Source organism: Pristis pectinata, chromosome 1 (genome assembly GCF_009764475.1).
Source record: "Pristis pectinata isolate sPriPec2 chromosome 1, sPriPec2.1.pri, whole genome shotgun sequence".
In the NCBI taxonomy this organism is placed as follows: domain Eukaryota; kingdom Metazoa; phylum Chordata; class Chondrichthyes; order Rhinopristiformes; family Pristidae; genus Pristis; species Pristis pectinata.
The window spans coordinates 65,277,491-65,421,669 of NC_067405.1; the positions used below are offsets into that span (position 1 = coordinate 65,277,491).

Here is a 144,179-nt window from a genome sequence, read left to right on the forward strand (position 1 = left end):
CCTCGGCCTCCTCCACTGCTGTAAGAAGTCCAAATGCAAACTGGAGGAACAGCACCTCATTTTCCATCTTGGGACCTTACAGCCTAATGGGATGAACATTGAATTCTCCCACTTTAAGTAAATGAACCCCCCCCCCCCCACCATGCCTCTTCTTTTCTTCCTTTTCCTTGCCTATCTCACTTTTTTCTCCTTGCCTATTTCTATTTTAGTTACCTCTCCTCCGCTCCCCCCATGGGGCACCTGCATCCATACCTTAGACCCATCCCCCCGTGGATCTGCTCTCCCCTCCTCCCCCGCACCTGCCTATCCCTATCTCTTACCTGCATCTACCTATCACCACCTTGTGCCCACCCCACCTTCCCTCTTCTGTCCACCTATCGCTGCTCTGTTTTTCCCTCCTATAAATTGGGCTTTCCCTTTTCCTACCTTCAGTCCTGAAGAAGGGTCCTGACCTGAAACGTTGACCATCTGTTGCTGCCTGACCTGCTGAGTTCCTCCAGAATCTTGTTGTTATTTCACCTAGATTCCAGCAGCTGCAGTCCTTTGTTTCTCAAGGAAAATCAAACTCCATGCTTGTGTCTGAGAAAGTTTGCAAATCTTTGTAAAGCTCAAAAATAAGGATGAACATTTTAAAATTGAGACTTTCCCAGGTTGGAAGCTAATGTAGATTAACAGACTCAGGAATGATGGGTGAATAGGACGGGTTACAAATGAGGCAGCAGATTTACGGAGTGTACAAAGCAGATTATTGGGCAAGAAAATGAGGCAGTGTCCTGATGCAGGGTTTCAACCCAAAACATTGACAATTCCTTTCCTCTCACTGATGCTGCTTGACCCACTGAGTTCCTCCATCATAGGACCATAAGGCATAGGAACAGAATTAGGCCATTCAGCCCATCAAGTCTGCTCCACCATTCAACAATAGCTGATTTATTATTCCCTCTCAACCCCATTCTCCTGCCTTCTCCCTGTAACCTTTGACGTCCTTACTAATCAAGAACTTATCAGCCTCCGCTTTAAATATACACAATAACTTAGCCTCCACAGCCATCTGTGGCAATGAATTCCACAGATTCACCACCATCTAGCTAAAGAAATTCCTCCTTATCTCTGTTCTAAAGGGATGTCCTCTGGTCCTAGACTCTCCCACTACTGGAAACATCCTCTCCATGTCCACTCTATCTACACCTTTCAATAGTCGATAGGTTTCAGTGAGAGCCTCCCTCATCCTTCTAAACTCCAGCAAGTACAGGCCCAGAGGTTGTTTGTTGCTCTAGATTCCAGCATTGCATTCTCTTTTGTCTCCAAGAAAATTAGTGACTGGTTGTATCCAGGAAGTAAATTAAAAAGTCATTGTGACAAGATAGATGCAGTAAATGTTCAAAGGCAAAGACATAAACAAAAATTGGTAATCATTACAGTCAACCACCTGAGTATAAATAAATGTATAAAAGGGAAGTATTTTGTAAATATTATTTCCTTCTTACTTTAAATTAACTATCATTTATGTTCCACATTCTTCAAACAAATTTACACAAAACTTTACAGCGCCAGCGACCCAGGTTCAATTCTGGCCGCTGTCTGCAAGGAGTTTGTACGTTCTCCCCGTGTCTGCGTGGGTTTCCTCCGGGTGCTCCGGTTTCCTCCCACATTCCAAAGTCGTACAGGTTAGGAAGTTGTGGGCATGCTATGTTGGTACCGGAAGCGTGGCGACACTTGAGGGCTGCCCCCCAAAATCACTACGCAAAAGATGTATTTCACTGTGTGTTTCGATGTACATGTGACTAATAAAGATCTTATCTTATTTTATAACCACACTAGGGCAGAGTGAAGAGTGCACCTTAAAGGAAGAAAATGAGCTGGAGAAGCTGATGAGTTTATGGAAAGGATTCCAGATCTAACAATGTTGAGGCTGGGCCATCAATAGTGAAGTAGTTGAGGTTAACGCCAGAACTGGAAGAATGTAAAGGCTTCAAAAGATTTTAGGGAAATGAGGATGTAACAGTGTTGGAAAAGAATGAGGTCTTGGGGGGAATCTGTAAACAGGGATGGGAATTTTAAAATGGAGACATTGCTTAACTGGGAGCTTAACCAGGAGTCATTGTAGGTCAGTATAGAGGTAATGACTGTAATGGGACTAAGTGAGAATTAGAATAGGAGCGTTTGGCATTGGTTCCCTTTAAAGTTATGGAAGGTGGTAGATGGGTCAGGCAGGAGTCCATCTGAATGGTCTCACTATAGAGGGTGTAACAGTAGTTGATCTGAGCCAGGTGTAAAGTTGGGCAGTACTGGGAAGACAGAAATAGATGATCATTTTGTGGTGTAGGTTTGTAGTTAGAAGCTTATCTGAAGTCCAAATATGACACCAAGATTGCAAACAGTCCTATTGCGCCTCAGGGAGTTGGCAGGTAGAATTTGTGGTGGGAACTTTAAGCAATGGTTCAGGATTTTCAAGTACTTAGTTGCTTGACATTTCGGCCCGTCTAATGCTGATGTCAGACAAACCACAAGACAGAGATAGATGTTATCAGCGCATATGTGGAAACAGACATTCCATTGTTGGATGATGCCATTGAGGAGCAAGTTGTAAAAGAGAAAAAGAAGAAACCTTGGAATTGCTGAGTAATGGTGTGGTAGTGAGAAGAGAATCCTTTGCAGCTGCTTATCTGACTAGTAATGGAACCAGGTGAGATTGCCCCTCCCAGTTCAATGATGGTCTGGGTCTCTGGGTTACAAGCCATATAACTTAACTGGTGCACCCCCACCATAGCCCATATAATGCTTTTTATCTTGGCACAAATGCCGTTGAAAGTCTCACGCAAGCCTTTGCTACTGGTGTCCTTGACAATTCCAGCAGGTACCTGGACAACCTCCCTTGTTGTAATCTCAGCAAACTTGAGATCACATGGAACTGTGGGGTCAGGGTTGACAGGGCAGGATGGGATGATGCACTAATTACATCATGTAGGATTACATAGATACAGGGCACAGAAACAGGCCATTTAGCCCAACGTCCATATCGGCCAATCTCATCTCGATCTTCCGGTCTTCATTCACTGACTATATTCTGAATCATGGATCAATTGGTCTATGTGATACCTTGTAAGGAAAACTATCCACTGGATTTGCTCTCCAACAATATCATTAGCATAGGCAGACATGGTAGTGTAGTGGTTAGCGTAACGCTATTACAGCGCATGCGAGCCTGGTTCAATTCCGGCTGCTGTCTGTAAGGAGTTTCTACATTCTCCTCGTATCTGCATGGGTTTCCTCCGGGTGCTCCGGTTTCCTCCCACATTCCAAATACGTACGGGTTAGGAAGTTGTGGGCATGCTATGTTGGCGCCGGAAGCATGGCAACACTTGCAGGCTGCCCCCAGAACACTCTACACAAAAGATGCATTTCACTGTGTGTTTCGATGTACATGTGACTAATAAAGATATCTTGTCTTTTCTTATGATTTTATGCTGCCCATCCACCACACGTAAGGACCTGGCCTCACTTGAGCTGACAGCACCCCTCTTCCCATTGGAAAACAGTGCTTTCTCCATCGCAATCAGTCCCAAAATCTTTAGATGTCACTCTGTGTTGATTTTGTCTAAGATGCTGTGAAATACTTTGTGAGGGTTTGTAAGCTAAAAGTGCTGTATAAATTTAAAGTGTTGTAATTGATGTCGGTCTCATGATGATGAAATGATTGTTTGTGCTGTTTGCACTAGAAAGGAGTAAGTATTGGGTTCTCAAGCTGTTTCCAATTCATGCAAATGACTCGGATGAAGGGACTGAGTGTAATGTATCCAAGTCAGTTGCTAAAGGAAGCAGGGAGGGAGACATAGAGTCTACAGAGGGTTTAAGATATATGTTGGTTGACCAGGTGGGTGAGAAAGCAGTGTGAAATGTGCGTTCAATCATTTTAGTAGGAAAAGTAAGAAAACAGTGAGAACTGAGTAATAGACTGTTCAGGGATATTTGGGTGACATTAACAAATACGTATGGTGCACAATTAGGAAGGCAAAAGGGTTGTATTGTTTTTTGTAAGAGATAGTAATGCAGGAATAAGAAAGTCATCTTACAACCAACAATGGATGTTCAATGAGATAATGGTGGCTATTCCCTGTGCTGTTTTGTTCTCCATATTTAAGGGAAAATATAGTTGCCTTAGGCACAGTACAATCATAATTGATTCCTACATGAGAATGTAGGGGAGTAAGCCATTTGACTTTTTAAGCCTGCTCTACCAAGAAACATGACATGGCTTGTACCACAGGTTATTATCTTGCAAAATTACCATATCCCTTGATTCCCTTGAAGTCCAGAAATCTATCAATCTCCACTAGGAGTGAACTCAAGGACTGAGTCTCACAGGTATCCAATGTAGAGAATTCCAAAGGTTCACCACCGTCTGAAGGAAGAAATTTCTCCTCATCTCAGTCCTCTGACCTACCTCTTACTCTGGGACTGTGACCCCTGGTTCCAGATTCCTCAGCCAGGGAAAACCTCCTCCCTACCTCCACCCTCTCAAACCGTGTAAGAATTTCTGTTTCAATGAGAAAAACTCTCCTTCCTCTAAAACGTAGAGAATAGGATTCCGGTCTGCTCAGTCTCCCCTGGGATGAAGAGATTGAATGACATTGGTCTGTACTCAATGAAGTTTAGAAGATGGAGAGGTGATCTTGATAGGATTCTGAGGAAACCTGACAGAGCACATGCTGAGATGCTGTATAAGGTTGGGGAGTGTAAAACCTGGGAGCACTGTCTGGAGATACGGGATCAGCTATTCAGGAATAGGAAGAGGAGAAAAATGGTCACTCATCTTTGGAATCCTCAAACCCAGTGCTCAGACATTAAGACATCCAATGGATATGGGGAACAAGAGTGGGAAGAGGAGACTGGAGCTGGAAGGCAGAGCCATGGTTTTATTGAATAGCCACTCAAGCCTGAGCCGCCTTTTGCCTTCCTTCATCACACACGCACTCATTTCCAGACACAACCACATGCACACAAATTCACACAGTTACACACACACACACACACACTCTCTCTCTCTCTCTCTCTCTCTCTCTCTCTCTTGAAAAAAAGCTTACTCCAAAATTAACAAAAACAACCCCATCCGAAGAGGCACTGTGAAACATTCACTGCATCAGGGGATGGATCTGTACACTGCCTGAACACCGACACAATGATGAGAAGTTGGAGGAGAGCCCACTTGTCTACACAGGAAAGGGAGAACAAAGTGAATTTATTTGAAAGGATTGTGCATAGCTTATTGCCCTTGTTTTTAAAAATGCAGTCACTGCTGGGAACTAGTAGCAAGCATGAAATTCAATGGAGGCTAAATTGGATTGTGAAACTGATACAGCATTTGCAATGGTATTAACCCCACACAGAGATTGCACTGAGTATTAATCACATGGGGATTACAATGAGTATTAAGCTGGACAGGGATTGCAATGATATTAACCCCATACAGGGATTGCAATGAGTATTAACCCACACAGGAATTGCAATGATACTCATCTATACAAGGATTGCAATATTAACCTGGACAAGGATTGCAATGATATTAACTCCACACAGGGATTGCAATGAGTATTAAACTGGACAGGGATTGCACTGAGTATAACCCACACAGGGATTTGCAATGATATTAACCCCACACAGGGATTGCACTGGGTATTAACCTGGACAGAGACAACAAAGAGTATTAATTTATACAGTGACTACAATGATGTTAATCTGGATAGGGACAGCAATGTATTAACCTGGACAGGGATTTTAATTATGTTAACCCACACCAGTAACCTGCTACTGGCATTGCACATAATTCATGTTGCCTGCTCATTACAGTGACTTCAGACATCAGTCAGCACCAGTTCTACTGTTGATTGCTGTTTATCAAAAGCAGGAGAGTAAGTTTTGAGAGTGGGTACCATGTTTAAGTGGTACACTGCTTAAAGGTACAGTGCAACAGATCCTACTATTAAAATTAATGTAAATCACTGTGGAGGTGACTGCCGCTTGTCAAAGGACATAAGGCAGTGTGGGAGGGAACGGCTCCACAATGTAAGCATTCCGCTCTGGAGGCTTTAGGAGATAAGGTGCAGAGGAGAGCAGATGTCCTTTGTCTAAAAGTGACCAAGTGCAGAAATACTGGGGAAGATATAGCAATGGAGATCAATGCCAGCTGCAGGAAGTCGTTAGCCTGATATAAATGGTCGAGCTCATTGAGCACGTTTCCAAATGTTGTATCAAGGGGTGAAAGTACCAAACCTCTAGCTGGTCTGGTCACACCGGTGAACATTGTCTGCCTTATCCACTCTCATACTGGAGGCTATGGCTACCTCCCCAACGTTCTGTAGTGACTCACTGTCTCCCCCGCCTACAGGCAGCACTTGACACTGCTGAGTGTAGCATATCCCTCACCCTCCTCCCACATCTGTCACCCACAGCCCTTCCACCTCCCACACCTCTCACCCACCTCCCACACTCTTCACCCCCTCACTCATCTCCACACCCCCTCACCCACCTCCCAATATTTCTCACCCCATGGTAGTGGGAGCAAACATTCATAGACCATGCTGTGCCAGCACACACTTAGACCTGCCACACCTTACACCCATCCCTCACAGGTAGCCCTTAGTGCCAGCTATTCAACCACGAGATATCACCTGCCAACCAACTGGCTTCCCTTTGGGAGAACAAACTGTCACAGCGGGGCACAAGCCCATCTGTGTAACCTACCCCACTGACAGGGAGACTGGGAACCATCAATGGATCAGTCCATATGGAGTCACTACTCGTGTCGTCCCAGACAGCAGATGTTGCGAAACCAAAACTTGTAGGATGCACATCTGAAGGAGTCAACCTATCCTTAAGTAACACCGCTCCCACTTTATCTGACTCATGATGGAAACCATTAAAATTTGGAATATTTCCAGACCCAGTCTGCATTGTCTTGGGGGGAATAGACTGAGTAAAATGTAACCAATGAAAACAATTCCATCTTCACAACATTTAACTCTGCACAGTCCCGTACCACCAACTTAAGGCCAGCCCTTCCAGACCCACATTCCCCCCTCTCCCCCAAACCCCCATCCCCTTCTTCCAATCACAACACTCTCTTCTCCCTCCATTTACGTTTCAGGAACGTTCCATTTACGAGGGGAACATTTCTTCCCCTCCGCCATCAGATTTCTGAATGGTTCCTGCCCCATGAACATTACCTCATTATTCCTCTTTTGCGCTATTTATTTATTTTTGTAACTTATAGTAATTTTTATGTCTTTATTTCTTGCACTGTACTGCTGCTGCAAAACAATGAATTTCACGACATATGTCAGTGATAATAAACCTGATTCTGATTCTGATTCTCAATTACTCACTAAGAGACTCCTGCTTCCCTTGGAGTGGCCCCAGCCTCTTCCCAACATATCCCGCAGTCTCTGCTGCCACACAAGCCATGGTGAGCCCTCCTCCAACACCCTGTTAGAGTCCCACAGAGCCACTCTCCCCACTTCCTGCAGGAAGAGCTGCCCTATCAGACGTCAAGTCTAGGATGAAAGGCATCACCATTAGTTGCCTCCAATTTTATTGGTTCAGGATCAGTGTGGATCTGTTTTACTTTCTAGGACAGAAAGGGAAAGGAACAAATAGCAAGTGGGAGGCTTTTAAGAGTGTGATATCGAGAGTCCAGGAGGTGCATATTCCTGTTAGGATTGGTGGGTAAACCTGGCAAGTTTAGGGAACTTTGACTGACAAGGGATATTGAGGCTCTGGTTAAGAAAAAGAAGCAAGTATACATTGGGTTTAGGAGGTCAGGGATGAGTGAATCCCTTGATGACTACAAAAAGATTAAGAATACACTTAAGAGGGCAAAGAGGAGGGTATGAGATGGATCCGGCAGGTAAGGTTAAGGAAAATCCCAAGAGCTTCTACAGCTATATAAAGAGTAAAAGGGAGGGAGTAGGTCCCCTTAGAGATCAGCAGGGCCTCTTATGTCTCAGGCCACAGGAGATGGGTGGGAGTTTTAATAAATATTTCTCCTTGGTGTTTAAGGGGTGAACATCATGGTTGCTCAAGAGATATGGGGAACTAGTGGAGAAATTTTGGAGGAAATTCATATTACCAGGGAGGAGGTATTTGCAGCCTTGCAGCACATTAAGGTGGATAAATCCCCAGGGCCTGACCGAATGCATCTTCGAACTTTGTGGGAGAGTTGCGAAGGCCTTTGCAGAGATATTTGCTTCATCGTTAGCCATTGGTGAAGTTCTTGAAGACTGGAAAGTGGCTAATGTTGTTCTGTTGTTTAAGAAAGGTAGCAAGGACAAGCCAGGGATCTACAGGCCAGTCAGTCTGATATCAGTAGTGGGGAAGTTACTGGAGGGAAATTCTGAGGGACAGGATCGACCAGCATTTGAATAGACAGAGTCTGATTAGGAGGAGGCAGCAAGGCTTTGTGCATGGGAAATCATGCTTGAAGAACCTTTTAGAGTTTTTTGAAGAGGTAACTAAAAAGGTAGATGCGGGTAGGGCAGTGGATGTTGTCTATTTGGACTTTAGCAAGGCCTTCAACAAGGTCCCGTATGATAGGCTGGTCTGGAAGGTTAAGTCCCATGGAATCCAGGGAGATCTAGTTAGGTGGATTCAAAATTGGCTCAGAGATAGGAAGCAGAGGGTGGTGGTTGAAGGCTGTTTCTCAGTGGAGGCCAGTGACAAGTGATGTGCACAGAGGTTGGTGCTGGGACCCTTGTCATTCATTATTTATATAAATGATTTGGATGCGAATACACAAGGCTTGATCAGTAAGTTTGCGGATGACACAAAATTAGGAGATATTGACAATAGTGAAGAAGGTTATCGTTAGATTACAGGGGGATCTTGATCAGTTAGGGAAGTGGGCCGAGGAGTGGCAAATGGATTTCAATACAGACAAGTGTAAGGTGATGCACTTTGGAAGTCAAACCAGCGTAGAACTTATACTATGAATTGTAGGGCTCTAGGGATAGCAATGGAACAGAGGGACCGAGGAGTACAAGTGCATAGTTCGTTGAAAACAGTGTCACAGGTAGACACAGTGGCAAAAAAGGCGTTTAGCATGCTGGCCTTCAGTCAGGGCATTGAGTATAGGAGTTGAGACACTACGTTGCAGTTGTATAAGTTGTTGGTGAGGCTGCACTTGGTCACCCTGTTATAGGAAAGACGTGGTTAAACTGGAAAGAGTGCAGAAGATATTTATGAGGATGTTGCCAGGACTAGAGGGCCTGAGTTATAGGGAGAGGTCGGCCAGGCAGGGTCTTTATTCTTTGGAACGTAGGAGAATGAGGGGCAACCTTATAAAAATGTTAAAAATTATGAGAGGCTTAGATAAGGTGGATGGTAACAGTCTTTTCCTCAGGGTAGAGGAGTCCAAAACTAGGAGGCATAGGTTTAGGGTGAGAGGGAAAAGATTTAAAAGGGACCTGAGGGGCAACTTTTTCACGCAGAGGGTGGTGGGTATATGGAACGAGCTGTCAGAGGAACTGGGTGATGCAGGTACAATGGTATCATTTAAGAAGCACTCGGATAGGTACATGGAAGGGTGGAGCTTAGAGAGATATGGGCCGAACGCAGGAAATTGGGACTAGCTGGGTGGTCACTGTGCTTGGCATGGACTTGATGGGCCAAAAGGCCTGTATCCATGCTGTATTGCTCTATGACCATTGAAAGATGCTCATCTCAGCTGCTGGAAGTCTGCTAGGGGTCGGTTCCAGTTGCTTCATTTCTCTCTGGGCTTCCTTTCTGCTGTGCTAAAGGGTGGAACAAGTTGGAACAATCTTTTAATTCCTTGAGAGACAGCAAACCTAGCTGGTTCACCAAGCAATCAGAGAAATGTGATGCTTTCTCCACTACAACACAGAGGACATTCAGCCTGTTGATCCCATATCAGTTCCGAACAGAGCAACCAATCCCTTCTCCTCATTTCCGTGTAGCCCTGTATCCTTTACTCCTTCACTTGCCCGTCAACTCCCTTTTGAGTATTTTGCCACTCATCTACAGTAAGAGTAATCTACAGCAGCTAATGAACCTATCAGCACATCTTTGAGATGCAGGAGGAAACCGGAGCACCCATCACAAACACGCAGCCACTGGGAGAACATGCAAACTCCTCACAGACAGTCGTGGAGATCAGAAGATGGTGAAGAGGAGCTTCACCGGGATGTTGCCCGGGACGGAACATTTCAGTTGTGCAGAGAGACTGGATAGGCTAGGGTGTTTTCCTTGAAGCAGAGGAGGCTGACGGTGGACCTGATGGAGGTATAGAAAACTATGAGAAGCATAGATAGGGCAGCTAGAAACTTCTCTCCGTGCAGAAGACCAGAGGGCATAGGTATAAGGTGAGGAGCAAGAGTTTGAGAGGGGATCCAAGGAGGAATTCTATCTCCCAGACGAAGGTTGGAATCTGGAATGCACCGTCTGAGGGGGTGGTGGAGGCAGAGACTCTCACAACATTTAAGTACCTAGACGAGCACTTGAATCACCAAGGCATAGAAGGCAATGGACCAAGTGCTGGTAAATGAGATTAGTGTCGATGGGTACTTGATGGTCAGCATGGACATGATGGGCTGAAGGGCCTGATTCTATGGTGTATCACTCTCTGACTATATAACATGTCAGTGCCAAATGGTCGACTTCATGAGTTAATGCACTGATTTTCAGTCCCGTCTGCCAAATAAGATAAGATTTCTTTATTAGTCACATGTACATCGAAATACACAGTGAAATGCATCTTTATGTAGAGCGTTATGGGGGCAACCCACAAGTGTCACCACGCTTCCAGTGCCAACATAGCACGCCCACAACTTACTAACCCGTATGTCCTTGGAATGTGGGAGGAAACCAGAGCACCCGGAGGAAACCCACGTAGACACAGGAAGAACGTACAAACAGCGGCCGGAATTGAACCCAGGTTGCTGACGTTGTAAGAACGTCATGCTAACCGCTACACTAAATAAGATGGTTGTTGATGATGGTGAAGGGAATGGATTGGACCACCCCATTTATGGTGGGAATTTGACCACCCCGATGGACTGGGGGTGGACAGAAAATGAAACCAGTGTAATGTTCTCTTCCTACTGCCTTTACATCCGCTACTAACCTCAGCTCCCATGTGAAGCAGGCAGACACACTGCGACTGCAGTAAAATCAGGAGCATGTTCTGACATTGTCAGGCTGACCCCATCACATGAATCCAGGCTGACTCTTCGCTGCAGCGCAGAGGGGATGCTGCACAGTGAGACGTGCCATCCTTCGGATGGTGCAATAAAGTGAGGCTCTGCTCCCTCTGCATATAAAAGATCCCATGGCATTATTATGAAAAGTAACTGGGGAACTATCCTGGCACCTGGCCAATATTCATTTCTCATGCAAAATGTAAGTAATATTCACGATTATTTTACCTCATTGTTGTTTGTGGGAGCTTGATGTGCAGACATTGTATTTCCTGCGCTCCCCTTCAAATATTTCGTTGCTTGCAGAGTGATTCACTCCACTCCTAACCCTGATGCAGGGACTCAGCCCAAAACATCGACTATCTCTTTCCCTCCCCAGATGCTGCCTGATCCACTGAGTTCCTCCAGCAGTTTTGCTGGGAGTGATTTGGAATGTTCGGAGAGGGACGTGAAAGGCGTTGGGTAAATGCAGGCCCTTTCTTGTTGTTCATCACCTAACTCCAACCATTTCCTGCTTCTCCAGACAAAAATAAATGGCTGGCTTTGTCTAATGCTATTTAAAGGGATCCTTAATGTTTGGTTGGGGGGCAGGATTTGTTGCATCCTGTTTGAATTATCCAAGCTGCTTCACAGGTTCTTTGAAAAGTTGTGGAGATTCCAACAATGCAGTTGCTTCTTGTTGAGGTCCCTTTTGGGTTTTGCACTCTGTGAGGAGGAGGAAGAGGAAGGGGAGGAGGAAAAGAATTCCAGCTGGTTTACTCTGTATGCTGCATTACTTATCCTGCAATGGGTGACCAACAGCGTTGTGAACGTTGGAAATGTGCCTGGAAACTCCAGTCAGGCACTGCAGCACATTCGGTCAAAACCACGCATCCTCAGGATTTAAATCTCATTTTCCAGCACCCCATGAAGCTGCCACTGTTTGATTCAATGGGTTCAGTGTCGGGTCAACCAGGTGAGCTGACATCCTTTGTCAGCACAATCCTCCAGAAATCCAGGTGAAGGGAAAAGTCCAGACACTCAGTGTTGAATTTGTGAACGTGTACAGGAACATCCTTGGTCAATGCAGACTCCACACCTTCCACACCTCTGCACTTATGCCAGAAATAACCAATCCAGAGTACTACAGCATGCAGCATGGAAACAGGTCCTTCAGCCCACCTTCAGCCCATGCTGACCGCCCAGTACCCATTTTCACTCATGCCTTTTAATTCTCCCCACATTCCCATCGACTCCCCCAGATTCTTCCACCTACACATGATGAGCAATGTGAACGGCTGATTAACCTACCAACTCGCAGTCACAGAGAGAACATGCAAACTCCACACAGATAGCACCAGAGATCAGAATTGAACCAGGGACAACGGAGCTATGAGGCAACAGCTATACTTGCTGAGCTATAGTGCTGCCCGTGGCCAAGGCTTTTTGCTGATGTCTCCAAAGGCAAACCAGCCTCAGCCTTGGGATTTGCCTGTTTTTAGTGATTTAAACCATTACTAAATTTAACACTTGTAGCGGCTAGCTACACTACTACAGAATAAAGACATGGAGTCTGTTGCTTGGAGTCAGACGTCGATTGCTTGACAGGGGCGCGGTGCACCTTTTAATGCCGAAACTCTTCCCGCGCTTCAGTTCCTGGGCTGATGTCAAGCACAGGTCACCTGACCTTCCCACGCGCGGCCTTTCCTAGTCCAACGATGGAGAAGAAGGAGGGCCTGGCGCCATCTTGGGCCGGGGCCTCCGACGATGCTTGTGATCGCGGGAGCTGGTTCGATAGCAGTAAGGTGAGTCGCCACACACTCATGGACAAAATATTGTGATATTGAGCCAGAAGAGCTTTGGAACAGTGCCAGAGTTGTCCACACCCTGAGAAGCATGCTAACAGGGGACCAGCACTTTCACCAATGGGATTTGCAGTGATCCATCACAGTGCTGATTCCTTGCCAAGCTTCATGTGGGGAAGGTTGTTATCCCTCAAAGAAGCCACAGACAAGCTACATAGAGGCTGCCACAGATGTGTGCAAACAATACAGGGAAGGGAGACATGGTGAGTGTCCATTGTAACGTACTCAGATACTGAAATGTGCACTTGAAAGGTTTCATTCAGTACAGCTGGATTTCCTGGTGACATCTCAGGTTCATTAATGTCTGTCACTTTCAGAAGGAGAAATCATGCTCCTTCTGTGACAGAGTTGACTCACACAGCCAAAAAGCTACTGATAGGTTGGAATAACCTAGTGGATGTAATAACCAACTGGATATTGCACCTTTTACATGTTTCAGTCCTTTTGAAGGAAGTTTCAGGAAACACTGGAGATTAGTCACGAAGCCTCGTCATTTCAATGGTTATGACTTGACTCATGTAATTCAACACGCACAGGCACACAGGCACAGTAGTGTACCGGTTAGCATAACACCATTACAGCGCCAGCAACCCAGGTTCAATTCCGGCCACTGTCTGTAAGGAGTTTGTACCTTTTCCCCGTGTCTGCGTGGGTTTCCTCCGGGTGCTCCGGTTTCCTCCCACATTCCAAAGATGTACAGGTTAGGAAGTTGTGAGGATGCTATGTTGGCGCCGGAAGCGTGGCGACACTTGTGGTCTACCCTCAGAACACTCTACACAAGAGATGCATTTCACTGTGTGTTTCGATGTACATGTGACTAATAAAGATATCTTATCTTTTCTTAATGTAACCTGTCCATGTAATAATATCAAAATGAAGAATGCACTACACTTTCCCACATCAATGGGTTATGTTGTCTGACCTCAAGTAACACCTATATATGAAAGGTTGCCCATGCAGCTCTCAGTTCAAGGACACAACTGATTGCAGTTTATGTCTCATTGTTTCGTTACCTCCCGTTCCAGAAGGAACACCATGTCATTAAATGCCTGTGCAATGGCTGGGAGCAGACACTCTACACCTCAGTGGATATGAAGTGTTTACTGAATGCTAAGGCTGATTAATAAATTACTTATACGTTCTAAAATTTGATGAGATAATCCAACTGTCTTTTTTAACCATATTTAATTTTGGTTCATTTTTATATAATGTGAATAAAAATTGCCTTAAAACACCAGCCTGTAACTGGGTATAGTCTTTTAACAAACCATTCTTTGAAAAGGTGGTAAAAATGTGACGATAATGTTAATGCAGTGTAATGGCTATGCAGACAATTCTAGTTGTTTTTATCAAAATACCTTTAAGGGCCAATATTGCAAATGAATGTGGGCAAGGGAGTAAAGAACAATATTCAAAGTAATTGTTGCAAAAGAGCGCAAGGTAAGGACATTAGTTTTGACTTCATATTGATTACGATTCATTATGATTAAACAAAAGACACATTCCAGTGAGTATGGTTTCAAAATGAACTTTTTACTGTGCCATTATAAGCATCACTGAACACCACTTAACGAATTCTAAGCCTTGTCCAGCAGTTAAGCTATTAGACTAGCAAGCAGGGTTCTGGACCACTGATCCGGAGATATGTGTTCAAGTCCCACCAGGGCAGCTGGGAAATTTAAATTCAAGCAACTAAATAAAGAAAGTCTAGTCATAAGGACAGAAGCTGCAAAATAACTGCATTATTGTGAAACACATCTAGCTCAGTGATGTCCTTCAGGACAGTAAATCTGACAAGCTTACCATCTAACTCCAAAGACATGAATAGGCAATAAATGCCAGCCTAGAATAGATTTGTTAAATAAAACACCCGGTTACCTGTATGGCCAACATTTTAACACACTTTGCATTCACACATTATTCAAAAAAGTATTAAAATTAAATATGGTTAAGAATGGCAGATGAGCCACAGTTGAATATAATCTCAACAAAGTTAAATTCATTTTCAAGGATCTGGTCATCGATGGCACAGTCAACTTTTATTCAACATCCCTAATTCACCTCAACAGAGTGGTCATGAGCTGCCTTCTTGAATCACCGCAGTCATAGAGGCATAGAGTTATACAGCACGGAAGCAGGCCCTTCAGCCCAACTTATCTATGCCGACCAAGATGCTCATCTAAGCTAGTCCCTTTTGCCCACATTTGGCCCATATCCCTCTAAACCTTTCCACTCCATAAAGGAAGTACTCCCAAAATGTTATCGGGTAGAAAGTTCCAGGAATGGGCACAGGGATCAGCAATGCAATTCACGATCAGGATGGCATGTGACTTGGAGTGGAAACTACTGGTGGTGTCACCATGCATACTCTGCTCTTGTCCCCTTTGGAAGCCATGGGTTTAAGAGGTACTGTCAAAGCAGCTGAAACAAGTAAATCTATAATAAATAGGGAATGAGTGTTTTGGGGTGCCGAACAAGTAGGCTGCTTTGTTCTGGACAATGTTGGGCATTGTGAGAGCTGTTGGAGCTGCACTCATCCAGGTGAGTGGACAGTGTTCCATCACACTCCTGACTTGTAGATGGTGGAACTTGGTGTCAGAGGGTGAATCACTCGCTGAATGTTCTTCTCATGCAGTCCCTCGGGATGAGTGATGACTTGCTTTGATTCTGACTCTGTGGGTTCTTACGCGACTGATCATGCTGTTGAGGGAACTGCAGACTCTTCCTAAGATGGGACAAGAAGTGCCTGACAGAGTGAGTCGGTGAGACAGTGTACTTCCTCCTCCATTGACGCTGAGCTCCTGACGCAACAACTCAAGGTTCTCAATGCCATTCCGAATACTCCCTTTGAGTCAGTGGGGATGTTACATTTTTCAAGGAGACTTTGAGCACATCACTGAATTTTTTGGAGATACAAGAGACGGAAGATGATGGAATCTGGAACAACAAACAGCTGGAGGAACTCAGTGGGTCAAAGAGCAACTGTTGAAACAAAATGATTTGGGCCAAGACCCTGCATCAGGACTAAGAGTGGTTGGAGATCGCTATACACTCTCAGTCCTGATGCAGGGTCTCGACCCAAAATATCAGCCATTCTTTTGCCTCCACAGATGCTTCTCGACCTGTTGAGTTCCTCTAGCGGTTTGCTTTTCGCTCCTTGAATCTTTTCCTCTGTCCACCTGTTCACCTCTTCCCATTACAGAGCTCGGAAAAGACTGACTTTTTCAGGAGTCTGGTATTGGGCACACGAACACTGTGGCCTACCCGATGGAGCTGGGATGTTGGCCTGGGAGAGGACACTGACTTTGGTTCGCTTGCAGAGACAAAACTGGTGGTAGCTTTCCAGTGCCTTGAGGTGCCTGATGTGAGTTGTCCACCTCTCAAAAACATACAGGGGGTCAGGGATCACTGCTACCTGGTTGACCACGGGTTTGGTGCCAGGTTTGCGATTTTGATCTTGATCATGCCACAGAGTCCCCATTCTCTAACTTGCCCCAGCCACTTGGCCAAGATTAACTGGTGCAGCCTCCTCTCAAACTCTGAAAGCAAGGAATAAAGAACAATGAAACTGTCGGATACAACCTCTTCTCATGCAGGCACGGTAGTGTAGCAGTTAGTGTAACGCTATTACAGCGCCAGTGACCCGGGTTCAATTCCTGCCGCTATCTGTAAGGAGTTTGTACGTTCTCCCCATGTCTGTGTGGGTTTTCTCCAGGTGCTCTGGTTTCCTCCCACATTCCAGAGACGTACGGGTTAGGAAGCTGTGGGCATGCTATGTTGGCACCGGAAGTGTGGCGACACTTGCAGGCTGCCCCCAGAACACTCAACGCAAAAGGTCATTTCATTGTGCGTTTCGATGTACATGTGACTAATAAAGATATCTTATGAACAAGTATCAAAAAGCAGAGGTCAAAGACAAAGCTCTTCGAGAAATTGTAATCATTCTGCCAGGCACAGAACAGGACTTGTGGTTCCAAACACCACAAATGGATTCAATTCCTTGCCCAAGAAAGACATCACCAAGTTGGGCTGAAGCGATGAAAGGAGTAGGTATATTTCCTTACTGGGGAAATGTTCCCCAATTGTCTGTGGTACAGTTATTGAAAGCAAACATTTGTAATGTGCCACAGTCTCTTCTCTGCTATCCCCAATTTGGAATTTTACATCTTTTCCCTAATTGTTACTTTGACCTAATGCTCTGTAGGTGCTGGGCAGTTTGAACCCAATGTGTTCCGATATTTGGCTGAAACGTAATGAATGGAAGTATGTGTCCATTTGGAATAGGATACGAGGTGAACTTCCACTCCCACGGCTTCACACGGGGAATGATTCCTCTAGACTGATAACTACCACCAAATTACCTGTATCACTTCACATCTGCACTTGCTAAGTTTTACAGACAACCTTAAGGCACTAATGTACTTTTGTAAAAACACCACACAAAAAATCAATAGGTTTGTATTTTACCTGAGTGAAATAGTTAAAGGTAAAAAAGACAACTCCGTTTCCTCAGTGGCTGAACTGGTAATTGCATTACTTGCTGGTGACACAGCAGGAGGTGACCTAGTGAGTTCTGATTCTGTTGGTGGTCTGTACCAAGCTAGTCAGTGTCAACCCTAAAGTATTCAAAAGATAGGGAGTGGAAATAGACCTTCTGCTCCCAGCAGGCATCTTCTCACTCCTTACTGCATGCAGCCAACTGACCAAGTGTAAGTGTGAGGACTCCCCAGTCCTGGAGTTCATTATTATCCCAGCTCTCACATGAAAAAATGGCCAGCTATTAATGACATCTGATGGTGGTTGGTTTCTGTGGAACTCAGTGTGAGCAGGCAGCCTCAATTGCTTCAGTGGAAAATTTAACTTCAACGTTTCCTTTATTTAAATAGAATAGCTCCAGGAATGATCAGTGCTAAATACCTTTCTGTGAGCACCGTGCCCTTCTGCTGAACTCGGAATGCCTTGAGTTTACATTAGGCATTCTTTAGCCTTGTAGTCACTGCTTCCAAACCATCTGGAGCACTCTCCCAAGACCACCTTGCCTCATTTATCAACATTCCATGTCTTCATAGCAACCCTTTTTGTCAATAACCTTTGACTACCGTTGCATCCTCGACACTGGCATCGTTCACGATAGGTTGCTGCTGCCAATAATCTTGGCTGTGAAGTCCATATCAGTACAAGCAGGATATGCTGCTCTTCGTTTTAATTATAAGCTGGAAGAATTTTGCCTTTTTGTAATTTTTCCTTTGGGAAGAAGGAAGTGAATTCTGCATTGATGAAATGCAACAACTTCCACTGTCCGGTAACTTTTAGTGCAAATAACAACCTGTCAGAGCACTCACTAGTACAGAAAGCAGAGTGTGAAAGACAGATTCAGTTGCAGAGAAGCAGAGACCTAATCAAAAAGATGGATTTTTTGAAGGCTTCCAAAAAATAGGAAAGGAAGATAGATTTTGGAGAAGATTCCAGGGGGCAGAGGTAAGGGATGTCTGATGTCAGGCTGTTCTTTGTTCAGTTAGGCTTGACTACTCTATGAGTCTGAACACAATGTGGAGTCAAATTCTTTTCCAATGCAAAATGAGAAGCCATGTATTTTTCTTTATAATAGGTCAGCAGCTAAGATTTTCTGAAATCACTCCTTTGAGAGCCAATGAGTTTTGCAGCGCACCACCAAGAACAGGAGAAAATCGGAGCAGAGTAGGCCACTCGGCCCCTCAAACCTGCCCTACCATTCAATATGAGCATGGTTGATCTACCCCAGGCCTCAACTCTTTCTTTATCTTTATCCTTATCCTTATTTCTTTATTTGTCATTGCACTGTTGCAACAACAACACAACGAGATTACGATGGCACTCCCTTGCCTAATAAAAACCAAAACAGTAAATTGATAAGAGCAATTATAACTATAAAATAAAACAAACATACTTACACAAATATAAAGTATAAAAAAAATATAAAAAGGCAGTGTGCAAATGAACCATGATAATAATAGTGATAATCAGCAGCATATCAATATCAATATATTAACTAACACCATGATGAGTCCAGCTGGTAAAGGGGGGAAGACATAGTATGTGTATGTATGTATGTATAGGAGGTGTCAGTCCATGTTCAACAATTTAACAGCTTTGAGAAAAAAGCTGTGTTTCAGTCTTGTAGTGTGTGCATGTATTGTCCTGTATTGCCTACCAGAGGGGAGTAGTTTAAAAAGGTAGTGAGCAGGGTGAGCTGGTTCTCGAATGATGTTTAAAGCCCTGCTCCGACATCGAGCCTGATAGATGTCCTCCGTCGTTGGTAACTGAGTCCCAATGATGTTTTGGGCTGTCTTGATGACCCTCTGCAGGGCCTTCTGCTCCTTCCTAGTGCAGCTGGCATACCAAGCAGTAATGCTGTATGTCAGGATGCTCTCCACCGCACACCGGTAGAAATTCACCAGAATGTTCTGAGACAGTCTGGCTCTCCTCAATTTCCTCAAAAAATAGAGGCGTTGCTGTGCCTTCCTAATGACAGCTGAGGTGTGTATTGCCCAGGAAAAATCCTCAGTGATGTATGCCCCCAGGAATTTAAAACTGGAGACTCTCTCCACAGCCTCACCACCAATGAACACTGGACCAAGATCTATCTTCCTTGACTTCCTGAAATCCACCACAATCTCTTTAGTCTTTTGGGTGTTGAGAATGAGATTGTTGGCAGAACACCAGGCTGTCAGGTTTTGTACCTCATCCCTGTATGCCAATTCATTATTGTTCATGATCAGGCCAATGACTGTCGTGTCGTCTGCAAACTTTATGATGGTGTTTGTTTCATGGACGGATGAACAGTCATAAGTAAAGAGGGCATACAGGAAGGGACTCAGCACACACCCCTGGGGAACACCAATATTCTGTGCCAGTTCCCCAGAGCCCCCAATTCCCCCAATCTTTCAAAAATTTATCTCCCTCTTCTTTAATTTCCACAATCCTTCGGGTCAGAGAATTCCAGAGATTCACCACCCTCTGCAAGAAGTTCCTGCACACCTCTGTTTTAAATAAACATCCTGAAACTACATCCCCTCGTTTGAGACTCTCAGACATCTCAATGTCTACCACATCACAGAACATAGAACAGTACAGCCCAGAAGCAGGCCCTTTGGCCCATGACATCTGTGCCAAACACAATGCTGAATTCAAGTAAATTTCTGCCCGGACATGATCTATATCCCTCTGTTTCCTGCATATTCATGTGTCTGTCTAACAACTTCTCAAACACCATTATCATATCTGTTTCCACCACTACCCCAGCAGTGTATTCCAGGCACCTACCACTCTCTGTGTAAAAAAAACTTGCCTCACACATCCTCTTTAAGTTTTCTCCCTCTCACCTTAAATGCATGTCCCCTAGTACTTGACATTTCTACCCTGGGAAAAAGATTCTGACTGTCTACTCCATCTATGCCTCTCAGGGTCTAAGTCATATCCCCTAATGATCAATTATATCACCCCTCATTCTTCAACACTCACCAATAACGAGGAAAAATGAGTAGAGTTAACATAATGTCTCTCTGATGAAAAAGGGAATTTCTTCTCTTGGTGTTTACAACATCTTAGGTATAATGAAGAAAAATTTTTGTTGGGCCTTCATCTTAACTCACTTTATGCCAATTACGTGTTCTAGGATGGAAAGCCCATTGGCAAATTTACATACTGCAAGCTGCTATAAGCAGCATTGTGATAATAGAACATCGAGCAGTACAGCACAGAACAGTCCCTTTGGCCCACAATGTTGTGCCAACATAGCTAATCCCTTTTACCTACAGAATGCCCATACCTCTCCATTTTCCTCTCATTCATGTGCCTATCCAAGCCCTTCTTAAAAGCCCCGAGTGAATTTGCCTCCACCACCCTATCACACAATGCATTCCAAGCATCCACCACACTCTGAGTAAACGACGTACTGCTGACGTCTGTTCTGATCCTACCCCCCTCACCTTAAATGCATGCCGTCTGGTATTAGATTGCTCAGTAATGGGAAAAAGATATTGCTTGTCTATCCTATCTATGCTCCTCATAATTTTAAACACTTCCAACAGATTACCTCTCAGTCTCCACCACTCCAGAGAAAAGAGTCCAAGTTTGTCCAGCCTCTTCTAATAGCACATGCCCTCTAATCCAGGCAGCATCCTAGTAAACCTCCTCTGCCCCCTCTCTAAAACCTCGACATCCTTCCTGCAGTGAGGTGACCAGAACTGTATGCAATACTCTAAATGCGGCCTAACCAGAGTTCTACAGAGATGCATCATAACTTCTTGACTCCTGTACTCAATACCTCAATTAATGAAAGCAAGCATTCCATAAGCCTTCTTTACCACCCTATCTACCTGTGTAGCCACTTTCAGTGAGCCATGGATTTGCACACCAAGGTCTCTCTGCTCTTCAACACTGTTAAGGGTTTTGCCCTTTAGAGTGTACTGCCTCTTGACATTAGTCCCACCAAGGTGCAACACCTCACATTTATCTGGGTTAAACTCCATCTGCTGTTTCTCTGCCCACATCTGCAACTGATCTATATCACACTGTATCTGTCACCAGTCTTCTACACTATTCACAACTCCACCAATCTTGGTAGCCTCTGCAAACTTATTAATCCACTCACCAACATACTCATCCAGGTCATTTATGTACATCACAAACAGCAGAGGTCCCAGTACAGATCTCTGCGGAATGACCAGTAATTTGTCCTAACTTTGTTGAATGAAGGATAAATATTGCACAAGGCAGTGGGAATAACTCCTGTGCTCTTCATCAAAATAATGCTTGGTGACCTGGGAGTGTAGGGTTGGCCCTGATCTCAGCCCAACCTACAATACTCCTTCAATCCTACACTAAAATAACAGCCTGGACCTTTGCACATTTATGCAATGAGACTTGAAGCCAGAGCGGTCTAACTCACAAAGGAAGGTGCAACCATTTAAACACAAGAAGAAAAGACAAAACAACATTTAAAAGGCATTTGGATAATTACGTGGATAGGAGGGGTTAAGAGGGATATGGGCCAAACACAGGCAAATGAGACTAGCTTGGTGGGCACCAAGGTTGGGATGGATGAGTTGGGCCAAAGGGCCTGTTTCCATGCTGTATTACTCTATGACTCTATACACCAGTCTCCTCAAGCCTGCCCCGTCTTTCAATATCATTATGGTTGACCTCCGCTGGCCTCAACTCTTCTTCTGTTCCAGTTTCTCCACAGCCAGCCAGCACTATCAACTACCTTTTACATAGAGAATGTTCCTAGGCTCATCATATTAATATAGATGGGCACTTGATGGTCAGCATGGCATGATGGGCTGAAGGGCCTGCTTCTTTACTGTATGATTCTACGATTTCATGCATAATCAGAAGAAAAGCAGTGCCAAAAGAAGACATTAGGAGCGGTGCAGTGGCAAAGCAGGTTTCTCCTGCCTGGGCCCAGGCAGAGTTTTATTCTTGGCGCACGCTGTTACAACAGCGCTTTTATCATTTGCTTGACTTTGGGCAGTTATGAGGGGCCCACACATGTTTATTTTATTTATGGGGGCTTGGTGGGTTGCTGTGGGGGGTGTGTGAGGTAAGTGCCCTCGCCCACCACGACCCCACCCTCTCTCTGGCTCTGCTAATGGAGGAGTGGCCAAAAGCTTGATCAAATGGGTGGGCTGTAGAGAGAGTCTTAAATGAGAAATAGAGGGATGTAAACATGTAGTTGAGAAAAGAAATTCCAAAGCACATGATGTTCGGCAACTGAAGTGAGGTGAAGGAGAGGCAGAAAGCCATTGTTTAGCAATAAACATCCTTGTGAATACTTTCAACAGCAAGTGTTTCCTATAAACCTGCTCATAAGACCTTTACTGTTAAGCTATCACCAACACAATGTATCTACCCAATACTACCTGCTTACGCCTTTCTTTCTTAATGCCAAGCCTGAGTGTACGTGAAGAATTCTTAGGCAAGATGGCACCGGAGCGTGGCGACACGCTGCAAGCTGCTCTCTACAGATCTACTCATTACCTTTATTATAATCGTTCTACACTTTTAAATTTAAACTCTATGTACACTTTACTCTGTACAGTTATTGTTTTTACCTGTACTACATCAATGCACTCTGTACTGACTCAATGTAACTGCACTGTGTAATGAATTGATTGTACAATCAGATTATAAGACAAGCTTTTCACTGTACCTCGGTATGTGACAATAATAAACCAATAACAATACCAATACCAAAAGAAGGTGATTAGCCCAATGATACTGTCCCTTTTAACCAATCTCAATCTCAGTTTCTCGCTTCTCACTACGTTCTTTATTCCCACTTTCACCAGAATTAGTCATAATGATACCAAAGAAACCAAAGAACCAAAGAAAACCGGTACCAAAGAAAAGCAAGGTAACATGCCTCAATGACTACCGACCAGTGGCTCTGACATCCACCATCATGAAGTGCTTTGAGAGGTCGGTCACGGCACGCATCAACTCCAGCCTCCCAGACAACCTGGACCCACTGCAATTCGCCTATCGCTGAAACAGGTCTACAGAGGATGCCATCTCCCTGGCCCTTCACTCAGCTCTGGAGCATCTGGACAGTAAGGACACTTATGTTAGACTATTGTTTATTGACTACAGCTCTGTCTTCAATACAATAATACCAAGCAAGCTTGTCACCAGACTCCAAGACCTAGGACTCGACACGTCCCTCTGTAACTGGATCCTTGACTTTCTAACAAACAGATCGCAATCATTGAGGATAGGCAGCAATTCCTCCGGCACGATTATTCTCAACACTGGTGCACCTCAAGGCTGCATCCTCAGCCCTCTACTCTACTCCCTATACACTCATGACTATGTGGCCAGATTCTGCTCTAACTCCATCTACAAGTTTGCAGATGATACCACCGTTGTAGGCCGTATCTCCAACAGTGATGAATCGGAGTACAGGAAGGAGATAGAGAGCTTAGTGGAATGGTGTCATGACAACAACCTTTCCCTCAATGTCAACAAAACTAAAGAGCTGGTCATTGACTTCAGGAAAGGGGGCGGTGTACATACACCTGTCTACATTAATGGTGCTGAGGTCGAGAGGGTTGACAGCTTCAAGTTCCTGGGAGTGAACATCACCAACAACCTGTCCTGGACAAACCACGTGGATGCCATGGCCAAGAAAGCTCACCAGTGCCTCTACTTCCTCAGGAGGCTAAAGAAATTTGGTTTGTCCCCTTTGACTCTCACCAACTTTTACCGATGCACCATAGAAAGCATCCTATCAGGATGTATCACGGCTTGGTATGGCAACTGCTCTGCCCAAGACCACAAGAAGCTGCAGAGAGTTGTGGACACAGCCCAGCGCATCATGGACACCAGCCTCCCCTCCTTGGACTCTGTTTTTACCTCTCGTTGTCTTGGTGAAGCAGCCAGCATAATCAAAGACCCCACCCACCCGGGACATTCTCTCTTCTCTACTCTTCCATCGGGTAGAAGATACAGGAGCCTGAGGGGACGTACCACCAGACTTAAGGACAGCATCCACCCCACTGTGATAAGACTATTGAACAGTTCCCTTATACAATGAAATGGACTATGACCTATGACCTCATGACCTCATGATCTACCTTGTTGTGACCTTGCACCTTATTGCACTGCACTTTCTCTGTAGCTGTGACACTTTACTCTGTACTGTTATTTTTTTTACCTGTACTACATCAATGCACTCTGTACTAACTTGAAGTAACTGCACTGTGTAATGAACTGACCTGTAAGATCGGTTTGTAAGACAAGTTTTTCCCTGTACCTCGGCACAAGTGACAATAATAAACCAATACCAATACCAATACCAATACCAATGTCTATTTGAAGGTACTTCCTTGGTAACTTATTCCACAAGTCAAATTACCCTGTGGATAATGTTCTGCCTGGGTTCTCTCCTTAAACTAACCTTCGATCAATTGCAGTGGGGAAAGCGTCTGGGTCTATTGTCTGCATTCACTCCACTTCAATCATCTGTAAGTCGGTTCCAATTTTTAGTTCTTCAGCGGGCTCAGAGAGATTCCTTCAGGACACTTCTGCTGATTACTAATTTAGATTGGAAAATGTAAACCTTCCTAACATCTGTTTATAATGGGGAGAAGAATTTGCAATGACATTGTGTTAGAAGTCCCTCAGGGCATCTCTTTTGCTTTTCCAGCCCAACTAATGAGTTTTGGAGTCTTGTCATTGTTGGTGTACAGACCACTAAAATCACTGATCCAGCAATTATCATGGTATACTTCCTGTCTGCGGCTCCTTACCCGTAACACAAAAGTCATTGGAAGATTTCTGAAAATTCAAATACACTCCTAATGATTTTGCTCAGCCCACAGTACTAATTATCTCATCAAAGGTCCCAATAAATTCCTTAAGCTTGACCACTAAGGAGAGATTGAGAGGACTGGGACTGTGTTTTAGGTGGAATAAGAGGAAATTTCATTGAACCTTACAAAATTTTTACAGGGCTCAATAGGCAGGATGTCTTCCCCTGGCTGGGGAGCCGAAACGAAGGGTAACAGTTGGGAATGAGGACTAAGGCTGAAGTGGGGAGAAATTTCTTCATTCAGAGGGAGCTCAACCTTCGAAATTCTCTACCCTGGAGGACAGTGGGGGTTCAGTCTTTGAGATCATTGAAAACTGATAGGTAGATAATTTTGCGTGGTAAGGGAACCAAGGACTAGGGGGATGGTGCGAGAGAATGGCACTGAGATAAGAGTTCAGCCCTGGTCTGGACGAATGACAAGAGCAGGCTGCAGGGGCAAATTGTTATGTTGTAATGTTTGTGTGCAGAGGAGAACAGCTGGTTTCTTTCACCAAGAGACAACAGTGATCCTTCAGAACATTCAAAACTAAGTTGCAGCTTTAATTGAGACCAGTACTACATTTCTAGATTTTAAAAATCTGAATTGCAATTTTCAACCTGCCATGGTGAGATTATTGACCCAAAAAAATCACAAAGAAGTCACACCAGTGGTTCTACTTCATTAGGGGTTTGAAGAGATTTGGTACGTCACCAAAGACTCTTACAAATTTCTATAGATGTATTGTTGGAGGGCATTCTGACTGGTTGCATCACAGCCTGGTATGGAGGCTCCAATGCACAGGATCACAAGAGGCTGCAGAGGGTTATAGACTCAGCCAGTTCCAACACGGGCACAACCCTCCCCACCATCAAGGACATCTTCAAGAGACGGTGACTCAAGAAGGTGGCATCCATTACTAAGGGCCCTCACCATCTAGGACATACCCTCTTCTCATTACTACCAGCGGAAGGAGGTACAGGAGCCTGAGGAGCCACACTCAAAAGATTCAGAAACTGTTTCTTCCCCTCTGCCATCAGATTTCTGAATGGTCCATGAACCCATGAACCTCATTGTTCCTTTTTTTTGCACTATTTATTTATTTTTGTAATTTATAATAATTTTATGATTTTGCATTGCACTGCTGCCACAAAACAACAAATTTCACATCTTCTAAGTCAGTGATAATAAATCTGATTCTGATTCATTATATGCATTATAGACAAGGGCCAATATTCCTTTCTGTCATCCTGCTGGATGCCAGCTCTGACGTGAATTACCAGTGATGCCTTGCACCCACTGAACCACTGATGCACCCAACTTTCTTGGCCTGGGTCTGGCCAGGGATATCAGTCAATGGAGAGCAATAGGTTGTCAGTCCGGGAGAAAATAATCTTACCTGAGGTCCCAGTGGATCTTCAGGGATGCTCCAAGAAAACCCACAGACCATTTAATCTACTTACATTGCCTCTGCATGCCTGGTCCCAATGGGATGTTCATGAGTGCACAAGGTAAGTGGGATGTGAAGTTCACCCACTGTCCCACCACCAACTGCATCCACTTCATGCAACCACATTCCCAGTTTCTTATCATTCTGGAAGACCTACGGCACAATCGCAAAGACTCCCAAAGATAGCTCCTTTCACAATCTCAGAATGTAATGTATTTGAAGAAATGCATCAGAGCAGTTGCAGATACCAGAGGTAGGAAGAAATTGAGTGGAGTGGATGAACTGAGGTGCCTGGGAGAGAATGTGCACAGATCATTAAAGATAGTTCAATTGGTCAATAAGGTGTTTAAAAGCACACATGAAATACTATCAGTTATAAGCCAAGGCATACAATGTGGGCTGGACCTGTACACAAGATGAATTGGATCAGTGGTTGAGCATTAAGGCTGTGTCCTCAGACCCCCTACTCTACTCCCTATACACTCATGACAGCATGGCCAGATTCTGCTCTAACTTCATCTGCAAGTTTGCAGATGATACCACCGTAGTGGGCTGTGTCTCAAATAACATTGAGTCGGAGTACAGGAAGGAGATAGAGAGCTTAGTGACGTGATGTCATGACAGCAACTTTTCTCTCAATGTCAGCAAAACAAAAGAGCTGGTCATTGACTTCAGGAAGGGAGGTGGCGGACATGCTCCTGTCTACATCAATGGTGTTGAGGTCGCAAGGGTTCAGATCTTCAATTTCCAAGGAGTGAACATCACTTATAGCCTGTCCTGGTCCAACCATGTAGATGCCACAGCCAAGAAAGCTCACCTGCACCTCTACTTCCTCAGGAGGCTAGAGAAATTTGGCATGTCCCCTTTGACACTCACCAACTTTTATCGATGCACCATAGAAAGCATCCTATCTGGATGCATCATGGCTTGGTATGACAACTGCTCTGCCTGGGACCATAAGAAACTGCAGAAAGTTGTGGACACAGCTCGGCACATCACAGAAAACAGCTTCCCCTCCACGGACTCTGTCTATACCTCTCACTGCCTCGGTGAAGCAGCCAGCATAGTCAAAGGCCCACCCACCCGGGACATTCTCTCTTCTCCCCTCTCCCATCAGGCAGAAGATACAAAAGCCCAAAAGTATCTACCACCAGACTCAAGGACAGCTTATATCCTGCTATTATAAGACTATTGAACAGTTCCCCTGTACGAAAAGATGGACTCTTGACCTCACAATTTACCTCGTTATGACCTTGCACCTTATTGTCCACCTGCACTGCATTTTCTCTGTAGCTGTGACACTTTACTCTGCACTCTGTTATTGCTTTACCTTGTACTACCTCAATGCACTTGTTGTAATGAATTGATCTGTATGAACAGTATTCAAGACAAGCTTTTCACGGTACCTCGATACAAATGACAAGAATAAACCAAAACCAAAACCAAGTTCTGGCCATGATACAGGAAAGGTGTGATTGAACTAGAAAAGGCACAGAAGAAATTTCAGAGGATGTTGCTGGGGCTGGCAAGTTTTGTATTGGATAAGGTACGCTTGTTTGATTTGAAAGAGGGGATGGGGAGGGAAGAAATCTGTGCTGTGTAAAAAGTATGAGCGACCTGGACAGAAGCAATAGGAAAACTAATTTCATTTAGCAAAATTGTTAGAAACCAAAGGATGTAAATTTAAAATAGAATGATCAGAGGGAAGATGAGAAAAAAACGTTTTCACCCTGAGGATGTTAAGAGTCTGGAAATGACAACCTGAAAGGGTGGAAGAGGCAGAAACCCTCATCACATTTAGAAAATACTTGGATGAGTACTTGAAGAGTCATGAACTGCAGAGACTACGGACCTGTTGCTGGAAGATGGGAGTTAATTGGGAAATTCTTTTGCAACCAACACACGGAAGGTGGGCCAGGTGCCTTCCTTCCATTGTCATATCCTTTATGATTCTATGTCAGAAGCACTGAAGTACTGTCTGCTTAGACTGGACACCATTGTAGTGTAGGGAAACCCAACAGCCAATTTGACTCCAACAAACTTCCAAAAATACTACAAAAGCAAACTGTTTTGAATGCTGGCAATCTAAAAGAGAGTGCTGGGGACAGTCAAAAGTCAGGCCGCACCTCTGGAGAGATCAACAGAGTTATCAGATGAGAGGCTGTGAATGAAAGGTTGGAGACCTGAAATGTAAACAGATGCGTCTGACCTGCTGAGTGTTTCCACCACTTTCTATTTTATTTCAGGCTCCCACAACAACACTGTGGTAAAGACCAGATAATTGATGTTGAGTGAGGTATACCAAGACATCAGAGGGAACTCCCCTGCTCTTTTTTTCAAAATAGCTGGAGATGAATCTTTAACATTCATAGCAGAGAACAGATGGAGCTGCAATATAATGCCTCAGCCAAATGATAACACTTCCCAGAGAACAGTACTTCCTGACTTCTGCACTGGTGAGCAAGCTGAGATGTCTGTGTTCAAGTTTCAGATGTCAAACTTGAACTTACAACCTTTGACAACCTTCCAGTTGTCCACTGACCCTGACTCGAGGCACTACATCATGTCCCCCTCACCTGTAAACTTTTCTTTATTTCAAAAACATACTTTGTTCATCATGTACACTGTAACTACAAATGTACATGATTTTTTCTGCATTCATTGTACCATCATTTCAATACATTCTCTGACAATGCATCAGCACCACTCATGTTTCCTCCTTAAACAAAGCACCCATGAAGTGTTTCAGAGGCTGTTACACAGGACCCAGCCCCTCAGTGTCCAGTGGCGACTGGACCCTAGACTGTGGTCCTTCCCCACACAGCCTTTGCATTGGCTGCACCGAGCTTCAGTGCATCCCCTAGCACTAGTGGGGGTATTTGCAAACATTTTTAACCTCTCCTGACTTCATTCTGAGGCTCCCACCTGCTTTAAGAAGACCACTATCATCCCGGTACCTAAAAAAAACAAGGTAACCTGCTTTACCAACTACTGCCCGGTGGTTCTGATATCCACCATCATGAAGTGCTTCGAGACGTTGGTCATGGCGCACCTCAAATTCAGCCTCCCAGACAACCTCGACCCACTGCAATTCACCTACCGGTGAAACAGGTCCACGGCAGATGCCATATACTCATCTCTGGAGCATATGGACAGCAAAGACACCTATGTTAGACATTGTTTATTGACTACAGCTCTGCCTTCAATACTACAATTCCAAGCAAACTCATCTCCAAACTCCGAGACCTGGGACTCAACACCTCCCTTTGCAACTGGATCCTTGACTTCCTGACCAACAAACTGCAATCAGTGAGGATAGGCAGCAACACATCTGGCATGATTATTCTCTGGTGTTCCACAAGGCTGAGTCCTCAGCCCCTTATTCTACTCCCTATACACTCATGACTGTGCGGCCAGTTTCTGCTCTAACTCCATCTACAAGTTTGCAGATATACCACCGTTGTAGGCCGTATCTCAAATAACGATGAATTGGAGTACAGGAATGAGATAGAGAGCTTAGTGACATGATGTCACGACAACAACTTTTCCCTCAATGTCAGCAAAACAAAAGAGCTGGTCATTGACTACAGGAAGGGGGGTGATGCACATGCTCCTGTTTACATCAATGGTGCTGGGGTCGAGTGGGTTGAGAGCTTCACGTTCCTAGGTATGAACAGCATTAGCCTGTCCTGGTCCAACCACGTTGACACCACGGTCAAGAAAATTCACCAGTGCCTCTACTTCATTAGGAAGCTAAAGAAATTTAGCATGTCTCCTTTGACCGTCACTAATTTTTATCGATGCACCATAGAAAGTATCGTATCCGAATGCGTCATGGCTTGATATGGCAACTGCTATGTGCCAGTTGGCAGCTTTCCCTTATGGACATCCCCTTACACTGGAAGACCAACAAGTTTTAGACAGATCAAAGTGCACCTTTCACTAAGTTGATGATTTTCCAGCAGCAGTTGATGTTTACCTCCTCACCTCAACGTTCCACAAGTGTGGTGAAGAATTGTTCTGTCAGGGTGTCCATCGTCCGCAATGCATTAAACAAGGCTGGATCCCTCCGTGTTGTCGCGGCTGTTCAAGTCTCTAGGTTCTTACTTCACCTTTACTGAAAGGAAATGCATTTATAAAACTGAGCCAATTTATGTGCAAATGTTCCAGTTAATATTTACTGCAATGTTAATATTGCTATGAATTTGGTTCCTCACTGAGACAAGAGCTTACTTAACCATGCCCTGGTTTGAAGGTATACTGTTGTTGCTTCAGTGTCATTGAGTCAAAACTCCTGTGCTTCCCTATTTAATGGGAGTACCTGCACTATACAGACTGCAGAAATATACAAGTTCTACAGCTATCTATTGAGGGACACAAGGTGGGCAATAATTGAGAGTCTTGTCTATGATGCTCACATCCCAAGCATGAATAAATGAAAGGTCCCACTGACATCAAGCACAATCTCAATTCACTTTTATTCTGGCAAGGTGCTTCTCTGTGACACACGTTGATAACTTTTACCATTGGTTTATACCATAACTTCTTTTGTGGTTGATTTAAGGTGCTGGTAACCTTGCCTCCCAGCATCTGTAATGCTTATTGAAATGCAAAAGATACAGGCGCTGCAATTCTGAAATTCAAAGAGTAAATGCTGCAAACATAGAGCAGCTTTTGTGGATACATTGCTTCAGATCAAATATTTTTCAGGTTGTTAAAAGAGTTATCTATAATGTTTAATCTGGTTGCCCAGTTCCTGCACTGTCATAGGGAGAAGGATTTCACCCTAAAACTGCCCAGAACTGTTCCATGGAAACAATCTTCAGGTACAATTTAAAATAAAAGCAACTTTGTATCATCTGACATGTCAACTTCATAACAAGCGTGGGGTCAACAAAGAAATTTGTTTTGTTAAAACAGCAAATGCTGAAAATATTCAGCTCATCAGGCAGCTGTGAAGCAGAAAGGTTAGTGGGCTAGAACATGGAGAAGTAGGAGACCATGAGAAAAGTACAATTCATAAGAAGTAAAAACTTGCACCTTCTTCTTCATAGAGACACATTACTGAGGATCACCGCATGTAGTGACATATTACTGAGGGTCACCGCATGTCATGAACACATTACTGAGGGTCACCGCATGTAGTGAACACATTACTGAGGGTCACCGCATGTAGTGAATACATTACTGAGGGTCACCGCATGTCATGAACACGTTACTGAGGGTCACCGCATGTAGTGAATACATTACTGAGGGTCAGTACAAGTCGTGACACATTACTGAGGGTCACTGCATATAGTGACATATTACTGAGAGTTATCACAGGTACTGAACACGTTACTGAGGATCACCGCATGTGGTGAACACGTTACTGAGGGTCAGCACAAGTAGTGACACATTACTGAGGGTCACCGCATGTAGTGAACACATTACTGAGGGTCACCGTATGTAGTGAACACGTTACTGAGGGTCGCTGCATGTAGTGAACATGTTACTGAGGGTTATCACAAGTAGTGAACACATTACTGAGGGTCAGGGTCAGGTCACCCCAAATAGTCAATACAAGTGGGAGCCCCTTCACCATTACTGTGAAACACTCCTGGGCACCTCCTAGAAGTACCCTACAGTATTCCTAAGATCCCCTGGATTGATGATACACTCCTGTACAAATATTGACACATACCTTGAAATATTTATGAATTTGGATTCTGCCTACAGCTATGAGCATTCCCTGGGAATCCCCTAAAAATATTGATCTACACCTAAGAACCAGTCATCAACTCCTAGAGGTGATCAATGTATGTATTGGTAAACACTTGGGGAGGCCAGCAAACCCAGTGCAATCATTGAAGAAAGATCAGCATCTAATTTCAAAATCAAAACTCTCTTGTCCCTTCCCTCTTCTCCCAGATTGTACCAGCGATTTACACCAATTGCACAGCTTATTTTAAATGGATGCAAGGTAGTTGCTTTGCTTTGATTACTGAATGCATTTGCCACACAGGGTTGCCATCTGCTGCAAAGGATCCATCCCAGGATAGCAGAGAAAGAATTGTTATTCCCAGTGGGAGATTATAACTCCAGGCCACACCTAAACCACTTCAGTCTGAAGGAACTTATTTTGTGCTGAGGGATGAGCATAAAATCATTTTAATTGTTGGAGTCTGCAAGGGCTCGTTATCCTGGTTGTGCCCACATGTCCCCCTTGGCATCATGTTGAAGAAGAGCACAGGGTTTCTCCCTTCTGTTCTGGTCAGTATTTAATATTTGAACAAGATCAAATTTAGATAGATTATCTGGTCTTTACCAGTTTGCTACTTATGTGTATGTGCTGAGTGCAAATTAGCAATGAGGTGGTGCGCTCCTTCCACCACATATGCAGGTCCTCTGTGTGTTCCTGATGCATAGTTCTCAATCCCAGCTGAAATACTCCTTCTCCACACCGAATATTCATGAGCCAGGTATTCCCAGGAGTCAGTGGGGATGTTGCATTCCTTCCAGGAAGCTTAGAACGCACATTTGCTTTTTTTCTTCTTCACTCCATCCAGTAATCACGTCCCATTACAAAGCTCGGAATAGTATCTATTTCAGGAGTTTGGTGTAGGCATGAGAATGGTAGAGCCTCAGTACCTGGGGTGTTGGCCAGGGAGACGATGTTGACGTTTGTTCACTTTTCCTTCCAGTGAATTTGTTGAATTTTGAAGAGACAGCGTTGCTCGTGTTCCAGTGCCTAGAGCTGCCTGCTGTAGGTAGTCCAGGTCGTAAGTATACAAGAAGGAAAGGATCAATGAAAAGACCATGAATTTTGTGGCAGTCATAGGTTTTGTTCTTCAAATGCCCATATCCTCATTTGACTAAAGGCTGTGCCAGCACATTGAATTTCATGTTGTGAAGTTCATCATCAACGTCCACCTTCACTGAGAGGTGGTTCCCAAGATATGGGAAGTGGTTCACAGTTTCTGGATCTCGCTGTAAACCTTTATTGTTGAAGGATAATGTGGTGCAGAGGGAGCAGGTTGGTGGAGGACTCAAGTCTTGCAGATGTTCAGTGAATTAGTGGATGATGTCTTGGTGCTTGGTCTCCAGGCATGTATAAACGCAAGCATCATTAGCATACTGAAGCTGGACCACTGAGATTCAAGTGACCTTAGTTCTGGAGTATAGTGACCACAAAGTGAACATTTTCCCACTGGTTCTGATGCAGGAAACTTGTTGGAGGTGAGGTGCAACATTGCAGGGTTGGGGCAATGACCCAGCCTTGTTTCACACCAGTCTTCTCTGAGGTTGGTTCTGTTGGTTCTTATCACAGTTTGAATGCCGTCAAGGAGCAAGTGTAAGATGGAGAGTTTCTGTTGGCAGTTGAACTTAAGGAAGGTGTTCCACAGTTCCTCCTGATCGATGGAATCAAAGGCTTTAGTGAGAATGAAGAAGGCCGCGTATAGAAGCTGGTGTTGCTCTCTGCATTTTCTTCATATTGTTTTGCAGTGAATAGCCTGCCACTGTGCCTCTGGATGAATGGAATCCACAGTGTGATTTGGGGAGCAGCTCTTCAGTGACTGGGAGTTCTCCATCAATGGCTCCAGCTTTCCCTGTGGTTACCACAGAGAGACGACTCTTCCTTTCTGCACTTCCCCCTGATCACCATTATGGCATCTCTGAGGTCCCTGGTATATTCTTCTCTTTCCAGATGTGGACAATGAGGTTGTGGATTTGTGACTGAACCTTTTCTCCACTGAGTTTTGGAATTTTGCCATCTGCTCCCAATGCCTTGTGATTTTTGATTTGGGATATGGCCTTCTCAACTTCTTGTCAGTCAGTGATGGCAGCAAAACCTGGTCTGTATAGGCTGCTGTGGGATGGAGGCAAGGACAACCACATCGAGGACAGTCACGGCCAAGGAAGTGTTCCTTCCAGTGGGTGTTGACTGCCTCTCTGTCCCAGGGAGCTCACACCCATTCCTGGCTCTCAGTGGCAGCAGGCCTTGGTTGTCTGGGTCATTGGTGGCTCTCACAGCGCTGAAGAAACCACATGTCACAGCAGTTGGTGAGGTGCTGAGCATCCTGTGTTCTCTCTGTCACCAACTGTTCTTTAAGTAACTAAGCGGATTAAACTCTAGCAAGAAAAAAAAGGTAATGTATTTCGGTTCCAACTTATTGCACTATGGTTAACATCAGCCCTGGTTTCACAGACAAGAATGCTGCAGTGTTTTATAACTCCAACACACCTAACACGTGGATCTATTTTTTCCACACAATAGCTCAACACCAGATCAGCTTTAGTGTCAGTGTAAACATTGATGGTGAGTCAGAGCCCATCACCTTTTCAAGCTACCAGTAAACCCGGACCTGTGATTTGCTCATTGGCAAACACCAACAAGCCATAATTCTTTCAGAAAAACATTTCCCCACTAGGGCTCATTTGATTGAGGCGGTGTCTAATAAATCAGACCAGAAGGTAGTCAGAATCAGAATCAGGTTTATATCACTGACTTATATGTCATGAAATTTGTTGTTCTGCAGCAGCAGTACAGTACAGACATAAAATTACTATAAATTACAAAATAAATAAATAGGACAAAGAAAGGAGTAACAAAGTAGTGTTCACGGGTTCTTGGACAGTTCAGAAATCTGATGGCACAAGGGAAGAAGCTGTTCCTAAATCACTGAGTGTGGGTTTTCAGGTTCCTGTACCTCCTCCCGATGGTAGTAACGAGAAAAAGGCATGTCCCGGATGGTGAGGGTCCTGATGTTGGGCCTACTCCCACGGACACCTCCCAGCCCGCACATGCAGGCATCTCCCAGTTTCCACTCAGCTAATGGAATTCATCTGCCGCTTGTTCCAGACTCATCACCTGCAGCCGATGTAACCCCAGTTCTCATCCACAGTCCTTGTTCTCTCATTGAACCAGCTGGTCCCAACCAGTTGCTCCTAGCTTTACTCTCCCTGCCTCAGGCTACCTTGTTGCCTGCAGTGTTTAGTTTCTATTCTCTCCTGTTCTGGAGCCCCACGTGGCTTGTTATTTTGCGGACTATTATTAAGTCATCATTTACTGCTAAGTTGTCTCCGCTGATCTGCTTTTGTGTCAAGCCTCCTCTGCAGTCATGACACCTTAGTGATGGATGCCGCCTTCTTGAGGCACTGCCTCTTGAAATGTCCTCAATGGTGGGGAGGGTTGTGCCTGTGATGGAGCTGGCTGAGTCTACAACCCTCTGCAGCCTCTTGTGATCCTGCGCATTGGAGCCTCCACACCATTCTGATAGTTGTAACTTGTAACTGAGGTAGTGATAGGTGAGCTATAATTAGGTAGTGTGTCCCTGAAATCCCTCCTACCATGCCCTTCCCTATCTCCGTGACGTCCCCCAGTCCTATGGGATCTCAATGTTCCTTCAGTTCTGGCCTCTCGGGCATCCATGCCTTTAATTGTTCTACCAGACCCTTCAACACCAAAGCCCTGCCCTCTTGGAGTCTCTCCCAAAAGCTCTCCTTACTCTCCACCTCTCTCTCACTTCCTTCAGGCCACTCCTTCAACCCACTTTAACATATATTATGGATGAGTGTCCAATTCTGAATGATTATGCTCTGGGGAAGTATCTTGGGGCACTCGGCTACATTAAATTCATTGTCTAAACATATTGTGGTTGAATATGTACAATAGATCATTGGTCAATGCATCCTGCAAGACAGTACTTGACAGTCAAAGACCTTTCCCCGAGGTGACAATGGCTAACACGAGGGGACATAATTTTAAGGTGATTGGAGGAAGGTATAGGGGGGATGTCAGGGGTAAGTTTTTTATACAGAGAGTGGTGGGTACGTGGAATGCACTGCCTGCAGAGGTTGTGGGGGCAGATACATTAGGGACATTTAAGAGACTCTTAGATAGACACATGAATGATAGAAGAATAGGGGGCTATGTGGGATGGAAGGGTTAGATAGATCTTAGAGCAGGATAAAATGTTGGCACAGCATTGTGGGCCGAAGGGCCTGTACTGTGCTGTAATGTTCTGTGTTCTAAGGAGAGAGGAACATCCACCTGTGGTGCATTCTCTGGTTGAATCCCTTGCTAACAGGCAGAGTGCATGCCTTCAGGATGTGCAGAAGTATAGGGGAAGAAAACATTACTGACATTTGTTTTAAGGGAATAAAGAATGCACTTTTACATTACACAAGACTCTACAATGGAACTGCTTCTTTAAGCTGTTAAAGAATGAAGATTGTTTTGTTGCAAGTGTTACATCTCAGCAGAGAGGATAGCCTAGTGTGTATCTGTTTATATCTTTCTACACCAATTTGACCTTCTCACCATGCTTGACGTATCACATGTTGAAAAGGAACAAGCCAGAAATTAATCAGTCTAGGTAACGTGCAAGGATTTAAATATTGGAATAACACAGATCCTAAAAGGGGCATCTTTTTTTTAAAAGATTAGCATTAAATATTAAAGTGGAGGTCTTCTTCCTTATTGTTTTCACAGTGATGTAGGCAATGTGATACCAATGCCTGTATGTTATGAACAATAATATTCATATTAATGAATGCCCTACTGATGAAAACTAAATTCATTTTGTCGCCTATATCAAATATTAGTTGACTGCAGTGTTTTGTATTATACAAGGAAATTAGCTTGGGATATCAGCCAAGATGTTTACAACAGCCTGAACTGAATCGATTGCACTTGTAGTTAGAAGGTAAAATTTTCACAGTCATCTTCAATCATAAAGGACTGCCTAAGAGAAGATTATCACAGTAACAGACTGAACAAAAGCATCTACTTTGATGCAAAACAGTACAAGGTTAAATTATATGTCATTATCCACAATTTTGCTCCTTCAGAGATCATGTCTTCAATAATTTTATCAAAGACTTCTTCAACTGATACAGATAAATAATTCCCAATGTTCTCAAAACCTTCCAACCTCCAGTGGGCTTACTTTCCCCTAACACATTGAATTCTAAATCTTTGCCAGCTACATTAACAACTGGGCCCATTCCTTTGATCCACCAGCACACATCCTATGCTTGCCCCCTCATCTTAATCCACGATTGATCTTACTGATCTCACCTACTAACCCTCCCTCAAATTACTCTTACAACATTTAAGAAGCATCTGGATGGGCACTTGAATTGCCAAGTGCCGGTAAATGGGTACTTGATGGTTAGCATTGACATGGTGGACCGAAGGGCCTGGTTCTGTGCTGTATAATGTTATCACTCTATTAAGAAACACAAAAAATTCTGCAGATGCTGGAATCTGGAGTAATAACTTTTTGTGTATTGTCTATGACTCTATTCATGCACATTGAACTCCTGTCGACTGACAATGAACTATCCAGCCTCATTCAGTTCCCAGCATTTGGTCCATTGCCTTGCAGATTAAGGAATGTTCCTGCTGATCCTAGTGTTTCAATGTGATGAATATATTCCGACATGCTTCAGTGAAAGAGCACTGCTTAACTGGAGTTGTCAATAATTGCTGCGTTCAGATCTATTGCAGCTATTACAATAAAATACTGTTCATTATACAACAGCTTCCTCTGATCAAGACAGATGGAGATGGATATTGATAGTACCGGATACAGGTCTATTGGTAGAAGGAAGGCTAACCACACCATGTATTTTTCATTTGAACCTACAAAGCTTACTCTCTATTTACTTGGACAGTTATTAGACAACTGCAAAAGAAGCATGTTAATTTATCTACGTCCTTATCAATCAAATCTCTCTGAACTGGCCCCAGGCACTCAGTAAGTTTAACAGAGTGTCAATAGAAGAGCATTTGAACCATTAGATCAATGAATAGCATTAGCTGTTGATACCACAGCTTGTCATGGGCAACCTGTGTAAGTTTGTGGGCAGCAGAACACTTGATCTTCTTATAATTGTTCTTCCTATCTCCGACGTTTTTAGGTTCACTAATAATGACCATGTTGATTTGGCCCATCTTGTTCGTTGCTGATTGGGATTGTGCTGGAGACCTCAGAGTAAGTATCCAGTTTCCCAAAAAAGAGTGTGCCTGTTGTTGAAGGAGCACTCATGCTTAGCATTACGATAAGGATCCCAGGGGTATTTTAGTGTGGAATTAGGTGCTAAATTGTTTGGGGCTAGCTCAGGAGGTAGAGGTAGATCACCTCCAGACTGTGGCACCGGTTTAAGAAGTTTGGACTGTGGGATTTGTTTCAGGGACCTGTGTTTTTACTTTAGTCTATATAGGGCCATATATCAGCTCATTACTGGAAATAGTTTCAATCCTCTCTATCTGGCCTATTTATTTTCGAATTTTAGACTGGCTGTATTTACCTGAATTAAAGAGCAAAAAAAACAAACTGCTGGAGGAACTCAGTGGGTCAGGCAGCATCTGTGGAGGGAAGGAGATAGTCGACATTTCAGGTTGAGACTCTTCATTTGGATTCAAGCAGTTTGCTTTTTGCTCCAGATTCCAGCATCTGCAGTCTCTTGTGTCTCCATTTTACCTGAATTATATTTGGTTCAGGACACTTAGCAGTTGGATCTGTACTTTTTCAGTCCAATATTTCTCTGTCCTTTCTCATTAAAGGATTAGTCAGTTTATTTTTGTTTGTGGATCTGAAGTTTCAGGGTTTATACCCTGTGTGGAAGTCCCTGGCAGGGTTCATGGTATTGGTATTGGTTTATTATTGTCACTTGTACCAAGGTACGGTGAAAAACTTGTCTTGCATACCATTCGTACAGATCAATTCATTACAAAGTGCATTGAGGTAGTACAGGGTAAAAACAATAACAGAATACAGAGTAAAGTGTCACAGCTACAGAGAAGTACATTGAAGGTAGACAATAAGGTGCAAGATCATAACAAGGTAGATTGTGAGGTCAAGAGTCCATCTCATCGTATAAGGGAACCGTTCAATTGTCTTATCACTGTGGGATAGAAGCTGTCCTTGAGCTTGGTGGTATGTGCCCTCAGGCTCCTCTATCTTCTGCCTGATGGGGGAGGAGAGAAGGGAGAATGACCCAGGTGGGTGGGGTCTTTGATTATGCTGGCTGCTTCACTAAGGCAGCGAGAGCTATAGACAGAGTCCATATGGATCATGGATTCACTAATCTCAGGTGTGCATTGAGTCAAACATGGGGTTAGGGTTGGAATTAGAATTAGAAACAGTAATTAGAATTGTGATTTGATTTAGGGGTTGCATTTAGGATTTGGAAATTGGGCTACAATTAGGTGTTGGGATACGGTCTTGGATTATGGTAAAGTTAGAGGTTGGGGATGGGTTAAAGTTAGATTGACAGCTACGATTAGGGTATAAATTAAGATTAGGTTTTGTGACTTGGTTGAGGATTATAATTAAGATTGAGGATGGGGGCTAGGGAGAGTGGTTGGGGTCAGGGCTGGATTACAAACTGGAGTTAGGTTAGGTTTACAATTTGGTTTCAGTGTTGGGATTTGGATTTGAGTTAAAATGAGGAATTGTGGCTTGGGTTGGAGTTATAGACTAGAAACTGTGGTCAGGATTAGGGGCTGGGATTTGGTTTAGAAATTGAGGTTAGAGCTGGGGTTATGATAAGAGTTTCATTGTAAGATTAAGGTAAATATTGATGGTTTAGTTTAGGAGGGTTACAGAAACGCAGAAATGCTACCTATATATTCCACTGCAGGAACAAAAAACTGTTGGGTTGAATTCCCTCTGTATGGTGTCTGTATTCCTGGTTTCTACCCAATTTTGCGATCTTAAATTATTTCCCACATTTTTTGTACACCACCAATGCAGTGAAAATAGTGAGAGAGTTCACTACATATATCAGTTACAGATGTGGAGGGAGAAATGCCAAATGGAGTTTAATCCCAGCAAGTGTGAGGTGTTGTACTTTGAGAAGTCTCATGTAAGGGGAAAGTATACAGTTAATGGCAGGGTCCTTAACAGCATTGATGCAGGAATAAAAAACTGTTGGGTTGAATTCCCCATGTCTGGTGTCTATATTCCTGTAAACAGCGTGGATACAAGACCCCCTTCCCCAGCATACTACTAGCTAACGTCCAGGCCATTGAGAACAAAGTTGATGAACTAAGGGCAAGATTGACCTACCAAAGAGAACTGAGGGACTGCTGTGTGCTATGTCTCACAGAAACATGGCTTACACCTGCCTCACCTGACTGTGCCATACAACCTGAGGGCTTCTCAATCCACCAAATGGACCGTACAGCATCCTCGGGCAAAGTCAGAAGCGGAGGGCTCTACTTCTTAATCAATAACTTGTGGTGCTCAGATGTGATGGTCCTGGCTAGCTCCTGATCACCCAGCCTGGAATATCTAACAGTGAAGTTTCAACAATTCCACCTGCCAAGAGAGTTCACTTCAGCTATCCTGATGGCAATCTACATCCCACCACAAACGGACATAAAGCCTGCACTCAATGAGCTACACTCCGTGGTCAACAACCTTAAGACAGGATACCCTGAGGCCCTCTTCATTATTGCAGGTGACTTCAACCAGGCCAACCTCAAGAGTGTGCTACCAAAGTACTACCAGCACATCTCCTGTCCCACCACCTAACACCCTTGACCACTGCTATACAACCATCAAAGGTGCCTTCCGAGCCACCCCTCACCCTCACTTTGGTAAATCGGACAACCAGGCTGTGCTCCTTCTCCCTGCATACAAACCGAAACTGAAACGGGAGGATCCAGTCATGTAGTGCTGGTCTGAGGAAACAGATGAGCTTCTATGCGACTGTTTTGAGTCAGTGGACTGGTCCATGTTCAAAGACTCAGCTGCCAGCCGGGATGAGTATGTCACCACCATCAGAGACTTCATCAGCAAGTGTGTTGAGGACAGTGTACCAAAGAGGACAATACGGGTGTTCCCAAACCAGAAACCATGGATGAACCGGGAGATCCACTCCCTAATGAAGTCGAGGACTGCTGCACACAAACCTGGTGATTCTGACCCATAAAAGAAATCAAGATATGACCCTTGGAAAACTATCAGGGATGCCAAGAGACAACACCGATTCAAAATAGAGTCCCAGACCAGCCGTCAGTTATGGCAGGGCTTACATGCTATAACAGGCTACAAAATGAAGTCGGGCTGCATAGTTAACAACAGTGCATCCCTTCCTGACAAGCTTAACGCATTCTATGCGCGTTTTGAACAGAAGAGAAGTGGATTGTCACCACCCACCCCGATAGCCTCCAATGCAACTGAGCCCATGGTCACCGTCAAGGACGTAAGATCAGTCTTCCAGAGGGTGAACTCAAGGAAAGCATCTGGCCCAGATGGTGTCCCAGGCTGAGTGCTCAGATCTTGTGCTGATCAGCTGGCGGAGGTATTTGCAGACATATTTAACCTCTCCCTGCTTCAATCTCAGGTTCCCACCTGTTTTAAGAAGACCACTATCATCCCGGTACCGAAGAAAAGCAAGGTAACATGCCTCAATGACTATTGACCAGTGGCTCTGACATTCACCATCATGAAGTGCTTTGAGAGGCTGGTCATGGCACACATCAACTCCAGCCTCCCAGACAACCTCAACCCACTGCAATTCACCTATCGTGGAGACAGGTCTACAGCGGATGCCATCCCCCTGGCCCTACATTCAGCTCTGGAGCATCTGGACAGTAAAGACACCTACGTTAGACTATTGTTTATTGACTACAGCTCTGCCTTCAATACTATAATTCCAGGCAAACTCGTCACCAAACTCCGAGACCTGGGACTCAACACCTCCTTCTGTAACTGGATCCTTGACTTTCTGACCAACAGACCACAATCAGTGAGGATAGACAGCAATACCTCCACACAATTATTCTCAACAATGGTGCCCCACAGGACTGTGTCCTTAGCCCTCTACTCTACTCCTTATATACTCACGACTGTGTGGCCAGATTCTGCTCCAACTCCATCTACAAGTTTGCAGATGATACTACCGTAGTAGGCCTTATCTCAAATAACAATGAGTTGGGGTACAGGAAGGAGATAGAGAGCTTAGTGACATGATGTCATGACAACAACCTTTCCCTCAATGTCAACAAAACAAAAGAGCTGATCATTGACTTCAGGAAAGGGGGCGGTGTACATGCTTCAAGTTCCTTGGAGTGAACATCACCAATAGCCTGTCCTGGTCAAATCACATAGACGCCACGGCCAAGAAAGCTCATCAACGCCTCTACTTCCTCAGGAGGCTAAAGAAATTTAGCATGTTCCCTTTGACACTCACCAACTTTTATTGATGCACCATAGAAAACATCCTATCTGGATGCATTACAGCTTGGTATGGCAACTGCTCTGCCCAGGACCACAAGAAACTACAGAGAGTCGTGGACACAGCCCAGTGCGTCACGGAAACCAGCCTCCCCTCCATGGACTCTGTCTTTACCTCTCATTGCCTTGGTGAAGCAGCCAGCATAATCAAAGACCCCACCCACCCGGATCATTATTTCTTCTCTCCTTTCCCATCAGGCAGAAGATACAGGAGCCTGAGGGCATGTACCACCAGACTTAAGGACAGCTTCTTTCCCTCTGTGATAAGACTATTGAATGGTTCCCTTATACGATGCGATGGATTATGACTTCACGATCTACCTTGTTGTGACCTTGCAACTTATTGCACTGCACTTTCTCTGTAGCTGTGACACTTTACTCTGTACTGTTACTGTTCTTACCTGTACTACCTCAATGCACTCTGTACGAACTCAATGTAACTGCACTGTGTAATGAATTGACCTGTACGAACGGTATGCAAGACAAGTTTTTCACTGTACCTTGGTACAAGTGACAATAATAAACCAATACCAATACCAGAGGGGGATCTTGGGGTCCAAATCCATAGCTCCGTGAAAGTGGCCACACAAGTAGATATGATGGTAAGGAAGTCATATGGCATGCTTGCCTTCATTGTTCAGGGCAGTGAATATCAGAGTCAGGAAGTCATGTTGCAGCTATATAAAACTTTGGTTAGGCCGCACTTGGAGTATTGTGTACAATCCTGGTTGCCCCCATCACAGGAAGGATGTGGAGGCTTTGGAAAGGGTGCAGAAGAGGTTTACCAGCATGCTGCCTGGATTAGAGGGTATGAGTTATACGGAGAGGTTGGACAAACTTGGGTTGTTTTCTCTGGAGCATCAGGCTGAAAGGAGAACCTGGCAGAAGTTTATAAGATTATGAGAGGCAGAGGTAGGGTAGACAGTCAGAATTTTTTCCCCTGGATAGAAATCTCAAGTGCTTGAGCACATGCAGTTATGAGAGGGGGAAAGTTTAAAGAAGATGTGTGAAACATGTTTTTTTACGGAGATGTTTTTACATAGGTGCCTGGAATGTGCTGCTGGAGGAGTGGTGAAATCAGATACAATAGTGGCATTTAAGAGGCAGTTAGATAAACACATGAACATACAGGGAATAGAGGGACATGGATCATGTACAGGCAGAAGAAAATTAGTTTAATTTGGCAGCGTGTTCAGCACAGTCATTGTGGGCTGAAGGGCCTGTTCCTGCATTATACTGTTCTATGTTTTATGTTATATCTAGTGGGATATTTGACCAACCGTAATTTTGACCTTGGCTGGCTTCCACAAGTACCTTGCACCAGAGATCACTGAAGTGAAAGCCAAGCAGACTTACTCTGGACTTCCTAGTCCAGGATCACTCAGTGAGTCAGGCTGATTCGACTTCTGTAGTGTGTTGACACGTGAAAGGAATTCAAAAGTACATCTGGAATGAGAGTCCAGCCGAGTGAAATTCCTGACAGCCCCAGGTTCCTCCCCGACCACCGACAGCATTGAGGGCATAGTCATAGAGCACTACAGCACAGAAACAGGCCCTTCGGCCCATCTGGTCCATGCCGGCCTGGTTTTCTGCCTGGTTTTCTGCCTGGTCCCATCTACCTGCACCCGGACCATAGCCCTCCATACCCCTCTCATCCATGCACCTATCCAAACCTCTCTTAAAGAGCAGAGCAAGTAAGATCTTCCTGGGCTTTAAACCATTTCCAATTGATCCACGAGAAACAGGGAGAACACTGAAAACCAGCACCGAGGAAGAAACACTTAAACAGTCCCAGACTTTGCAAACTGTTCAGTAAACAATTCATTCAATCAATTGTTGCCATGTTTACTCTGTGAAGTTAATCTATTACATTTGATAAGAAAGGGCAACTTGACACAGACAGAAACATCACACAGAAGCTGCACTCAGAGCCGCAAATCAAATTGTTCCCCCGCTTCCTGTTTTTACTGGTTCAGCAGTTAACAGTAGTTGGAAAAGCATTGAGCTTTTCTCCATAGTTTATAGCATTCTGGAATTTTTCCACTTAGGTCACATGAAACAATAATTTACAGCCTGTATTCCAGTGTACATTCTGAGATACTTGCAGAAAGAATTCAGCTGCTCATTGCATAACACTGATGCTTACTTTGGTAAGATGTGCCTCCTGATGTGATGTTGAGCAAGAGAAGTCCCATTTCAGTCCCTTGGCCTGGGTCAATTATCTGAGCTCAGTGTGAGAAGAGAGGAGGTGAGGAGAGGTGGGAACCACAGTAAGCTTAGCTGTTCCTGGAGAGAACCAGACAGTGTCCCTGCTCCCAGTCACCATTCCTGCTCAGAGATATCCACGTGTAGAACAAAAATAAGGACAAGAATTAATTTGCATTTATATAGCACCATTTGCTACCTCAGAAAATGTCAAGAAGCTTTACAGCCAATAAAGTACCTTTGAAGTATGGTCATTTTGTAAAGTAAACAATCAGCCAATTTGTTCATAGCAAGATTCCACAAACGGCAGTGATGTAAATGACAAGATGATCCATCTCAGTGTCTTTGGTTGAAGAATAAGTATTGTCTGGGACATGAAGCGAGCTCACCCAGTGGGCAGACAGCAGTCCTGTCATATGGAACTGATGTAGCACCTTGGATTATGTGCACAATGAAGTAAGTTTTGAGAAAGTGCCTTTAAAAGGGGAGGGATAGATACATTTAGTGAAGGAATTTCAGAGCCTGTGTATTTGGCAGCTGATTGCACAATGATTAAAATGGGCAAGGCACAGAAGGTCAAAGCTGCAGGAATTTAGATAACTTGGGAGAGACAGGGGGAAGCTTATAGAGGTACGCGAGGGTGAGGCCATGTGGAATCTGAAAACATGTCTTTGCTTCACTGGAAACCAGTATAGATCCTTGAGCACAGAGATCCGAACTTCTACCAATATAAATTGCAGGTATATCTAATGTTACCTCACTAGATTGATTGCAATATTGAAGATATTTGCAGCATTTGAAGTCTCTGAAAGGCACCTGGAGGTGTGAGGTTTATTTTTAGAAGAGATGGCAATACTTCCATAAGAAAATGTGATACTTATGTATTTCCCGGCATTTTGAAATCTACAATAATTCTATCTTTGGAGCAAAGAAGTACCTGAAAGAGATTGCTGAAAAGTTATTAAAATAGTGTAATAAATTTTGGTTCACAATTGACCTTTGTACCATTGGACAAAATTACCTAGGAATGTAGGTAGTAATGTAGATATAAATATCTAGTAAAAAAAATATGGGTGGTACAGTGGTGCTGCTGATAGAGCCACTGTCTCACAGCTCCAGCAACCTGGCTTCAATTCTGACCTCCAGTGCTGTCTGTGTGGAATTTGCATGTTCTCCATGACCACATGGGCTTCCCCCAGGTGCTATGGTTTCCCAAAGACATGTGGGTTGGTTGGTTAGGTGGCGACTATAAATTGCCCCTGGTGTGTCCGTGTGGGTGGTGGGGAGAGGGTGGCAGAGCCTGGGGGAAGTTGATAGGAATGTGGGGGAAATAGATCAGAGGTTAAGTAAGTGGGTGAATGTTGGTCTATGAGCAGGCATAGACTTGATGTGCCAAATGGCCTCCTTCGGTGTTCTAAGGAAATATGGAAGCGGAAGTAATTAGAATAATTCGATTTTATATTCAGTTCAGAACCTAATTGGGTTTGCTTGTCTGATGTACTGAATTTAATAGATTCATGACTGCCATTACGAGAGCCTACTCATGGAAAGTGAGCCCTTGGTGAAGGTGACACCTGGTTTCTACTAAAATGTATTCCAAATAGGTCTCAATGCTTTGGAGAGAACAAAGGAAAATCTTTGGTCAAAGAAATATGCGATTGGCTAATTTTTAACTTTACATTTTTTAAAACTGATGTATGTGCCACAGGTTTGCTGCAGTAAATATCTCTGGCATTTTGAATAAGTATGTTGTCTACCACCTCTGACCTCAATCAAGACTTTTTGGATAAGAAATAACATTTTCTGATACCATTCAACCTTAGTTTTGTTTTTAATTTCTTTGTAGAATGTGGATGATGTTGGCAAGGCCACATACATCGCCCTGCCCGGTCCTGATGCAGGGCTTGGAGCCGAAATGTTGACAATTCTTTTCCCCTCACAGATGTTGTTCGGCCCACTGAGTTCCTCCAGCAGGCTGTTTGTTGCTCCACATACATTGCCCACTCCAGGTATAAGATTTCTTTATTAGTCACATGTACATCGAAACACACAGTGAAATGCATCTTTTGCATAGAGTGTTCTGGGGGCAGACCGCATGTGTCGCCATGCTTCTGACGCCAACATAGTTACCCCAAGCTTTCCCCTTTAAGTGTCACTATGCCCAAAAGTGATTTAGAATGTGAGTTTTATGCCGCACACTGAACTAAATTTACACAAATTTACGAAGTAACTTTGAAACACTGGGTCTCCAAACAGCATTTAATTTTTTTTTATGCAAATGAATAAGTGTTCAATTTTTAAGAGCAACATGTAGTTATATAACTTCAACAAAGTACAATGATCCAAGGCACTTTGCAGGATTGAATATCCAACATGTCTTACGCTAGGTAAAATTTGTGACAGACAATCGAAAGCTTGGTCATAGACGTAGGTTTTAAAAGAACATCTTAAAGGAAATGAAAGAAGTTGAGGGGTTTAATGAGGGAATTCCAGAGCTTAGAACCTTGGCAGCTCAAGGCATAGTTCCCAAAGTTTGCATAATTAAGTTAAACAATAGACTGAACTGGTCTATTCAGAGCAGCCAGAATTGGTAAAAAAAAGACGTTCAAAGAGGGCAGAATAAGGACAGGGAGATGTCAAAAAAAGTTATATGATTGAAGATAAGATAAGAGATATCTTTATTAGTCACATGTACATCAAAACACACAGTGAAATGCATCCTTTGCATAGAGTGTTCTGGGGGCAGCCCGCAAGTGTCATCAACATAGCATGCTCACAACTTCCTAACCCGTACGTCTTTGGAATGTGGGAGGAAACCGGAGCACCCGGAGGAAACCCACGCAGACACGGGGAGAACGTACAAACTCCTTACAGACAGTGGCCGGAATTGAACCCGGGTCACTGGCGCTGTAATAGCGTTACGCTAACTACTACACCACTGGGCCAATGAGAAAACTGAGCAGGACTGAGGTGGCATAAAAAATAACTCCAGTGGTTCCTAATGGCATTAGGAATGCAGCATTGCTTAATCACTTGAGCAGTGCACTAACCTCAGCTCCATCAGCTCCAGGAAGAACACTGCATTTTTCAACTGAAGTAAGAATTAGAGATATTAGCTAATTAGTTAACTTATTAGTAGTTCCACAACAAAACCAAAAAACTGGCTACAAGTTATAACTGGTTCAGTGCAGTGCTGGTTTATTTGAAGGGGGGAGTGAATTTTCAGAGCTCCAAGCTCCATTCATTGCTGTTCTCTTAAAATGCTTCAACACACACCAACATGCATAGTCATTAATTAGCATCAGTGATCCCTCACACACTCATTATATTTGGAATGTTTAACATCAATCAGATCCACACATATTTTCCCTATTGGTAATGCTTTTTGTCATTCTAAGATGCCGCGTAATAAGACACGACTGTGAGTGCTATGATAGTGTGAGATTTATGATCATAAAGACCAAAGAAGTCTGCAAAACCCTTTAAATAAATGGAGCAGTCTTTATTTTTAAGAGCAACATTCATCAAAAAAGATGATTAGCCTGAGGGTGAACCAGACTGGTCTATTTAAAGCAGGATTGCCAGCAATTTATTTTTCTATGAATTTAAACAGAGGAATGTATCATTATCAGTTAACGTTCTACAATAGATGGGATATTCTTAGCAGCAGGAAGCCTTTCTGCACTGGTTTCCCTCAGCTTTAAAAGGATTGTGAACTACTTGGCGCAGACATGGTGGGCTGAAGGGCCTGTTCCTGTGCCATACCCTTCTATGTTTTGCGTCCCCAGTACCGAGTACGCATCGGTAAAGCTGTGCCACTGTGTGACGATATTCCTGACACACAAGAAAGCCCATTCAGGGCAAGACAAATTGTCGTGGTTGCAGAGGTATTAAAATAACCCGGGCCTTACATCAGTAAACTGGAACGAGATTTAGGTACCCCGAACCAATTCCCCACACACTTCTTAGAGTCACAAAGCACTGAGCAATACGTCATGGATATAGGCCCTTCGGCCTGACAAGCACATGCCGACCATGGTGACCACACAGCTTGTCCCAATTTCCTGTGTTTGGCCCATATCCCTCTAAGCTCCGTCCCTGTATGCACCTATCCAAGTGCTTCTTAAATAATCCTATTGTACCTGCCTCAACCATTTCCTCTGGCAGCTTGTTCCATATACTCACCACTCTGCATGAAAAAGTTCTCCCTCAAGTCTGTTTTAAATCTTTCCCCTCACCCTAAATCTATGCCCCCTAGTTTTGGACTCCCCTACCCTGGGGACAAGACTGTTACTGTCCACCTTATCTATGCCCCTCATAATTTTAAACATTTTGATAAGGTTGCTCCTCATTCTCCTACATTCCAAGGAATAAAGACCTAGCCTGGCCAACCTCTACCTATAACTCAGGCTCTCTAATCCTGGCAACATCCTTGTAAATCTTTTCTGCACCCTTTCCAATTTAACCACATCCTTCCTATAACAGGTTGACCAAAACTGTACACAGTGCTCCAAGTGCAGCCTCACCAATGACTTGTACAACTGCAACATAATGTCCCAACTCCTCCACTCAATGCCCTGACTGATGAAGGCCAGCATGCTAAATGCCTTTTTCACCATCCTGTCTACCTGTGACGCCACTTTCAACGAACTATGCACTTGTTCTCCTCGGTCCCTCTGTTCCACTACACTCCCTAGTGCCCTACCATTTATAGTATAAGTTCCACACTGATTTGACTTTCCAGAATGCTTCACCTCACACTTATCTGGATTGAAATCCATTTGCCACTCCTTGGCCCACTTCCCTAACTGATCAAAATCCCCCTGTAATCTACAATAACCTTCTTCACTGTCAAGAACACCTCCTAATTTTGTGTCATCCACAAACTTACTGATCAAGCCTTGTGCGTTTGCATCCAAATCACTTACATAAATAACGCACAACAAGGGTCCCAACGCCGATCCCTGCAGCACACCACCAGTCACCAGCCTCCATTCTGAGAAACAACCTTCAACCACCACCCTCTGCTTCCTACCTCTGAGCCAATTTTGAATCCACCAAACTGGCTCTCCCTGGATTCCATGGGACCTAACCTTCCAGACCAGCTTGCCATGTGGGATCTTGTCGAAGGCCTTGCTAAAGTCCAAACGGACAACATCCACTGCCCTACCCTCATCTACCTTTTTGGTTATCTCTTCAAAAAACTCTAAAAGGTTCGTCAAACACGTCTTTCCATGCATAAAGCCATGCTGACTCCTTCTAATCAGACTCTGTCTATTCAAATGTTGGTAGAATTGGTCCAGTTGAAAATCAGTTTTGTTTTGGCTTAATTATGCATTACCCATTTTGTTTCAGCACTCCTGCCACTGCGTCGGAAATTTGTGAGTTCAAGTTGCACTCCAGAAATCTGAGACAACAACCTAGTGCAGCACTGAAGGAGAACTGCACTATCAGAAGTGCCATCTTTCTTTCACCATTACCCCTGGACTCTCTGCCCTACACTGGCCTCTGCTCTGAAAATGTCACAGTTTTACCTGTGGCACCATGGAAAGCATCCTATCCGGATGCATCACAGTTTGGTATGGCAACTGCTCAGCCCAAGACTGGAAGAAATTTCAGAGAGTTGTGAACACAGCTCATTCATCGAGAAAGCCAGCCTTCCATCCATTGACTTTGGCTACACTTCTTGCTGCATCAGGAAAACAGCCAACATAATCAAAGACCCCACCCAGCCGGGGCATTCTCCCTTCTCCCCCCTCCCATCGGGCAGAAGATACGAAAGCTTGAAAACATGCATCACTGGGCTCAAGGACAGCTTCTATCCTGCTGTTATAAGGCTATTGAATAAACTTTTGTATGATAAAGATGAATTGACCTCACAACCTACCACATCATGGCCCTTGCATCTTTTTGTCTACCTGCACTGCATTTTCCCTGTAACTGTAACACTTTATTCTGCACTCTGTTATTGGTTTTCTTTCTGTACTATCTCAAAGTACTTATGTTGTAAAATGATCTGTCTGGATGGTATGCAAAACAAAATTTTTCACTGTATCTTGGTACACATGCAAATAATAAACCAATCACCATTCTCTTCCTTGTTTTCAAATGTCTCCAAAGCCTTGCCCTTCCCCTTGCATCTTGGTACACATGCAAATAATAAACCAATCACCATTCTCTTCCTTGTTTTCAAATGTCTCCAAAGCCTTGCCCTTCCCCTTGCATCAAGGATTATGCAGTGGGTGCTGGAAAATGGCATTCAGGTGGAAGATCTTAATGAGTGGTGGGGCAGGCTTGAATGGCCAGATGGCCTAACCCTGCTCCTATTTCTTGTGTTCTTACATTCATCACCCGTAAAGCCTCCTCCAGCGTTACCATGCTCTGAGATATCAGCCTCCTCCTACCCTAGCCTTCTGTGCACACCTGATTGTTTCACCACTGGCAGTGATGCCTTCAACCAGATGGCATAAGCTTTGGAAGTTCCTCCCAACGCTTTACGTGCTTTAAGATGCTCCTTAAATCGAGCATCATTTCCTAAATCACCTTTTAGTTTTGTGTAAGCTGCCAGTAGGTGGAGATTCAGGCTTCCTGAGGTTACACTATTGGGCTCTGCTGGAGATGTGGCTCTCTGGTTCACTAGTTAACTCTCCCTCCAACCAGGATTCCTTCACGTGATATGATGTGTCCAATGTGGATGCAAACCCAGCAAAACAGTCCTTTGGTCTTTGTTCTTTTCTCTGCATCTGGCAGACAGGTAGCACAAAGGTGCAACGCATAATCTTGTTATCTTGTCTATGGCTTGGTCAAATTTTAATGGTGTTTCTATGAAGTATCTTAGGATGCTTGGCAAAGCTAATAATGTCATTAAAAGATTGTTGTCACTGTAGCTCTTAGAAGAAAGCCAACCTTTATCAGTGACGGAAGGAAAAATTTCTTCAAATATTCAGAAAAAAAACATGGGATATTGTTACCAATAATAACATATGAATAATTAAAATCCTTTATTATCTTTCCTCTTCAAATATTGCCCAGCATTGTTTTGCAGTTCTGAAGTTAACTAATTGGACCATCTGAAAGATATAAACCAACACTTTGACTCATTTTCCTCTGCTTTGCATCAGATTGCTCTGTGTCAGCCAGAAAAGCAAAGAGGAAAGTACTATTTTGCTGGTCTGTGTCCACTTTGTATGCAACACATGGTTCTAAGGGATCCTGGTTGGAGAGAAGGTTAACACCTGAAGCAGGGAGCTATGTCTCCAGCAGACCCCAATGGCGTAACCTCAGGAAGCTTCTGGAATGGTTTGCCTGGCTCTCCACCCACCAGTAGTTTACACAGAACTGAAAGGTGGTTTAGGAAATCATTCTTAGTCCTCTTAGATTGGAGGTCCTGAGAAAAGACATCCCTCTGCATCTTCAAATAAACTTCTTTTCTGAGTCAGTAAAGAAAGGGCTAGGGAACCTACCTTGTCCTGGCACCCCCAGATACCTGTCCTCCAATTTTGGTTTGGTGAGCGCTCTGAACTTCATTTCTCCATCATTGATGGTTACATCTTCAGCACTTAAGGTTCTAAGCTCCAGAAATCCCTTCCTAAAGTTCTGTGTCTCTCTCCACTTTTTCCAGATCTCCTTAAAACAAACCTCTTCATGTGCCAACTCTTCACTGAGTATCTGAGGATGTATCACTACATTGAAGTGGGGTGGCTATTTAAGTGGTGTGCTGATCACGGGTAGCAGGGCAGAGGCACCAGGTTAGGGATCGCCACACAGGCGGATTCAGGTGAAGAAGAGTTTGGATGCAATCTACAAGCTGCTGCAGGAACCCAGCGGGTCAAGCAGCATCTGTGGAGGCAGGGGGGAATGTTGATGTTTCAGGACTTCCTGCAGTTTGTTTTTTTGAGTTGATGGACTTGTTGGTCACTGGAATGGACAGTATCCATTCATCTAGAGACACAAACAAACTGCTGGAGGAACTCAATGCGTCAGACAGCATCCGTGGAGGTCCAGCTCAAGGGTCTCAACCCAAAATGTTGACTAGTTCCCTCCACGGATGCTGCCTGACCCCCAAGTTCCTCCAGCAGTTTGCTTTTTGCTCCAATATCTAGACATCTGCCTTCCCCTAGATCACCAAGCTAATTCTTCTCTTATGACCATTAACACTGATCCCCTTTCACTGGTCTTGATGCAGGAGCAGGATTAAGCCATCTGGCCTTTCAAGCCTGCCCCACCATTCATCCACCTGAAATGTCGGCCATCCCTTTGCCTCTGACCGGCTGAGTTCCTTCAGCAGTTGCTTTTTGGCTCCAGATTCCAGCATCTGCAGTCTCCTGTGGAGTCTCTCTGAGTTCCTCCAGCAGCTTGCTTCCAGCAGTTTCTTGTGTTAGCATTTGGCTGCAATCTGTTTGAGTGGAACACAATCCAGACTCCTTCACGTTGAAGATCGGTTTGCTTCACTGCCGCGATGTAAGAACTTTAACTTCTGAGACAGGGCTGCGGGATGGCGCTGATAGGTTTCAACCCGCACACGGAACGCCAAGGTCTGCAGTTCACCTCTCCACCAGAGGACGGCGCGCGGTCCCGCGGACGGAGCCCGTCTTGTGCCCGCGCACAGACATTCCTCATTGGATTTGGTTGGTGCGGGAGCGCTGCGGGTGGCCGAGGCGAGGTTCGTGGCCGCGCAGAGGAGCCGGTCATTGTGCGGAGAGGGAGCCGTCGCTTCGGTGCGCGCCTTCGGAGGCTCCGCTGTATTTGTGAGTCTGTGGTCCCCGTTATAGCGGCACCGGGAGCAGTGGAGAGGGCGAAGAGGAGGGAGACAGAGGCAGAGAGAGAGAGAAAGAATTAGGCAGGGAGAGGAGAGGGGGGAGGGAGAAAGGAGGGGGGAGGGAGAAAGGAGGGAGAGGAGGGGGAAAGGGGGGACAGGAGGGGGAGGGAGAGGGAAGGTGGGGGAGGGAGGGGGGAACGGAGGGAGAGAGGAAGGGGATGGGGATGGGGAGGAGGGAAAGGGAGGGGGAGGAGAAGAAAGGAAAGAAGTAGGGTGGGAGGAAGGTAGGGCAGGGGAGGGGGAGGAGGGGGAGAGGGGGGTGGGAGGGGAGGAGGGGGAGTGGGGGGAGGAGGAGAGGGGGGTGGGAGGGGAGGGGGAGGAGGAGGAGGAAGGAGAGGGGAGGGGGAGAAAAGAAGAGGGGGAGAGGGAGGAGGAGGGAGGGTGGGAGAGAAGGGAGAGGGAGGAGGGAGAAGGTGGGAGAAGGAAAGAGAGAGAGAGGACAGGGTGTGTAAGGGGGCTCCATGTGTCCCTGAGAGTGTTACTCCTGATGTTAGGAGCCAGTCGGGGAGTGATCCAGGCAAATGGCTGAGATGCTGCTGGTGGACTTCGTGTGGGGTGCAGATGAGAGGGGATATTGTGAATAAAGAGACAAATGAGAGGATGGGGAGTTAGCAGGGAATGGTGTGTTGTTTTGGGTTGCAGTGAGCTTGTGCTGTGGAGAGGGAGCGGTTGTGGTTTAGTTTGAGTGTTGGGGTTGATGAGGAAGAGATCAAGGGAGTGGGCATGAAGAAGAAGAGCGGGGAACTGGAGAAGAAGTAGGAGAGGGCATGTGAGTGGGAAGTTGAGAGAGTGGTGTTCCAAGATGGAGCGAGAGAGGTTTGCCAGGGAAGGAGCAGATGACAAGGCTTCAGAGTGAGATGGGTGGGGGTGTGGGGTAGAGTGCAAGGAAGATCATGAGTGAGTGGGAATGGAAGATGAGGGTTACAGAAAGGGGGTAGGAGAGGGAGTTTGGTCTGGGAGAGGATGGGACAGATGTCAAGAGGAATGACATTTGGGGAAGGGATGATTGGGGTGGTGGGGGAAGGGAAGACTGGGATGGATGGAGGAAATGAGATGATTCTTTGGATCTGGAGTCAGGAGAGAAGGTGGCATCTGTCTTGTAATGTGTCGGTCACTGATGTCATGAGGGGTGACCCCATTTCTTTACCCTGGAGAAGGGTAGGTGCTCTCCTTAACAGTCAGTCAGTGTCAATAGCAGGCACCATCTACAAGTCATGAGCCCTGGTGAGCCAACCCTCACTGCCCCAGACTGCTGCACACATTATTGTTTAGTTCCCATCTCTAAAGTACGTTCACAGTCTGTGTTCCTAACCGCTCAGTACTTATATTTTCCTTTTTCTTTAGAAAAGCTTGTAATCAATTAAAATTAGCCAATTTATAGCAAGTGAATTTGATTTCACTAACATTGGTACTGTAACAGAGACGTATCTGTGTCTAATACATGGGGTTGTTTCAGTTGAACTGAGTAAATTCTGCCCTTTAGGGGCTTACCAGCTTAATGTTCCAAATGAATTATTTTTATAACTGAGAAGCCCTGGAATTTGATTTAAATCCACTCTCGAGTTAGGTGTCGTAAATCACTTTTGATGATCAGATCTGACTGTTATGCACTGTACTGACACATTTATTCCTGGCCAGGCTGCTGTCCCAGTGTGTCTAATTGGCAGATAGCTGATAAATAATAGAGATTAACAGTGTACCCTGTGCTTAAAGACAGACCTGTCTGCTGCTATATGCTTTCCAATTGCTAAACTTAATTTAGTCTGAATTGTTACACACAATTTGCATTGCTAGATTGCAATACTTTCAATCAATTTTGAACTTTAATGTAGATCAGCAGTGTTTACCTTGCATTGATCCTCTGATTGGAAACTTCAAATTGGGGTAAAGAGGAAAAATAAGCAAAAACTACTGCTTTTACCACTTCAGTGGAGACCATAACTGAGATGCAGTTTACTCCAGTGTCACCAGGTGCTACATGCCCTAAATTTTCTCTCAACCTTCTCCAACTTTACTAATGTTCAAGATATCAAAGTAGTGCTTGCAGAACTTTTAATCCGCTACATTGTTTGATATTCTGAGATCCGCAGTGTGTAATGTGCCTGGTGAATACCAAAGCTCTTGGAGCTGTTCTTATATAATTGGCTCCAATAAAAGCACAGTGTAAATTTTCCATTGTTTAAACCAAAATTATAGTAATTTTTATTTCTTGTACTGTACTGCTGCCAGAAAACAACAAATTTCATGACATATGTCAGTGATAATAAACCTGATTCTGATCTTCGCGGCCCTGAGCATTGGCTGTTGTTCATTCCATCTTTAAAGGTGTTAATTGGAGCTGTAGTAGGTCATCAGAGCTTGATCTCAGAACACTGGTCCGAATCAACAAATGCTATATTGGCAATATCGATGAGTGCTTCTAGCTTCATCATTAGTTTTTGAATGTTTGTGCATTTACAGTTCCGGTTTGGACTCTGTTTGCAATAATTAATTCCCAGAAATCTTCCTTTATATTAAAAAAAAGTGTGATCCAACTTTTAAAGCCAGAATATTTCAGGGGGTCAACCAGCATTGATGAAGGAACCAAAAGCAGGCAGTGGATATCTTGGAATCTGGAAGGTTCATTGGGATGTTTTCTTTTTGTTCAGGGTTTTGCAAGAGTTGCTGCTTGTTATTGCTGATGAGTATTTTCTCTGGCTCAATTCCAGCAGTGTTTTTGAATGTTTTATGTGTGTGTTTTGGCAAAGAATTTTAACCAAGGGAGCACCTCAGTTATACCTGAAGTGCCCTGTAAAAGAAGCTTGCAGCTTTCAAGGACTATGCTTGGGGGAGTCTTGTCATTATTTCTTTTGCAGTTAAAAATATTTGTTCTGGATAAATGTTTTGCTTGTTCTTCCTCCACATCCCCTTACTACCTCACCGACGCATGATTTTATTCCAGTATCTAAAGTGTGAAGAAGCAAAGGCACTTGGCCTTGATTTCATCTTCAGTCATTGCAGAACTTTTCTGAATTGTCATACTCCCAGATCATGGTTAAAATAACTTCTGAGAGAGTTTTAATTTCCAAGTCAAAAGTACAATTGGATGCAGGAATATGGGCAATTTGGTCACCTGAGTCTGTTCACTATTCAGTAAAATCCATGTTAGCTCTGACCTAACCCCATGTGAAGCCATTATCCCTCAAACCTGTGTACCTTTGATTGCCAAAAATCTCATTGCTCTCATTTAGAATTATTGTTGGACATAACATTTCTACTGTGAAAAAATTCTGACTAAATAACAGAAAATCAAAATTCCATAGTTTTATCGTGAAACACCTTGAGCTTAGGAAATTAATATAACAACTGATGCTTAAAATATCCTTCCCTATAAATGTTCCCAACTTCCACCATGTTTACATTTAGCATGCCTACTTCATTCAAGTGCGTTCAGGTTCTAATGTTTATACCATACCTACTGCTAAACTCCCCTAACAGTGGAAACTGCTCCTCCCCTTCAATTTGAATAGTTCCCCTTAATGTCTTGAAAACTTGGATCAAACCATTCCTCGAACTGCCAAGTTCCAGTGAATGTGGCCCCAGTTTGTAATTTTCTTTTGTACTTTAACCCTTAGAGTTAAGAATTTTTTTATTTACTTATGTTCAGGGTATGGGTAACGCTGACATTTATTGCCCATCCATAACTGCCTTTGACAAAGAGGTGGGGGTGAGCCTTTTCCTCAAACCACTGTAGTCCTTCTGGTGATGGTATTCCCACAGTGCAGCAAGTTCCAGGATTTAGACCCAGCAATGATGAAGGACTGGTGATATATTTCCAAGTGAGAATGGTGGGTGAGTTGGAAAGGAAACTGCAGGTGGTTGTATTCCCTTGTTTCTCCTTGGAGGTAGAAGCCCAGGTTTGTGAAGCAGTGTTGGAGTCGTCTGGGCGTGCATTGCAGTGCATTGTGTAGTTGCAGCCACTGTGCAATGGCAGTGTAGAAAATGAATGCTTGGGATAGTGGATGGAGTACTAGTGTAGGACTTTCTGGTCTACCTACTTAAAAAGAGATAAACAGAATTACTGACAGCTGTGAAGAAAGCCTGACTAGGGCTTGGAATAAATAATAAAAGATCAAAATTCCATAGTTTTGTGGTGAAACACCTTGAGGCTGAGAAATTAATATAACAGCTGATGCCTAATATATCTTTCCCTATCACCCTACCCCTCTATCTTCAGCAGAACCCCGTGCCTCCTAATGGCCATCTCGGGGATCAATCCACTGATGATTCAGTGAGATGCGACTCGTGGTTACCGACTAGGTCACCCTTCCCCATCTGCTGTACTGTGTCTTTGAGGTCTTACTTTTAAAATAAAACCCCATTGGCTATAAACCATTGATTGCAGCTGCTCCTTTGACCCAAGACTAAGTTTTGCACTGGTTTCCCACATCTAAGCAAACATTTCTCAGCTCATTCCTTTCTCCTGTCTGGTACCTCCATCAGGTTGTTGGTACAGTTTTTAATGTCACCGAGTTTGAATTTCTGACAAGTCAATGCAATTTCAGTAGTTACAATGGGATTGCACATTTTATTACTTCAAAAAAAGTGTCATGGACAGACCTTTTTAATGGAATTGCATATCCATAGTGGAGTACATTGCAGAATCTGTGTGTGTGTGTGAGTGTGAGAGAGACTGACTATGCACGTAAGTGTCTGAGAAAGACTGTATATGTGAGAGAGACAAATTGTGTCTCAAAAGGATATAAAATTTTTACGGCATTTGCTCACTGTTCATGCACAGGGCTTTGCTACAGTGTTTTTATTTATTTACATAACTGAAGTGCTTTGAGAGCTCTTTTTTTTAAAACAGTTCTGAGCTATTTGGCGCCAAAGTCAGCGTTACTGAGGATGAATAAGCTGGAAAAGGTACAAAAAACATTCACAGGAATGCTGCCTAGACTTGAGGGCTTGAGTTATAAGGAGAGACTGGATAGGCTGGAACTTTTCCCTGGAGCAAAGGAGGTTTGACCTTGTAGAAGTTTATAAAATCATAAGGGGCATAGGGTAATAATCAGTCTTTTTCCCAGGGCAGGGGAGTCTAAACCTAGAGGGCATATATTTAAGGTGAGAGGGGAAAGATTTAAAGGGAACGAGGGGCAAGTTTTTCATACAGAGGATGGTGGGTATATGGAACGAGCAGCCAGGGGAAGCTATTGAGATGGGTACAATTACAATGTCAAAAGACATGGACATGTACATGGGTAGGAAAGGACTTTAGAGGGATATGGGCCAAATACAGGTAAATGGAACTAACTCAGGGAGGCAACTTGGTCGGCATGGATGTGTTGGGCCAAAGGGCCTGTTTCCATGCTGTATCAATCTCTATGAATATTGTGTCTGGTCAATCAGGTGCACATCTCCCTCTCTCTCTTTGTCACTCTGCTATCACAGCTTGTACATTTCACAGAGCCCTGATTCCCTCAGCAAATCAAGGCTGGGAGGCCGCTCTTTTGATCAATTTATCTGCTTGTGGAGAGGTACGGTTAGCACTCTTCCTGTAGTTGTGCCTACACAAATCAAGAAAGCTGTTCTGACCTGGAAGTCAAACTTTTGGAGATTTATTAGAGATGCACTGGTTAAGGCAAGTGGGGAATACTCCAAACTCCTGACTTGTACCATGCTGATTGTGGAAAGGCTTTGAGGAGTCAGGAAAAGAGTCACAAACCGTAGGATGCTCAGTCTCTGAGTTGCTTTTGTGGCCACACTTTTATGTGACGAGTTCAGTTGACCCTCAGTTCTTTGAACCCCAGGATGTTGATAGTGGGAAATCCAGTGAAGCAATGCTATTTTATTTCAAGCATAGGTTATTCAGTGATGCAATGCTATTGAATGTCGTAAATGGGTGCGTGGGCTCTCTCCTATTGGGGGTGGGTGGGCTCTCTCCTATTGGAGGTGGATGGGCTCTCTCCTATTGGAGGTGGACATTGCTTGGAACTTTTATGGTGTGAATGTTACTTGCCACTTACTAGGGCTGCTTTGTTTGCTGAGATTGGGAATGGAATTGAATGTTATGCAATTATCAGTGCTCATTCCCACCTCTGACCTCCTGATGGAGGGAAGGTCATTGATGAAGCTGTTGAAGATGGGTGGTTCTGGGACACTGTCCTGAAGAACTCCTGTGATTACAGCCACAATGATACTCTGGCACAGGTATCATTCTGATAAATCAATGAAGCTTTCTTTTCAAGCCCATTTATCCTCAAGGTGACACACAAATTCAAAGTGGTTTAATTTAACCAGGGTTTTGTACAGCGATACCATGATTTCTGCCCCTTTGGTTTTGTGTGCAGTTCTGGTCACCCAGCTATAGAAAGGATGTCATTACGTTGGAAAGGGTGCAGAAAAGCTTCACGAGGGTGTTACTGGGACTTGAGTTATAAGGAGAGGCTGGATAGGCTGGGACTTTTTTGCCTGGACCGCAGGAGGCTGAGGGATGATCTTGTAGGGAAATATAAAATCATGATGGTTATCGATAAGGTGGATGTCCACAGTCTTTTTCCCAGGGTAGGGAAGTCTAAAACTAGAGGGCATAGATTTAAGGTGAGAGGGGAAAGATTTAAAAGGGAGCTGAACAACCTACCGGAGGAAGTTGTACAGGCGGGTACAATTGCAATGTTTAGAAGGCATTTGGACAGGGACATGGATAGGAAAGATTTAGAGGGATATGGAACAAATGCAGGAAAGTTGGGGTAGGTAGGATAGACATCGTGATTGACATGGACGAGTTGGGCTGAAGGGTTTGCTTCCATGCTTTATGATCTGCAAACATTATTGTTTTGATTATTTTCTATAGCTGTCTATGATATTTTAACAATCAACATGCATGGGTCCCCAAGTCTCCTTGAATCTCGCACCTTTTCCATCTTTATTGTCATTCAGAAAGTGCTTTTTTGGTACAAAAAGAACTTCGCTTGCTTATATTGAAACCCATGGATCACAGTTTTTCCCTTTCTCTAAATAAATTGTATCTCTTTCTTTCCTGTTATATTTCACATTGCTAAGAAGAGAAATAACCATAAATCTGACTTTACAGTCTGCCTCTGGTTAAAACCAATTCTTAAAAAGTTTACAGAGGAAAGTCACTGCACGTGCTCCCAGCCCTCAGTCACCTTGTTAGCCAGGGAGGGCTATGGTGATGGGGAAACTCTGTCGAGGAGGTTTTGGTGGGTAGAATAATTTCTGTGATGACGGGGTAGTTGGCAATATTAACCATGATAGTCTTATTAACAGGGACTGGATGTTTGGAATATTTTCAGAGGTCAGTCCCTCCTAATACTTGTCTTGCCTTATTTCAAATTCTTTTGTGTAGAATTTACCAACGGAATCGGATGAAGAGGTGATGAATTTTTCTAGTCAGTGGTGGGCTACAGGCGCAAGGAAGATCCCAAGTTCAAAACCAGGTCTGCTGAGAAGGGAGAAATTGGTCTTTCCTTGTTTACACAAAGGAAACTTCCCTGTTCATTTCTGCTCCTGATTACCAAGCACTGGAAGCACCGAGGGCTGGGAGTCAGATGAGGATAGAATTAGAGTTTGAGGTCATCTGCCCCTGCACAATGACCTGTTGAAGGGTAAATGTGGACCATGTAAGACCAGAAGGCAACATGGTTGAGCCTCAGTAATACTGCAATGCAGAAAAGTTGCATGGTGGATAAAAATATTTCTATCTTCATGCTTTTGTAGCTATGTATCTCAACAGACAGGAAGTTGGGCTGGTGGTTTTGTGTTGGATAAAATGTAAGTGTTTAGATGACGATGGAGGATTGTGATTAGGCAAGGGAATGGCAGTCATACCTCGGTGCAGATTTTCCCCAAATAGCTCTTGCAAATTTTTTTTTCTTCCTGTCCTTGCTAATTTTCCCCATGTATTGATCCTGGGCTAGTGAAAGAAGAAACTACAGTCATGCTGTGACGAATGGGTGTGTGCCTGATATGGGCAAGTCCTGTCTTGGTTATGGTGTCATCAGCAGTAATGACACTCTTGCTGTGCAAGCAGGTCCAGGGTATTCAAGGGAAGATGGGGGGTGGGGGTGGGGGTGGAATGAAAGCCATCTACTTCTGCTTGTTGTGCAATTTTCTTGCAACACGTTGCTTGAGCATGTCTTCCATATAACAACAGCAGTAGGACAGCAGCTTATTGCCACAGAACTTTGGCTGCCCTGGGATTGCTGGCTGTTAGCCTATGGGCTATTCTGTTTATTCCAGCATTGCTCCAGATTTCCTCTTCCACTGAGAGCCTGACTTCCAGCTCTTCATGGCAGGGATGTACTGGCTGCTCTGTACCTGGTAAGGACTGGCCCTCTCCACTCTCAGTCCCGATGTAGGGTTTCGACATGAAGCGTCGACAATTCCTTTCGTCCCATGGATGCTGGGTTCCTCCAGCAGCCGCAGTCTCACTTGTGTCTCCATTGTTTGCTAATGTCCTTTTTGAGAGGGGGCAGGAAGGCGGGGTGGGGGGGTACTGAACAAAGAGGGGAGGAAGGGGGAATTCTTGGAAAGGAGGACAGGAGAAGGAAAGGGATTTGGATAGCAAGGTGAGGAAGGGGATGCCAAGTAGCCCACAGTAATACACTGGCCTAATGTATTCGATAGCAACAGGTGGCAACAGCAGAAATATCTGACTCTATCCTCCTCTGCATCTCCCATGTATGATGAGATAAGATATCTTTATTAGTCACATGTACATCAAAACACACAGTGAAATGCATCTTTTGCATAGAGTGTTTTGGGGACAGCCCGCAAGTGTCGCCATGCTTCCGGCGCCAACATAGCACGCCCACAACTTCCTAACCCGTACGTCTTTGGAATGTGGGAGGAAACTGGAGCAACTGAAGGAAACCCACACAGACACTGGGAGAACGTAAACTCCTTACAGACAGCGGCCGGAATTGAACCTGGGTCGCTGGTGCTGTAATAGTGTTATGCTAACCGCTACACTACTGTGCCTGCAGAAAGTGTTTTCAAGTGCTTTTCAGGTAAACAGCAATGCCCCTTCTGTTGTTTTGCTGGAGCAGTTTGTGTGACTAGCTCCTGTAATCTTCATCCTGTCTTTGAAGCACTGATTTAGATAGAAAACAATGAATCCGGAGTTGTCCATGTCTGAAAGAAGATGTGAGAAATACCTGCTTGCATGGCTCAATCCGAATATATTTGCATTCCTTTGGGATGTATTGATCTTTTTTATCTCTATTCAATCAATTATTACTCCTCCTTCCCTCACTTTCTCTCCACCCTCCCTGGATATCTTATTTGTTTTGTTTTGCTGGGATATGGTTTTGTAGGGCAGCCAATTTTTAATCAAGAAATGGTCAATCTGAAGCGCGCGTGTGTGTGTGTGTGTGTGTGTGTCTGTGTACGCATGTGCTAAATCTGCACAACAGAGGCCTGGTCTCTGATCATCATAGACCTCCCTGCCAGTGCACCAAAACCTCATTCACTCAACACCGTGGTGGCTGGTAAGCAACATCTGCGCCACGTTATAAGAGTTCATGTGCAGGCATCTTCTGCTCCTTGGAAATGGAGTGGAAGCAAATCATCCTCCGTGTTGAAGGACTGCTTAAGTCAACTGTAGGAAGCAGCAAAGGGACTTCTGCTGATTTTTACCCTTTTTATCCTTTTTTTTTAAGGGTGCCACATAGCAAGCCATCAGACCCCTGACTGACATTCTTGACAAGACCAAGACTTTATATTCTGCAGATCTTGACTACAAATAGGAGTTCTACCCAAATAGTTTATGCAGCATCATGGGATGTACCTTAAAGCTTTGAGCAACACCCATTTTTCCCAAAATGGAACATTCGCTCAGCTGGTAGTGACAGGTACTACATGTGTATCGAGGATAGGCTGGTTGGCTGGTGTTGGGGAAAACCAATACGTGGAGTAGAATAGGTTAGCACGTATTTCACACTTAACCTCTGGTTGTGTGGCAACCCACATACTGCCATTTATGGTCAGCTCCTTTCATTGTCACCTTCCGGCCAAGTTAATTTAAAGAATGAAATAAATATTTATCAGGTGTGAAAAACCAAGTTGGATTCCTTTTGACAATTACGATCAGTTAATAGGACTATTTATATTTATTCTAATATTTCTGGTAAAACATATATTTGGACTAAACTACAAGGTGCTGTCATGACCAAGACAGAATTAATAGTAAATAACATCCTGCAAACTCTCAGGATCCATTAGCTAAAAGCAAAGCCATTGTGGTGTAACAATAAGTTGGTACAGATGGCAAGGTTCCATTGAATTAATTGATCTCAGCCAGGAATTAATTGGGATGTCTCCGTTGCCCCATCTGCCTGGACGGCTGAAAGGGGAATCGTCAAAGGTCCAGGCATCTTTGTGAATTACAGTAACTGTGGGATCATGGATATCCAGAGGCAAAATGTCCATTTTGATGATGGCTCCCTTGTGTTTCTTTATTTGCTCATAGAACGCAAATGTCACCGGCAGGACTGCCATTTGACATCCTTTCCTAATTTCTCCTGAGGAGGCAGTTATGAGTCAATCACATTAGTGGATCATGTATCACACATAGGCCAGACTGGGTAAAAACAGCAACTGTCCTTCCTGAACAATATTAGTGAAACAACTTGTTTTTTTTACAACAATCTGGTAGTTGCTGTTGTGTAGATAACTTTCATTACTGTACATGAATTTAAGTTCCTCAGCCTCCGTGCTGTGCTTGGGCCTGTCTCTGATTAGAATGCAGAACAGTATAGGGACAGGCCCTTTGGCCCACAATGTCTCTGTCAAACACAATGCCAAATTAAATGAATTCTCTTCTGCCTGCACATGATCCATATCCCTTCATTCCCTGCATGTTCATGTGTCTATCCAACGGCCTCTTAAATGCCACTATTGTATATGCTTCCACCACTCCCCTGGCAGCCCATCCCAGGCACCTACCACACAGTGTGGAAAAAAAACTTGCCCTGCACATCTCCTTTAAACTTTCCCCCTCTCTCTTCAAATGCATGTCCTCCAGCATTTGACATTTCTACCCTAAAGGATCCAGAGCTCTGGGCACAAGTGTGGCAACCACTATCTTGCCATTCTATAGTGAATAGTATATTCCTTAGAGTTGGCATGAATCAACATGTTTAAGAGAAAAATTTGGGAAGAGAGAGGAAGTGAATATGCTTGTTTGTGACATTCATTGAACCTGCTTTATTGAGCAGCCTATTACACTTGCCTTGCCATGTTAAATTAGTCCAAGTGCAGTGATTACATTTGATGCCAGTAATTTCAGATCCATATTTCATTTAGCTTGGTATGTTAATAGATTTTATTTCATCATTTCCATGCTGAAAGCATGAAATTCTTGCTAGTTATCCTGTGGGATGATCCGGAGTGAGTGTGGTTCATCTGGTCTGCTCTCTCTTTTCATCCATCCACCCATCTGCTCTTAATACGGACAGCTGGTTAATCAGTAGGGATTGTAACACTGACCAGCTTTTTAAATATACTGTTCCCCACATTGGGAACTGAGAGCAGATGTGGAATGCCGAGATGTCCTGCGAGTTACCAACATGACACCTGGTTTGTAAAGGTCAGACACCTCTTGAATAAATCAAACCATGAAAGAATAATGCATTAAAAGAAAAGAATTGTACTAAGAAAGGAAGAAGTGTGAAATATTTGGAAAAATTACAATATGTGAGTTTCAAAAGACTGGTTCAGTCTTGAAGTTCAGTGGATATTTTCAAACACCTATCTTTTGGTCCTTTTGATTTGAATGTAAAGTAACCAGTTGAAGAGATACTCGAGTTCACTGTTGAATCTTGTGAGTTGGGGAAACAAAGGCAGGTGGCTTTTTCTAAAACAAAATCCCTTAACCAGCTGTTCCTGTGGCAGCTGGTGGTAGAGTTAAACTTTTCAGTGAACGTGTTAGACGAAGAAGCTTGTGTTTCTATTGCACCTTTCATGACCCTAGGATATCCTTTGCAGCTGCAATACCAACCTACGTTCCAGTGAGCCTTAGGTAACTCTAGGTTGCTGTGTCTGAACCAGTGGAGTCCTTTTAGAATGTAATGTCAGAATACACAAGACAATTTTCCCACAGCAAGCCAAGTGATAATAGTTAATCTATTCCAGTGATGTTGGTTGAGTGATAAATATTGGTCAGTATACCAGGCAATAACTACTCTGTACTTCAAAATAGTGCCATGGTGTCTTTTAAATCCACCCAGGAGAGCAGATTGAAACTCGGTTTAACATTACATCTGCACGACGTGAAGATGGCATGGCCCGGATGGTGGGGACCTTTGATGATAGATGTTGCTGTCCTGAGGCAGTGCCTCCTGTAGATACTACCGATGGTGGGGAGGGATCTGCCCGCGATGTATTGGGCTGAGTCCACTACTGTATGCAGCTTCTTGCATTCCTGCACATTCGAATTGCCGTACCAGACCGTGATGCAACCAGTCGGGACACTTTCACCAGTACACCTGTAGAAGCATGTTACAGAGTTCATTGACAGGGTGGTGAAGAGGGCGCTTGGCACGCTGGCCTTCATCAGTCAGGGCATTGAGCTCAGGAGTTGGGACGTCGTGTTATGGCTGTACAAGACATTGGTGAGACCACACTTGGAGTATTGTGTGCAGTTCTGGTCGCCCAGCTATAGGAAAGATGTCATTAAGCTGGAAAGGGTGCAGAAAAGATTCACGAGGATGTTAAGGGACTGGAGGGCTTGAGTTATAAGGAGAGGCTGGAAAGGCTGGGACTGTTTTCCTTGGAGTGAAGGAGGTTGAGGGGTGACCTTATAGAGGTTTATAAAATCATGAGGGGTGTAGATAAGGTGGGTGGTTACAGCCTTTTCCCCAGGATAAGGGAGTCTCAAACTAGAGGGCACATGTTTAAGGCAGAAGGGAAAGATTTAAAGGGGACCTGAAGGAAAACTGAAATTTCACGCAGAGGGTGGTCCATATATGGATCGAGCTGCCAGAGGAAATGGTTGAAGCAGGTACATTAACAACATTTAACAGACACTTGGACAGGTACATGGATAGGAAAGGCTCAGAGGGATATGGGCCAAACGCGGGCAAATGGCACTAGCTTAGATGGGCATCTTGGTTGGCATGGGGCCGAAGGGCCCGTTTCTGTGCTGTGTGACTCTGACAGCCTCTTGAACTGTAGAGCACTAGCTCAGCTGTGCACAGGAGTGTCAGTCTGCATTTTTCTGCCCAGGACTCAGGAATGGTGTGTGAACTCACAATTCCTGCCTCTGGCACAAATAAGCGTGGTTAATGCAGCTTGCCATAGGCAGGGAATGGTTTTTGTGTACTGTCAAGGCTGCCTCGCTATAACTTGAGAATGTGGTGCAGAATAATTGCTTAAAATGGGTGAATAAGGTATTGATTTAATATTTTGATTTTATTAAAGGCATTAATAAACTGCTCATAAATACAGTTTTGTAGGGGGCCACCAATTAAATGCTGGATATTCTGACTGCTGCAGTTTCATCCAAATCCCGATCACTTGTTTCCTTGCTTTAAAGGGACATTAATAATTGCACAGAATCAGGCATTTTGGCTGTGGGGAGGGGAGGAGATTCTACTCCATGATACAGCAGCACTGTGATCAAATGCCCAGCAAACAGGGAGTGTGTTGGAAATAATTGACCCTTTCTGAAATGACATGTGCAGATCAGATGTCTTGTTTTACAGCTCTGCTTCCTGTTTAGATCACCATTGGCTTGCACTGAATCAGTCCTCGGCCAACAGGTTTTGTCAGTTACAGAGCAGAATACTGGAAGCTCATTTTCAAAGTGCTATCCCAGTGTTAGCCTTTCATTGGTGAAATCAAATGTACACAGTAGTAATGCTTCCAATGAAAACCATGCAGCAAATGTCTGATTTGACTTCCATAGCCCTAAAGGTTTTTTTTACTGGTGATGTTTTCACTTTGGTTCTTTCATTATGTTCCCTAAAATATTGTGTTTCAGTGTTAAACAAAAAAAAGTGATAAGGTTTTGATGTAATTCAGTGCAGAGACGGATGTATTGTGTGTTACACCAGCTTGTGCTGAAAGCAGTCTTAGGCCACTGTAATTTAAAATGTACTTGTGCAGTTAGTGAGTTGATTAATTTTAAACCTTTTATTTCACTCGTTGATTAAAAAAAAGGCAGTGAAGACCTTGCCACTGATAAGTTTTAAAACAATTCTTGAGAGTGCAAGATGTACATTAATTCCAGTTAACTCAGGAAAATAAAATCCAGTTTGAGTGACTTGGGATTTGCAGCCAATTTCTGTGAGCTACTTAGATAGTAAACTGGTTGGGGGTGGGGGGTGGGGGGTGGAATATTTCATTCTCCGCGGTGGCTACTTGCCAGAAACACTTTTTCTATTGAGGATCAATCTGCATAATGAACATTTCTATATATCAAGGAAATCCAGGGATGTGGGGTTAGGATAAGAAAGTGTTGCTGAGGTAGAGGTAAATTAAGATAAGATAAGATTTCTTTGTTAGTCACATGTACATCGAAACACACAGTGAAATACACCTTTTTGCGTAGAGTGTTCTGGGGGCAGCCCGCAAGTGTCGCCACGTCTCCAGCGCCAACATAGCATGCCCACAACTTCCTAACCCATACATCTTTGGAATGTAGGAGGAAACCAGAGCACTCAAAGGAAACCCACACAGACATGGGGGGAGCGTACAAACTCCGTACAGATAGTGGCTGGATTTGAACCTGGGTCGCTGGCGCTGTAAAGCGTTACGCTAACCACTGCATTACAGTGCCTGCCCACGGTACCTTACTGAAACTTGAGGGACTAAACAGCTTGCTCCTGCTTTTGTTCTTATTTTGGTCTATGTTCAGCCAGGGAAATTGACCAACCGCCGAATGATGTCTGCACCTGTAGTTACCAATATTTGTGGTGTAATTGAACTTTTTCCAAAATAACTGAGGCTGGGAATGGGTTTCCACTCTCATACACACAAGTTGGATTGTAAATGTCATTCGTCACCCCTGCCTGCATTCATAACGTGATGGAAACCTAGATTCTTATCTAGAAAATTCACAATGATTAAAATTTAAACTTAACCTGCCAGCTAGGAGCTCTATCGTTGTTGATATTAAATGTTGAACATATGATGTGCATACAAGGATGCTGGAATTTTTTTTCCCTTGTTGCATTCACCAAGTTGGACTAGACTTGTACAGCCTTGTTTGTTTCCACTGCACTGTCTTGGAATTGATCCAGAAACTATTCTCCGAGACGTTTGGTCTGGTTTATGCTCGATTGTTTTTATTTCATTATTCTGTGAGCTTAATACTAATGGTGCAAGGACATATATGAATTTGTGTTGTTTCTTCTACACCCTTCAATTATCAAAGTAAATGACTAATATTACTTTGGCTTAGTAAATTGAACTTTTAATGGTAGCATTTTGAGTGTGGTCCGACTAAAGGCAGTGATTAACTTTGGGTGAGTTAAATTTTCTTTATTCTTCATTCCAGCTAAGGCTGTAGCCGGTTCAGGGTTAATTACTTGCAAATAGAATCATACAGCACAGAAGTGGGCCCTTTTAACCCATCTTATCTATGTTGACTGTGATGCTTATGTACACGAATCCCATTTGCCTGCATAGGCCCGTGTCCCTCTACTCCTTATCTATATTGTATCTGCCACTACCACCACCTCTGGCTGATTGTTCCAGATAACCACCACCCTGTGTGTGGAAAAACTTATCCCTCAAATTTCCTTTAAATTTCTCCCTTCTCATTTAAACCTGTGCCCTCTAGCTCTAGACTCCTCTGCACTTGGGAAAAAGACTCTACCTTTCCTATCTGTGCTGCACATCATTTTATAAATCTCCACGAGGTCACCTCCTCGGCCTGCAACATTCCAGTGAGAATAATCCCAGCCTATGCAATCTCTCTGTATAACTACTGCCCTCCGATCCCAGCATATCCTGATGAATCTCTTCTGCACTCCCTCTATAGCTATTGCATCCTTCCTGTAGTTTGGCAACCAGAACTGTACACAGTACTCCAAATGTGTTCGAACCAAAGTTATATACAGTTGCAAGAAGACAAAGTGGACTTGTGACATTTCCTCCCTTCAAGTACTGTTCCACACAACCCCTCCCTCACCACCACTTTCTTCATTGCCCCTGCTCTTTCAAAAATAAAAGCAAGAGTATTTACCGGCAACTGTGCATTAGGTGATGTGTTGGAGGCAAGGTAGGCAGCCTTTGGTACAAGGTCACACAGATGTGTGTTGCAGCAGAGGAATAGGAAACCATGGCAACTTCACTCATAAAAGGCCTGGTCATTTTGCCAGGAAAATCTGTTGAGCGTAAGATGGTTTTGTATAAATTATGTCCATAAAATCGGTCAGAGTCACTTAAAACAGTGGGGTCTGAATTGCCCAAACATCTCCCATAATATTGTCACTGTCTCCAACACCCCATTTCTCTGCAAATTTATTGAAAGTCTTGTTATCTCCCTTTGTGCTCAGTTTAACAGCAACTCTCCATCAATGCCACAGCAATGAAATTCCCCCCAAGGGAGTTACAAATTACATCTGTGGTGTATTTCCCTCCTTGATTCCCTCAACATCTCTGCATCCTCTGGTTTGCTTGCTTAAAGCATCCTCCTCCATCCCCTGTCTGCCAAAGACCCTAAAAACAACTAAAAACATTTAAATGAACTAAAACAATTCAAATCGGATATAAAATTAACATAAGCTACCTTGAAAATGAGAGGAAACAATGGGGTACTGTGCCAACTTGACACTTGGCTGCTGGATCACAGTGGATACACATTGGAAAGTCCCATAAACTGCTGAGAACAAGTTTGAAGCTTCAACATTTGCCATTAATCGTTGTTAACCAGTTACACAGAGAACTAAGCTGATTACTGCCAATATTTCCTCCAAAATCCGGGCCATTGTTTAAATTCATGATAGTTCGTCAGAACTGGAGATAGCCTCTGTTACATCTGTCAGATTATCTCTGCATTCATCTCCACTGCAGTGTTGTTCCAAAGAAAACTCACTGACCTGAAAAGTTAATTCTCTCCACAAATGCTGCTTGATCTGCCATTGTTTTCACTTCAGGTTTACAGCATAACACAGTATTTTGCTTAAGTAGCCTAGCAACACAATCAGAACATGAGGCATGAGATAAGGATTGAGAAGAACATAAGACAAAAATAAAAGTAATGATTTTGAAAAAACAATTCTGAAACTGGAGATGGGAGAACTTGAAAATGACACTAATAGCTGGAGCAGCATGAGGAAATATTACCAGTGACATTGGAGCTGACACGAAGTATATTCTAATTTAAAAACTAGACCATTGCTGAATAGAGAGGCTTGAAATTTCCACTCTTCTGTAATTATTTTTCCTGTCCATTTCACCAAAGTTAAAATCACAAAAGAGCTTTGAAATAAAAACCACGCATTAATAGTTTCAGTGCAGATAGTTTTATGATCTTTTAAACTGATTTAAGAAGAAATATTGCACTGCAAGTCTTTCCTCACCTTAAAAAAAACTTGCTGTTCCACCAGATTAAAATATTCACCAAGAGAGTTTATGCCAATTGTGCTAAAGAGGCTAAAAAGACGCTGGTTCTTGGTGCTACAAAGACTTTTTAATTTGATTATTGTAGCCCAATCTAACTAGCAAATTGTGATCCACTAGTTAGAGCATTTTTTGGATATTTAAAGTTTATTTTTCGCAAGAGGTGGACTAAACTTGCTGATTAAAATGTTTTTGTATTAAACTCACTTTTGACAGCATGAATCAAACTAGACCAATTATATAGCCAATTATGCTATTCATGGAAGTTTTTATATTCTGTGCTATGTGAAGAAGTTTGAGCAGAAAAAGAAATAATTTCTCAGAATTATTTTTGTCATAGGGTCAAAGGGCCCAAAAACAGACAGTTTGCCCTCACTGTCCATGCTGACCATCAATCTTAATCCCATTTTCCAGCACTTGGTCCACAGCCCTTGGTGCAATTGAGGTCATAAAATCAAAATTAAATTTGAAATTTAAATATGTACACTAATTATATAGCCAACAAAAGAGAAGTTGATAAAAGGATATACAATGTTGTAACGGAAAAGTCAGGATAGATAATTGGGGAGGCAATGATGGGAGGAGACTACGATGCATAGATTTTGTTTATAGATGGTGGAGGTGAATAGCTGTGCTGTACATTCACATCGTTGTCTGTAATCTCCCCCAGCTCCACTTCATTGTTAATCCTTCGACAATGGATCATGCTGTACACTCAAATGTGCAAAAATAAATGTTTTTGTCTTTAGATCTAAGTTTATATGAAAATCCATTAAGGACTTTTCAGACATTGGTTGCTGACTCCCAGTCATCGTACAGAAAGGATGATTCCATTTGCAAGGTATTCTTGTCTTCAGAGGGTTGCCAGAGGAACACAAAATGTGATTTAAGGAAAGTTTGCCCCTTTATTTTGCTTATTATTCACAAATTAGAGGAACACAGAGTCTCTGAAGAAATCAGCCAGGTCTAGTTGGGGTGATGGTCTCTCTGGCTGCCAAGTTGATGCTGTCATGACAACACATTTTATTTAGAACTCCGATGTCAAGAGCTCTGTAAAGGTAGGAGAGCCTTGCCTTAGCTCTTCATGCAATTTTGGATCATCCCAAATATTTACACCGGGTTTGAAATGTAATTACTGCTTTAATGTAAAAACAAAACATGAGTGCCCCACACAAGCAATATAATATTGATCAAATAAACAGCTTAAAGCATGTTGGGTGAATAATCAATATTGGCCAGGATATAGAAGAGAACTTCCCTGGTCATTAAGTATTATTGTGCCGAAGTATCAGCCTTGATTTCGTGTACAAGTCCCCAGGTATTAAGATATTCAAGTTTCCAAAAAGCACTGACAGGGAAGATGCTGAGGAGTAATTGTCAGACTGGAGGATCTAGAACTAGACGTGCAAGATCTCTGGATAAGTGAGATGAGAATTTCTATCTGGTCCGTCCTTGGAACTAAAATATTCCATCCCAGGCAACATCCTGGTGAATCTCCTCTGCATCCTCTCCTGTGCAATCACTTTCTTCCTATAGTGTGGCAACCAGATCTATACACAGTACTCCGGCTGTGGCCCAACCAGTTGGAATGTGACTTCCTTGCTCTTATATTCCCTGCCACAAAGGCTGTGAATCTTCCAAGTTCTCTGTCCCAGAAGGGCAATGGCCATCAGTCAAAGCCTGAGGTCGATAGCTTTGTGGACCCTGGAAATTAAAGCGATGTGGATTAAGCAGGACAGGTACAGGAATAGATAGCCATGATCTTATCAAAAGGAGGAGCAGGTTCAAGAGGCTATATTGCCTGCTGCTCTTATTTGCTATATTCTTGTGTGAGATTTGGCCCCCACAGCCTTCTGACTGGAGCAAGAAGAGCTATTACATGAGCTAAAGACAAATTAGAATGGTGGACCACAAGAGCCTTGGGCTGTATTAGTAGACCCTTCTCTATATGCAAGTGACTTTGAACAAGACTCACTAAAAAAAAGTAGTTTGGCATAATGCCTGGATGTTCCAAAGTTCCTGGTGCACAGGTTTAAATATTTAAGTTCCATTATCCAAACTGTCAAGTTACTGAATTGGGGATTCCTGAAACATCTGACTGGTTTGAAAGGTTACAGCAGCATATTTATGGGATTCCTCTCAGCCTGTAATTGTGTCAATTGACACAACAATGCAAATTGTCAGTACTTAACCCTAAATTTGAATGCTTTTGATATTCTGCATGATTCAGTACAATTCTTCTATTGCGCTGGCTGCTGGGTACTTTGGGGTTCATTCAGGCATGCATTGTAGTTGGCTGGTCCTGACCATTCAGGCCACGGGATTCCTTGAGTCATGCAGCATGGAAACAGGCCCTTTGGCCCAACTGGTCCATGCCACAACATCTACCTGTATTTACGTTGTGTTGCAGGCTCTCCAAACAGCTTTACAGGAGTCCAAATCAAATGAAAAGCCACCAGGGCAAATGACCCAAATGCGTGGTTAAAGGGAGACACGAGACTCCAGATGCCGGAATTTGGAGCCAAAAGAAAAAAAAACTGCTCGAGGAACTTTGCAGGACAGGCAGCATCTGTAGAGGGGAATGGATGGTCGATGTTTTGGGTCGAGACTCTTCATCTGACAGTCCAAAGGTTGGCAAGTCATGTTGCAGCGGTGTAAAATTTTTGGTCCGGCCACACTTGGCGTATTGTGTAAAATTCTGGTCGCCACATTACAGGAAGGCTGTGGAGACTTTGGAGAGGGTGCAGAAGAGGTTCACCAGGATGTCGCCTGGATTAGAGAGTATTGGCTAAGAGGAAAGGTTGGACAAACTTGGATTGTTTTCTGTGGAGCTTCAGAGGCTGAGGGTGACCTGATCGAGAAGGATACCAAATTATGAGAGGCGTAGATAGGGCAGATAGAGTCCTTTTCCCAGGGTGAAAATGTCAAATACTAGAGGGCATAGGTTTAAGGTGAGGGGGTAGGTTTGTTTCGGAGAGAGTGGTACGTGCCTAGAATGTGCTGCTCGGGCAGGTGGTGGAAGCACATGCAATAGCAACCTTTAAGAGGCACATGAACAGGCAGGGAATAGAGGGACATGGACCATGTGCAGGTGGATGGGATTAATTTGGCATTATGGCCGGTACAGATGTCATGGGCTGAAGGGCCCTTCCTATGCTGTACTGTTCTATGTTCTACATAAGAGCCAGCAGACTGAGAACAAGATTGTAAATGGACTTGATCAAGGATGCCCAAGTTATAGAATTATCAAAATATGCTACACACAGCTGTAAAAATGAGTGGATTGATTAGAATAATATGGATGTGGAAAGGGATGAGCTAACCTTGTGAATGAACATCTTTTTTGCCATGAGCTTTATCATTAGGAGCCATAGCCTTAGGAAGTTACAGCTAGCATTACAATTACAATGGTATTGGTATTGGTTTTTTATTGTCACTTGTACCGAGGTACAGTGAAATACTTGTCTTGCGTACGGATCATACAGGTCAATTCATTACACAGTGCAGTTACATTGAGTTAGTACAGAGTGCATTGATGTAGTACAGGTAAAAACAATAATAGTACAGAGTAAAGTGTCACAGCTACAGAGAAAATGCAGTGCAATAAGGTGCAAGGTCACAACAAGGTGGATCGTGAGGTCAGAGTCCATCTCATCGTGTAAGGGAACGGTTCAATAGTCTTATCACAGTGGGGTAGAAGCTGTCCTTAAGTCTGGTGGTATATGCCCTCAGGCTCCTGTATCTTCTACCTGATGGAAGAGGAGAGAAGAGAGAATGACCTGGGTGGGTGGGGTCTTTGGTTATGCATGCAGAAATGGGAAATGTTTGGTTTGAAATGGGTTGAGGGTTTGGAATTGGAATTGGACTGTATTTATTATTGTCACATGTACCGAGGTACAGTGAAAAACTTCTCATGCATACCGTTCATACAGATCAATTCATTTCATAGTGCATTGAGGTAGTATTGGTACTGGTTTATTATTGTCACTTGTACCGAGGTACAGTGAAAAACTTGTCTTGCATACAGTTCGTACAGTTCAACAGAATGCAGAATAGAGTGTAACACTCTGCAGGGACATTGCTTTCAGCTGTCCCACCCAGCACGTCACATTGGCCCAAGCTCCAGTCTCTTGAGTTTGCTGCTTCTGAGCACAATGTTATCCATCTGCAGACAGAGGTTTCTGGCAGGTCAAATTTGATTGGAATGGAGCCAGTATCACAACTCACTTTCAAGGAGCTTTCTTTTATAAAGGGATTGCAGTTTTGGGCAGTGGGGGTTCCATTCCTGGGCCAAGTGCAGATGTTCCTGTGGGTGACTTGCCTTCTTGGGGACGTGCATGCTCATCAATTGCCGAAGACTGTGGATTGATTTCCAGGAGCCCCCAGGTCACCTGATTGGATCTAAGTAATTCACTCAACCAATGAATGCATCAATCTAGTGAAGCAGGTCAGGGTGACATGTCAGAGTCCTTTGGCAAGATTTATTTAGCAATCTGTCACAGCAATCACAAGGAAATAATTAAAGTAGATGAGGGCATCTCTTGAAGTCTTTAATTTCACACTAAAGAGCAAACAAGGGCTTGGGTTTGACAATGAGATTTATGCCTTTGTGCTTTGTTTTGCTGGCTCGTCTAGTGTGGCTGCAGTAAGTGGTCTTTCGAGAGCTCAACAGCAGTAAGTGGTCTTCTGAGAGCTTGCCACTGGAATATTTTGTAAAGGGAGCAGTGCTTGAATGTGTGACAGGCAAGGGTTGAAATGAAAACAGGGATCCCTTCACTCAAACAGATTGCAGTAAATCCTAGTCACCAGTTTTCCTCATGGTCTCGACTTTCGAGCAATACCACATTTAAAGCCCGACATTACACAGTCTTTAGAAGCGCTGGACATGCTACTGCAGATTGAAGGTACTTTAGGATTTACGCAACACTGTTGCCCCAGCTGTGCCTGTCACAGTCACAAATCTTTACAGCACCAGCGAATATTAGAGAATATCACAAACACTCCGTAGATTGTGGGCTGCCTTCAAGTAGGTTGTCTGCAAGTAGTGAATTATTATTAACAGAGGTAAGCGAATGAACTCAAGCTTGCAAAGGGTGTTGGAAAGCAGCCAGAAGACCTTTGCATCGGTCAAGTCTGGAGGTAATGTTTCAGGAGTAGTAGATGCGCTGGGGCATGGTGGAGGCAGCTGATGTTATGGGGGTGGAAGTAGACGGTCCCACTGATTGGGGTCACAACTCAGTTGAAATAGGAAGTTGAAAAATAGTCTGATTAGTGGCCATGGAGGGATGGAGTCTGTGAAAAGTTCAATGTGGTGACAACAGGCGCACTTTAAAACCAGTCACGGACACTATTTAAAAATGGTTCCTTCAGTTTCCCGGCACTGATTTCTGTATCTTTTTTGCTAAGCTACTTGAAAATCACTCGACTGGGCTCTTGCTGACCCCTAATTCAACTTGTGTACCATCATTGAAATTCATTTGGACTTTTCATTCCTGAAATCTCTTGACATTATTGAAGGAATATGCATCTCATTAGCCTTATTTAAAGCTATGTAATAGACCTTCAACATTTAATTCCAATGGTGAGAGCTGTTTTGCTACCCTTATTCCCACCACCCATTTTCAGCATAAACATTACGCACTGCTTTAATAATGGCTTGGTGCTATTGAATGTCATTTTTATCATGTCTATTATTATGGAGATTAGAGCCTTTTGGGTGCTTGATGACAACTCAGTTTTACTTGTTTTCAAGGTAACAGAAACTGGAGCAGTCAATGTGATGTGTAGTATTTCAAAGAAGGGGCATAGATCAGATTACTGTGCATCAGTGAGTCGTCTGTTCCACAGTGTGCATTCACAGCTACTATTGGTAATGTGGTAGAACCATCAAATATCAGAATCTGTACAGAAGATCAAGAAGGTCTTTGTTCCCTTTTTATCTCAACATTGGCCAATCCTATTTTTGCTCATGTCTTAGCCCATTTTAAGAATAAATACACATTATTATTTTACATGCTGCCTTTGAGGAGATCAGGGCCTCGTTGCAGTGTAACTGAAGTATTATTGCTCGCCACACCCCCTTCCAATCCCTCGAGCTGGTACTAACACTGACCAAGATTCCAACCTTGCGATGTCCTTACTGATCTCAGTTGGGACAGCATCAAGGACATTATAGTTGGCTTCAAGTAGTTAAAATCTGGCAGAGCTAAATCTTTGATTTTTGCAACTGAGTGCCATGCAATAATATCTTATGTGGATGAGCAAATATGGTCGAATGGCCTGGTATTTCACCAGCCTTGTATTATAGACACAGAAAAGTCAATTGGGGAATATACTTCTGGACTTTTGCGTTGTTAGGTTGTGGAGGTGGTGGAGAGTTCCTCATTTCTTTCTTGCAGAAACTATACTGCTAAAATCTATAGCTTGTAACCTAGTATCATTGACTGCAGAACTTCTTTAATACAAAGGCCAAAGGATCTTTAGTCCGTCTATTAGCTGTTATTTGTCAGTCTTTGCTTGGCTGTGGTGACCAGTGTCAAGGTATTTTCTGTTGCATCCTAAGCTTGGCAACCCAAGCTAGTATACTGTATGATGCATCTCTCACTTGGTAGTAGCAACAAATGACAGTAACATTTACTTTTATTTGGCACCTGTCACGTCCTATTAGGACCTCCCAGTTGTTCTTGTTTACCACCAGAATTGACTTGTTGTTCAGACTATGTGATAATTTGTAGTTGTCTATAAATTTTGGTACATTCTTAGGGACTAAACTGATGCATTGTTTTGTGATTTAATTCCTGCAGATGGTCTGATTACAGAAGGAACTATAATAGTTAATGAGCTGGTTGCTGGCCTTTGAAAGCTGTTACCAATGAACAACAGTTTTATGTCCACTGTTGAGAATTGAACCAAGGGAACTATGGCAGCCCAAAGAATTCGCTCCACCAACACAAGTGGACTTCCTCGGTGTAAATCTGAAGGCACATTGATCGACTTGAGCGATTGTTTCTCTGAACTGAATTTCAGTGATGTCAAAGGTGAGTATTTGAATCAGTTTATTAACCAGAACAGAATGAATATGCTTCTATGATTCTCAGATTTGTTAAATTATAACAGTTTTATTTGAAAAATGTTTATTTCTTCTGTCTAGAATAGGCATGAGATCCTGAGCGATTCAGTTTGATGCCAAAAATAAATTGGTAAATTGTTTTATTTTTGTCACATGTACCAAGGTACAGTGGAAAAACTTTGTTTTGCGTGCCATCCATACAGATCATTTCATCACATCAGTGCATTGAGGTAGTACAAGGTAAAACAATAATGGAGTGCAGAATAAAGTGTTACAGTTCCAGAGAGAGTGCAATGCAGGCAGACAATAAGGTGCAAGGTCATAACGAGATAGATTGTGAGGTCAAGAGTCCACCTTATCATACTAGGGGACCATTCAATAGACTTATAACAGTGGGGTAGAAGCTGTCTTTGAGGCTGGTGGTACATGCTTTCAGGCTTTTGTATCTTCTGCCCGAAGGGAGAGGGGAGAAGAGAGAATGTCCAGGTGGGTGGGGTCTTTGATTATGTTGGTTGCTTTACCGAGGCAGCGAGAAGTGTAGATAGAGTCCAGGGAGGGGAGGCTGGTTTCTGTGATGTGCTGAGCTGTGTCCACAACACTCTACAGTTTCTTGCGGTCTCAGGCAGAGCAGTTGCCATACCAAGCCACGATGCATCCGGATATAAAGCAAGATATCAATTAGCAACAATGGTTGAAATGTCAGTTGGCCTTTTGGTTCATAACATCATGACCCATTTTCTTGATTCATACCAACTCAACTTATTTCGTTTTCCACTTCATCAAGAAAGGGATGATTCCAAGGAAGGACAGTTGAGTCAATTGTCACAGTCTCAAACTTGCATCGACCCTGCAGAACAGACTGCTGAGAAGTTGAACTTTAGCTGCTGCCAGTGGTTTAGTGAGTGACTCTTAAAATGATTGCTAGTCATCCTAGTATTTAACCCGATGACTTGGAAGATTTCAACATAGTGCCTGAAACTTTTTGATTTTAGTGGTAAAACATACCAAGCTATCATAAGATACACGAGCAGCTAAAGCTGATCTGATTGGCAAAGATGGAACAACTAAAACCAGGGTTAATGCAGAGATCAGAATTGGCAGACTGCAGATTTCTTGAAGTCCTAGAGGAAGTTACAAAGGTATGGAGAGTGAAGATCATGGAGAAATGTAAAAGGAAGGCATGGGAACTTTGATTTAAGACCTTGATTCAACCAGGAGCCAACACAGGTCAGCAAGCAAAGTGTTTTTGTGTGTATTGAATGCTTTGTAGGCGCTTTTTGATATTTAAGCAGCACAGTGGTACAGAGGATAGAGCTGGTGGCTCACAGCACTGGAGACCTGGGTTCAAACCTGACCTTGGGTGCTGTCTGTGCATGGAGTCTGTACATCCTCCCTGTGACTGCATGGGTTTCCTCCCACATCCCAAAGACGTGCAAGTTTGTAGGTTAATTGGCCGCTGTAAATTGCTCCTCATGTGCAAGGTATGTGGTAGAATTTGGGGCGTGATGGAGGATTAGTGTAAGTGGGTGGTTGACGGTCGGCACATACTCTGTGGGCTGAAGGGCCAGTTTCTATGCTGTATGAGTCTATGATTATATGACTCTGAGTCAGGGCCACTGAGTGGCCAATATCCATTCAGTTCCAATATCCATGGAATTGTTCTCCGGTCATCTCTGGAGAGAAAATTGGAGGGTGGAAAAAAATGTTTAATGGTTAGAATATTTAATTGTCAAATTCTTGGTGAGGACAGCCAGGGGATTGAGTGTGGCAATTTTTAAAGTAAAATATGGAGGGAGCTGAAATGGTTCATAACTTTATTTAAATGCAGAAAGAATCACCTGCAGGTATTTAAGAACATTCAGCTGAATGTTTAACTACTGTAGTTAAGATGGTCTCTCTGAGCCACTGTGCTAATTTAAGGTGTTGCAGAGTTGTAGCCTGTTCTGCCTTGCTCCAGCCTGTCAAAAAAAAACAAACTGCACAAATCAGGAAAACTCCCATTAAGTAAATGGGAAGAATGAATTCCCTGCAGGTCTCCTTGCGTGCAGAAAGAACAGCAATTGCTCAAATTTCTTTTGCAACAGTGCAGGTTGAACACCCGGATTTTTAATGTGTATCTTGGAGCTCCATTGGTTTAACAATTTTAATGTAGAGGAGGGGGTAAGAGCTTAATTTAAATCCAAAAACGTGTGCTATTTTTGGATCAGCCGGTTGCTCATACTCTTGCTAAACAAGTGAATGGCTTGATAGCGAGTGCAGAACTTGTTTCAACAATTCAAAAACAACGGGTCATGTACAGGGACAAAAATCTAAAATGAAAAGTTCGTTTTGTGAGAAAAAAAGATCTTTTGCATTTTCAGTGCCTTTCAGTGATAATTTTTCCAATAGTTTGTTGGTGGTGTCTTTGTTTATTCAAATCCCACTGGACAGTTCTGATTTTTTTCAAGTTAGAATTGATTTTTAAACTGGGACCTCTTGTTTGCGATATATATAGAACATAGAACACTATACACAGGAACAGGCCCTTCGGCCCTCGATGTTGTGCCGAACTAATTAAGCTAATGACACCTAATCCTTTCTGCCTGCACGTGGTCCATATCCCTCCATTCTCTGCATATTCATGTGCCTATCTAAACCCTTAAACCCCTCTATCATATTTGCCTCCACCCCCACCCCTGGCAGTGCATTCCAGGCACCCACCACTCTGTGTAAAAATAAAAAACCCTTGCCCTATGCATCATCTTTGAAGTTACCCCCCTCACCCTCTAGTATTAAACATTTCGACCTGGGGGGGGGGGGGAAGGGGGAGGGGAAGAAAGATACCTGCTGTTTACTCTATCTATGCCTCTCATAATTTTATAAATCTCTATCAGGTCTTCTCTTAGCCTCCGCCACTCCAGAGAAAACACTAGTTTGTCCAACCTCTCCTTGTAGCGCATGCCCTCTAATCTAGGCAGCATCCTGGTAAACCTCTCCTGCACCTTCTTCATAGCCTCCACATCCTTCCTATAATGGGGCAACCAGAATTGAATGCAATACTCCAGATGTGGCCTAACCAGAGTTTTGTAAAGCTACAACATTACTTGGACAAAAATCTAGATGAGCTGATTAGAAAGTTTGCAGATGACACAAAAATTGGTGGAATTGTGAATAGTGAAGGAGATTGTCAAAGGATACAGTAGGATATAGATCAGCAGGTAGAGAAATGTCATATGGTTTATTCTGGGCAAGTATGAGGCATTGCACTTTGAGAGGTCTAATGTAAGGGGAAAGTATACAGTAAATGGCAGGATCCTTAAGAGCATTGATATACAGAGAGGTCATGGTGTCCAAGTCCATAGCTCCCTGAAAATTGCATCAGTTAGGGCATTGAGTATAAGAGTGAGGAAGTCATGTTGCAGCTGTATAAAACTTTGGTTAGGCCACATTTAGTGTATTGTGTGCAGTTCTGGTCACCCCATTATAGGAAGGATGTTCGGGCTTTGGAGAGGGTGTAGAAGAGGTTTACCAGATGCTGTCTGGATTAGAGAGTATTATCTATTAGGGGAGGTTGGACAAACTTGGATTGTTTTCTCTGGAGTGTCAGAGGCTGAGGGGAGACCTGATAGAGGATTTCTACCCTGGGGAAAAAAAAACTATCTACCTTATCGATGCCTGTGAGAGGGCATAGATAAGGTAGATAGTCTTTTTCCCAGGGTAGAAATGTCAAATACTAGAGGACATACATAGATTTAAGATGAAGGGGGGCGAGTTTGAGGCGAGGGCAGGGTAAGTTTTTTTTAAACAGAGAGTGGTAGGTGCCTGGAATGCTCTGCCAGGAGTAGTGGTGGAAGCAGACACGCTAGTGGTGTTTAAGAGGCATTTAGACAGACGCATGAACATGCAGGGAATGGAGAGATATGGATCATGTGCAGGTAAATAAGTTTAGTTTAATTTGGCATCATGTTCAGCACAGACATTGTAGGTGGAAGGGCCTGTTCCTGTGCTATACTGTTCTGTGTTCTAACGTAACTGAAGGCCGGATCTTGCATGATAGAGCTTTTTTTATCCTCCCCAGTTGATGGGATGTGATCCCAGATCATGCAGATATGAAATGACATCCGACTCAGCCTGAGGCAGAGGATCCTTTTGAAATGACTGGCAGCCAGCTCTCAGAACAATGACCAAGTCCTTTGTGTTGATGCTCTCATACCTGTGACTTTAAGCAAGTCATCTTATTCATTCCGGAAATTCAGGAACAGCATAAGGCCATTCTGCAGCCTCAGGTTGTTTCACCATTCAGCTGGATCATGACTGATCTATCTCCATCAAACCATCCTGACTCCAACGTCCCAAAAATAAAATGATCTCCCTCGTTTTTTTTCGCTCACTCACCCCGCCCCTTACCTTCCCAACTGAGCAAATAGTTTTTCACCATCTGATCAGGATTCTCTTAATTATCTGAGGGGGAAGTGGGATCAGTGGTTAATCCTCCCCACTCAAGGTGGGTATAAACTACTCCAAACTCTTCATGTGGAAAATGTGAAACCCCCTGCTTGTATTCTGTTGAGTGAGTTCACGAGGAGACTCTATGTGCCTTACTTTAAAAAGATAGTACAACAGTGAAGTGTCACTTTTTTAACTGGCTTTTAGAGGAGTGGCTGCAGCATTGAGCCATAAGTCGCCGTCTTTGACATTTGCAGTATTAGCAGACATCAATAAGTTTCAACACGTTGCCTCATTTCTTTCTGGGGATGAAGGAAGATGCAGGACCCTTTCCCCATGTTCACAGAGCATTGGATATGGGGACCTAGTGATAGTTTGACAAAGAAGAGCTGTTCACTCAGCCCACCTATCTCCTTGGCAATTGCAGATGTGATAATAGATTATAGCAGTCAGTAAACAGTAGGTTCATAAATGGCAGAAGAAAGGGATCTGCTCCCTAATTAAATTTACTGGATTCTGCCCAATTCCTATCCAGACAATAATGTAATGAAAAATTGGATACTTTCCTGAGTTTAAATATATCCCACTTGTAGAATTAAATAAATGAAAGGGTAACATTATTGATGTTGAGATCACACTGTTTTAATTTGTATAGAATTCACAGAAAACACGAACAAAACTTGTACAGGTTATAAAACAATTTAGAGCAAAGTTTGATTGCAGTATTCAAAGTACCCCTGAATATGTTCCCTATTTTAAGTTGCGGCTTTGGTTCTCCCTGTGCTAGCTGAATGCTTTCTCTATGTATTATCATTAATATAAGCATGCTCAATAGGCTGAAAGGTGTCCTTTAATGCTGTATTGTTTATTCTTCGGAACGCTAATGCTACACATCAGTAACGTTCGGAGAACTTGGATGCCTGCGATACGTTTATCAAAATTCCACTGTAATTAAATTTGCTTTGCCTCAATGTGTAAGTATGATTGAAATGGTTGATGTATTCCTAATATCAAGACATAATCTTGATCCTTAAATATATTTACAACCCCCTGTAGACTAATACTACTCCTTCTAACTTTTGCAGTGCCTTCTCCTAGTACTCTGCGATTAGACACATCTACGTCTTTCGGGGACGCGCGAGAAGTTGTGGCTATTAAGGATTACTGTCCTACTAATTTTACCACGCTCAAGTTTAACAAAGGAGATATTCTGTATGTCTTGGACACCTCTGGCCCTGAATGGTGGTATGCCCACAACAATACTGAAATGGGATACATTCCTGCCTCCTACGTCCAGCCTGTTGGCAGAAGCTCCTCTCTCCGAGACAGTGGCATGGTGGATAACATTGGCGACAGTTCTGATGAAGGTGTCAAGGAGATGGATTTACTTGGCGATTGGGGAGATATCTTTGACAAAATGTCTTCAAATACCAAACAAAACAATCCATTTGTGAACGGCTTTGCATCCTCCAACCCATTTCTCAATGGGAATGCGCAGAGCCCCAGGTCCAACAGCGATCAGGCACCTAAATCAGAAGTGGATTTACTGTTGTTTGATTCATTAGCACCACCTCTTGCTGGTTCCAAGACATTAACACCTAACAGCGAAAGTAATGATGTTTTTGAGGAAGACCCATTAGTCAGCTCAAAGGCCGAGTTTGATCCGCTCCTGAGTCGGAACAACCCATTCTTTCGAAGCAAGCGGTCGTACAGTATGTCTGAGCTTTCGGTCCTGCAAGCCAAGTCGGCAGGACCTCCCTCCTCTGGCTTCTTCACCAGCATGCAGTCTCCAGAGCCCGAACAGTTCAGGAGCAGGGAGGACTTCCGAGCAGCGTGGCTTAACCACAGGAAACTGGCACGTTCCTGTCACGATCTCAACTCTCTTGGGCAAAACCCTGGCTGGGGTCAGACCCAGCCTGTCGAGACCAATATTGTTTGTAAGCTGGACAGCACTGGTGGAGCAGTTCAGCTTCTGGACACCAATATCAGTATTCACATACCAGAAGGACACATCTCCCCAGGAGAAACTCAGCAGATTTCCATGAAAGCCCTGTTGGATCCTCCTGTAGAGTTGAACAATGATAAATGTACAACCATCAGCCCTGTGGTGGAGATCAAATTAAGCAACATGGAAGTTAAAACGTTCCTCACCTTGGAGATGAAGATTTCTGCCGAGCTGAAAGATAACGTGACGAGCAAGAAGGATGCCAGCATAACCTGCTTGAGCAGTGACAGTAAAGATGGGCCCTTCACACCGATGTCTCAGGTGTATCATTATGGTGACACGGTGCAGGTCCAGTTGGACAGTCTGGAGCCTTGCATGTACGTTGTTGTGGTGTCTCAGGCCAGGATGCTGCAGTACCCTGCTACAGTGTGGGAATGCATTAACAAAAAAATCACGGTTGGGGTGTATGGTCCGAAGCACATTCATCCTTCATTCAAGACGGTGGTGGCTGTATTCGGGCACGATAGCGCACCCAAGTCACTGCTAGTAAATGAAGTAAGCCGAGATCTTGTGAGTGCACCACCTGTGGCCCTGCAGCTCTGGGGCAAGCACCAGTTCATGCTGGCAAAGCCCCAGGACCTGAAGATCAGCATACACCCCAACATCTCCAACTACGAGGTCAAGCCTTCTGACCAGGTTAAGGTTGTCCGCGGATTTCAGGTGAAGCTGGGCAAGGTCAGCCGCCTCATCTTCCCCGTTTACTCGCGCATCCCCGAAGAGCTTTCCGACTTCACCCTGAGGATCCAGGTCAAGGATGAGCAGGAGGCGATAATCACACAGTTCTGTGTGCGAACGCCGCAGCCGCCCCCGAAGTCCGGGGTCCGAAACAGCGGGCAGAGGAGGTTCCTGAAGAAGAAGGAAGTTGGCAAGATTGTTCTTTCCCCCTTGGCCGTCACGAGTAAATACCCCATATTTCAGGACCGCCAGGTAAACCATCTCAAGTATGGGAAACTGCTGAAGACTGTTGTGAGGCAGAACAAAAACTATTATCTGTTGGAGTACAAAAAGGGAGACGTGATTGCATTGCTAAGTGAAGAGAAAATTAAGTTGAAAGGTCATCTCCGAACAAAAGAGTGGTACATTGGGTTCTACCAAGGGAAGATAGGGCTGGTGCATGCCAAAAATGTGTTAGTAGTTGGGAAAATTAAGCCCAGCTTCTTTCTTGGGCCTGATCTCACTACTTCTATGCTCTTGGAGCAGATCCTTCGGCCCAGCAAGTTTCTCACGTATATCTATGCTTCGGTAAGGATGACGCTCATGGAGAATATCAGTAGCTGGAGAGCATTTGCGGATGCGCTGGGTTACAAAAACATGCCTCTTGTGCACTTCTGCCGGACGGAGATCGACAGCGAACCGGAGCGCGTGGCATCAGTACTAGAAAAGCTCAAAGAGGACTGCAACGATGTGGACAACAAGGAAAAGAAGTCCTTTCAGAAAGAGCTGATGTCTGTGAGTATGCAATAAATTGTGTTATCTCTGCTGCTTCTTAGATTGCCAGGTTATGCATTTGCCTTTTGCAAATTGCTTCTAGAAAATTTCCTTCTATGAACTCCAGTCAAACCATTGTTTGTGGTTATGAGCTACACAGTGCAGTGTGAGACAAGATGACCATGGAACAAACAAATGTGCTTTGCAATATGGTTTTAATGATCCTGATGGCAGAGCATTGAAAGTAACCCTAATGGTCCAGCAGGGCTGGCCTGTAAAGTTTTTAACTACAACTGCGCAACAGCTGTCCTGGGATAGATGAACGGGCCTGGGTATCTTACCAAAAAGCTTCCTTTCATCCCCTGGAACTTGGTCTTGCTCGGGAGCAGTTGCCATGCTGAGGTCAACACACAAAGCAATGGAGGAACTCAGCAGGTCAGGCAACATCAATGGAGGGAAATGGACAGTCGACGTTTCGGGACAAGACCAACGTCGACTGTTTCTTTCCCTCTATAAATGTTGCCTGACCCACTGAGTTCCTCCAGAGCTTTGTGTGTTGCTCCAGATTCCAGCATCTGCAATCTCTTGTGTCTCCAAGCGAAGGTCAGAAAGCAGTAGAACCATTCTAACTCGGAAACTGTAACACTCAATCCATGAAGGTGAAAGGACTTTTCTGAATGAGTTTTTTTTTTGCAAATAAAAATCAAGAGCTGGTCCCAGATATTGTATCACAGTTAGAACATTCTCACTGAAGCCACAGCTTTAAAATCTTGCTTGAATTGTTTTTGTTGTCGACAAAGCTTTGGGTGGAGTACTATGTCGATGGTTATTGGCACCAGGTCTGATGTAAAGACTTTAGCAAGGGCACAGTGAAGCGTTTATCAGGATGTTGTGGGCTGAGTTCATTGAGGTTCTGATTGAGTTGATGGGAAAAAAAACATTCCATCCAGTAAGTGTTTCAGTAACCAGAGGTCAAAGATCGAAAAGTTATTGGTAAAAGATCCAGCGGGAAGAAGTATAAATCTTTTTACTTAGAGGGTTGCCAGGATTTAGATCAATCTACCTCAAGAGAGGATGAAAATAGTTTTGAAAAGTATTTGAGCTAGTACGCAAGGGGAAGGAACTTTACAGTGTGACAATTAAAATGCAGGGTGTTGGACTTACGGAGAACATGGACAGGTTTGATGGGCCAAACAACCACTTCTGTTAGGTTGCAAGTGTTTTCGTATTCGAAGTAATGCCGTCAATTACTGATGAACTGAACATGGTATCTGCATATAGTTCTAACAAAAAGGGAGCAATTCCTTATAAACGTGATCTGTATGTGACAAGTAATGCCACTAAAACGGAAAATTCTGCTCCTGAAATCCATGACCCTGGCATTTTATAGTGATTTCAATCATCGTGTGTTTGCATGCACACGTGTGTGTGGGGATGGAGGTAGTTGTAGTTGCAGTTGGTGTGTTGATATTGGAATAAGTTGGTTTGATTGGTTCAGCAGCTGGAATCTTGCCATGGGATTCTGACTTGGTACAGCTGTCTAACTTTACCCCACTCTGTGCTACTCCACGAAGCACTCATTTGTTATCGCGCTCTTGGCCCTTCCAGTCAGAATGCTTGTAGGTATGAGCCTGCACTTTAAAAAGACCATGCATTCAGACTCCATGTTGGATAGTAGAAACATTGTGCCAACCCCTGACCACCCTGCTATGCCCAATGGACGTGATGTGGATCAGATGATGGTATTGGTTTATTATTGTCACTTATACTGAGGTGCAGTGAAAAACTTGTCTTGCATATTGTTCATACAGATCAATTCATTACACACTGCATTTAGTACAGAGTGCATTGAGGAAGTACAGGGTAAAAACAATAACAGAATACATAGTAAAGTGTCACAGCTACAGGGAAGTGCATTGCAGGTAGACAATAAAGTGCAAGGTCAAACAAGGTAGATTGTGAGGTAAAGAGTCCATCTCATCGTATAAGGGAACCGTTCACAGGCAGTCAGTCAACGCATAGAGCGGTTGCTGCCAGTCCCAGCAACGGCTGCAGCTCTGAGCCCCCACATCTCAGCCCTGAATGTTCGCACCAGCCCACCCAGCACCAGCCCTCGCAACAAGCCGTAGGGCTATTCATTACTGCAAGAGTGGAGGGCAGAAGTTCGTGCCGGGTTCTCAGCACCGCAACAGCAGGGAAGGTGAAGGTTTGCATCAGGTTCCCAGCACTGCAGTGCACAGCAGCAGAGAGTGCTGGGCTTCCCACCAAGCTCCCAGCACAACAGTGCTGTCAGCAATGCATCCCTCTGTATATAATGCTCTCCTGGCCCTTCCAATGCTGATTTCATTAACATTCTCCTTCCTGAGAGCGCCAAGGGAGGTATTGGTGTGTTCTGTGGGACTTGTGCACTTCAGAGCGAAAAGACTCTTTAAATCTGAAAAACAAACTGTTGGGGGAACTCAAGTGGATTAGGCAGCATCTGTGGGGCAAAGACATGCTTGACATTTCAAGTCAAGACCGTCCAAAACATCAACCATCCTTTTGCCTCCACAGACTGCTTCATCCGCTGAGTTCCTCCGGGTGTTTGTTTTGCTTGCTCCAGATTCCAGCATCTACAGTCTCCGTGTCTTCTCTTTGAATCTGATGTGGTTAAAGCAGTCTAACCTAAATAATGTGAAGTTGACCTTCACTGGAAGTTTCACGGGAGCTGTGAGCTCTTCCAAACCAGGCACCTTAAATAGCTGGCTGGAGGAGAAAAAGCACAGATGGCAGACAGAAGACTTCCTGCTTTGTCAGCAGAGTTCTTGGTGTAACATCTCTGTGATCAGTCCTTATGCTTATTCTTTAAAGAGCAATAGTGTCCTGTCCTTCATTTGAAATATATGTCTCTCCATTCACTGCTGGTCTCCTGACGTAATATTTTAAACATGACACATAAGCTCTATGGTGCTGCATAAAAGTGCATACAATTATTAAGGTGTGTAACAGTCCCTGGACTGCACAAGGTTTAATGATGCATTGAATTGAAATCGCCGATTTAAGCTGAAAGGCTTAATGTGTGGTAATCATGGAATATTCACTCCAGTCGGTGGTCTCAAAACAGTCAACAATAAAATTCAATGATCATTAACATCAGTGGAATAATTTAGGAAAACATCTTGGAAATGTTTGGGGGTATATATGTATATCTGAGGTATGTGTTCTAAAAGTACAGCCAATGCCATGGTGCACAACTTTTACCCCTTTTTCAGCTTCATTACAAAATAAAAAGATCTGAGATGTTTTCTGAATGCAGCAAAGATGCACTTTATATTTGCACTGATTCCAGCCCTGTTTCTGCCCATGACAGACAGTGTTACCGGGAGACCTTTAATTAAGTTGCTGTACAAATGTTGGGCCAGTGAAATAGAAATGACTGGATGGTGTGGTGGGACAATTGCATGTTCATTCAATGTCCTTGCATATTTTTATGGAATAGAATCTTTGATTGGTACAGCATAGATGAGCCCAGTTAGCTCTTCAATTCTGTAACAGATTTTTCTAAAAGCAATCCAGTTAGTCCCATTTCCCAGTTCTTTCCTCATATCCCTGCAATCTTTTACTCAAATATTTATCCAGTTTCCTCTAGAAAAGCCACAACTGAACCTCGACCCATCAGCATGTCAGTTGATTCATCCCAACTCTATCAGAGTTCTGTTTCTGATCACCCTGGTTGTTTTTCTGATGACCTCTGGTTATCAGCCTCCTAACCACTGTATAACTCTTCATTTAGTCTTTCAACCCTTCCTTGATTTTAAACCCATCTGTTAAATCTCTTTTCAGCTGCCTTTGCAATTCGTCTGTGGACTTGACCACAAAATTGACCCCACCTCCTCACCTTGTTCTTGATACACACAATGTGCCTGATAAGCACTTTGCAATTATTGGTTTAATGGCGTTAATCTGTTTAAAGTAATTCTGCATCAAAAGTGTGAGTATTGTTGGTGCATAGCACAGTCATGAGCCTCTAAAGATGGGAATTGAAAACTTTGTGATTGGTGTCATAATTCTGAGATGTTCCCATATTTACAGCTAAGCTACCAGCTTTAAATATGCCCTTTCTGTAGGCCTTGGTCACTTTCGTGGAATTTTTCAACCCATCTGCATCTGTGTGATTGGTTAGACAGCACTTCCAAAAGCCTTTGTTGTACTTTAGGTGTGAGTTTTCATTTACAACCCTGTAGCCAGAAGTTGTGTACAATTAAATACAAGTGGTTTTATTTGTTCATGGGCTGTGGTACTGCTGTACTACCACATGACTTGTCTTTTGCGGCATTTAATGAAAGACACTCATAAAAGAACTGTCATGAAAAAAAGTGCAGAATTTGCAAGGTGCTAGGTTTGGCAAAATGTTTATTATAATCTTCCAGGGGACAAACTTTGTTTCTTCTCAATCAAAGGTTTATTGTTTCTAGCCTGCTTGACAAATCAAACTGTCATCCTACAGGCAGGGACAGTGGGAGTATACTGTGGTTTCTTGCATAATTGCCAGCGCAGACTTGAAAAATGAGATGATTTCATTGCTTCTCTCTCAGACTGATTGCAAGTGATGATTCATGCTGAATGAGAACTTGCTCAGAGAAGCAGATGTGTATCAAACGAGTTTAAAAATGACCTAAAACCATCTTAAGACACAGGGATCTATTAAATTGCAGCTTGGTGCATTCATCTCCACAGCTCACTTGCAGTGTTCAAAATCTCAGACTCGTCAAAGTACTGCTGCTACCTGTATATTGAAGGTGAGATTTACCACGGTCTCAAAAATCTGCAAATTTTCACAAGTGTAAATCTCTAAAACTAGACAACTGACTTCAGTAGTGCCCTGGAACGGTTAAACAGAAATCCAGTGATCAAATGAAACTCTCCAGGAAGCTAGAAATCTAATATAAAAACAGGAAATACTGGAAATATTCATACACTTTGTTTGGAATTGAATAGAGCTAACTCATTACTCAGAAACAAAGTCCTGCCCTCAACTAAGCCACAGCCGCAGTATTTCAAATTTTGTTTTTGGTGTGTATGGAAAATAATTTCTGCTTTCTGTATTTAAGTGCAAATTATTATCCAGGGATCTCTTTGGTGCCAACTAAATACGCAAGTTATGTATGGTGAACTTGAGCTGGAGTGTTTTGTGTGCACTGACGTCAAGAGGCTTTGTAGGCCTGGTAATCTCACTTCGTAAAAAGTTAAATGTAAAAGTACAGCAAACTGAAAGAATGTGTGACATCCTGATTCTGAAACCTGGGCAACTCTGTGCTTGAATTTTATAATCTCTGCTTTGTCCTTTTCAAGTCCCAACAAGTATTCAAAAGACCTGTTTTTGGGTGAATCCTAAACTAAGGCAAAATGATGGGTTGGTTTCAGCAACTGCCAATGCATGTTAATTAGAACCATTAATTTTAAACTGAATGGCTTCAAGGATTCCACGATATAGATCCATTAAAAGGCAAAGGTGATGGCTCCCACAATTCTGTGGATTGTTGCGTTTAGATCCTATGCCCTCTTTATCTGACGGAAAAGCTGTTTGCAATTTATGTAGCAATGATTAACACTACTGAAGACTGGTCTCGATTACTGGCATCTGCACATTTGCCAGCCGTGACTCAGTAGTAGGACTGTCAGCCTGGAGTTTAAAGGTCAGGGTTTATGCTCCACTCCTGAGAATTGACTGCTGGTCTGGTTTAATGCCTCTGTGCTTTCTTGATGAAGTGTTGCACTGCTGAAAGCCTTGCCTTTGGTTTAGCTGCTCCCTGTGCTTAAGGAAGTAGTTCTCTGGGTTTGTCGAAACCCAGGTGGGAAGCTGGTTTATCTAGTCATTTATCTGGAAGCCGTTTATTAACAATACTACAGTGACCACACTCCACCAGTACTTAATTAGCTTTAAAGCATTCTAGGGCCTCAAAAAATGATAAAGTGTGCACGATAAGTTTGTTTTCTGTTGCTGAAATATTAGTGATGACACAGAGTGAATGTTGCCATTATAGCACACTCCTTGTATCAGATTTCACTGTTCTAGAATTTGAAATTAAATCATAACTTTCATCCTCAATTTAATTCCTATCCATCCTCATTTCACCCACCAAACCTCTGCCTTTTAACCTATGGGAGAAGTGAAGAATAGGACGGAAAACTTTGATGCTTTCCCTCGTGTTATTTTCTGGGCCTAAAAATGGCGACAAGGCAATTAGTAATTCCGGAGAAATTTCTGACTGCGATTCCAGCAGGGTGGATGTCTTTATTTTCTGCATTTTAAAACTGAGGAAAGCATCACTTCAGTCTTGCATATCAAGGACCAGGGTATGAGCACTGGCTGGTGTTACTGAGATGAACTCCAGCGAGGCATGGACTTTCTGCTGCAACTTGCATCTCAAATAAACTTTTAGTTTTGTATGACCCCAAGGTATGTTTTTGTAACACAAACTTTATCATTTAAGAATCAAATTTGGGAGAAAAGTGAAGTTTGAATTAAATAATTTCTGGCATCAGTGGTCAAAGCCAGATCTAACCCAAAAATTATAGTGCCAGGATTCATTAAAAACATTCAGAATTCCAAGTTCTGATGAAAATTTGATTTAAAATATCAACGGCAAATCCTTTGTTACATCCTCATTAAAATGCAAGCTAAGTATATTAGTGTGCATGTAAAATGCAGGTGTGCTGGAACAGACAGACAGCAAGCACAGCAGTGAATCACCCTCCCTCCCCATGACCCTACACAACTCCAGTTCTTGTTTCCCATCTCGCCCCCCCCCCCCCCCCCCCCCCCACCACAGGACTGCACTCTGTCTAGGATAATCCCAGGAGTGGGATCCCAGCAGTGGCAACAGCTAGGTGGTTTCCTGGGAGCATGTGGATGGGGTCCTGGATAGGAAGGAAGTAAAGCTGGGTCCTGGGGACAGCAGGTGGTCTTGTGGGACTACAGGCCCTGTGAGTAAGGCTAATGTTGAGCTGGACAATGGACCTTTGTCCCTAGGGTAGGAACAATAATTTTAAGAATTATGTAGCACAACATCCTGCAGTAATAATGCTTAAGGGTGGTGGGGAGGGCGGGGGGGGCAGGGCAGCACCATGAAAGATGTTATTGCTTCATTCCTGTCTACATTGAGGAAATAACAACGTAAGGAGGAGTAGGTCATTTAGCCCTATGTGACTGTTTTGTCAGTTGAGCACAAGTAGAGACATGTTTTACCTCAACGTCACTTCCCTGCACTGACCCCAGCTCTCTTTATTCCCTTAATATTAAAAAAAATCTTTCAATCTGTCTTGAATGTACTTGGCCATGAGTCTCTACAGCTCACTTGGATAGAAAGTTCCAAGATTCAATATCCATTGAGTGAATAACTTCCAACTCAGCTCTGTCCTGAATGGCTGATCCCTTCTTTGCTTCGAGGCACCCCAGTTGGAAGCAATATCATCAGCACATCTATCCTAGGAAGTCTATACATTTCAATACAACTGCCTCTTATTCTTCCAAGCTCCAGAGAATGTAGGTTACTTATCCATCACATAACAAACCACCTATCCCAAGAACCAATCTGGTGAATCTTCACTGCATTCCCTTAATCACAGGCATGTCTTTCCTTCATAGACCATATCTGTGTACATTATTTCAGATGCAGTATTCTTTTATTGAAGAAAGATGTCTTTATTCTTGGCTTGAATCTTTTTGCAGTTAAGGTCAGTGTGCTGTTTGCCATCCTAATTGCTAGCAGTACCTTCACGTTAATCTGCATTGATTTGTGTACAGGCGCATTTTGAACACCTTTACGTTCCACCTTCCAGCTCTAACTGTCTTAAAAAAAAATTTTCTTTTTATTTTTCTAACCAAAGTGGATGACCTTGCCTTTTCGCATTAGATTCCATCTGTCTTTCCCTCGCTGTTGACATAACCTGCTTGTATCCCCAAAGTCTCTCTGCATCCTCTTCACAGCCCAAACTGCCACCCAACTTTGTATCAACAGCAAGTGTGGATGTTTTACCCTGGATTCCCCTCATTCAGATGGCTTTACAGATTGTGAACATTTTGGGTACCAATCCCTGCAATGCCCCACTGGTCTATTTTCCCTCTTCATAGCTGGTGCATTTATTCCTACTGTGTTCTGTCTGTTAACCAATCCTCAATCTATGCCTGTATGTTAACCCTTAAATAGTGCATGGTCTGATGTTGTTTAATCTCCTGTGTGGCTCTGTCAAAAGGCTCCTGAAGGTCCAAATACACCATATCAACTGATTCACCCTTATCCATTCTGCAAGTTATAACCACAGGTAGCTCTAGTGGATTTAGCATTAATAAATCCACATTGACTCTGCCCACTCCTATTATTATTTTCTAAGTGCTCTGTTACCACTTCCTTAATAGATCACAGCATTTTCTCTTCTAATCTCAGTCTATTAATAAAATGTGCTTATTTAAAATTGTTCTGGGTTATGAATGTCCAGATACAAAACTAGTATGGAACCATCCTCTTCTGATAGCATGGAAGAATATGGAAGTAATTTTAGCAGAGAGCCTTGACACATGCAATTTTCCAGCCAATCATTTTAATTATAAGGTGACTTATAAGGTATTTATGCTATCAACTGCTTTGCTGGGTAACTTGATTAATTTGAAATAATTGGATGCATTGGAAAATTAACTAACTTAAAAACACAGATGTTGAAAACACAGATTTTGAGAGGGCATGCTTTTTTTTATATAAGTGCACATTTTAAGGTTACTATGACCTCTCAGAAAAACATGCAACCTTCAATCATTAACAGAAGTGTTTGAATCCATGTCTTGTTGTCCCATTCCACCTGCTGCTGTTAGCAGATACTGAATATCCTAAAGTGGCTAGATCATCATTAAAGCCAGCTTAACAAGGGGTGTCTGCATTTACTTCATTTGGAACTAATTGTGAAAGTAACCCATTTCCTGAACAGGCCATACCCCCACAGGAATAATCTTGCTGCCATCTATTATTCCCAAAATTCTTGACCAGGGAGTGTAGTTGAGATGCAGGCATTGCGTGCTGCGTTTCCCTTTTCCTGGTCTAAGCTACAAAACAGGCACGTTTCTGTACAAAGGTCAGGTGATTTTTATGTACCAGCTGGTAGGAAATAGTGGAAGTCAGCGGTCACTGAGGGAAATATCTTTACTTTTTGTGTGGTCCAAAGTATGGCTCCATTAGCAGAGGTCCACAGTCAGAAAACAGTTTGTTCCTGTAGTGTTGAGAGTAGTGAGTAACAACATAAATGCAGTGCTTTAGGGAACTGAAGATGCTGCCCATCACTTGCAAAGTTAATAATGAGTGTTAGCTGCAGTTTATTCAACAGTATGTGAAATCATTATAGAACCAAGTATAAAACTGTGACAAAATCCAATCACTTATCTCTGCCTTTTAAAGTCAACCTGTATCAACAGAGCCATTTTAAACTGTAGTTATGTGGATCTGAGGAGACAATGAACTGGAAAATAAAAGTTGCTGTCAAGTTTAGAATGATCTTGCCTGGCTGCTGTGATAAATTTTAGCTCAAAGTTGTCTGCTCTGTGAACAGGTCCTATGATCTCAGACTGGTGACTGTGCCTCAGATCTCTGCTCTATTGGAAACAACTTGTTCTGTCACCGCAAAACAATGTGTGATTTATTTTACTGCAAACGCAGTGTTGCGAGTTTATCAATGCTCGTTTTTCCTCTCAGATGCAAGATTTTATGTAAAATGTCCTGTTCAATCAAATTGTGACCATTTCTGGCAACGCCATTCCTTGCTGTGGTCAAAGTCAAGGTATTCAAGGGGTTTTATTACTTACAATAAATGACCTCGATAAATTGGATCTTAACATTTGGGAAATACTAGAGTTAATTGTGCAGATAATGCCTCCTTTGTTTAACCTTAAACACTGCCCGTTTTCTGAGCTAATCTCGAGGGAAATAAAGGAGATGCCAAGTTATCCCATGTAAGTCAGTGTAGCTATCTGACTATGGTGAGCAGGTTATTAAAGACTCTGCAAAGTCTCCATCACCATTGATTCTTGATATCTGGAGCAATGAAAGAGTAATTTTAATTGTTTCTGGGAGGGTGATTGCGGAACAGTGCAAATAGTCCAGGATGAATCGATGTGGTGCAACACTGGTATTGGTTTATTATTGTCACTTGTACCTGGAATTGGTTTATTATCGTCATTTGTACCAAGGTACAGTGAAAAACTTGTCTTCCGCCTGATGGGAGAGGAGAGAAGAGGGAATAACCTAAGTGGGTGGGGTCTTTGATTATGCTGGTTGCTTCACCAAGGCAGCAAGAGGTATAGACAGAGTCCATGGAAGGGAGGCTGGTTTCCATGATGTGCTGGGCTATGTCCACAACTGTCTGCAGCTTCTTGCGGTCCTGGACAGAGCAGTTGCCATACCAAGCTGTGGTGCGTCCGCATAGGATGCTTTCTATGGTGCATTGATAAAAGTTGGTGAGCATCAAAGGGAACATGCCAAATTTCTTTAGCCTCCTGAGGAAATAGAGGTGCCTGTGAGCTTTCTTGGCGGTGGCGTCCATGTGGTTGGACCAGGACAGGCTATTAGTGATGTTCACTCCTAGGAACTTGAAGCTCTCAACCCTCTCGACCTCAGTACCGTTGATGTAGACAGGTGCATGTACACTGCCCCCTTTCCTGAAGTCAATAACCAGCTCTTTTGTCTTGCTGACATTGAGGGAAAGGTTGTTGTCATGACGCCATGTCTCTAAGCTCTCTATCTCCTTCCTGTACTCCGACTCATCATTATTTGAGATACGGCCTACTACGGTGGTATTATCTGCAAACCTGCCGATGGAGTTGGAGCAGAATCTGGCCACGCGATCATGAGCATATAGGGAGTAGAGTAGAGGGCTGAGGACACAGCCTTGTGGGGCACCAGTGTTGAGAATAATAGTGCTGGAGGTGTTGCTGCCTATCCTCACTGATTGTGGTCTGTTGATCAGAAAGTCAAGGATCCAGTTACAGAGGGGGGTGTGTCCCAGGTCTTGGAGTTTGGTAATGAGTTTTCTTGGAATTGTAGTATTGAAGGCAGAGCTGTAGTCAATAAACAATAGTCTAACATAAGTGTCTTTACTGTCCAGATGCTCCAGAGATGAGTGTAGGGCCAGGGAGGTGGCATCCACTGTTGACCTGTTTCGGTGATAGGTGAATTGCAGTGGGTTGAGGTTGTCTGGGAGGCTGGAGTTGCACGTTTTCCAGCTTTCAGGAAAATGGATTTGCATAATGACATGCATGCTCTGGATGCTGCTTTCTGGCTGCCACAAGTTGAGCACTGAGAAAGCAAATGCAGCAGATCAATGTGAAGTGAATGTGGAACTCTTAAAGCTGTGTGTTAAGATGCGTTAAACATGCAAGAAGATGATGCACCCAAGAAAGGTGAGACAAACCAGTTTAAGCCTCCCTTCCCCGCCAGTTCCAATCTGAACTATTAAGTGGAGAAGGGGAGGAATGAGACCTCAGCATCTCATTACAGCAGATAAAGGCACCAGGACAGATAGGCAAAAGGAGGAAAGTGCTTGGTCTTGGACACAGATCCTCCTTACTTTGTAATGCCCAAAATGGATTCCTTGTCTATTCCCTGTGAATTTGAGTCGGTTTCTCTTCCACTGAGTTGTCAAGTGTAAAATTCAGCTTAACTGTATGTGATCTTGGATGTTGTGAAAGGAAATATTTAATGCAATGCTGCTTCATTCACTTAAATCTATTAAAAGCAGCCTGGAAGTTTTGACCTTGTCCTGACAACTCAGGGGAAGCGGTGTGTTGAGCTGCTGTTTGTACTGATGTTGATGGTACAAAACTTCAAATATAATTTAAGGGAAGTTTGTCACAAAATTCAATGATACTGAAAGTATTAAAAGGTGACTGAGTTTTATCTTTCAGCAGTCGACTTCAGTCTAACTAACCCTCAACAGGCTTGGCAAAGTCAGTGCAGAGTGAGTGAGAGACAATGTTTGTCTCTGGAAGTTGAGTTGATTAATATGGAAAGGGAGACCTGTTTGAGCACATGTTACCATGTTGTTGGGAGAAGTTGTTGGCTGCAGAGCCAGAAAATATTTGAAATAGCACTAAATTATTAGCCAGTGTGGTAGTAAGTGAGAGGGGAACATGATACCCTTGTAGACTCAGGAGACTGCCAATGCTGGAATCTGGAGTAAAGAACAAACTGCTGGAGGAACTCAGCAGGTGAGGCAGTATTTGTCAAGGCCTAGGGTGTTTGATGTTTCAAGTTAAGAGCCTGCATAAGGACTGGTACCCTTGTAGTTTACATCAATGTGTGGTATGAACTGATAACAACCCTGGTGTCCAAGACTGGGTGGTCTGGTTGCAACAGGGGTCAGATGTAGTCCATGGATAGTGCATGATTAAAGCAGGCAGGTGCAATTAACACATGTTTAACATGGCAAGAGAGTGCTGCATTAATCACACTTAATTGGCAGCCCTGTTCCAAAATCCTAGCCTAGATTTTGTGGTCGGTGACAAAGTAATGATGCTGAATTCTGACCTCAAAAGCTGCCCACAAAGAACCAATGATCTCCATGTTGTGAATAGAGCTAATGTGCAACAGTTGCTGTTTGCAACTGGATTGATAATCAGGCCAGATCTGATGACTGGCACAGACAGTTTAAAGACACTGGAATCATTAAATGTCTCATTCTATTAGATAAAGGTTCTTGCTGATCTGAAAGGTCAAATGACTACTCTCCTACCGGTAGGGGAATCCCATCATGGCTGAATTAGATTGCTTTTCCTCTTCCCTGAATTAGATTGCCTGTCCTCACCCCTTGCAGTATTAGGGATGTTTTTCTTCAGAAATTTTGGCACATATTGTCAAACTCCAGTTTTGATAAACTTTTAATTTTAAATTCCATGCAGAAGTGAAGCTAGTTTCAGCTCCAGAGCAAACCTTGGGACTTGTCCCTCAGCATGAAATACCTTCCATCTGAATTCGGTTGCATAATAGTGACAACTGCCATATACAAAATGATGATGAAGGAAAGAATTTAATTATTATATGTCACAATGTCTCTTGAACATAAATAATACTGATTCAGAACTCCTACACCAAGATTATCTGTTCCATTAGTCTCTCTGATTGCTAATAGCATTAAAGTAATGAAAGAGAAACTAATTTTGCACCATCAAGGCATATTCCAAATTCCACCCTGCTGCCGTGCACAAGGAGTTTGCCACCTAAGGTTGTTCACTCACTTAACATTCGATAGATTTGAGATGTTCATTGTGTGATGCATTTTGACTTCTCTCCATACACAACGGCACTGTGGGTGTGCAAGTCTCACCAGATGTTGTTGGACACCGGAGCCATGTTGCATTATCAGCATTGGCCTGAAACAAAAACACCCAGCAAAATGTCTGCAGATTGTGATTTTCAAAAACAGTTGGGCAAGGTTATCGTTTGGTTTTGCACCTTCCTCCTTTTGCCTATCTGTTCTGCATGGATGTACTATCCCTTCCTTTGAATTACACTGCGTCTTTTTGCGATTAGTCTTCCGTCACCTGAGATTCCTCCTTTCAGGGTTTTCCAGTCTGTTCTATTCGTGACAATTTCACCTACTATTTTTTATTTCCCTTGTTATTCTGCATCATTCTACTAATTACTGACTCTTACACTGCTGTGAGCTACCTATATCTGCCCAACAATTCTTTACCGTGCTGTGTTCAAAGATGTATAAAGTACGCTTACTCCTCAGACTTGCAAACATTGCCACAAGCAACGTGATTCGCTAAGAGGATAAATTGACCTCTGGGTGGATATACCTCTGGGTAGGGTGCTACTGCAAATCCCGAAGCAGCTGTACCAGATCAAGTTCTTTGCTTTCGTTATCTTTGAAGCTTCGCTATTATAGTCTTTCGAAATCAACTTGTTCGAGTCAGTGCAAAAGATGATCCTATTTCTGCCTAGGACTGCCTACCTGCTTTGGTCCCTACAGTTTGGAGGTAGATTCCACATAGAGTCATACAACCATACATCACAGAAACAGGCCTTCTGGTCCCATCGGCCCATGCTGACCAAGATGTCCATCCAAGCTAGTCCCATTTGCCCATGTTTGGCCCATATCCCTCTAACCTTTTCCTATCCGTGTATCTGTCCAAGTGCCTTGTTAATGTTGTTAATGTACCTGCCTCAACCACTTCTGGCAGCTTATTCCATATACGGACCACCCTCTGGGTGGGTGAATGTTGTCCCTTAGATTCCTATTAAATCTTTCCCCTCACCCTAAATCTATGCCCTCCAGTTCTTGATTCCTCAACTCTGGGGAGAAAGTGTGTGCGTTCACCCTATCTATGCTCCTCATGATTTTATACACCTCGATATGACCACCCCTCATTCTCCTATGCTCCAAGGAATAAAGTCCTAGCCTGTCCAACCTCTCGCTATAATCCCATCCCTTGATTCTTGGCAACATCCTGGTAAATCTCTGCACTCTTTAAGCTTAATGGCATCTTTCCTATAGCAGGATGACAAAAACTGAACACGATATTCCAAATGCGGCCTCACCAACGTCTCGTACAACTGCAACAAAACATCCCAGCTTCTATACTCAGTGCCCTGACTGATGAAGGCCAGCGTGCCAAAAGCCGCCTTCATCACCCTGTCTACCTGTGACTCCACTCCACTCTGTAAGATGGCAGAATAGAATACATACTGATACATAGGATGTATCAGTACTCCAAATGGTGAAGTGGTATTGATAATTTTCTCGAGTTTACAATTAGCACTTGCCCATAGTATTGAATGTGAGCTATTTTAGGTGTTGTTGGACTTTGCTATGCCATGCTTTAAAATGTCACTCTTTGTTTCAAAAGGGTTGTTGTCCTGGTAACACACTTGAGGTGCAAGATATGTTCCCTATTTTGTACACTGTATGTAACAGCTGATTCTGAGTCGTGGGTCCACAGGTGGTGGCATCCCTTGTGGGACCAGCCCCCAGGAGATTATTTCTCACATTCAAGCCTCAGTGAGCATTGGTGGAGAGAAAGGGAAGGAGCAGAATCTCAACTTCTCAACAAACAATGGGCATGGAGCAACACAGCCCTTGCTTTGTTAGTAATCGTTCAGCCATTTCCTGTCATTCTGCAGTAGATTGCGAATGAGAATGCATGGAAGAGAAAACCATGCTGCCCACTGAACAAACAGAAGCATATTCTGTGTGTTTGATTATATCTTCGACCTTTATTTATTTTCTGAAGGGGAAGTGGTATGAATGGGGTAGATCAGTGTGGAATGGGATAGCTGAACCACAAGTCTCCCATGATGTGACAGGGAGAAGGTTCAAGGACACTAAAAAAAACAGAACCAATAGTGTACATTTCTGTGGTGGAAGGAGGATGAAATGTTCAATACCAACGAAGTCTTTCTTAATTCAGCTATCACTTCAAGGCCATTTTTACAAGTAATTTGTGTCTTTCTTTCAAAGCATGTTCAGTTTCCTGGTCTCAAGCATTTCCACGTAGTCCCAGATTTTCTGCTCTGTGAAAGGAAAAGAACTTGTAATATAGCATCTTTCACAAGCCCAGGACATCCAAAAACATTGTACAGAGTAGTCTCTTTTATAACATAAGGATGCATGGGAACCAGTTTGTGCCTGGATGGTCTTGCAAACAATAACTAAATTATCCATTTTAAATGTTAGTTGTAGAACCAGGATATTGCCTGGATTCAAGATAGGAGAAGCTGGGCTTGTTTCCCCTGGAGCGATGAAGGTTGAAGGGTGACCTGACACAAGTATATGGAATTGTAAGAGACATAGGGTAGATGGTCAGAATCTCTCTCCCATGGTACTGGTACCAAAAATAAGTGGAACTAGGTTTAAGCTAAGAGGATGGAGTTCTAAAGGGGATTTGAGGGGAAAGTTTTTTGCACAGAGAATTGTTGATATCTGGAACACTGGCAGAGGAGGTGGTTCTGTGATTCAAAACCATTCCATAAATTGAAACTTGGTGTGAAATGCAGGGATGTCAAAAGTGTATCACTGAGTACTGAAAGGGAACGGGCAGTTAAGTGGGACTCCTGTGGATTGCTGGTACAGATGCAGTGGGCTCAGTGTCCCCATGTGTGCGATGTTATTCTACAATTCTATGGACACTAAGGAAAACACCAGAGCAGGTGATTGGGAAAGACCTATTCTTTATTAATAGTCTCATTAAGTCTTAGAATTGCTCAATCAATTTACTTCAATTGCACTGGTGGTGTGAGTAACCTTTGCATTCCTGAGCTGCTCAGTTGTGTGTGAAACTCTTGTGTTGCAACTTCATTTTCTTTCCATTCACCTTCCCTCATTGTAATTACTGGTACTGCCATGAGCTGTTCCTTTACCTTCAAATCTTGCAACGCTTTAGGGAGTAGCATTGTTCTTACATTAGCAACTAATACTTGGTTGAAAGCCATAAAATCCATAGAAGATTGTTTTTATTGAAGCTCGATTTGGAGTTGGCTTCCATCCCACTACCAAAGAGTTGCATCTAACAAGGTGGTTCAGCTTCGTGTCCAAGGCCCATGATTGATATTGTTAAATTGGGCAAGTGCTGAGGACATGGCATGTTGATAGGTGATTGCAAAACCTACTCAGAGTCTGAGAATGTGCAGGATTCTGAAAAGAATTAGATGTGAATGGCTCAAGCAATGAAAAATGATGTCCCTCAAAGTAGATATTTTGTTAGCCGAGCCAGGCCAACTAAATGTAAGTACTGAATGAGAAATACATCTAATTGCACAAGTCATGGGGGTGGCTTCTAGTGCAGGGAAACTGTAGCTTGCAGGCATTGGGTTACATGTATGGAACACTAACATCGTCATTGACCATTGATAACAATTGCTGATTTCACTACATCTGGAGCTCTTGAGCTTCTCTGCCTGGTGTTTGTTAAACATTGGGGGGAAAAAAGATCTGGATTCATGCTGTCTGAATGATTCCTAGCTTAAGGAACCTCAGCTACTCAAAGGCTGGCTCAAGGGTTTTCAGACAGGATAGATTTTGAGGAGACCTGACATAGATCCACTAAATAATTATAGGTTTAGACAATGTTCCTGTTGATAGGTTATTCTCATTTGATATTAAGGAGCAGAGGGCTTGTTTAGACAAAATGAACGTGGAAATATTAGGTGGTTAGTTTCTTAGAAAATTGAGAGCCTAATATATTGCTGACAAACGATGGCTGATGACTTCAGATTTGCTTTTGAGAGGCAGGTGGAGCAGAGGGTTGCAAGTTGTAGGTAACAAGCTCTTCCATAAATAACATGGGTCATATGATATTAAATCTGCCTCAGTCATCTGAGGAGGTAGGATGGGAATTTCTCTGAGTAGTTATTCCCTTAATCCCTCATTCCCACTCCAGAGACCAAAGACTAAAATCTACACTGACAGTACAGTGCAGCAATCACCAAGTGCTGCACTGCCAGAGCTTCCACCAGTGAGGAAGTGTTAAACTGTGGCCTGGTCTGCTCTCTGAAGTGACCATACAAAAGTCCGTGCTGCTGTTTTGAAGATGAGCAAGGGTGTTATTCCTATTACTTTCAACACTTTCTCAAACAACTTCGACAAAGCAGGTTTGTTATTCATTCCCTCACATTGCTGTTTGCAGGACCTGCCACATTCACCGCATTACAGGTGGCCACATCTCAGAAGGTTCTCTATTGGCTGTCAGGTCCTTTGGGACTCCTGGAGGTTATGGAAGGCACTGCCTAATTGCAAGTCCTAATTTATGGGCTGAGTATTTTTTTTCCCTCATGTCTTTCCCAAGAGATCGAAGGTAGGGTGGGACAAAGTGTTTAAGTGATGATTCTCTGTTCTTTGAGCATGGTAGGCTGAAGGAACCAACTGGTGTTTACCTCCCAGGCAATTTCATCTGTCTGTATCTCACTGAGGGTTTATGAATTCTTCTTTTTGTTTCCAGGCCTTGTTGAAGCTGGACTGCCAGGGTCTGGTTGCCAGGCTCATTCAGGATTTTGTATTGCTCACCACGGCTGTCGAGGTGGCCTCAAGATGGAGAGAGCTAGCTGAGAAACTGGCCAGAGTTTCCAAGCAACAGATGGATGCTTACGAAGCTCCCCATAGGGACAAGAATGGAGTTGTTGAAACTGAGGTGAGATTATTCAGCCTGGCAGTTTTAGAGCACCCAGTACTCACATTATCTAGATTATGTAGCACAGCATTGATCCACCCACTTTTAAAGAGTCACTTTGAGTTTTGTGTCTGTTCCCTGTGAGTGCATTTTGTCCACTCTGTATATTTTTCTTCAAATCTTCCAACCTCATGCTTTGTTTTTCTGATGAACACTTAATTTTATTGTTTTTTTTTCAAATTATTAAATTGCCAATTTTTTTCCCCCAATTTGTTTTAGTAATTCTGAGAAGGTTATAATTTCTCTCCAGTATGCTAAACTGTTGATCATCTTAAATTTTTTTCTGTCTAATTTAAACAAGTCCCCTAATTTAGCAGGGGTTATCACTTTTGATATAGTACTTCCATGTCAAAGATTATCCAAGCGTAGATTTTAGAGAAACAGATGTCAAGAGGTGGGCCCCAGGAGTGAGATTTACAGCCCAAAGAGAGAGTCTCAGCCAGTGAGACCTGCCAGTTGGTGTGTTATTGCCTAAGACAGGAACCGCTTAGTTCATGATGACATTCAATCATCCTTTTTTTAATGCAATCTGCACTTAATTGTTTTATGATGTGCACTGCAAACACTGGTAAATATAAATGTCCTAATTTATACACAGTCTAGAGCACAAGAATTCTGTGTACAATGCAGACCAGTAAATATTAACAAAAGCAATTATTTGTGGGTTTGAGCAAAAGCTACAACATGTTCATGACAGCATTGGCTGTTTCTCTCTGCACAGATGTTGTCTGGTCTTCTGAGTGTTTCAAGTGACAAAAATGTGGATATTTGGAGATCAAAAGAAATATTTAAAATAAAATAACCTTTTACAAAGACCTAACAAAAAAAAACTTCTGTCAATATAACAAAAGTTATTTTCCATCTCACTTTATCACAGTGATCATCCATTTGAAAAACATTTTAAAGTACAAATATTATTTGGTTTACGTATCACTGCTCTAATACCACAAGCTAAAGTTAGACACTAAAATTAATTAAAATTAAGTAATTAAAATAAAACTTGCCAAACAACATAACCAACAATCCAAATAAAGTGAACTTGAATTTGAAGCTGATAAGACATGATGCAGTTCTTGTATTCCATATTTAGTGTTTGATTTGTTTTTATGTGCTTTGCTATAATACCATGTGGCCACTTTTGTTTAATTTATTATTTTCATTACAAGTCCAGTTGCTCTGTCCCTTTCAGAACCTGAACATGCTAGATCTGAGCAGCTGACACTGTGGTCTGAATATGCACATCAGCTGACACTCAGTTTGGTCATGATTTCAACACATTATGTATCAACATGTTTGAAAAATCAGACCATGTTTACATTAAACTACCGTGTGCTCAACAGAAAATGTTATCATCCCATTAATTTTTAACCAAAAAATTTAATCAATCATGTGGGCATATTGCTTGTTTCCCAGTCAACTTAGCGTTTTCATTAAATTAACTCAGCTTAAAACTAAATGCTTTGTGGAAAATAAGCAAGTTTCTTCAGATTCTTTAAAAATATCTGAAGATTAGATAGTTTTATCTGGTTGAAATGTGTATTCTACATCAGATGGATACTCTAGAATAATTCTACAAAGATTTTGATGGAAATAGAACAGCATCATAACAATGTCCTCTTCTCTACAAGCTATCAAAAATTGACATTTAATAACTCACTGCAAAGGAGTTCCTTTCTAAACTCCAAGAGGAGAAAAATTGTTACTGCCAAATTCCTCAGATTGTATTCCAGATAAATTGACTGTGCTGCCTATCTGTGTACATATCACAAGTGATGTTTATGGACAAAGTATAGTTCGCTCATTTATATTCAGTGCGACAGCCAACCACAAGGCACTAAAGAGCTGGGAATATCAAATTTCCCTTCCCTCCCCCACCAATCTGCCAAAAAGAGATCAAAACTTATAACAGATACAAATTTCAAAAAGAAACCCGTGTACATTTCTGTTTACAGCTTATGAAAAGTCGCTTTGAGCAAGTTTAATTGACAACAGCACAAAAAGTTGTCAAGGAATCTTATCAAAATCAAACTTACCAGGACTACAAGGTTAGGCTGCAAGGTTCCAAGATGGAAAATGAGGTGCTGTTCCTCTAGTTTGGGCTTGGAATCCTCCTGGCAATGGAGGAGGCTAAGGACTGATGTATCAGTGATAGTGTGGGAGGGGGAGTTGTGACTGGCAATGGGGAGATGCAGATCGCGGTTACGGACAGAGCACAAGTGTTCTGCGATTATGGTCACCTAGTCTGCGTTTGGTCTCACCAATTGTAGGGGTGGGGGACCAGGTGATTTACCCTTCCTGCTTCTCACTCAATGAGATTGTGGCTGATCCTTGACCTGATCCCAAATATTTGCTTGTATCTTCAAGTCCATCAATAAGCATGGTAGTCTAGTGGTTAGCATAATGCTTTACAGCACCAGCGACCCGGGTTCAATTCTGGCCACTGTCTATAAGGAGTTTATACGTTCTCCCCGTGTCTGCGTGGGTTTCCTCCGGGTGCTCCAGTTTCCTCCCACATTCCAAAGAAGTACGGATAAGGAAGTTGTGGGCACACTATGTTGGCGCCGGAAGTGTGGCGACACTTGCAGGCTGTCCCCAGAACACTACGCAAAAGATGCATTTCACTGTGTTCCAATGTACATGTGACTAATAAAGATAGCTTATCTTATTTTAGCTTGTCTTACTAAAGGAAGTTTATCAGATCTCTTGAAGAAAGTCTCAAGAAATTGTTTCCCAGTTTTTCCAATCTTCAAAAGCCCTGGATATGCTGGCCATCCACTGGCCAATCACAGCTGCACCTTCAAAAATTGTGCTCTATCAGCATTGTCCAGTCAGTCTGTCAGCATCTGCCAGCCTGAAAATGCATGAGTTGAACTTCAGAATGCATATGCTGGCATGTCAATGCACAAGTCTTCTGCTAATTCATGAGTCTCCCATCCGGTAGGTGATATTTGGCATCTCTCGAAAAATCCTAAAGTTCACTTTCCAACTGCAGTGTTTGACTTATATTGCTTGTTTTCATTGTGAAAGTGTTGGGCTACTGCCTCACCAGTCCATCATGGCTGTGTTCTTGGGAGTGTTTCCTGGAGTGATTTTTAAAATGTAGGATAGCGTCCAAGGACTCTGATTGTAAATGTAGAATGCTACATGTGGTTCAAGTGTTAACAGATTCCCACATGTACATCATTTCTGTGGAGTCGGCAAGAGTGCTCCTGCTGGCCTGGGACACCCCTTCCTCAGCTCTATACCATACACCACTGGATCCACACACTCCTGTGCTGCAGTGTCCTGAGGTTGTTCAACTGCTCCAACACCTGCTTCCCAGCTGTGGGATCTGACCTCGATTGAAACTGAGACATCTGTTGCCCATCGTTAATTATCCCTGAGCTTATTGGTCCACTTCAGACACTTTCTTGCCCTCCTCCGTTCTCTCTCCCTACACTACCAGCTAAGCTTTCTGGTTTCAGCCAAGTGTTGAAAGCTGCACTGAACTGTCACTAATCCACATCACTTCCTCTCTAATTTTATCCAGATATGAAGGGAGGTAGATCACACAGCTTGCCTTCCGTAGGGACAGGGTGTTTGAATGTGTTCGTGTGACAGAAGCTAAAGGAGAAGAATTGTAAACGTTGCACACAAGTGATGTGATGTGTACTTTTTCCCAAAGACAGTGGATTTCATGCTGGCTAAAATTTTGACTTGCCCTGTTTAATGGGCTCAGTCTGCTGCTCTTTCTGATATAGCTGTGTTTGACCTTCAACAATAACAATCAAAGAGTCACTTACTAATCCTGGTCAGCTGTTGAATGATTGAACTTGTACGAGGCCTACTACAGATGGTTCTTTGTTGCTGAACTGATTATATGCCCTCCTCTTAGCCCAAAGCCGATGTCTCAGGCACAGCATGAAACAAGCTGGTATTTCTGTCATACCATTCATCACAGGGTGACTTGACTTGTAAATAACAACTTGCTTAATGTTAGCCAAAGTTTGTAAGTGACTTCTGTTTTGCCTTCCCTCCCAGCTCCCATCTTGTCACTGATAAACAGGCCTGCTAATCAAAGGGGTGGGAACTTGTCAGACTTCACAGTGTGTCCTGAAATAATCCCTAAACAATTAAATATTATTGTGTAGACATGTAACAGCATTGTTACACCTAGCAAGGTCCCAGAAACAAGTTAAGGTGGTTATTTTGACTATAATTGTATCTACACCTGAATCAAGCACAGGATTGAACTTCTAAAAGGTCAGTGTAATATTAGGCAACTTTGGTGTGGATTTAAGGTTGTGGGTATTTTGCTGTTGGGAACAGCAATGCATTGAGTATACCTGAGGAAATGTTACAATGAGTTAATGTGACTAATCCTAACTAATTTTTGTTTTAATTGTAATTATCTTTCTGATCTCAAGGAACTTGCTCTAATTGATATTCAAGGAGCAGGAGTAGCCCATGTGGTATCCAAACTTGCTGTACCTCTGTAAAAATCCATCGCTTTCTGAATAGGGGAGTGCAGGAGATTTTTTCTTTCACCATTTTTAAATAGCTTGGTTATCTCTCAAACTCATTGCCCAATGATCCGATCAAAACAAAACACTAAATCAATTCATATGTCATTCTGGTTGCATCTTTCTCTATGGAGCTTCTAAGCAGCCAATGGAAAGTGAGGATGTTGTAAAGACAACTGAATGGAAATATCCCTTGCTACTCGAGGGACTGTAATGCTTTAAAAGCCCAAAATGAGTGCTATCTTAAAAAGTAGTGGCTCTAATTGGTTTGCATCCTTCCAGGCCATGTGGAAACCAGCCTATGACTTCCTGCTGACCTGGAGTGCACAAATCGGAGACAGCTACAGAGACGTGATTCAAGAACTGCACATGGGGCTGGATAAAATGAAGCATCCCATTACAAAGCGCTGGAAACACTTGACCGGAACCCTCATCCTGGTCCATGCTCTCGATATTCTCAGAGCAGCAGCATTCAGTCCCTCTGATCAGGATGACGTCGCTATTTGAACCGTATTTTCTCTCGCCTCTTCAGTGAAGACTCAGTGACAGGAGGGAGTAAATTCAAGTCACTTGGCCTAATTTCTGATTAGTGCCAGCTGGAATTACCCAGCCTTACAACTACGGGGCTTTCAATGTTGCAAAGAACCTTAACTGTCAGTTTTATGGCATGGTGTTCAAACTGTTACCATGAAAGGCAAAACTCAGTCTGGCTCCTAAGACTTTTTAAAAGAGCCACTGGATATTGGAAGTAAATTCTGATTTTGCACAAAATCAATCGATTTTATATCTAGGGAGTGGATGAATCCACCAATGAGTTATTAATACAGCTCTCCCCTCTCTTTCCCCCCATCCTCCTCACGAACAAAGGGGTTAGGATCCTAAAGAACTCTTTGTCATGCAAATAATTCATCCAGGCAAAGGTATGGTAAACCCTTAACTTTTGTCTGATACGTGCTGCCTTGGATGGTGAGAAAAGAAGTCAGAAGCTACTCAAAATCCTTCCAGTAAGGACGATGTAAATCTAAAACAAAGACGGAAGAGCGCAGGTGCTCGAGGGCTTTCTCTCCCGTTTTAAATAACTTGGTTATTTCACAATTTCCTTCCCATTGACCCATGTCAAAAAGTCATTAAATGTTACTGGCTTCTACAGATCTGTAATTGAAAGAGAGTTTCCAAATGTGTTCCCCACCCTTCATTGTTAATTAAATGTTCACTAACTGGGGGTGAGCTGTTGTCAAAATTCTAATGAAGTCGCATTAATGTTTTTGAACTTATAACAATTGTGCTATAGTGTGTGTAAAAAAAACAAAGCTAAACTTTCACCGCATGATTTTCTTTCTTCTAAATAGCACTATTTTACCGGGTACTATTTTTAAATGTGTCAAAGGACTGAGCAATGTACCAGAACTGTTCTTGGAGTCCACTTCCTAAGAAATTTGTTGAATGTAGTTTTTAAGCTTTGTAAATATAGCAGGAGCCCTAACTACCTCAGGTACGTCTTAACTTTTTACTTACCCTGCTTTAAAAATGAATGCTCAGCCTTTGCCCCCAATGCAGCAGAAGTGTTTTCACTGTGATGGGCTGTGTGTCATTCCAAGTGTTTGCCTTAAAGCTGTAATTTGGAGAGCTGCAATGGGAAAATGGACATGTCAAGACATGCTTGCACTTTGAGCTGGGAAACTGGCCCCGGTTATTGCATGCTTAAACATTAACAAGCCACATTGCAGAGGTTATTAACAATCAAGCCAAATCAGTTTTGTAACACCATCCATATATTCAGCAGTTGCCAACCAAAGGCAATGATTTTTGTTTTGAAATTGAAAATGCAGATGGTCAGTGAGAGGGGTGAAAGGCAAAGAACACAAGCACGTATGAAAGGTGATGGTGCTCGAGGGGTATAGCAGTCCAGCGTCCTAAGCTGTGCATTCTGTGGACAGTGGTGTCCAGCCTGTGCAGTTCCTCTTGCAATACAATTGGTACTGGATTCTGATCGAAGAAACAACCAGATTTCATTTTATCAACATAATCCTGAAAATCGTTACCTCAACATGTATTCCCCAGCGATCTGTGTCACAGATAACGTGACTTGAAATGTCTTTTCTCAAAGCATCATCTGTTTGACTGATATGTTACACACTTCACCTTCCTTTGACCTACTCACTTTTGCTAAGGGTTGGAATGTCTGTTTTGGAAGGCGAATTTGCTTATGAATTTTGGTCATGGGCTGGGATGGATATAAAAGTCACTGATCCCAGTCGATGGAATTATTACTTTGCAACACTGATTGTGAATAACTGTTTTTCTCTTCACGAATGAGATTGGATTAATTATTTTAATCATTTCAAGTAAAGCACTTAAAGGTTGCATTAACTGGTGCCAGTGAAGCTGTTAATAATGTTTGATTTAGGAGACACTTGGTGTTTTACACCATGATGAAACAACAGAATCCAAAACTCATTTTCCTGTTCATTGGCCCTAATTGTTGACAACTCTTTTGTAGTGCGAATACATTTACTAGGATAACTTGTGTTTCTTGGGCAAGAGTCAATGAGGTGTCAGGTCCCTTGGACAGTATCTCTCCCCAGTTTTAGTTATGTGATTGCTCATTTCAGTCACGTCAGCCACAAAATATTCAGAGTTGTAATACCTTCTGCCCTTTTTCATTGCTGCATTCTGAGAGGTTCTGCTAGTCCTGAGAAAAGAAGTATGTCAACATAGTCTTCATTATGTTCTGTAGAACAACCAAATCTTTCTCTTGTTTTGCTTGGGATTACAGGTTGCGTTTGCATTCATACACACTGTATTGTATTCACCGCTCCATTTTTATTTTGGAATGCATATTGGGTTTCCCAGAATCAAATTCATTTATCAGCTGGTCCCCATTTAACCCAAGTTGATCTGAAGGCTAATGCATGTGTTGAAATGAATGGCTGGCAGTTCTCCTGTATCCATTGTGGGCTGTCAGTGGCCTCTTGAACTCTGCAGAATGGAAAATGATAGCTCCTGAACTAAATCTGCAGTAAGTCTATCTAAAGTTATTGGCTATTGTTCTGAGTTATAAACTGTGATATATAATTTCTTATCTTGAATTGTTGGAGAACTATTGATATTTGAGAATCTGCCATCAGAGTCACTTCGTATATTGATGTAGATTAAATGACACTTCATGAACTGATTGGTTACAGATGTCACTTGAACATTTCAAGCTGATTAAGCTTTTTCTTGGGGATAAGATTTAATTTAGCTTGATGTTTTAGCTTCATTATCTGAGACAACACATTGTTTTGATTTGCTAAGAAAACCCCAAGTTTCTCTTCAGTGCTGACACTGAATGGGTCACAGATCAGTCTGTGGCCAAAACATTTTTAAAATTGTTGATTTGTAAGGAGAATTTGTATATTCAATATTGTTATGTTTTATTTAAATAGCACACAGCAGATTCCTCATGCTACATGATAATTTCATGAGGAAAAAGGTGATTGCCTCATCTCCCTCCTGTCCAAGTAAGATGCTGAGTGCAGAACCATGCCTAGAATCTCATCTATTTGACTGCGCTACATTACTTGGTAAAACACTTGTGTTTGCCACTCTGAATTATCCTATGATATGTTTTTAAAAGTTCTTTGTAACTGCTAAAAATGTGTCCTCTTGTCACTTTATGAATGTCAGAAAATAATTCTATTTTCTAAATTTCATACAGGTATTTTGCTCTGCCTTGTTTAAACCAGCAATTAGACTTAGCTGACTTTTGAATTATTTGTAAATATACTAGAAGAGTAGTCATAAATTGCATTAAATGCATAGTGTCACCTATCATCAAACCTGTACATATCGTTCATTTGCCAGTATTAAATGCTGTATATGACTAGTCTATAGACAACTGCAAGTTACTAGTCTGGTTAAATAAGCTCTGAAAGAGGACAAGCTTGTCAGCCAATTCTTACTGGATAATTTTTGCATTGTTGGAAGTGAATGGCAACTTGCATGTTAGAACATTTGAGTTCTATTTTTCCTGAATGCCTTTTGTTCACTCAACATCATGGTCAGTGAAGACATCCTTAGGGTGAGCAGATGATCCTTAAAGTAACACAACCGTAGTACAGAATTTAGGAACAACCTTGATTCCCCCACAGCAGTATAGTTGTGGAGTGTATTGAATACATCTCCTCTCCTGTCCCTGTATCCAACTGAGTGTGAGCTGTTTCCATACTGAAATTCACTTGCCTGCAGGTTGTAAATTAATGTAAATATACTACCTTTGTAGCCACTTTTTGCTGTTTTGGTCAATATGTGTGGATTGTTTTGTTCTGTTTTAACGCTGCAGATGGTGTGCAGTGTTTGAAGTTACATCAGGGTCTGTGACAATTCTCTTGTGCATTTCCAGTAGAATGTTATTCAAGAGGAGTAACCAGTGTTCATTTTAGCAACTCGCCCTGAATCCCATAATCTTGCCATGCATACCCCACTCATCCACAAGTTGCAGGGTAACGTGACCCTGAAAAACATTCTCTCTTCCACCACTTCTGCCGGAGTGTATTCACTTGCACACAACATGTCCTCAGTGGATTGTGATGAGATAACACTATTGGTGGTCTGGCTTTGCAACAACTTACACCCAACAACTTAATCCTTTACTGATCACTCTTGAGCAGTATTCTTGAGTGTGTGCATGTGCATCTTTGTAGATTAATGCTGCTTTTGATCTGCAACTTTCCCCAAATTTTAAACACCTAGCAATTTCAAAAAGACAAGCACTGCTACACTTCAGAGGACTGTTTCATTGGTCAGTATGGAAGGGGTTTATGAGGTCAAGTGCTCAGTTGCTTGCAGGAGAGTCTAAAGATGTGTCATTTATGGTTGGCAACCAATGATCTGATGAACTTACTTGAACTTGCAATGCCTTCTTGTTTTTGACTGTCGGCTGTTACACTCTCTTATTCAGTCCTAAATGCCTAATATATGTTTCCTTTCCCATTTTTCTTAACTCTCTCCAGAAAAATAAATCAGTAAACTAATCTCAATCTTGTCCATTGTCTGCTATGGACTCTTGCTCTCAAGCTTGCTTCCCACCTAATTGCTGACTCTCGAACACCACGCCGCACAATGTTATGTTAATTTGCTATTGTAGGCTTCTGTTTAAAGATGTGGATTGCCTTATTTCTGTGATTTGTAAACCACTGTGCTTTCCATTGCTCTGTATTATAAGAAAGTAATTTCTAGTTATATTGATACCTTTTGGCTGATTTTAAACATAGTATTTTCAATAAAACCTGTTTCTTACTGCGTTCCCAGTGCTTCATTATTACACACCACTCAGTGGGTATTACATTTGCCAGGTCTGTGAGATGGAGTTTGCTGCTGCCCTGTTTAGAGAAGTTCTGTAGTTAGGTTAAAATAGAACTTTGATTCATAGTCCAATCCTACTTGTGAAGTCTCAGATAATATTTAACCATACATCATATTTGAGATAGAGACACAAGAGACTGCAGATGTCGGAATCTGGAGCAAGAAACAAACTGCTGGAGAAACTCAGCGGGTCAGGCAGCATCTGTGGAGGCAGAGTGGTAGCCGATGTTTTGGGTTGAGAGGCTGCATCAAAACTGGATGATGCTCTTTGACCCACTGAGTTCCTCCAGCATTTTGTTTTTTGCATCATATTTGAGACTCCTGAACAATGTAAGACCCTAAAAAAAATCAGTGAGGTGAATATGTTGAATGAAGGGGGGAATGATAGTCTTTGCCAAGGAATTTTGTCTTGGAGTTTATTGTGAAAAGTGTTTTCCATAAGTAGTGTTGTAAAGACTGAATCCTTTTATACACTGTGTCAGGGAAATTTACTAAGGTTTAACAATGATTTGATAATTGCATTAATTGATACTACTGATCAAGGAAGATGTCCAAAAGTCAGGAATGTCACACCATTAGATTAACATGTACAAACTGAACTTTCACTGTGGATTTATTTTGTACTGATGCACAAAAATAATGAAGACACCCCTACCGGGTTAGTGTAATCTCTAACTTTTACTAAAGGCTGCAATCGGTTTCTTGCATTGAAATTTACTCCTGATTGAAATATACTCGTATTTCTTACAACCCTTGAGAACCTTCAGATAAACCAAAGATTTTAGAGTTCCACAATTCAATGTATTAATATGAATGATGCAAGTTACGACAACTAATGTCTGCACCCAACAGGGGAAACAGCTCTTAAGCAGCTCACCTGATTTTTAGTCAACTAAATTCTTGCTGGAATTGAATGTAGGGTAATACCAATTGTTAATGCATTGAGCAATGGTGCTGACAAACTGAGATAACAGGTGCCGTTGGAATATATTAATTTTTGCTCAGCCTGATGTCTGATAAACATGTTCTCATATTTCTGAATGAACAAGCTACTGAGAAATATATGCCCTCAAACTGATTGTATCTGCTCCAATCCTTCAAACTAAACTGATAAATCCACATGGGAGAAAAGGTTTTTTTTAAATCCAGCCAGTTGATACGAGATCTGAAACATGTGACTATCACCTCAAAAGTGCTTTGTTAAAAATGCTTCACTATAATTCTGGAAATAATCCTAAACCAGTCTGTTCTGTAGCTAACTAATAGTTGTTTTTACCTTAATACAAGTCTGAAGCAATTGCCTTGCTTAAATATCCTCAGTAAATGTCCTGTGTTTCTTTTGCTCTGCATTCTCTGCACCTTCTGCTTGTTAAAACATTTTGTTTCTGTGTTCAGTTAATTACTGAAAGCTGGCCCATCCCCACCACCAGTACCCTCTGACTACCTTAATACCAGTCAGACGATCATCCAACCCTGATGAATTTGCACTCTCCACGGGGGGTTTTGCTGCTGTGTTTTAACATTTTTTTAAACATCTGTACGTCACTGGAGACTTTCCCTATTTATAGTTAGAATTGGAAATCGATAGCTGATTCCAGTTAGATTATGTCGCCAAGGAGAGCCATCCTCCATGATGTCATGAGATGACAATTTGCAGTGTGAGGCTAGAAAGCATCTAGAAACTGGAGAGAGGCCTGTTTGGGTTTGTATCAATGGTACACAATACCTCAGAATCCATGAAGTATTTTTGAAGTCTAGTCACGGTTACAGTCAAATTACAAGCTTATTCCAGCAAGCAACAGTGAGAAAAATTATTCATTGTATTTGAGCCTGCCATCAAGGTAATATATTTACCTTGGTGTGAATCAACATTCAGGAGGGCAGAAGGAATCATTAATGCAGTCAAAATTAGCCAAACACTACTGCTAAAAATGATTTTGTGGAATGGAGGCTTTGTCAAGATGCTGATGGCTTTCTTAATTTGATGTGCAAGTCTCACACTGAGAAACCAAAAAGGCTGGTGAGGTGAGTCTTCAATGGCAGCAATGTCCGAGGCCTGGAAATATTGAGAGATTGAATGGTCCCACGCATGGTAACTGGAGGTAGGTATGTATTGTGCAGAGTCGGGTCCCCACACACTCAGTTCTTGTGCAAGAACAATTGATCACTGCTCGGAGGAAATCACTACATATTGTGTCCGACTTCCTTTTGACTACCTTGAAAGAAATTGAGATTTGTTAAGTGTAAAGTTCAATTTCCTCAAACTGAGTTTGGTAGGTTTATGTTAACTCTAGATATTTAAAGATGCAAGGTCAAGGTGGGTGTTAGAGTTCCAATCAAGATGATCACATTGAATGGCAGAATGATAAACTCATAAAGGGCTAAGTGGTCTCCGCTGACATTGTCTTCAGCTTTCTGGTGGAAAGTTTAAGGAAGTTTGTGGGTTAAAGTCCCATTCCAGGAAGAAAGCACAAAAAATCTAATTAGCTTTGATGTACTGAAGGGTCTTCTTTTGGATGAGACATTGAAGCAAAACCCTGTCCTTTCAGATGGAAGTTACAGACCCCATAGTCTATAGTGCAGTGGAGTTATTCTTGGTTCCGGCCATATATCTTTCTCAGCCTCCCAAAAACATTTGACTCCATCAGTTGAGACAGTTGCAGAATACTTGGCTGTCTGCATAAATGCTTCTCTGTCCCATGCCTGCTTCACGATGGCCAGCAAGTTGTGATTGAAACCAACAGATCCACAACAGACCCGATCCCTCTGCAGAATGGTGTCAACTCGCTCCAACTTCTTACCAAGGTGCATTACTCAGGCAGCACTTGTGTATGTACAGGGTCTGAACTGCAAGTCATCATGGACTCATTCTCTGAAGCGTGCAAGACAATGGGCCTTAATGGGACAGCTGATGAGGGGCAATACATGCCAGCCTTGCATGTAAGTGACTTGCTGCCAATGAGTTCCAGCAATAGGATCAGCAGGTCACACATCTTTGGCATGGGGATAGACTTGAGTTCCACTACAATAGAGAGTAACTCAGCACCAGTGACAGGACATAATATTTCTCGTGTGTAATCTTTGAGCAGGTTCAAAAAAAAAGTGGCAGAGTGTGGGTGAGGGTTCACATCGATTTTCTTTCCCCTTGGAACCGAAACTTAATGTGGGGAGAAACTTCACATAAGTATATCAGGAGCAAGAGGGTAGCTGGAGAAAGATCGAGTCCCTTTAGGGATTAACGGCATAATCTTTGAGTGGATCCAGCAAGACCAGAAGACTTCTCATCTTACTCAGCATGGAGGATATTCAGTTCAAGGAGGGGTAAGTGGATAATCTTGAACAGGTCAGTATTAAAAAGGAGAATGCGTTAGATGTCATGGGGTGCATAAGGGTTGATAAATCTCCTGTGCTGGGTGAGATCTATCCCAGGTTGCTATGGGAAGCAAGGGAGTTGATAACTGGGGCCCTGGCAGAGATATTTGCATCTTTGCTCATCACAGGCAAGATGCCAGAAGACTGGTGAATAGCTAATATTGGCCCTTTATTTAAGAAGGGCAGAAGAGATAAGCAATACAACGGTGGTAGCGAAGTTATTGGAGAAAATCCTAAGGGACAGGATTTACGTACATTTGGAAAGGCAGGGACTGATCAGGGATAGTCAGCATAGCTTTGTGCGAGGGAAATTGTGCATCACTAATTTAAATTAGTTTTTTTAAGGAGGGAACTAAGGAGACTGACAAAGGCAGGGCAGTAGATGTCATCCAAATGGCATTTGAAAAGATCCTGCATGGTAGACTGGTCCAGAAGGTTAAGGCACAGGGGATCCAAGGTGTGCTGGCTAGTTGGATCCAAAATTGGCTTGGCGATGGGAGGCTGAGAGTGGTGGTGGAAGGATGGTTTTCTGATTGGAAGTCCTTGACCAGTGGTGTACCGCAAGGATCAGTGTTGGGACCTTTGCCGTTTGTGATATATATTAATGACTTTGATGTGAATGTAGGAGGTATATTTATGGATGACATGAAAATTAGTTATGTTGTGGACAGTGAGGAAGGTTGTCTAAGGTTACAGCAGGATATAGATCAGCTGGGAAGTTGGGCAGAGTGTTGGCAGATGGAATTTAATCCTGACAAGTGCAAAGTGATGCATTTTGGGAAATCAAATCAGGGTGGGACCTATACATTAATAGGCAGGGTGCTAAGGAATGTTGATGTACCAAGAGACCCCGGGTTCAAATCCAGAGTTCCCTGAAAATGACGCAGATCTATGGAGTGGTGAGAAAGGCATATGGCATGGTTGCCTTCACAGGTCAGGGCATAGAATATAAGAGTTGGGACATGAAGTTGCAACTTTACAAAACACTGATTAGACTGCACTTGGATTATTGTGCGCAGTTCTGGTCACCACACTGTAGGAAGGATGCGGTTGTGCTGGAGAGAGTGCAGAGGTGGTTCACCAGGATGATGCCTGGATTGGAGAACTTTAGCTATGTGGAGAGATTAGACAGGCTTTTCCCTGGAGTGAAGGAGGCTGAGGGTGACCTGAGGTGTATAAAATTGTGAGAGATAAATAGTTAAAATCTTTCCTATGGTAGGGGTATCAAAAACAAGAGGGCATAGATTTAAGGTAAGAGGAAGGAATTTTACAGGGGAAAGTTTTTTTTACACAGTGTGTGGTTGATATCTGGAACACACTGCCAGAGGAGGTGGTGGAATTGGATACAATCACTGTGTTTAGACAGGCACTTAAATAGGCAAGGTATAGAAGGATATGGACCTCATGACGGCAAATGGGATGAGTATAGATGGGCAAAATGGTCAGCATAGATGTGGTGGGCCGGAGGGCCTGTTTATGTGCAAATCTATGACTCTAAATATAAAGCATAAGCAGGTTAAAGCAGGAATCCTGTAAAGGTGAATGTTACTTTAAATAGCAGCTATCTTTTGAACTGGGCGGTGTACCATTCCAGGGATTGTATCGTGAATAAATGGAGGTGAAGGTGTCAGCAAGCATTGTCTTTTATTTATCAGCATTCTTGGCTGTGAAGTCAATTCATGGTTCATCGGAGGGGTGGGGTCGATTGAAATGTCAGTTGCGCGGGCGCACCTTCATGAGGTGTCCAGATCCACTGAAGGACTTGGAGGATTTAACAAGCTTTGCAAAAGTCTCATTGCATCAGAGGTCATCAGTGTGTGTGTGTGATCCAATTACTGGGGAGAGATGATGCAATGTCAGTCTGATCAATTGGTTGAAAAAAGCCCACTAGAAATATGATGATTGCAAAAGGAGGTGCAGGAGTTCACAGGGTTCAGCAACTTCCTGGACGACCATGGTGTCCAGGTTTGAAACTACAAAGCATTATGGTCATCCCTGAACCTGTGTCACACACCAAGAGCAAGCAGTTGGCTTTATCCCTGGTTTGAAGAGTAAGTTAGTCATAGGTGGGATGGGTCACTGAGAAATAAGTCATCTAGAGTTCTGAATCCAGGTCACAATCCCATGGCCTCTTGTAAGTAAGGACTTTGGAAAAGGTAGATTCCTGATGCATCGAAATTTCTTTTCTTCTCTCAGAGGGTGGTGAATCTCTGGAATTCTCTGCCCCTGAGGGTGGTAGAGACCAGATTATCAAATATATTTAAGGTGGAGATGGATAAATCTTTGAAAGATCGTAGAATTGAGAGTTATGGGAACTGGCGCAGAAGAGGAGTTGAGGCCTGGGGTAGATCAGCCATGATCACATTGTATGGTGAGGCAGGCGTGAGGGACCTGGTGGCCTGCTCCTGCTCCTATTTTCTCAAATCAGTAAATTGATTTATCATTGCTATGTGTACTGAGGTACAGTGAAAACCTTTGTTTTGCATGCCATCCAGACATATCATTTCATTACAACAGTGAATTGAAGGGAAAACAATAACAGAATGCAGAATATAGTGTTACAGCTACAGAGAAAGTGCAGTGCAGGCAGACAATAAGGTGCAAGGTCATAACAGGGTAGATTGTGAGCTCGAGAGTCTATCTCATCGTACTAGGGGACTGTTCAATGGTCTTATAACAATGGGATAGAAGCTGTCCTTGAGCCTGGTGGTACGTGCTTTCAGACTTTTGTATCTTCTGCCCAATGGAAGGCGGGAGAAGAGAGAATGTCCGGGCTGGGTGGGGTCTTTGATTATGCTGGCTGTTTTACCGAGGCAGCAAGAAGTACAGACAGAGTCCATGGAGGGGAGGCTGGTTTCGTTATCTGCTGAGCTGTGTCCACAACGCTTTGCCATTTCTTACAGGCTTGGGCAGAGCAGTTGCCATACCAAGCCGTGATCCATCCAGATAGGATTCTTTCTATCGTGCATCGATGAAAGTTGGTGAGGATCAAAGGGGACGTACCGAATGTCCAGCAGGGCTTTGATAGCTCAACCCTGAACCCAGCTACACGGAGGCATGGTTCAGCTCAGTGCCTTGTGACTTATGCCAGGAAACTGAGAAAGTACATTTGTCCACATTGTCCATCACTGTCGAGAGAAGTGCACAGAGCACTGGCCAATAACAAGCTAACCTGCTTTGACAATGCAGCTGCAGATGTGGGAACTAATAGGAGGCAAGCTGACTGCAAACCATCAGCCCTTGCTGCTCATTTGGACAGATCGGTCAGTCCTGGGGGGGTGGTAAATTGACAGGATCTGACATTGATTAATTTTAAAGGATTATTTCAGCTTGTTTGCGTGCTTTATAAGATCGAAGGGACTACTTTTTATCCTGGATTTTTGCTCAATGCTGCTTAGTGAATATACATATATTACACGAATCACTGAACAGCAAGTGTCAGACTTTATCTACTAAATCCCCGATAGTCCATGAATGTTGTCACTCGCCAACGTAACAGGATCAGATAAAATTTTCTAATAATTGAGCCTCTTTCACAACCATTTCCACCTCCACCACTCCTGTAATGCAGAAAATTGTTCTGAGGCATTGCACTGGAACATGTGTAATTAGACAACTGCGTCATACCAATGTGAACAACACAACCCTGTTTGACCACATGAACTGCCCATGCCTGGAGGGTGCTGGGGTGAGAGGTTGCCTGGGAATTTCTGGTCTAGTGGGACTCTAGCATCTCTAGGTTGACAGGAGTTGGGAACTGAAGGATTGCAGAGATTGCAGGAAGACCCGTTGGTGGACCCGTTATCTGCAGTAAATACTCAGCAAGCCAGGCAGCATTGGTAGAACAAGGAACAGGCTTAATGTTTTTTCAATCTGAACTTGGGAAAATTTGGGAATGAAAGAAGCTTTAAGTGTTAGAGGAAGTGGGGACAGGGGGAGAGGTCAGTGTGCGGGAGGGAGTGGGGAGTGGGGAGGGCAGAGGTGTGTGGGAGGGAGTGGGGAGGGCAGAGGTGTGCGGGACGGAGTGGGGATGGCGGGGTGCGGTGGGGAGTGGGGATGGGGCAGTGTGTGGCAGAGCACAGATCAAGAGAAGCAGAATGATGTGGGTGCTGGTGGAGCTGGAATGGCTAATCCCATTCTCCAGCACCCAGACGGTAGCCTTCTACATCTTGGTATTCAGGTTCTCATCTGAATACTGAACTGTGAGAGTCTCTGCTCCACCAACCCCTCAGGCAGTACGTTCCAGACTCAACACTCCCAGCGAAGAGATTCCTCCCTAGATGCTCTCTACTACCTCTAACCTTAAGCCTATGCGCTTTGCTATGGACATCTCTGCTGAGAGGAAAAGTTTCTCACTATCCACCCTATCTATCCCCCTCGTAATTTTGTGCACCTCTGTTAGGTTCTTTCTCAGCCTCCTCCACTCCAAGAAAAACAAATCCAGCCTATCTACTGGGTATTAAGGCATACAAGTCTGTAAGAAATATTGACAGGGAAGATGCTGAGGAGCAATTGTCAGACTGGTAAATTGGTTTATTATTGTCACTTGTACCAAGGTACAGTGAAAAACTTGTCTTGCATACCATCCATACAGATCAATTAATGACAACAGTGCATTGAGGTAGCACGAGGTAAAGCAATAACAGAATCCAGAATATGCTGGCTGCTTTACCGAGGCAGCGAGAAGAGTAGACAGAGTTCATGGAGGAGGGGCTGATTTCCATGACTCGCTGGGCTGTGTCCACAACTCCTTGCAGTTTCTTGCGGTCATGAGCAGGGCAGCTGCCATACGAAGCCGAGGTGTATCCATGCTTTCTATGGTGCATCGATAAAAGTTGGGGAGTGTCAAAGGAAACATGCCAAATTTCTTTAGCATCCTGAGGAATTAGAGGCACTGGTGAGCTTTCTTGGCTGTGGCATCTACGTGGTTGGACCAGGACGGGCTATTGATGATGTTCACCCCCAGGAACTTGAAGCTCTCAACCCTCTCAACTTCAGCACCATTGATGAAGACAGGAGCATGTGCACCGCCCCACTTCCTGAAATCAATGACCAGCTTTTTTGTTTTGCTGACACTGAGGGAAAGGTTGTTGTCATGACACCATGTCACTAGGCTCTCTAACTCCTTCCTGTACTCCAACTCATCGTTATTTGAGATACGGCCCACTACAGTGGTATCATCGGCAAGCTTAGAGCAGAATCTGGCCACGCAGTCATGAGTGTATAAGGAGTAGAGTAGAGGGCTGAGGATGCAGCCTTGTGGGGCACCAGTGTTGAGAATAATCGTGACTGAGGTGTTGCTGCCTATCCTCACTGATTGTGGTCTGTTGGTCAGGAAGTCAAGGATCCAGTTGCAGAGGGAGGTGTTGAGTCACAGGTCTAGGAGTTTGGTGATGAGTTTGCTTGGAATTATAGTATTGAAGGCAGAGCTGTAGTCAATAAACAATAGTCTAACATTATGTCTTTACTGTCCAGATGCTCCAGAGATGAATGTAGGGCCAGGGAGATGGCATCCGCTATAGACCTGTTTCAGTGGTAGGCAAATTGCAGTGGGCCGAGGTTTTCTGGGAGGCTGGAGTTAATGTGTGCCATGACCAGCCTCTCGAAGCACTTCATGACGGTGGATGTCAGAGCCACTGCATGATAGTCATTAAGGCATGTTACCTTGTTTTTCTTAGGTACTGGGACAATAGTGGTCTTCGTAAAGCAGGTCAGAACCTCAGGTTGAAGCAGAAAGAGGTTAAAAATGTCTGCAAATACCCCCGCCAGCTGATCTGCACAGGATCTAAGGACACAGCCAGGAACACCATCCGGCCAGTTGCTTGCTATGGGTTCACTCTCCTGAAGACTGATCTTACACCCTCACCGGTGACCATGGGACCACTGGAGGTTGTCAGGGTGGCTGATGACAATTCCCTTCTGTTCAAAACGTGCATAGAATACATTAAGCTCATTGGGAAGGGATGCGCTGTTGTCAGCAATGCTGCTGGACTTCGTTTTGTAGCCCATTATAGCATGTAAGCCCTGCCACAACTGACGGCTGTTCTGAGACTGTATTTTGGACTGCTATTGTCTCTTGGTATCTCTGATAGCTTTACGGAGGTCACATCTCAATTTCTTGCATAGGTCAGGGTCACCTGATTTGAAATCTGCAGTCCTAGACTTCAGCAGGGAGTGGATCTCCCAGTTCATCCATAGTTTCAGGTTTGGAAACACCCGGATTGTCCTCTTTGGTACACAGTCCTCAACACATTTGCTAATAAAGTCCATGATGGTGGTGACATCTTCATCTTGGCTAAGTGCTGAAACAATCTAGGCTGGAGAATCTAGAATAAAATGGCCAAGCTCTCTGGATAAGTGAGATGAGAGTTTCTGTCCAGTCTCTCCTTATAACTGAAACACTCCATCCCAGGCAATATCCTGGTGAATCCTCTGCACTTTCTTCAATGCAATCATGTCCTTCCTATAGTGTGGCAACCAGAAGATCATGCAGTACTACAGCTAATCAATGATTTATAACATTGTACCATAACTTTCCTGGTCTCATATTCTGTCCCTGGGCTAATGGCATCAAATATCCCATATCATTTCTTAACCACCTTGTGTACCTGTGCTGCCACCTTCATGGATCTTTGGACTTGTACACCAAGTTCCCTCTGCTCCTTAGTACTTGCTGGGGTCCTTCCACTCACTGTGTATATCCCAGCCTTAGTAATCCCCCCGAAGAACTTCACCTCACACTTGTCAGGATTAAGTTTCATCTGCCATTTCTTTGCCCATTTTACCAACTTGTTAATATCATTCCAGATCTGAAGGCTACCCTCCTCACTATCAACACCACCACCAATCTCTATGTCATATGCAAACTTATTACTCATACCTCCTACATTCACATACAGGTCATTAATACAACAGCAAGGGTCCCAACACCGATCCCTGTGGTACACCACTGGTCACAGGCTTCCAATCACAAAATCAACACTCCACCATTACCCTCCTACTCCCATCACCAATAATTCAGATTCAATCTACCAAATTGTCCTGGATCCCGTGGGTTTGAATCTTTTGGTTTAGTGGCCTATGTGGGACCTTGTCAAAGGCCTTACTGAAGTTCATGTGGACTGCATCAACCACACACCTCTCATTGACACACTGTCATCTCAAAATATTCAGTCAAATTAGTCACACAGTATCTCCCCCCACCCCCCCAACAAAGCTGTGCTGACTCTCCTGATCAATACCTGCTTTTACAAATACAGATTAATCCTGTCCCTCAGAACTTTTCTCAATAACTTTCCTACCACCAACATTAGACACACTGGCCTGTACCTGGCTTATCCCTGCTGCCCTTCTTGAATAAAGATACCACACTTGATGTCCTCCAGTCATCTGGCAATTCCCCTGTGGCTGTAGAAGGTTTGAAAATTCCTGTCAGGACCCTACTAATCTCCTCCCATGTTCCTTAAAGCCTGGGATACATCCCATCGGGCCCTGAGGATTTTTAGAACATAGAACATTACAGCACAGTACAGGCCCTTTGGCCCACAATGTTGTGCCGACATTTTATCCTGCTCTAAGATCTATCTAACCCTTCTCTCCCACATAGCCCCTTATTTCTCTATCATTCATGTGTCTATCTAAGAGTCTCCTAAACATCCCTAATGTATCTGCCCCAACAACCTCTGCCAGCAGTGCGTTCCATGCACCCACCACTCGCTGTATAAAAAACTTACCCCTGACCTCCCCCTTATACCTTCCTCTGATCACTTTAAAATTGTGCCCCCTTGTGTTAGCCATTGTTGCCCTGGGAAAAAGTCTCTGACTGTCCACTCGATCTATGCCCTTTATCATCTTGTACACCTCTATCAAGTCACCTCTCATCCTCCTTCTCTCCAAAGAGAAAAGCCCTACTTCGTTTTCACCTTTAAGCTGCTAAGACATCAAATATCTCCTCCTGCTGCTAAGACATCAAATATCTCCTCCTACTGCTAAGACCTCCTCCTATTCAAAGATAATTTATTTGGGAATTAATGTCCCCCTTTCTGAGTTGTCCTGCTTCCCTTTGTGCCCTCAATATATTTAAACAATGCCTTTGGATTTTCCTTAACCTTGCCGCCTCTTTACTTCCTCAGTTTACCTTTTACTGAAGGAGTAAGGTGTGTCTGGGGAAAGGTGTAACTGGAAAGTAATGAGAGAAATCTGAAACTACCAGAAGAGGAGAGGAAAGAAACATTGCCAGAGATGTGAGAAACCCACCAGGAATAGCTCACAATCTCAAGTTGTTGAATTCAATGTTGTTTCCCAAGAACTAGAAGCTTTCTGGGTGGAAGATGAGGTGGTCCCTTGAGCTTCATTGAAACAGTGTAGGAGGCCAAGGACGGAGAAATCAGATGGGAACGGGACTGAGAACCAAAGTAACAGGCAGCAGGAAGCTCAGTGTCACCCGTGAGACTGAACGGAGGTGCTCTACAGAGCCGTCATCCAATCTGAGTTTGGTTTATACGGTGTAGTGGAGACCAGAAGCAGTGCATTAAATTGGACTGCTAAGTCAGTCACTATGTGAATGTGTGCCTGGGTCACTGGCTGACAGGGAGGGAAGAGGTCAAAGGGCAACTGCTGCTTCTCTGGTGGTTGCCTAGGAAGGTGGCTGGAGATGGAAGAGTGGTCCCACACGAATGCAACAAGTGCATCCTGTACTGTGGAAATCAGATGCTTACTGCATGTCCAGTGATTCGGTAGGGATGGGACATATTACAACATAGAATTGGTACATGCAGAGATAACTTTGTATGAGCAGTTGAATGATAGAAAATTATTGCTGAACTCTCTAGCCAGGATCCTTAGAGTGAACATCACCAATAGCCTGTCCCGGACCAATTACATAGACACCAAGGCCAAGAAAGCTGACCAGCGCTTCTACTTCTTCAGGATGCTAAAGAAGTTTGGCATGTCCCCTTTGACACTCATCAACTTTTATCGATGCCACCAGAGAATGCATCCTATCTGGATGCATTGCGGCTTGGTATGGCTACTGCTCTGCCCGGCACAGCAAGAAACTGCAGAGAGTTGTGGACACAGCCCAGCACATCACGGAAACCAGCCTCCCCTCCTTGGATTCTGTCTATATCTCTTGCTGCCCTGTTGAAGCAGCCAGCATAATCAAAGACCCCACCCACCTGGGTCATTCTCTCTCCTCCCCTCTCCCATCAGGCAGAAGATACAGGAGCCTGAGAGCACATACCACCAGGCTCAAGGACAGCTTCTATCCCATGGTGATAAGACTATTGAATGGTTCCCTTATATGATGAGATGGACTCTTGACTTCACAATCTACCTTGTTATAACCTTGCACCTTATTGTCTACCTGCAATGCACTTTCCTGTAGCTGTGACACTTTACTCTGTATTCTGTTATTGTTTTTACCCCGTACTACCTCAATGCACTGTGTAATGAATTGATCTGTACGAACCGTATGCAAGACAGGTTTTTCACTGCACCTCGGTTGAAGTGACAATAATAAACCAATTCCAATACCAATACCAATATATGGTAGTAGAACATCTCCATACTCACTACCACCACCATGAGGCTTTAGGTAAACCACTTCTTGTCCATGTGCCATAAGAGTGGCAGAGTTCAGGTTAAACCAAAGTTACCTCCACCTGAGGAGGACATGCCTCGCCATCCAGCTAAGAAGGTGGATGTGTCATATTCAAATCCTGGGTTAATCAGTTGTATTCCTAATGAGTTTTCTGCAACAGTTTAATACACACAGTGTCTCACTGAGGCACTTCAGACGACACTTAGAAGTCAAACAAGATGCTGTGGGCCTGGAGTCACAAAGGCCAGGCTGGGTGACAGTGGCAAACTCCCCCACAAATAGGGCATTAGTGAATCAGGCAGGCTTTTGCAGATAACACCCTTGACCACTGCTATGCAACCATCAAAGATGCCTACCAAGCCACCCCCTGCCCTCTCTTTGGTAAGTCAGACCACTGGGCTGTTCTCCTTCTCCCTGCATAGAAACAGAAGCTGAAGCGGGAGAATCCGGGACAGAGAATCGTGCAGTGGTGTCTGAGGAATTAGACGAGCTTCTATGCGACCATTTTGAGTCAGTGGACTGGTCCGTGTTCAAAGACTCAGCTGCCAGTCTTGAAGAGTATGTCACCACCATCACGGACTTTATCAGCAACTGTGTTGAGGACTGTGTACCAAAGAGGGTAATCCTGGTGTTCCCAAGCTGGAACCATGGATGAACCGGGAGATCCACTCCCTACAGAAATCTAGGAGTGCAGCTTTCAAATCAGGTGACCCTGACCTTCACAAGAAATCGAGATATGACCTCCGTAAAGTTATCAGAGATGCCAAGAGACAATACCAGTCCAAAGTCCAGTCCTAGACCAGCCGTCAGTTGTGGCAGGGTTACATGCTATAACGAGCTACAAAACGAAGTGGGGCAGCATCGCCAACAACAACGCATCCCTTCCCAATGAGCTGAACGTATTCTATGCACATTTTGGACAGAAAGGGAGTGGTTTGTCACCACCCACCCCAACAGCCTCCAATGCACCTGGACCCACAGTCACCATTGAGGATGTAAGATCAGTCTTCTGGAGAGTGAACCCGCAGAAAGCACCTGGCCCAGATGGTGTCGTCATATCCTTAGATCCTGTGCAAATCAGCTGGCGGTGGTATTTGCAGACTTTTTTAACATCTCCCTACTTCAATCTGAGGTTCCTACCTGCTTTAAGAAGACCACGATCAACCCGGTACCCAAGAAAAACGAGGTAACGTGCCTTAATGACTACCGATCAGTGGCTCTGACATCCACCATCATTAAGTGCTTTGAGAGGCTGGTCATGGCACACATTAACGCCATCCTCCCAGAAGACCTCGGCCCATTGCAATTCGCCCATCGCTAAAGCAGGTCTATGGCGGATGCCATCTCCCTGGCCTCACACTCATCTCTGGAGCATCTGGACAGTAAAGACACTTATGTTAGACTATCGTTTATCGACTACAGCTCTGTCTTCAATACTATACTTCCAAGCAAACTCATCACCAAACTCCGAGACCTAGGACTCAACACCTCCCTTTGCAACTGGATCCTTGACTTCCTGACCAACAGACTGCAATCAGTAAGGATGGGCAGCAACACCTCTGGCATGATTAGTTTCAACACTGGTGCCCCACAAGATTGTGTCCTTAACCCCCTACTCGACTCCCTATACATTCATGACTGTGTGGCCAGATTCTGCTCTAACTCCATTGACAAGTTTGCAGATGATACCGCTGTAGTAGGCTGAATCTCAAATAACGATGAGTTAGAGTACAGGAAGGAGATTGGGAGCTTAGTGACATGGTGTCATGACAACAACCTTTCCCTCAGTGTCAGCAAAACAAAAGAGCTGGTTATTGAATTTGGTGGGGGGGGGGGGGGGGGCGCAGTGCACATGCTCCTGTTTATATCAACGGTGCTGAGGTTGAGAGGGTTGAGAGCTTCACGTTCCCAGGAGTGAACATCACCAATAGCCTGTCCCGGTCCAACTACATAGATGCCACGGCCAAGAAAGCTCACCAGCACCTCTACTTCCTCAGGGGGCTAAAGAAATTTGGCATGTCCCTTTTGACACTCACCAATTTTTATCGATGCACCATAGAAAGCATCCTATCTGGATGCATCATGGCTTGGTATGGCAACTGCTCTGTCCATGACCGCAAGACCTCAGAGAGTTGTTGACACAGCCCAGCACATCACAGAAACCAGAGACCCCTCCACGGACTCTGTCTATACTTCTCGCTGCCTTGGTAAAGCAGCCAGCATAATCAAAGATCCCACCCACCCGGGACATTCTCTCTTCTCCCCTCTCCCATCAGGCAGAAGATACAAAAGCCTGACAGTACATACCACCAGGCTCAAGGATAGCTTCTATCCTGCTGTTATAAGACTATTAAATAGTTCCTTAGTAAGATAAAATGGACTCTTGACCTCACAATCTACCTCGTTATGACCTTGCACCTTATTGTCTACCTGCACTGCACTTTCTCAGTGTCGGTGACACTTTATTCTGCATTCTGTATTGTTTTACCTTTGCACTACCTCCAATGCACTGTGTAATGAACTGATCTGTATGATCGGTATGCAAGACAGTTTTTCACTGTACCTCAGTACAAGTGACAATAATAAACTAGTTCCAATTCCAATAATCCAGTAGTATTATGGTCGTTATTGTATTAGGCCAATTACTCATATTAGCTTTTTATTCCAAATTTATTGGACCAAACTAAGGTAAATTTTGTTAAGATGATCAGCTAAAAGTTTGATGTTGGATTGACTTCTCCAGGTTTAATCCGAGGAGTATCAGGGTTATTGGATATAACGTAGCCACAATTCAGTCACTGTGCATGAAGTTTATAGCATACGGCGGGTGTGAATTGGGCTTGTATTTGAACCGTTCCCCTTCACCCCAGCACTTTGCTCTATGCAGGCTCACACATGAAGATTGGCTCCTCTTGGGCGAGGTCTTGGAAGAACGCCACTATCAATGGAACCTAAACCCTTGGGAGAGTCGGTGCCTTGAAGAGGTGGGGTTTGAAAAATAACATTGATAAAAAGGACATTATTTGTGAAAAAGAAAACATTGTTGCGTGACTTATGGGTGACATGGTTGATATTTTAATATTTTTGTTCTCAGAAATGTGGGTGGTGTTGTACGGCTATACTTAAGCCTCTTCCTGTGTTTCTATGGGAGTGTTCTGCACACAATCCCTGAAGGAAATAAGGACACGTTGCTCTCAGATGTTGAGAAGAGCGCCACTCTGGTGGAAGACATAAGTAGGTGCTCACACTCTGAACATGAAAGGACTAACAAGTTTTCATGTTTCAAGTTTATTGTCACAGGCATACATAAACAGGGTATAAATGCACTGAAAATTAGCTTTTTGCAGCAGCAGCACAGTACTTTACAAGATGAGGACAAACATAAGTTAACATAAACATAAATTGACATAAATTATACATAAATTACACGTTTGCAAAATAAGCAACAAAATAAACATAATGACACTAGTGCAAGGTTGAGAGAGAAAAAAATATATAGTCCGAGGTAGTGTTAAGTTTTTTCAGGTCGGTTCAAGAACCTGATGGCAGTGGGGAAGAAGCTGAGGTTGAACCTTGAGGTGTGGGTCTTCAGGCACCTGTGCCTCCTGCCTGATAGCGGCATAGAGAAGAGGGCATGGTACGGATGGTGGACACTTCACAGGAACACCAAGCATTTTGTGTTGTTACTGGACAGACAACCCAGAGGTTTGGACTAGGGATCCAATGACCTAAGTTCAAATCCCACCAGGGTAGCTGGGGAATTTAAATTCAGTTAATTAAATAAATTTGGAATAAAAACAGTAGCTTTAGTCTGGATGTCTGAAATTCCTAGAGTTCCATAAAAGCCCGAAAATCTAAAAAAAAACTTCATTTGCTGGAAATCTGAAATAAAAACAGAAAATGCAGGAAACACTCAGCAAGTCAGTCAGCATCTGTGGGGAGAGGAAGAGAGTTGACATTTCAGGTCTGACATAAAAACCCATCGTCCAGATGAAGGTCAACCCTAAATGTTGTCTGTCCATTTCCCTTCACAGATGCTGCCTGACTCGCTGAGTTCCTCCAGCAATTCGTTTTTTACTCCAGGTTCCAGCATCTGCAGTCTCCTGTATCTCCTAAAAGCCCATCACTGATATCCTTCAGGGAAAGAAATCTGCCATCTCTCCCTGATCTGGCCTATATGTGACTCCTCTCTAATGCATTTGGCTTCTAACTGCCCTCCTAATCAGTTCAAGCAGTAATTACTCACATCCTGGGATTGAATTGGGAATAAGGAATTTTTAGAGTCCATCTGATCTGCCTTCTGTAGTCATGCAACACAACGATAATGGAGTGGTTGACATATCATAGCAGTCAATGTCTATTAATTGTATCCAGTGTGAGATGAGTAAGTCTCAGTGTTCTGAAGCCCACCTTTTCTTCCCAGCTATGTAATACTTACCAAATGTTATACATCAAAGGGTTTCTACTTTGATTTAGATTATCAAAATATGGCCTTGTAACACCCAAATTTTAGACAAATGCTCTGCTCCCAAGAGCTTAAATTTACTATGATTTTGAAAGGAAAGTTCCATTTCCAGAAGCTTTCTAGTTAAAGAAAGCATTGATCTCATTCCAAGATTTTCTCTAAACCTTTCTGTTGCCTTCCTAAAGATTGTGATATTTGAGAATCTGTCAGTGTACCCTGGAGGTACTATTATGTTGCAAAAATGTCATGGCCAATCTGGTGAAAATAACATGGACAATTTTGGTTTCTGGGTGTTTTCATTCTCCACACAAAATTGCAGAGGTACTCTTCTACGATCTCACCCAAAGATTCAATTCTGTCAGCTCACTTCATCTACACAGATAAAGCAGCAAAGATCCTCCTCCCACTTATTGACTCATCTCAGTGGATGGGCCAGGACCAACGTCCATGGATGCCATACTTCACTGGTAACATTGTGTAACTCCTCTATGTTGGCTGTAAGATTCCAAAGTTTAAATGCAGTAGACTAGATCGGAAGAAGAGCAAGTGAATCACTGCTTCCCCTGGAATGATTGTTTGGGTCCCTGGATGGTGGGAAGGGAAGTGACCTATCCAGTCGGTTCTCCCACTGGAGGAAACAAATGCAGATTGGGTGATTGCTTTGTGGAGCACCTGCGCTCGGTCCACAGGAGTGATCCTGAGCTTTCTGTTCCGTGCCCCTTTAATTCTTGATCCCGTTGCCACCTGTCAGTCTGTGACTGCCTCCACTGTCATAGTGAGGCCCAACATAAACTAGAACATTTTATCATCCATCTGGGCACTTTGCCACGCTCTGGAATGAACATTGGATCCTCCAGCTTCAGGTAAACTGCACTCTCATCATTTCCCATTATTGTGCTGACGGCCCTTTCTCACCCAGTTTCTTTAAAGTACCTCCCTAACGACCAGTGCTTATTATCCTCATCACCTGATCTGCCCTAACTAATTTCCATGTAGTCTATCGTCCTCCACCTCACTCCGCTCCCCCAGCTCTGCTTTGATCCCCTCCATTCACCCCCCACCCCCACCCAGTTCTGAGGAAGGGTCATTGACCCAAAATATAACCGGTTTCCCTTTCCACAGAAGCCGCTTGACTGGCTGAGTTCTTCCAGCATTTCTGTCCTCCTTGGTGAGGACAGGGGTAACAGGAGCATGAGAACACCACCGCCTTCCCCTCTACATTGCATGTCTATTTCTGTAAAGCTTTTTGGTATTAACCTGGGCATTCAATAAAACTGCAGCTGCCGGAACCGGAAAGCAAAACAGAAGTGTCAGAGAGTCTTAGGGCCGTACAGCATAGAAACAGGCCCTTCGGCCTACTGCGTCTATGCCAACTATCGTGCCTAGCCATACTAATCCCCTTGCCTACATTAATTTCATATCCCCCTATGCCTTGCTCATTCAAGTACCTGCCCAGATGCTTCTTAAATGTTTTATTGATCCTGCCTCCACCACTTCCTCTGGCAGCTCATTCCAGATCTCAACTACTCTTTGTGTGAAAAATTAACCCCTCAGATCCCCTTTAAACCTCCTCCTCCTCACCGTAAACCTTGTGCCATGCAGAAGGTGGAAGGTCTTTGGGGTTTCAGGAAGTGAGTCACTTACTGCAGGATATCCTGTTCCAAGCGCCACCATGACTAATGTGCCTGGGTCCAGTTGAATTTCTGGCCATTGGTGATCCCTAGGATGATGGTGGTGGAAGATTCGTGATGGCAATGGCACTGAATGTCAAGGTAGTTATTTAGACACTTTCTTGTCAGAGGTAGAGAAACAAAGGACTGCAGATGCTGGAATCCAGATGAAAAACACGATGATGCTGGAGGAACTCAGCAGGCCAGGCAGCATCCGTGAAGAAAAGCAGGCCGTCAACGTTTTGGGTCAGGACCCTTCTTTAGGACTGAAGATAGGAAAAGGGGAAGCCCAATATATAGGAGGGAAAAGCAGAGCAGTGATAGGTGGACAAAAGAGGGGAGGTGGAGTGGGCACAGGGTGGTGATAGGTAGATGCAGGTAAGAGATAGTGATAGGCAGGTGAAGGGGAGGAGGGGAGAGCAGATCCACCGGGGGATGGGCCAGACGTAAGGAGAGAGGAAAAAAAAATGAGGGGGTAAAAAAGAGAGAGATAGGCTAGGAAGAAGAGTCCTGACCCGAAACGTTGACCGCCTGCTTTTCTCCATGGATGCTGCCTGGCCTGCTGAGTTCCTCCAGCATCATTGTGTTTTTCATCTTGTCAGAGGTGTTCATTGCCTGGCATTTTCTGACATGAATGTTATTTGCCACTTATCAGCCATGCCTGAATGTTGTCCTGGCCTTGCTGCATGAAGGCAAGAACTCTCCAATCACTGCGGAGTCACAAATGGAACTGAGCATTGCCAGTCATCAGCAAACGTCTCCACTTCTGACCCTGTTGATGGATGGAAGGTCATTGAAGCTGAAGATGGTTGGGCCTAGGAAACTGCCCTGAGGAACTCTTGCAGTGACATCATGAGCTGAGGTTATTGACCTCCAACAACAACAACTATTTTAAAGTCTTCCCCTCCTCTCTCCTTTCATCATGCTGAAGAGACCATTTCCTTCTCACTCTCTGGTCCGTCCATCCATCCATCCATGCATTCTCATGCACTTTCCCATCCCACCACAGGAGATGCACCATCTGCTCTTTACCCAGTCCCTTTCCACTACCCAGGGACCCAAACAGCCCCTTCAGATGAAGAAGCAGTTCACTTGGACTTCTCCGACTTACTGCATTGCCTTTCGTACTCACGACGTGGTCTCCTCTTCACTGAAGAAAACAAAAGCTGATTTGGAGATCACCTTGAGGAGCACCTTCGTTCAATCTGCAGGGGCAACCCTAAGCACTATGTTCCCTGCTACTTTAATCGCCCTCCCACTCCAACTCTGAACCAGCTGTCTGTGGCCTCCTGCACTATTCTAATTAGGCCCAACATAAGACTGGGGAACAGGACCTCATCGACTGGGCACATTGCAGCCTTTGGGATTCAATATTCAGTTCAACAATTTCAGATGACTTGTTTCTCTGGTTTATCAGAACTGGCCATTTCTGCTTTAATGTCGTCTATCTGTAACATTCGCTCAGTTTTTCCCTCTCTCTAGTGACACTGCCTGGGCATTTCCAACATTCTCCTTTTGCAGATCAGGTCTCAGCAGCTGCTCTGACCTGCATTTCAGGGATTTACATGTCATTTCTTTGCTCTCCAGCTGCCCTCAGCCAGACACTTCGCAAACAGTGTATCCCCACTGCAACCCTGGTCTCACCCTATCACCCTATTCCCTTTGTCCTATCCCATCCCTCCCCCCACCCTCACTGCAACTAAAACCAACGTTTTTTTTTTCTCTTTCCCAGCTCTGATAAAGGGCCTTTGACCTGAAAATTTAACCCTGTTTCTCTCTCCGCAGGTGCTGCCTGACCTCATGTGCAGTTTTTTGATTTGCAACCGCAACTACTGCTGCATGGAAGGAACTTTGTCACACATTGAGCCGAATCCCTGCACTCTGTTATTGTTTTTCCCTCGATGTACTGGTGTGATGAAATGATCTGTATGAATGGCATGCAAGGCAAAGTTTTTGACGGTATCTCGGTACATGTGACAATAATAAACCAATTTACTAATTACCAATCACTTAGCAGTGGGAGTGGTTAAAAGGGGAAACGACCCGTCTGCTGACCTTCCATTGTACCACGAGGCGCTTGACCAGTCATGCAATAGACTGACAATGATCCCTTCCAGCAAGCCCCTGCCAGATCAGGCAGCCAGTGAACAGTGACTGGGTCAACAGAGGCTGAATAATTGCCTTATTTTGCCACCCGTTGGTGAAATCGAGCAACTACATCTCCTTGATCAGTTCTGCTGTTCACACTTGACACAAGTAACCTTTGTAAACTGCTGCCAATAGACCTTTTCTGATGAAAGGACAGCAATCGGGCAGCACGGTAGCGTAGCGGTTAACGTGACGCTATTACAGCACCAGCAATCGGGGTTCAGTTCCCGTCGCTGTCTGTAAGGAGTTTGTTCCTTCCCCCCATGTCTGCGTGGGTTTCCTCCGGGCGCTCCGGTTTCCTCCCACATTCCAAAGACGCACGGGTAGGTTAACATGGGGTTTAAGTGGGTGGTGCAGGCTTGTTGGGCTGGAAGGGCCTGTTACCGTGCTGTATAAATAAAACTTCTTTAAAAAATCTGAAACTTGACCTGTTTTTCTCTCCACAGATGCCGCCTGACCTGCTGCGCATTTCCAGAATTTTCTGTTTTTATTTTAGATTTATGGCATCTGCAGTGTTTTATTTGTGTATTAGAGTGTGCTTAGCTAGCAACATGTGTAGGCATGACACATCGAGCTGCTGTAGAATTATTTTTTTAGATTTCCAGATTGCCTTATTTTGTCACCTGTTGGTGAAATCGAGCAACTACATCTCCTTGATCTGTTCTGCTGTTCACACTTGACTCAAGTAACCTTTGTAAACTGCTGCAATAGACCTTTTCTGATGAAAGGACAACAATTGGGCGGCACAGTAGCGTAGCGGTTAGCACGACGCTATGACAGCGCCAGCGATCAGGGTTCAGTTCCAGAAAACAAGTAGAAGTTCAGTACTGAAGTGTGATGCTACATGCTGGTGATGCTGCTGTAAGCAAGTTTTTTGTTGTACCTGTACCTCAACGTACTTGTGCACATGACAATAAACTCGACTTGACTTGACTTGAGAGAGGGACAGCAGGCATGTTTGTAATCATAAGTCCAGGACCTTTCCCTTCGACCACATACCTCAAGTTCATCGCATTAGAACGATGAATGATACTCAAGAGACGCGGACAGGACAAGCTGCATTTTGGCCCTTTAACACTGTGATGGTCAAACTGCAACACTGCTCTAGCCGTTTTTGACATCTATGTCACTCTTCTGGTTCAACCTGGACCAGGCGATCTACTTGTCCTCTCCTGACTCTAGAGTAGACGGCAATCTCTTCCACCATAGCTATTAACCTTTGTTCATACACTGATTAAAACTGCCCACAGCTCCCTCTACTCTAGGGGTTCCTACAATAAATGTTCCATTGTCTGCAGCCCAGAATCCTGGACTGATCTCTACGCCTTTGCAAGTAATATCTGGATGGTCTAACGTAACCAGTCCTGCAACTAATTCTTGGCAAAACCTTGTTTTGAGGGAGAAGCAGGCTGACCATAGCAACATTTTGACACGTAAGCTGTTACCTCATTCAATGTCAAAGTCTAAGTCAAAGTCGAGTTTATTGTCATCTGCACAAGTACATGAATGCACAGGTCCAATGAAAATATTACTTGCAGCAGCATCACAGGCACATAGCATTAGAGACACAACATTCACAAGAAAAACATAAAATACACATAAATTATACAAAATTATACAAGAAAGAACACAATTAGAACAAAAATAAACAGTCCATTGTAGTGTACTACCTCACACTATATCTCTTTTACTCTCTCTCAACTTGGACTAATGCCGTTATGTTTATTTTGTCATGTAAGTTATGTATAATTTATGTTAATTTAAGTTTATCACAAGATCACAAGATAAGGGAGCAGAAGCAGGCCATTCGGCCCATCGAGTCTGCTCCAAGGAAAAGGGAAAAAGAAATGGGGTGGGAAAAAAAGAGAGAGAAAAAAAAAAACTATTCTAATCCCATTTGCCAGCCTTATCCCCATATCCCTTGATACCCTGACTATTTAGATATCTGTCTATCTCCTCCTTGAACACCCCCACTGATCTGGCCTCCACTGCTGTGCGTGGCAAGGAGTTCCACAATTTCACCACCCTCTGGGTAAAGAAACTTCTCCTCATCTCTGTCTTGAAACTGTACCCTCTAATTCTAAGATTGTGCCCTCTGGTCCTGGACACGCCCACCAAGGGAAACAGCCTAGCCACATCTACTCTATCCTTACCTGTCAACATTTTAAATGTCGCTACGAGGTCCCCTCTCATCCTTCTGTACTCCAGCGAGTACAGTCCAAGAGCCGACAAACGCTCATCGTACTTAAGCCCTTTCATTCCTGGAATCATTCTCGTAAATCTCCTCTGAACCCTCTCCAACGTCAGCACATCCTTCCTAAGATGCGGGGCCCAAAACTGCGCACAGTATTCCAAATGAGGCCTCACTAGCGCCCCGTAGAGCCTCATCAACACTTCCTTACTTTTATACACTATACCTCTCGAGATGAATGCCAACATAGCATTCGCTTTCTTAACCACCGATCCAACCTGGTGGTTAACTTTTAAGGTATCTTGTATAAGTACCCCCAAGTCCCTTTGTACTACCGCACTATCAATCTTCTCTCCTTCTAGATAATAATCTACCCGCTTATTTCTACTGTTAAGATAAGATTTCTTTATTGTCACATGTACATCAAAACACACAGTGAAGTGCATTTTTTGCATAAAATGTTGCTGGGGGGCAGCTCGCAAGTGTCGCCATACTTCTGCTGCCAACATAGCATGCCCACAACTTCCTAACCCCTACATCTTTGGAACGTGGGAGGAAACCGGAGCACCCGGAGGAAACCCACGCAGACGCAGGGAGAACGTACAAACTCCTTACAGACAGTGGCTGGAATTGAACCCAGGTTGCTGGCACTGTAATAACGTTACGCTAACTGATACACTACTGTGTTAATTTATGTTTGCCATGTTTGTGATGTACCGTGCTGCTGCTGCTGCTGTGAAAAGCTAATCTTCATGGCATTTATAACCTGGGTATGTATGCCCATGACAATAAACTTGAACTTGAACAATGCGTGCATCTGAATGAGTCCCCTCTCACACCCTCAGAAGCATTCATTTAAACATTAAAATAATCACTTCTATTCTTTTTCAGTGGTCGAGTTTATTCAGCACAGGGCACGCTTTTTTTGCGCATTGTAATTCAATCCCTTCTTTGTTTGGGCCTTACAAGGGAAAGGAGGGTGGTAGATTTTCATGCCTATGTGTTTAGTCTGTATAAATTCCATATCCCTCTATTCCCTGCTCCTTCAAGTACATTCAGGTGCTTCTCACTATTCCTGCCTCCACCACCTCCTCTGGCAGCTCATTCCAGATATCAACTACACTTTGTGTGAAAAATTTACCCCTCAGATCCCCTTTAAACCTCCTCCCTCTCACCTTAAACCTTTGCCTTCTGGTTTTAGACTCCCCTGCCATAGGAAATAGACTCTGCTTGTCTATCCTATCTATGCCTCTCATAATTTCATATACCTCTATCATGTCACCTCTTAAGCCTCTTTCACTGCAGGGAAAGCAGACCCAGCCAACCCAACTCTCCTGATAACTCAAACCTTCCAATCCAGGTAACATCCTTGTGAATATTTTCTGAACCCTCTCTAACTTAATCAAATCCTTCCTATAGTATGGTGACCAGAACTGCCCACAATATTCCAAGTGCAGCCTAACCAACATTTTGTACATCCCAATTCTTATACTCAGTGCCTCAGCCTATGAAGGCATGTGTGCCATAAAGCTTCTCATCACCCTGTCTACCTGTGTTCCTATTTCAGGGAAATATGTACTTGTATCCCTAGTTCTCTCTGTTCAACAATACTCCCCAGAGCCCTGCCATTCACTTTGTTTTCCTGGTTTAACTTCTCAAAATGCATCACTTCTCATTTGCCAGAGTTAAATTCCCTGTGCCACTCCTTTGCCCACTTTCCCATTTGATCTATATCCTGTTGTAACCTTAGATAACCTTCTTCACTGTCCACTATAGCAGCAATTTTGGTGTCTGCAAACTTACTCATGGAATCGTACCTTTCGGCCTAAGTTCCAGCTGCTTTCTGAGGTACATGCTGCCAAAGGTGTCAGCATAGTGAGACAGGAGGGACTAACTCCAGGAGTCTTCATCATTACACTGGGGCCTAAGAAAGTCTGGTGACATTGGGTTATTGTCACAAGGTACATGTGACAATAATAAACTAATTTAGCAATTTACAAATTTGATGCACTGTTGTAATGAAATGATCTGTATGGATGGCATGCGAAACAAAGTACCTTGTTTTGCGTGCCATCCATACAGATCACTTCATTACAATGGTGCATTGAGGTAGTACAAGGGAAAACAATAGCAGAATGCAAAATAAGGTGTTACAGTTACAGAGAAAGTGCAATTCAGGCAGACAATAAGATGCAAGGCCATAACAAGGTAGATTGCAAGGTCAAGAGTCCATCTTATCGTACTGGGAACCATTCAATTGTCTTATAACAGTGGGATAGAATCTGCTCTTGAGCCTGGTGGTACATGCTTTGAGGCTTTAGTATCTTCTGCCTGATGGGAGAGGAGAGAGGGGAGAATGTCCCAGCTGGGTGGGGTCTTTGATTATGCTGGCTGCTTTACCAAGGTATTGGTATTGGTATTGGTTTATTATTGTCACTTGTACCGAGGTACAGTGAAAAACTTGTCTTGCATACCGATCGTCAGGTCAATTCATTACACAGTGCAGTTACATTGGGTTAGTACAGAGTGCATTGAGGTAGTACAGGTAAAAACAATAATAGTACAGAGTAAAGTGTCACAGCTACAGAGAAAGTGCAGTGCAGTAAGGTGCAAGGTCACAACAAGGTAGACCGTGAGGTTATAATCCATCTCATCCTGTAAGGGAACTGTTCAATAGTCTTATCACAGTGGGGTAGAAGCTGTCCTTAAGTCTGGTGGTACGTGCCCTCAGGCTCCTGTATCTTCTGTATCTGTATCTGTGTAGACAGAGTCCATGGAGGGGAGGCTGGTTTCTGTGGAAAGTGTCAGGAAATGAGCATCTTCAACAAGAGAAGATCTAACCTTAACATTCAAAGTTTAGGAGATCACCGCTGACCACAAACCTCACTGGGCACCACACAAACACTGTGGATACAAGAGCAGGTTGAAAGTGATTGATTCACCCCCTGAGCCCAGGGCTTTCCTCCATCTACAAAGAACAAGTCAGCAGTGTGATGGAACACTCTCCACTTGCATCAGCTCCAACAACACTCAGGAGCTCAACACCATCCAGGCAAAGAAACCTGTTTAATTGGCCCCCATCCACCACCCACAGAAACCATAGAAACCATACAGCGCAATACAGGCCCTTCGGCCCACCATGTTGTGCCGACCTTTAAACCACGCCTAAGTCTATCTAACCCCTTCCTCCCACATATCCCCCTATTTTAAATTCCTCCATATGCTTCTCTAACAATGTCTTGAACTTGACCAATGTATCAGCCTCCACCACCACCCCAGGCAGCACATTCCATGCACCAACCACTCTCTGGGTGAAAAACCTCCCTCTGATAACTTCCCACCCATTACTTTAAAGCCATGCCCTCTTGTATTGAGCATTGGTGCCCTGGGAAAGAGGCGCTGGCTGTCTACTCTATCTATTCCTCTTAATATTTTGTATACCTCTATCAAGTCTCCTTTCATCCTCCTTCTCTCCAAAGAGTAAAGCTCTAGCACCCTTAGTCTCTCCTCATAATGCATACTCTCCAATCCAGGCAGCATCCTGGTAAACCTCCTCTGCACCCTTTCCAATGCTTCCACATCCTTCCTATAATGAGGCGACCAGAACTGGACACAGTGCTCCAAGTGTGGCCTAACCCTAAGCACACATTCCCTCCACCACTGGTGCACAGTGGCCGCAGTATGCACCATTGGCAAAGTTCACTGCAGTTCCTTGTCCAGGTTACTCCGACAGCCACCTCCCAAACCCACCACCTCTATCACCAAGATGGACAAGGGCAGCGCCGCCTGGGAAGACCACCACCTACACGCTCCCCTCCAGGTCATCCACCATCCACCTTTGGAAACATATCACTGTTCCTTCATCACTTCTGGATCCACATCCTGGTACTCCCTCCCCAACAGAACTGGGGAAGTACCTTCATCAGAAGGACTGCAGTGTTTCAAGAAGGCGGCTCACCACCATCTCCTTAAAGGCAATTAGGGGTGGACAATAAACGGTGGTCACCCAGAGCCCAGAAAATCAAGAAGTAAAATCAAAATCCAGTCGGGAAGATGATTTCTGGTACTGACACACTTGACCCTCCAGGTCCTGCGCCCCTCTGCCTTGCACTCTGTCTTTCTCTGCACTTCAAGTGTGGGAGCCTCAGTCCTCCATCCTCCAGTCTTGTTACCCTGCTGCTCAACTGGCATCTGACCTTCTCTTTCAGTTACTTCATTTTGCATTGAGATTGGATCGGTCCTTTTGGTTGCTGCCTTGATTTACAAGAATCAAAGGTTGTGTCTGTTAGCACCAGATGGGATAGATTGGGGCCTCAGAAACCAGTGGCCTACTTCATCTTTCTCTTCACTTCAGTATGTGCCTTCCATCCTGCTGCCAGCTTGTTGTAATTCAGGTCACATAAATGGGGTCAAGGGCTATAAACCCCATTCCTTCCCTACAAAGAAACAGGGTAAAATCAGAGCGGGAGAAGGCCATTCAACCCTTAGAACCTATTCTACCATTGAATGCAACCATGATCCTCTATCTCAATGATATCTTCCCACTCACTCCCCACACCTCTCCACCTCTCTATTTTTTCTCTTCCTTGCTTTTAAAATTTCTCTGACCATGTGTCTGGTCACTCTGGTTAATATTTCCTCATGTCAGTCAGTGACAAATTGTGCTTAATAACTTTCCTCAAAGATGGCTGGAGACCTTTTCCCATGTCAAAGGTGCTATGTAAGTGCAAGTTTGTGGACCCATTTCTCTGTATGATGATGCATAACTATTCATGGTTTGAATGTTTTGAATCTCAAAGCATTAAGATAGTTAACCACATTGCTATGGGCAAAATTTCTCTTATTTATTCTCGTATTTATATTCTCGAACAACATAGAAGGAGACCATTTGGCCCATTGAATCCATGCCAGCTTCCAGAGCAAATCCATCGATCCCATTTCTCCACATATTTCCCTGTAACCTATTCTCCCTTACATGCCCATCATCTGTTTATCCAAGCTGTTGCATCATTACCTCTCTACCTCTTTCTCTCTGCACTGATGTAGGGAGCCAGCAGAGTGACTGGCAGCGTTGAGGCAGAGAGAGGTGGATGAAAGATCCTGAACTCTGCACCATGGAGTTACAGAGGCCTCTCCAGTGACCTCCAGTGGCAGACATTGAGAGCTACAGCCGTGCTGTTGGTGCAGAGAGGGAGTCTTCCTCACCTCACCTCACCTCGCCTTTAGTTTTGTTGGAGAAAGGGGAATTTAACAGGGGCATGACTTTTCTCCAGAGGGGAAAAGAGAAAAACAATGAGGACTGTGGAGCATCAGCAGCAGTAGAACTGTTCACCATCACAATCCGTTACCTCATGGCTGGACGTGTGTGTGTGTGTGTGTGTGTGTGTGTGTGTGTGTGTGTGTGTGTGTGTGTGTGTGTGTGTGTGTGTGTGTGTGTGTGTGTGTGCGCGCGCGTGCACGTGTGCATATTTGTTGTGTATGTGTACATGTGATTACCTGTGAGTGTGTGTGTGTATATGTTTGTGTGTGTTCTTGTGCGTGTACGTCTGTGTGTGTTTGTATGTGTGTGTGTGTGTGTGTGTGTGTATGTGCATGTGTGTGTGCGTGTGAATGCTAAATCTCATAGAACGTAGAACAGTACAGCACATGTACGGGCCCTTCGGCCCATCATGTCTGAACTGACCGTGATGCCAGTCTAACTGATCCCACCTACCTGCACATGGTCTACATCCCTCCATTTCCTGCCTGTTATGTGCCTGACTTAAACATTGCTCTTGTCTCTGCTTCTACTGCTCTTCTTGGAAGTGGGTTCCAGGCACCTATCATTCTCTGTAAAATACTTCCTCATAAATCTGCTTTAAACTTTCCCCCTCTCACCTTAAACCTATGCTTTGTAGTATTTGACTATTCCACCCTGGAAAAAAAGCATCTATCAACCCTATCTATGTCTCTCATAATTTGATAAACTTCTATCAGGTCGCCCCTCAGCCTCCGATGCTCCAGAGAAAACAATCCAAGTTTGTCCAGCAGCTCCTTATAGCTAATACTCTCTAATCTAAGCAGCATCCCGGTGAACCTATTCTGCACCCTCTCCAAAGCCTCCACATCCTT

General features: G+C 43.5%; 1 protein-coding gene across 2 annotated transcripts; it reads left to right on the forward strand.

The window, feature by feature from the left end:
- Positions 1-53,782: 53,782 nt before the first annotated feature.
- Positions 53,783-114,561, forward strand: LOC127574238 (SH3 domain-binding protein 4-like). Of its 2 annotated transcripts, none has more exons than XM_052023070.1 (5): positions 53,783-54,017; positions 78,463-78,696; positions 84,239-86,607; positions 104,546-104,734; positions 109,558-114,561. In XM_052023070.1, the coding sequence occupies exons 2-5, from the start codon at positions 78,579-78,581 to the stop codon at positions 109,780-109,782; spliced, it is 2,901 nt and encodes a 966-aa protein (XP_051879030.1). In that variant the 5' UTR covers positions 53,783-54,017; positions 78,463-78,578; the 3' UTR covers positions 109,783-114,561. The 2 variants fall into 2 exon arrangements, with proteins under 2 accessions (XP_051879030.1, XP_051879037.1); XM_052023077.1 differs by lacking the exon at positions 53,783-54,017 and adding an exon at positions 74,180-74,289 and having other exon boundaries at positions 109,558-114,530.
- Positions 114,562-144,179: the final 29,618 nt, after the last annotated feature.

Excerpts from the sequence above, each read along its gene's own strand:
- LOC127574238 (XM_052023070.1), top strand. The coding sequence starts at position 78,579 with ATGGCAGCCCAAAGAATTCGCTCCACCAACACAAGTGGACTTCCTCGG. Across the intron at positions 86,608-104,545 it reads TTCAGAAAGAGCTGATGTCT|GCCTTGTTGAAGCTGGACTG; the intron begins GTGAGTATGCAA and ends TTTTGTTTCCAG. Across the intron at positions 104,735-109,557 it reads ATGGAGTTGTTGAAACTGAG|GCCATGTGGAAACCAGCCTA; the intron begins GTGAGATTATTC and ends GCATCCTTCCAG.